The sequence below is a fragment of the Nesoenas mayeri genome, assembly GCF_963082525.1.
Source record: "Nesoenas mayeri genome assembly, chromosome: 1".
NCBI lineage: Eukaryota > Metazoa > Chordata > Aves > Columbiformes > Columbidae > Nesoenas > Nesoenas mayeri.
Genome location: NC_137541.1, coordinates 212,619,624 through 212,763,006, shown reverse-complemented (window position 1 = coordinate 212,763,006; position 143,383 = coordinate 212,619,624). Strand labels below are relative to the sequence as shown.

The following is a 143,383-nucleotide window of genomic DNA, read 5'->3' as shown; positions in this document are numbered from 1 at the left end:
TCTCCGCATACCCCAAATCTCCGCACACCCCACATCTCCATGCACACCCTACAACTCTGTGTGCCCCAAATCTCCATGCACACCCCACATTTTCCATGCACCACAAATCTCCATGCACCACAAATCTCTATACTCTCCACATTCTCCATGCACACCCCACATTCTCCATACACTCCACATCTCCATCCACTCCACATTCTCCGTGCACCCCAAATCTCCGTGCACCCCAAATCTCTATGCAGCCCCCACATTCTGCATGCACCCCACATCTCTATACACCCTACATTCTCCATGCACACCCCATGTCTCCACACACCCACATTCTCCATGCACCCCAAATCTCCATGCACACTCCACATCTCCATCCACTCCACATTCTCCATGCACCCCATGTCTCCCTGCACACCCCAGATCTTCACACACCCCCGCATCTCCGCATACCCCAAATCTCCATGCACCCCACATCTCCATGCAGACCCCACAACTCTGTATGCCCCAAATATCCATGCACCCCAAATCTCCATGCACACCCCACGTTCTCCACGTACCCCACATTCTCCATGCACCCCAAATCTCTATACACTCCACATTCTCCATGCACCCCACATTCTCCATGCACACCCCACGTCTCCACACACCCACATTCTCCATGCACCCCAAATCTCCATACACCCCACATTCTCCATGCACACTCCACATTCTCCATCCACTCCACATTCTCCATGCACCCCATGTCTCCCTGCACACCCCAGATCTTCATGCACCCCCCATCTCCGCATACCCCAAATCTCCACGCACCCCACATCTCCATGCAGACCCCAAATCTCGGTGCACCCCTAATCTCCATGCACACCCTACGTTCTCCATGTACCCTACATTCTCCATGCACACCCCACGTCTCCACACACCCACATTCTCCATGCACCCCAAATCTCTATACACCCCACATTCTCCATGCACACCCCAGATCTTCATGCACCCCACATCTCCATCCACTCCACATTCTCCATGCACCCCATGTCTCCCTGCACACCCCAGATCTTCACACACCCCCACATCCCCGCATACCCCAAATCTCCACGCACCCCACATCTCCACGCAGACCCCACAACTCTGTGTGCCCCAAATATCCATGCACCCCAAATCTCCATGCACACCCCACATTCTGCATGCACCCCAAATCTCTATACACCCCACATTCTCCATGCACACCCCACGTCTCCACACACCCACTTTCTCCATGCACCCCAAATCTCCATGCACCCCCCACATTCTCCATGCACCCCCCACATTCTCCATGCACCCCACATTCTCCATGCACACCCCACTTTCTGCATGCACCTCAAATCTCCATGCACCCCACATTCTCCTTGCATCCCACATTCTCCATGCACACCCCACATCTCCATCCACTCCACATTCTCCATGCACCCCATGTCTCCCTGCACACCCCAGATCTTCACGCACCCCCACATCCCCGCATACCCCAAATCTCCACGCACCCCACATCTCCACGCAGACCCCACAACTCTGTGCACCCCAAATATCCATGCACCCCAAATCTTCATGCACACCCCACATTCTCCGTGTACCCCACATTCTCCATGCACCCCAAATCTCCATGCACCCCAAATCTCTATACACTCCACATTATCCATGCACCCTACATTCTCCATGCACACCCCACATCTCCACACACCCACATTCTCCATGGACCCCAAATCTCTATACACCCTACATTCTCCATGCACCCTACATTCTTCATGCACACCCCATGTCTCCACACACCCACATTCTCCATGCACCCCACATCTCCATCCACTCCACATTCTCCATGCACCCCATGTCTCCCTGCACACCCCAGATCTTCACACACCCCCGCATCTCCGCATACCCCAAATCTCCATGCACCCCACATCTCCATGCAGACCCCACAACTCTGTGTGCCCCAAATCTCCATGCACCCCAAATCTCCATGCACACCCCACATTCTCCATGTACCCCACATTCTCCATGCACACCCCACATTCTCCATGCACACCCCACTTTCTCCATGCACCCCAAATCTCCATGCACCCCAAATCTCTATACACCCTACATTGTCCATGCACACCCCACATCTCCACACACCCACATTCTCCATGCACCCCAAATCTCCATACACCCCACATTCTCCATGCACACCCCACATTCTCCATACACCCCACATTCTCCATGCACACTCCACATTCTCCATGCACACCTCACATTTTCCTTGCATCCCACATCTCCATCCACTCCACGTTCTCCATGCACCCCATGTCTCTCTGCACACCCCAGATCTCCGTGCAGCCCAAATCTCCTTGCACCCCACATCTCCATGCACACCCCACATTCTCCATGCACCCCAAAATCTCCATACACTCCACATTCTCCATGCACCCTACATTCTCCATGCACACCCCATGTCTCCACACACCCACATTCTCCATGCACCCCAAATCTCCATGCACATTCCACATTCTCCACGCACCCCACATCTCCATGCACACCCCACATTCTCCTTGCATCCCACGTTCTCCATGCACCCCACATTCTCCATGCACCCCATGTCTCCCTGCACACCCCAGATCTTCATGCACCCCTGCATCTCTGCATACCCCAAATCTCCATGCACCCCCACGTCCTCACCCCCACACCCCACAGAGCTCGGTGCCGTTCCCACCACGCAGATCTTTGCCGCCGGCGTCCCGGGGGCGGCGCAGCGAGTGTGGGCGCCCTGCACCCCAAACCCCGGCGGGACCGGGCGCCGTCCCGCCCGCTCCAGCACGAACCCTTGAGATCCGAATCGCCGGCAGCAGCCAGAGGCTCCAAACCCGCGGTTTTGCTGAGCCGGCAGGATCTAAACCCGCTTTCCGAGCCTTCCCGAGCGCCTCGAGCACCATTTGCGTCTGGGGTTGGCGGTGCGATCTCGAAAACGAAACGGCTCCGTCGTCCCGGAGCGGGACCCGTTTTCGGTGGGAGGGCCCAGGACCCGCTTCTGCTTTTTGGCTTGTTTGTCCGTTTGTCCGTGCGTTTTGGTGCGAGGATGCGGAGACTTTGGTTCCAGCCGTGGCAGCGCCAGGCAGGTGGGTCCTGGGCTTGTCGCTGCCCCTGGGGACACTGGGTGGTCGTGGGTGTAGCGGAGGGTCCTGCCTTAATTTTGGCAGAAAGGGGCGAAAATTACCCGCAGCTGGGGGCTGGTTGTGGGGTGGCCGAGTGACCCATGTCCCCGCTGTCCCCACATTGAGTCCCTTGTGTCACCCTGGAGCTGAGGGCTCATTGTCACCCCAGGGGGACTGTGGGGGACACACCAGCCACTTGGCCCCTTGTCCTGGTGGGGACACAGCAGCCACCCCGCTGTCCCCAAGACACCCCAGCCTGCAGTCCCATGTCACCAAACTGTGTCACTTTCCGGGGACCCCCCTCCCTGTTTGTTCCTTCCTCTGTCACCCCACCACATCCCGCCATCACCGCAGCTCAGCCGGTTGTCACCGGGTCCCATCCGGTTGTCACCGGGGGTCCGGCTTCCTCGCTGTGCCGCGTTGGGCGCCGCGGTACCGGGGGGTTCGCCGGGCCCAGAGCCCCCGCACCGGTTATTGCGCCACGTCCCGCTCGCAACGCGGCTTTTCGGCAAGTTCCCGATTGCCAGGGCGGCGTTTTGGGGAAGTTCTTTGGGGGGGTTGGGGCACAAAGCGCTTCGCAGCTCCCCGCGCCGCGCCCCGCCAAGGTACCCGCTTTAATTAGCGCTTCTTGATTGATTAACCAGCCCAAAGGGCCTGGGGAAGAGGAAGGGCAGGGTTTGCCGGCCCGGGGCGCTGGTGCTGGGGCTGGGAATGGGGCTGGGAGGACTGGTGGTGCTGGTTTGTTCTGCTGGAGCTGTGGGGCAACTGCAGTTTGGGTTACGGCTCTGCCACCGACGCACCGAGCGGCCTTGGGCATGTCACTTGACTCCCCGGCACCGTGTTGGGGTGACGATGGTTTAACGGGGTGCGGGGCTGCGTGTGTCACCTCCGCAGTGACAATGGCTTTGCTGGGGCTGGTGGAGGCCTTCCCGTTGCATAGGTGGGTCATTAAGCTAATGAGCTCGGCCCTTGTTACTGCTGTGTGTACTCCTGCTGCCTGTGGCTGATGCTGGGGACACCGGTGTAGGATGCCCCCAATGCTGGGGACACCAGTATAGGTGTCCCCAGTGCTGGGGACACTGGTGTAGGATGTCCCCCAATGCTGGGGATGCTGGCACAGGGTGTCCCCAATGCTGGGGACACTGGTGTAGGATGTCCCCCAATGCTGGGGACACTGGCACAGGGTGTTCCCCAATGCTGGGGACACTGGCACAGGGTGTCCCCCATGCTGGGGACATTGGGTGCAGGGTGTCCCCCAATGCTGGGGACACCAGTATAGGTGTCCCCAATGCTGGGGACACTGGTGTAGGATGTCCCTCAATGCTGGGGATGCTGGCACAGGGTGTCCCCAATTCTGGGGACACTGGTGTATGGTGTCCCCCAATGCTGGGGACACCAGTATAGGTGTCCCCAACGCTGGGGACGCTGGTGTAGGATGTCCCCCAACACTGGGGATGCTGGTGTAGGATGTCCCCCAACGCTGGGGACGCTGGTGCAGGGTGTCCCCAATGCTGGGGACACTGGCGTAGGATGTCCCTTAATGCTGGGGACACTGGCACAGGGTGTCGCCAGTGCCGGGGACACTGGTATATGGTGTTCCCCGATGCTGGGGACACTGGTGTAGGATGTCCCCCAATGCTGGGGACGCTGGCACAGGGTGTCCCCAATGCTGGGGACACTGGTGTAGGATGTTCCCCATGCTGGGGACACTGGCGCAGAGTGTCCCCTAATGCTGGGGACATTGGGTGCAGGGTGTCCCCTAATGCTGGGGACACTGGGAACAGAGTGTCCCCTAATGCTGGGGACACTGGGTGCAGGATGTCCCCTAATGCTGGGGACACTGATGTGGGTTTTTTCCCCAATGCTGGGGACACTGGGTGCAGGGTGTCCCTTAATACTGGGGACACTGGGAACAGAGTGTCCCCTAATGCTGGGGACACTGATGTGGGTTTTTTCCCACTTACTGGGGACATGGGTGCAGAGTGTCCCCAATGCTGGGGACACTGGTGTAGGATGTTCCCCATGCTGGGGACACTGGGAACGGGGTGTCCCCTAATGCTAGGGACACTGGGTGCAGGATATCCCCTAATGCTGGGGACACTGGTGCAGGATGTCCCTTAATATTGGGGACACTGGATACAGGATGTCCCTTAATACTGGGAATAATGGGAACGGGGTGGCCCCTAATGCTGGGGACACTGGGTGTAGAATGTCCCGTAATGCTGGGGACACTGATGTGGGTTTTTTCCCCCTTACTGGGGACACTGGTGCAGGGTGTCCCTTGATATTGGGGACACTGAATACAGGATGTCTCTTAATAGTGGGGACACTGGGAACAGGGTGTTCCCTAATGCTGGGGACACTGGTGCAGGGTGTCCCCTAATGCTGGAGACACTGGATACAGGATGTCCCTTAATACTGGGGACACTGGGAACAGGGTGTGCCCTAATGCTGGGGACACTGGTGCAGGGTGTCCCCAATGCTGGGGACACTGGTGCGGGTATTTTCCCCCTTACTGGGGACACTGGTGCAGGGTGTCCCTTGATATTGGGGACACTGAATACAGGATGTCCCTTAATAGTGGGGACACTGGGAACAGGGTGTCCCCTAATGCTGGGGACACTGGATACAGGATGTCCCTTAATACTGGGGACACTGGTGCAGGGTGTTCCCCAATAAGTTGGGGACACCCAGGCAGGGTCAGTGAGGACATGGCAGCTGTGGGACCCCCCCAGAACATCAGCCCACCCCCCATTTGAGAGCAGAGGGGTGGCCAAGCGCCTCGGTCCACAGTCTGGGGACAATGGGGACCGTCCCCTGTCCCCCCCAGCTCCTCCATCCCCAGCGCAGGGTCGGGATGGGGTTTAGGGGGGTCCGTTCCCCCCGTTTCACCACATTTAAGTCTCTTATAACCTGGTTTCCTAATCTCGGGCAGGAATGCGGTGGCTCAGCATGGGGAGGATTTAGGAGCCGATATGGGGGGGTGACAGCACTGGGGTCACCCCCCGGGTCCCTGTATGGGTGACAACCCCTTTTTGCCTTAAGAATTCCAATTTCTGACATTTTCTCATCTCTTTTTGGCCAGAAGCGAAATGATTAATGATTTGACCCCGATTTACTCAATGGGGGATGGTGACAATGACAGTGACAATGAGCCCAGCGGGTCCCTCGCTGGAGCTTTGTCCCCATCCCCAATGGCCACCCCAGTGCCAGGATGGTGCCCAAGCGCCCAATGGGTGCGTTTCCCCCCCAATTTCAGGGATTTTGGGTTATTGGGACCAGTGATGAGGTCCTGGGCGCTACTGGTTTCTTTGGTGTCACCGGTGTCCCCATCTTCATGTGCACGAGATGGTTTGTGCAGCCTGAAGTGAAGCCAAACGGTGCTGGGGACAATACCGGGGTGCCCATGTTTGGGGGTGTCGTGGGACAAACGTCCTGTCACACGCTCAGGGCAGGAACAGCGGCCACTCAAATGTCCCCAAAGCCACAACCGGAGGGGCCAGAGCAGCCTGAGTCACAGAAAATGTGACTGTCACGGGCAGATTTCCTGATATTTCGGGTATTTTCGGCGGCAGGAAATCCTCCGGCTCGGATTTGGTGGCTCTAAAAAAAGCCTGCGGGGGACCCAAAATTAGACGTGTCACCGGAGGGCTGGGGACAGCGGGTGACGATAGAGTGTGTGCCCGTAGGGCTTGGGATAGGGTTCCTCTTCTAAAGCCGTGAGCTCACCCCAAAGCCAAGCTTAAGAGCTGTGAGCTCTACCTAAACTCAGGTTTAAGCTTGAGGAGCTGGCGGGTTGAGAGCCAGCGCCAGCTTGTGTTCGTGCGATGCCTTGGGGACGTTTGTGGGTTTGATGGGGCTGGGGACATCTTGGCAGAGGGGACAGGGACTCTTGTCACCCCATGGCCACAAAAAGGCTGTGTCCAGCCTCGGTGACATTCGGTGACATCCAACCCCCCCCAAACCCATCTGTCTGTCTGTGTCCTCCTGTCCAGGCTCACTCAATCAGGGGCTGGGGACAGAGACCTTCAGTAGGGGTGACATTTGGACACCCCAAGACATTTGGATGCTCCAAGAAGGTTGTTTGGACACCCCATGTGGGACATTTGGATGCCCCAAGACCCTTGGACACCCCAAGTGGGACATTAAGATTCCCCATGTGGGACATTAGGACATCCCAAGCGGGACATTAGGACGTCCCAAGCGGGACATTTGGACACCCCAAGACCCTTGGACATCCCAAGTGGGACATCTGGACACCCCAAGTAGGACATTTGGATGCCCCAAGACCCTTGGACACCCCAAGTGGGACATTTGGACATCCCAAGTAGGACATTTGGATGCCCCAAGACCCTTGGACATCCCATGTGGGACATTTGGACATCCCATGTGGGACATTTGGACACCCGAAGTAGGACATTTGAACGCCCCAAGACCCTTGGACGTCCCAAGCGGGACATTTGGACATCCCAAGCGAGACATTTGGACACCCCATGTGGGACATTTGGACACCCCAAGTGGGACATTTGGACACCCCAAGTAGGACATTTGGACACTCCAAGACATTCGGACGCCCTAAGCGGGACATTAGGACGTCCCATGTGGGACATTTGGACACCCCAAGTAGGACATTTGGACACTCCAAGACATTCGGACGCCCTAAGCGGGACATTAGGACATCCCATGTGGGACATGTGGACACCCCAAGTAGGACATTTGGACACCCCAAGACATTTAGACGTCCCAAGCGGGACATTTGAGCACCCCAAGCGGGACATTTGGACACCCCAAGCGGGACATTTGGATACCCCAGGACATTTGGATGCCCTAAGCGGGACATTAGGACGTCCCATGTGGGACATTTGGACACCCCAAGTAGGACATTTGGACACTCCAAGACATTCGGACGCCCTAAGCGGGACATTAGGACGTCCCATGTGGGACATGTGGACACCCCAAGTAGGACATTTGGACACCCCAAGACATTTAGACGTCCCAAGCGGGACATTTGAGCACCCCAAGCGGGACATTTGGACACCCCAAGCGGGACATTTGGATACCCCAAGACATTTGGATGCCCTAAGCGGGACATTAGGACGTCCCATGTGGAACATGTGGACACCCCAAGTAGGACATTTGGACACCCCAAGACATTTAGACGTCCCAAGCGGGACATTTGAGCACCCCAAGCGGGACATTTGGACACCCCAAGCGGGACATTTGGACACCCCAAGTAGGACATTTGGACACCCCAAGACATTTGGATGCCCTAAGCGGGACATTAGGACGTCCCATGTGGGACATTTGAACACCCCAAGACATTTGGACACCCCAAGTGGGACATTTGGACATCCCATACGGGACATTTGGACACCCCAAGTGGGACACTCCGGTGTTCCTGCATCTCTGCACCCGCACTTCAGGGGACATACCAGTGACCCAATGGGGACTTGGTGGGGAGACCAGGGGTGTGACACCCCCCTTAAACCCCCAGCGATGTTGCGTTTAGACCCCTTGCACCAGTTTAAACCTGATCCTAACCTAGCGCTTATCCCTGTCCCCTCCATCCCCAGGTTCTGCCGCCGCCTGAGATGCTCTGAGTGCCGTGGGGTCTCTGCGACCGCGTCCCCCCCCAAAGAAGAAACATGGAGGATGAAGAGGAGGGGGCGTCCGTGCCGGGGGGGTCCCTGCCGGTGGCCGCCTGGCTGGGGGCGCTTCACTTGGAGCAGTACGCGGAGCGTTTCGAGCGGCGGGGGCTGCGGCGGGTGGGCGAGTGCCGGGCGCTGACGGACGAGGCGCTGGGCGCCCTGGGGGTGCGGCTGCCCGGCCACCGCCGCCGCATCCTCCTGGGGCTCCAAAAAGCTTTCACCGACACCCCCGTCCCCGCCGGGACCCCCCCGAGGAAACCCGTCCCCCTCAAACGCCACATTTTCCGCACGGCGGTGGCACCGGAGCAGTTGGGGACACCCCCGGTGGCGCGGGAGGGGGTGAGCGTCACCCAGCTGCCCCCACCCATCCCACCCAGGGTGGGTTGTCACCCACCCGTCAAGTTTTCTGTATCGCTAAGGGGGGGCAGCCCGGAGTCCCCACACACACCCCAAAGCCGCCCCCCAGCCCCGGAGGTGCCACCGCACGCCGAAATGGGGGGGACACCCCCGCCGCTGCCACCGCTGCCGGCCAAGCGGCACCAGCTGGAAGCCAAGGGACAGTCCCCGGAGACCCCCCCGGTGGCCGCCACCCCCCCGCCGGTGCTGCCCCCCAGGGCTGCGCCCCAAAGGAGGTAAGGGGGGGTTTGGGAGGGCAGTGGGACATTGGGTGGGTGCGTGTGGGGATGGAGGGGGATGCTTGGGGGTGCCCACCCACCCCAAAGGGCACAGCACGTCTTTTGGGGGTGCCCACCTCCCCAAATTACCCCTGGGGGTACCCATGTTGTCTAAAGGGCACAGCACATCTTTTGGGGGTGCCCACCCTCCCCAAATTACCCCTGTGGGTACCCATGTTGTCTAAAGGGCACAGCACATCTTTTGGGGGTGCCCACCCTCCCAAATTACCCCTGGGGGTACCCATGTTGTCTAAAGGGCACAGCATATCTTTTAGGGGTGCCCACTGCCCCAAAATATACCCCTAGGGGTATCCACCCACCCCCCCCACATCCCTTGGGGGTACTTACCCCCCCAGCACATCCATCTCAGGGTACCCCCCCCCTTCCAACCCCAGCACGTCACCCGGGGGCACCCCCAGCCCCCTATAACATCCTTCTAGGGGTACCCACCCCCTCCAGCCCAAAGCATCTTCTGGGGGTACCCACAACCCCTCAAAACGTCCCCTTGGGGGTAACATCCCCCCCAAAGAGCACAGCACGTTTACTGGGGTACCCACCCCCCCAAAACATCTCCCTGGGGGTACCCACCTCTCTCCAGCCCAATACATCTTCTTGGGGTACCCACAGCCCCCCAAAACATCACCCTGGGGGTACCTCCCCCTACCCCCCGCAGGTTTTTGGGGAGACCCCCCTGCCCTTGGGGTTGAGGGGGGCAGTGGTGACCCCCCCCTTCCTGTGCTTTGTGTCCCCCCATGGAGTCACCCCAGGACTCACAGTGTCCCTGTCACTGCATTTCTGCACCAGGGGGGGTCCCCAAATCCACCCCCCGGGGCTGCTCTGCCTGAGGGGACACTGGTGACCAGTGACACTGGTGGCCCTGGTTTGGTGACAATTTGGTGACAGGTTAGTGCTGGTTTGGTACCAGTTTGGTGACAGTTCTGTGCCAGTTTGCTGACAGTTCGGTGACAATTTGATGCTGGTTCGGTGACAGTTTGGTACCAGTTTGATGACAATTTGGTGACAGTTTGGTATCGGTTTGATACCATTTTGGTGCTGGTTTTGGTGGCAGTTTGGTACCAGTTTGGTGCCTGTTTGGTGACAGTTCTTTCCAAGTTTGGTGGCAATTTGATACCGGTTCGGTGACAGTTTGGTACCAGTTTGATGACAACTTGGTATCAGTTTGGTACCGGTTTGGTGCCAGTTTGGTGCTGTTTGGATACCAGTTTGGTACCAATTTGGTAACAGTTTAGTCTTGGTTTGGTACCAGTTTGGTGCCGGTTTGATGCCAGTTTGGTGCCGGTTGGATACCAGTTTGGTACCAATTTGGTAACAGTTTAGTCCTGGTTTGGTACCAGTTTGGTGCTGGTTTGATGCCAGTTTGGTGCTGGTTGGATACCAGTTTGGTACCAATTTGGTAACAGTTTAGTCCTGGTTTGGTACTAGTTTGGTGCCAGTTCGGTACCAGTTTGGTGCCGGTTTGGTGCCAGTTTGGTACCAGTACAGTGACAATTTGGTGCTGATTTGCTACCAGTTCGATGACAGTTCTGTCCCAGTTTGGTGGCAATTTGGTGACAGTTCAGTCCCAGTTTGGTGCCGGTTCGGTACCGGTCTGGTGACACTTTGGTGCCGGTTCGGTGCCGATTCTGCTGGTTCGGTGGCACTTTGGTGACACTTTAGTGACACTTTGGTGACATTTCTGTTCCTGTTTGCTACCAGTTTTGTGCCACTTTGGTGCCGGTTCAGTCCCAGTTTGGTGACCCTTTGGTGCCGGTTCGGGCCCAGTTTGGTGACACTTTGGTGGCACTTCGCTGCCGGTTCGGTGGCACTTTGGTGGCACTTTGGTGGCACTTTGGTGGCAGTTCCGTCCCGGCCGCGCTGTCACTCGGGCCACCCCAGGAAGTTTTGGTGGCGGCCGCAGGAAGTGCCGTGGGTGACGAGCTCCGGTCCCCGTGTGTCCCCACCCGTCACCAGCCCCGGCCTCGCCGTGTCCCCGCCACCCGCCCAGGTAGGGATGTCACCGATGCCACCATGGGGGACACGGGGGGACATGGGGGGGTCAGGACCCGCTCAGCCCACTCGGTGGTGTTCAAAGTTTGGGTGGCTCCAGCAGCAGCTGGATGGCGTTGGGGACATTGTTTGTGTCACCCCCCCGGGTGTCTTGTCCCCTCCTGTGGCACTGGGGGGGGTTGATTAGAGCTGGGGGGGTGGGGATTTGTCCCCTAGGGGGTTCGGGGATGTCACAGCGGGGTTGGTGGCACCGAGCCAAGTGCTGACTCAGCTCGAGCTGGTGGTGACGTGTCCGGCGCTGGGGGGAGGACAGGGATGGGGACACAGGGGGACAGGGATGGGGACAGGGACACAAGGGGACAGGGATGGGGACAGGGAGACAGGCATGGGGACGGGGACACAGGGGGACAGGGATGGGGACAGGGAGACAGGCATGGGGATGGGGACACAGGGGGACAGGGATGGGGACAGGGAGACAGGCATGGGGATGGGGACACAGGGGGACAGGGATGGGGACAGGGAGACAGGCATGGGGATGGGGACACACGGGGACAGGGATGGGGACAGGGAGGCAGGCATAGGGATGGGGACACAGGAACGGGGACAAAAGGACAGGGACAAAGTGAGAGGGGGACAGGGATGGGGGCACAGGGATGGGGACACGGGGACGGGAACACAGGGATGGGGATGGGGACACAGGCACGGGGACCAGGGGACAGGGATGGGGACACAGGGACGGGGACAAAGTGACAGGGACACAGGGATGGGGACAGGGGGACAGGGACAGGGGGACAGGGATGGGTGGGGACAGGGATGGGGATAGGGGGACGGGGACAAAGGAATAGGGACACAGGGACGGAGACACAGGAGTGGGGACAAGGGGACAGGGGGACAGGGGTGGGGACAGGGATGGGAACATGGGGACGGGGACACGGGGATGGGGACAGGAGGATAGGGACAGGGGGACAGGGGTGGGGACAGGGATGGGGATATGGGAACGGGGACACGGGGATGGGGACAGGGGGATAGGGACAGGGGGACAGGGGTGGGTGGGGACAGGGGGACAGGGATGCAGACACAGGGGTGGGGACAGGGATGGGGACACAGGGACGGGGACAAAGTGACAGAGACACAGGGACGGGGACACAGGGATGGGGACAGGGACACAGGGATGGGGACAAGGGGACAGAGATGGGGACAGGGGAACAGGAACAGGGACATGTCCTGGGACACAGCACCCACACAGCGCCCCCATGCCACAGGGATGTGTTTTGGGGTGTTTTGTCCCCGCTGTGGCTCTGGGGGGGACACTGGGGACACTGTGGGGACCCCACAGCCTGTGCCAGCCCTTGGGCCAGCGTGATGTACACATCGCACCTATAGATGATGGAGAAATATTAATATATGCTGGAGGATATGGGCTGGCTCATGGCGTGCACAGCAGCATGTGCACCTTGCTGTGTCTGTATATATACATATATATATGTGTATATATACATGTATGGGTATATAAATATATATACATATATATATGTGTACACATTAGGCTATATATGTGCCAGGGCTTGATCCCTCTTGTGGGTATAGACAGAAACGTATGGATGAATTGGTTAGTCATGTGTGTATATGTGTGTGTGTATATATATATATATATATATGTATGTATATATGTATATATATGTGTGTGTGTATATATATGTGTATATATGTATATATGTGTGTGTGTGTGTATACACACATATATATATGATATGCTGTATGTGCTGGTGCCTGGTTGCTGTAGCAGGTACATACTGGGGACACAGGGACTGAGGACATAGGGAAGGGGACAGGGACACAGGGATAGGGACACGGGCACAGGGATGGGGACACAGGGACAGGGAGAAAGGGACAGGACACAAGGATGGGGACACAGGGACAGGGAGAAAGGGACGGGACACAGGGATGGGGATGGGGACACAGGGATAGGGACGGGAGACAGGGATGGGGACACAAGGATTGGGACACAGGGACAGGGAGAAAGGGACAGGACACAGAGATAGGGACAGGGGGACAGGGATGGGGACACAGGGACAGGACATAGAGATGGGGACAGGGGGACAGGGATGGGGACACCGGGATGGGGAGAAAGGGACAGGACACAGGGATGGGGACAGGGTGATACAGGGATGGGGACACAGGGACAGGGGACAGGGATGGGAACACAAGGATGAGGACACAGGAACAGGACACAGAGATGGGGATGGGGACACAAGGATGGGGACACAGGTGTAGGGATGGGGACAGGGAGAGGGTGACGAGTATGGGGACACTTGCCCATGTCAGGGTGCCATTAGCCCACCCCAGGCTGGGGAAGCGCTGGAGCAGCCCTGTGGGGGCAGCGCCCCTGGGGGGGTCATTACAGCGGCATTTTTGGGGTGATGCCCCCACCCCTCCCATCTCCCCCACTTCCAGCTGTGCCACCGTGGTCCCTGGTGCTTCTCCAGCTGCTGGTGGCCCAGGGGGGCCCGTCACCCCTCATAAGGGGAAACAACCCCGGGCAGGGGGGGGGGGGGAGCATTTTGCAAGAGGGGCTTGGGGACAGGCTAGGGGTGTCGCATTGTGTCCACCCCCAACCCTCTGGGGTTCTGCTGTCCCCTCCCAGGCCTCTGAGGTACCCACTGTCCCCCCCGAGCACTATGGGGTCCCTGTGAGCCCCCCCAACCCTTTGGGGTCCCACTGACCTCCTCTGACCACTTTGGAATCCCTGTGATCCCCCCCAGCTCTCTGGGGTCCCACTGTCCGCCCCCAAACACTTTGGGGTCCTTGTGACCCCCTCCCAACTCTCTGGGGTCCCACTGACCCCCTCCCAGCCCCTTGGGGTCCCACTGATCTCCCCTCATCCCTCTGAGGTTCCATTGTCCACTCCCAACCCTTTGGTGTCCCACTGTCCCCCCAAGACCACTTTGGGGTCTCTGTGACTCCCCCCCAGATCTCTGGGGTCCCACTGTCCCCCCCTTCGACCACTTTGGGGTCCCTGTGACCCCCCCCAGCTCTCTGGGGTCCCACTGACCCCCTCCCAGCCCCTTGGGGTCCCACTGATCTCCTCTCATCCCTCTGAGATTCCATTGTCCACTCCCAACCCTTTGGTGTCCCACTGTCCCCCCACGACCACTTTGGGGTCCCTGTGACTCCCCCCAGCTCTCTGGGGTCCCACTGTTCCCCCCCCCAAACACTTTAGGGTCCTTGTGACCCCTCCCAGCTCTCTGGGGTCCCACTGTTCCCCCCCCTCGACCACTTTGGGGTCCCTGTGACCCCCTCCAGCTCTCTGGGGTCCCACTGACCCCCTCTGAGCCCTTTGGGGTCCCACTGATCCCCCCTCATCCCTCTGAGGTTCCATTGTCCACTCCCAACCCTTTGGTGTCCCACTGTCCCCCTACAACCACTTTGGGGTCCCTGTGACCCCCCCCAGCTCTCTGGGGTCCCACTGTCCCCTCCAGCCCTGGGCCAAGGCACAGGAGGTGACAATGACATCTCAGCTGGGATGTCCCAGAGGTCGGTGGCCCAGCCCAAGGGGACAGCGGTGGCCCCAGCAGAGGTTTGGGTTGGGGTGACATTGCCCTCCCCATCACCCCCAGTTTGAACAGGGGGGGCCCAGCCGAGCCGTTAATGCTGGGGGCGGGACACAACAGATAAGACACTTATCACTTCCCTAATGTCACCCTTGTCACTGGCCACGTCCTGCCAGGGCTGGGGGGGGTCAGGGGGTGGCTGCCAACCCCAGGAGGGGCTGAGCCACAAAGGGTTTTGTCCCCAACCCCCTTGAGATGTCCCCAAGGAGGCGGTTGTCACTGTCATCACACCATGCCACCAAAATCCTTGTCATCGCACCATGACAACGAAACAGGGGACTGGGGGGAAACTGGGGGGGCTGCACCCCCTGCCCGCAGTCCCTAATGTATGGATGGTTGTGGCCGTTGCCATGGGAACGGCGGCTGGGAAATGAGGTCACCGCTCCCTGTCACCACCCCCCAGCTCTGGGGACACATTCGGGCACCAGACAAGGCGCTGGGAGTCACTGGGGACAGGGACGGGCTGGCTGTCCCCTGGGTGCTGGTGACATCCTTGAGTGTCCCCTGGGTCCCCAGGGTGCTGGTGACATCCTTGGCTATCCCCAGGGTGCTGGTGGCAACCTCAGCTGTCCCTGTGTGCTGGTGACATCCTTGGCTGTCCCATGCATGCACTGGGTGCTGGTAACACCCTTGACTGTCCTCAGAGTTCCCTGGGTGCTGGTGGCCACTTTGGTGGTCCCTAGTGTCCCCTGGGTTCTGGTGACATATTTGGCTGTCCCCTTGGTGCTGGTGGCAGCCTCAGCTGTCCCCTGTGTGCTGGTGAGATGCTTGGCTGTCCCCAGGGTGCACTGGGTCCTGGTGACATCCTTGGCCATCCCCAGGGTCCCCAGGGTGCTGGTGGCGACCTCAGCTGTCCCCTTTGTGCTGGTGACATGCTTGGTTGTCTCCTGGGTCCCCTGGGTGCTGGGGACATCCCTGGCTGTCCCCAGGGTGCTGGTGGCAGCCTCAGCTGTGCCCTGTGTGCTGGTGACATCCTTGGCTGTCCCCAGGGTCCCTAGGGGGCTGGTGACATCTTTGGCTGTCTGAAGGGTGCTGGTGGCAGCCTCAACTGTCCTCTGGGTCCTGAGTGACATGCTTGGCTGTCCCCTGGGTCTCTTGCATGCTGGTGACATCCCTGTCTGTCCCCTGGGTGCTGGTGGCAGCTTTGGTGGCCCCTAGGGTCCCCTGGGTGCTGGTGACATCCTTGGCCATCCCCAGGGTCCCTGGGGAGCTGGTGACATCCTTGGCTGTCCCCTGGATGCTGGTGACATCCTTGGCTGTCCCCTGGGTCCTCAGGGTGCTGGTGGCAGCCTCAGGTGTCCCCAGGGTGCTGGTGACATCCTTGAGTGTCCCCTAGTCCCCAGGGTGCTGGTGACATCCTTGGCTATCCCCAGGGTGCTGGTGGCAACCTCAGCTGTCCCCTGCGTGCTGGTGACATCCTTGGCTGTCCCCAGGGTCCCCTGTGTGCTGATGACATCCTTGGCTGTCCCCTGCATGCACTGGGTGCTGGTGACATCCTTGACTGTCCCCAGAGTTCCCTGGGTGCTGGTGGCCACTTTGGTGGTCCCCAGTGTCCCCTGGGTTCTCGTGACATATTTGGCTGTCCCCAGGGTGCTGGTGACAGCCTCAGCGGTCCCCTGTGAGCTGGTGACATCCTTGGCTGTCCCCTGGGTGCTGGTGACATTCCTCCCTGTCCCCAGGGTCCCGTGGGGGCTGGTGGCCGCTTTGGTGGTCCCCAGTGTCCCCTTGGGTGCTGGTGACATCCTTGGCTGTCCCCTGGGTGCTGGAGATATCCTTGGCTGTGCCCTGGGTGCTGGTGACATTCCTCCCTGTCCCGTGGGTACTGGGGACATCCTTGACTGTCCCCTGGGTGCTGGTGGCAGCTTTGGTGGTCCCCATTGTCCCTCTTGTCCCCTGGCCAAGCTTTTGGTGACACAGCACCCTTGGGACACCCCGTGGCCACCAAAAGCCCCATCGAGGAGCCACCCAGCCCGTGTTCAGACCGGTTTCAAGGCTCCGGTGGCTCTTGGTGGCCTTGGGTGGCAGATAAGGGACCCGAGCGGCAGTGGCAGCACCAGGAGGTGATGTTGATGCCAAAACCTGTAATTTTGGGCTAAAAGCACAGCGTTAGGACCCCCAAAAAGGTGGTTTGTTGCTGTTAGGAAGTGGGGTTTGGCTCCTGTCTCCGCAGTGTCCCCATCCCCGAGGGTGTCCCCTTGGTGCCACCGGCCATCGCGCCCCGTGCGAAGCCACCGCCCAAGGCCTTTGTGCCCGAGTTCGGTGAGTACGGGGGTCTGGGCCCCCCCAGGTTTTATTATCCTCTCATTTGTTATTATTCTATTATTATTAAATTATTCTATTATTAGCCTATTATTCCTCTACGGATATTTTTATTATTCTATTAGTATTCTATTACTTATTATTATTCTATTATTTTTCTATTAGTTTTTACCATTCTATTATTACTTTATTGCCACTTTTCATTATTCTATTAGTATTCTAGTATTTATTACTACTCTGTTATTATTTTATCATTATTTTCATTATTCTGTCAGTACTCTTATTAAATTTTTTATTATTTCATCATCATTTTTATTATTCAATTAGTATCATAGTATTTTTTATTCTATTATTTTATTCTATTCTATTATTTTTATTCTATTATTTTATAGTTCTTTTTCTTATTCTATTCTATTCTATTCTATTCTATTCTATTCTATTCTATTCTATTCTATTCTATTCTATTCCTATTTCTATTTCTATTCTATTTCTATTCTATTTCTTATTCTATTATTCTATTATCTATTACCATTCTATTATTGCTTTCTTATTATTTTAAATTATCCTATTAGTATTCTAGTATTTATCATTATTATATTATTATTTGTTACTCTTTTTATTATTCCATTAGTATTTTGTTACTTATTATTCTATTATTATTTTATCAGCATTTTTTATTAATCTACCAGTATTCTATTGCTTACTATAATTTTTGATTAGTTCATAATTATTTTTATTATTCTATTGCTATTCTATTGTTATTATTTTATCATTAATTTTTATTATTGTATTAGCATTCTAGTATTTATCATTATTTTATTATTACTTGTTATAATTTTTAGTATTCCATTACTTCTTATTCTTTATTATTTTATTATTTCTAGTTATTCTATTAGCATTCTAGTATTTATTATTATTCTATTATTACTTTATTTTTAGTATTCTATTATCTATCATCTATTATCTTCTATTATCTATTATCTATTAGCATCTACTATCTATTACCTATTATCTATTACCTATTATCTATTACCTATTATCTATTACCTATTATCTATTACATATTATTATTATTATTATTATTATTATTATTATTATTATTATCATCCTCCTATTATTTTTATTGTTCTAATTTTAATTATCATCCTCTCACTGTTTTTATGACGTTGATCATTTCCCTCATTACCCCATGATCCATCATCCATCCATTATTAATTGCCTTTATTCTATTATTAATGAACCAGCTTGAGAACTGCAGAACGAAGGGGGAGGGAGGGAAAAACACCCTAAAAACCCCCCCTTTGTGACCCCCACGTCACCAAGTCCCCTCCCATTGGTGGTAGGAGGGTGGTGACAGTGTCCCCATGGTGGTGGGGACAGGTGACAAGAACCCTGTGTCCCAATTCCCTTCTGTTCTTTCTCTTCCCAGATGACTCCGACTACGAAGACTCCGCCTGGGAGGAAGAATTAACCAGAGGCGCAGGGGACATGGGTGACAAGGTTGGGGACATGGGTGACAACGCTGGGAACACCGCAGGGTGGGGAGGAGCTATGGGGGACACACAGTGTCCCCAAGAGACAGTGTCCTCCAAGGGACTTGGAGTTGGGCAACATTGGGGGTGGCTGGAGAGGGGGCTTTGTCCCTACTGCGTCACCATTGTGTCCCCACGGGTCCCCAGTGGGGCACCCAATGGAATTTGGGGGTTGGTTGTCACCAAGACACCCCAACAAATCCATCTCAGCACCAAAGCAACTCTCAACTTTATTCTAGCAAGAGCATTTTAGCCATGAAACCAATGAGGGTCCCCACAGGTCCCCAGGACTCCCAAAGTGAATTTTGGGGGGTTGTGTCACTGAGACACCCCAAAAGATCCATTTTAGCACCAAACCAACTCCCGACTTTATTGTAACCAGAGCGTTTTAGCCACAAAACCAACCAAAAATGGGGTTTTATCCAAATTATTTAGTGCTCCGGCAACGCGAGGCGCAGGTTGGCGCACCGGTGGGGAAGTTGTTGTGGGAGAATAATGGGGTTAATCTATGTTGTACACGCGTTAACTCACCAAAAAACCCCAAAAATGGTAAAAAACCCCCAAATCAATATTTAAAACCCCAAACCAAGCAACCAACCAAAATAAAGCAAGAAAACCCCAAATAAAAGTCCCAAAAACCACAATGAAAGGTGCTGGGGAAGCAGCAAACCCAGGGCACGTGGGTGGAGATTTTGGCTTTATTTACCCTTTTTTGGTGTTTTTTGGTCCATTCGGGTGCGGGGAGGAGGTGGAGGGTGCTGGGGTGTCCCTGTCACTCCGTTTGTCCCCGCAGGAGGACGCGGAGCCGGCGCGGCCGCGGTCCGTGCGCGTCAACAGCCTGTTCAGCGAGGACGAGCTGGTCGAGGATTATTTCGATGCTCCCCCCGCCGGGTAGGTGTGCAAGGGGGGGGACATGAGTGTGCAAAGGTGGGGACACGTGTGGCCACAGCTGGGAGTGCTCGTGCAAGGATGTGTACAGTTGGGGAGGCTTGTGCAAGGGTATGTGTGCACGGCTGGGGATGTGTGTGCACGGCTGGGGATGTGTGTGCACAGCTGAGGATGTGTGTGCAAGGTTGTCTGTGCACGGCTGGGAATGTATGTGCAATTGTGTGTGTGCACAGCTAGAGACACTTGTGCAACAGAGTGTGTGCACATCTGAGGACGCTTGTGCAAGGGTGTGTGTGTGCACAGATGGGGACGCTTGTGCAAAGGTGCACACATCTGAGGATGTTCATGCAAAAGTGTGCACGCACAGCTGGGGACGATTGTGCAGGGCTGTGTGCACAGCTAGAGACACTTGTGCAACAGTGTGCGTGCAGAGCTGGGGATGCTTGTGCAAAGGTGAGCATGCATAGCTGGGGATATTTGTGCAAGGGTGTGCATGCACAGTTGCGGATGCTTGTGCAAAGGGGTGTGTAGATGGCTGGGGATACTTGTGCAAGGGTGTGTGTGCACAGCACAGGATGATTGTGCAAAGGGGTGTGTAGATGGCTGGGGATACTTGTGCAAGGGTGTGTGTGCACAGCACAGGATGCTTGTGCAAAGGGGTGTGTGGATGGCTGGGGATACTTGTGCAAGGGTGCGTGTGCACAGCTGCGGATGCTTGTGCAAAGGTGAGCGTGTACAGTTGGGGATACTTGTGCAAGGGTGTGTGTGCACAGCTGCGGATGCTTGTGCAAAGGGGTGTGTGGATAGCTGGGGATACTTGTGCAAGGGTGCGTGTGCACAGCTGGGGATGCTTGTGCAAAGGGGTGTGTGGATGGCTGGGGATACTTGTGCAAGGGTGCGTGTGCACAGCTGCGGATGCTTGTGCAAAGGGGTGTGTGGATAGCTGAGGATACTTGTGCAAGGGTGCGTGTGCACAGCTGGGGATGCTTGTGCAAAGGGGTGTGTGGATAGCTGGGGATACTTGTGCAAGGGTGCGTGTGCACAGCACGGGATGCTTGTGCAAAGGTGAGCGTGTACAGTTGGGGATATTTGTGCAAGGGTGTGTGTGCACAGCTGCAGATGCTTGTGCAAAGAGGTGTGTAGATGGCTGGAGATGCTTCTGCAGGGGTGTGCACGGCTGGGGATACCTGTGCAAGGGTGTGCACGGCTGGGGATGCTTGTGCAAGGGATGTGCGTGCAAACCCCTGGGGGGGGATGCTTGTGCGTACGTGTGTGCACGCACATCTGTGTTTGCATGTGTAGGCGAGGGCTGCGTGTGCAAGGGCTGCGTGTGCAAGGGATGCATGTGCAAGGGATGCTGGTGCATGTACGTGCAAGGATCTGGCTTCACATATGTGTGCATGTCTCTGCTGTGCGGCTGTGACCCCTGGGGGTGTCCCTGTCCCCCCTCCCCAGTCTCTCTGCTGTCCCCAGCCCCTGGGGACGCCCTGGGACCCCCACCCAGGGGACTGTCACCAAGGTCCCCGCTCACAAACACCCGGCGCCTGGGGGAAGGACAAGGGGAGGCTGAAACAAGCGGCACGGGGGACACGGCCACCCCCTGGGATCCGCCAGCTCTTAACCCCCCTCCCGGTCCCCAGCAGTGGCAGCAGCTGCGGTGACATTGGGGACAGCATGGACAGCACGGCCACCACCGCCCCGCTCTTGCCCACCGTCAAAGCCGGCTGGCTGGACAAGAACCCGCCGCAGGGGTGAGTGACGGCCCGGGGGGGACACGGACCCCCCGCCCTGGTGCTGAGATGCTCTCCCCCCCTTTTTGCACCCGTTGTTCCTGCTCATCAGGTGTCATGTTGCATTTTGCAGCCCTAATCCCCCCCATTTTGCACCCCCAAACCTGGCGTTTTGCACCCTGAACCCCGGTGTTTTGCAGCCCCAACCCTGGGGTTTTGTGTCCCAAACCCCGGCATTTTACAGTCCAAACCCCAGCATTTTGCACCCTGAACATCAGAGTTTTGCACCCCCAAACCCAGCATTTTGCAGCCCCAGCTCCATCATTTTGCACCCTGAACCCCAGTATTTTGCAGCCCCAACCCTGGTGTTTTGTGTCCCAAACCCCAGCATTTTGCACCCTGAACCCCAGTGTTTTGCACCCTGAACATCAGTGTTTTGCATCCCGAACCCCAGCATTTTACAGCCCAAACCCCAGCATTTTGCAGCCCTAACCCTGGCATTTTGCACCCTGAACATCAGTGTTTTGCAGCCTCATCTCCATCATTTGGCAGCCCCAGCTCCATCATTTTGCACCCCCAAACCCAGCATTTTGCACCCCGAACCCCAGTATTTTGCAGCCCCAACCCTGGCATTTCGTGTTCCAAACCCCAGCATTTTGCAGCCCAAACCCCAGCATTTTGCACCCTGAACATCTGTGTTTTGCAGCCCCAGCTCCATCATTTTGCACTCCCAAGCCCACCCTTTTGCAGCTCCAACATGGGACTTTTGCAGCCCCAGCCCTGGCATTTTGCACCCTGAACCCCGGTGTTTTACATCCCGAACCCCAGCATTTTACAGCCCAAACCCCAGCATTTTGCAGTCCTGACCCTGGCATTTTGCACCCTGAACATCCGTGTTTTGCAGCCCCAGCTCCATCATTTTGCAGCCCCAGCTCCATCATTTTGCACCCCCAAACCCAGCATTTTGCACTCCAAACCCCAGTGCTTTGCAGCCCCAACCCTGGTGTTTTGTGTCCCAAACCCCAGCATTTTGCACCCTGAACATCAGTGTTTTGCACCCCCAAACCCAGCATTTTGCAGCCCCAGCTCCATCATTTTGCAGCCCAAACCCCAGCATTTTACGCTCCCAACTCCAGCATTTTGTGGCCCCAACCCTGACATTTTGCTGCCCCAACTCCAGCATTTTGCAGCCCCAACCCCGGCATTTTGCAGCCTGAACTCCAGCGTTTCACAGCTCTGATCCCAGTGTTTTGCACCCCCAAACCCAGCACCTTATGGCTCCAACCCTGATGTTTTCCAGCCCCAACCGCACCGTTTTGCAGCCCAAATGTGGACCTTTTGCAGCTCCAACGTGGGACTCCTGTAGCCCCAGCCCCAGCATTTTGCACCCCGAACCGCAGCATTTTGCAGCCCTGACCCCAGCATTTTATGGCCCCAGCCCTGGCATTTTGCAGCCGCAACCCTGGTGTTTTGCACCCTGAACCCCAGCATTTTGCAGCCCCAAACCTGGCGTTTTACAGCCCCAACCCCAGTGTTTTGTGTCCCCAGCCCTGGCGTTTTGCAGCCCAAACCCTGAGATTTTGCAGCCCAAACTCCAGCATTTTGCAGCCCCAACCTGAGCCTTTCGCACTGCCAGTGATGGCATTTTGTAACCAAAACCCTGGCATTTTGTAACCAAAACCCTGGCATTTTGCACTCCCAAATCCAGTGGTTTATGGCTCCAACCCTGATGTTTCTCAGCCCCGACCCCAATGTTTTACAGCTCCAATCCCAACATTTTGCAGCCCCAACCCTGGCATTTTGCAGCCCCAACTCTGGCATTTCATGCCTTCAACTCAGGCATTTTGCACCCCGAATCCGGGCATTTTACAGGCCCAGCCCTGGCATTTTGCATCTCAAATCCTGGCATTTTGTGCCCCCAGCCCTGGCGTTTTGCACCCTGAACCCCGGTGTTTTGCAGCCCCAATCCTGGGGTTTTGTGTCCCAAACCCCGGCATTTTACAGCCCAAACCCCAGCATTTTGCACCCTGAACATCAGAGTTTTGCAGCCCCAGCCCCATCATTTTGCATCCCCAACCCCAGCATTTTGCGCTCCCAACCCCAGCGTTTTGTGGCCCCAACCCTGACATTTTGCATCCCCAACTCCAGCATTTTGCAGCCTGAACTCCGGTGTTTCACAGCTCCGACCCCGGTGTTTTGCGCTCCCAAACCCAGCACCCTATGGCTCCAACCCTGATGTTTTCCAGCCCCAACCGCACCGTTTTGCACTCCCAACCCCACCGTTTTGCAGCCCCAACCTGAGCCTTTCGCACCCCCAATTATGGCATTTTGTAGCCAAAACCCTGGTGTTTTGCACTCCCAAATCCAACATTTTATGGCTCCAACCCTGATGTTTCTCAGCCCCGACCCCAGTGTTTTACAGCTCCAACCCCAACATTTTGTGGCCCCAAACATGGCATTTTGTAGCCCCAACCCTGGTGTTTTGCATCCTCAATCTTGGCATTTTGTGTCCCCAACCCGGGCATTTTGCACCCCAAATCCGGGCATTTTACAGCCCCAACCCTGACGTTTTGCATCCCCAATCCTGACATTTCGTGCCTTCAACCCAGGCGTTTTGCATCCCCAATCCCGGCACTTTGTGCCCCCAACCCAGGCGTTTTGCACCTTGAACCCCAGCATTTTGCGCCCCCAACCCTGGCGTTTCGCAGCCCCAATCCTGGCATTTTGTAGCCCCCAACCCTGCAGATGTGAATGTGAGGGATATTTGGGAGCCCTTTAATCTCAGGTGCATGGCTGCAGCCCCCCGAGGAGGAGAAGGGGGAAGCTCCAGCTGCTGCGGAACTGGGAGCAACTGGGAGGTCACTGGGAAGCTGGAGAAGCCGCTCGGGCGTTGGAGCGTGGGGACGGCAATGGCAGGAAAGGCAGAAACCCCAAATTGGGGTTCAGAGCAAAGCTGGGGGGTCCCTGCGCACCCCCGGACTGGGACAAACTCCTTCTGGGGGACAGGACCGAGCGCTTTGCACCCCGATTGCTGCTGCCGACTACGTCAAGGCCAAACGTGGAGTCACGTGTGGCGATGGCAAAGTCCTTCCTGAGCAAACGAGCCCTTAAGTAAACGCCTCCAGGGCTGGTTCGGGGTCTCCCACAGCCCTGATGCCACCATGGATGGGCTGCAAGGGGATCGTGGTCCCTGGAGGGGCTCTGCTTGAGCTCTGGGGTCCCCCCTCTTCCCTGATAGAGCTGCAATTGCCACAAACCCCACTTTGCACAATTGAGCCCTCCCCAACTTGTAGGTCCTGAGGAGGAATTGCAAATAAGGATTTTGGGGGGGGTTGTTAGGGTCAGCCTCCCACCTTTTCCTGGCTGGAGGAAAGCATGGAGTCCCCATGGCTGTCCCCAGCGGTGACACGAGGGCTGGGGACACGGCACGGGATCGATGGCAAAGGTGGCCCCGGGCTTTTGGCAACTGGGGCGTGAAGGCACAAGCCGAATCACCGCCCAAGTTCAAGGGCACATGGTGCAGCCTGCGGCTGGACAGGGGGGCTGCTGCAGTCCGGGGGGGTCCAGCAGCCCCTGTCCCATGCGGAGGGTGCGGCTGTGTCACCCTGTCCCCTCCGCCGGGTCCCTCCCCAGGTCCTACATCTACCAGAAGCGCTGGGTAAAGCTGGACGCCGACTACCTCCGCTATTTCGACAGCGAAAAGGTGGGCGAGGAGGGAGGATTTGGGGGGGTCGAGGTGAGAAGGTGATGGGGGGGCCACCCCACTGAGGCCACATCCTTGCCAAGGGGCAGCATCCCCGGGATGGGTGCTGGGGTGGGATGCAGGATGCTCAGAGCCACCCAGGCAGGGATGCTCTCAGCATTTGGAGCAGCAGGGGGGGGTCCCCATCCCATCACCGCGAGGTGACACTTGTCTGTCTGTCCTCCCCTTTGTCCCCGCTCCAGGACGCCTATTCCAAGCGCTTCATCCCCGTCTCCTCCATCTCCCGCGTCGCCAGCGTTGGGGACCAGAAATTTGAAGTTGTCACCAACAACCGTAACTTCGTGTTTCGGGCCGAGAGTGACGGTGAGTGACAAGGGGGGGTCCCTGTTCTGGGGTGTCCCCTCCCCTGGCCCAAGAGGGAGCTGATCCCAACCCGTGTGTCCCCCTGTCCCTGCAGCCGATCGGAACGAGTGGATCCGGACCCTGCAGCAGATGGCGGAGGAGCGGAAGAGCAAAGCTCCGGAGAGGACGCCGATGTCACCGAGCGGCGACGGTGCCACCGAGCCCGTTGACAAGTGCGGCTTCCTGGAGCTGCGGGGCTTTAAGCACAAACTCTTTGTGGCCGTGGCTGGGGACAGAGTTTTTCTCTATAAGAACGCAGAGGTAGGTGGCTGGGGGGGACCCCGTGACACTTTGAGGGGGACCCTGATGCCACTTTGATGGTCACTTGTCCCGGTTTTGTTAAAAACAAGACAAGTTTGTCTTTTAGTGAATTTTCCTTTCAGCTAAAGTCTCCTTATTAACTACAGAGTAGCAGTGAGCGGGGACACCCCAGGGTTGTCACCCCCCAAACTGGGGTCCACCCCCCCGCCAAGATTTAGGGTCCCATGGGAGCATCGCACCCACGGCAGCTCCCCCAGAGCCCCTTGTGCTCCCCCAGGGCTGGGAGGGGACATGGGGACCAGTGCTTGCAGAGCATCATCTGTACCCCCCCCCACATCACCCCTTTGTCCCCCCCAGGACTATCGCTTGGGCATCGGCATCACCTACATCGAAATGAACGTGGGGAACGTCAAGGAGGTGGATCGCCGGGGTTTCGACCTCACCACGCCGTACCGGATCTTCAGGTGACCCCGCGGAGGGCTGGGGGTGCAAGTGGGGTCCCCCCCACCACCACAGCCATCCCTCACCCCCCCATCCCCGCCACCGCAGCTTCTCAGCCGATTCGGAGCAGGAGAAGGAGGAATGGGTGGAAGCCATGAGACAATCCATCGCCGAGGCGCTTTCCAACTCGGAGGTGGCCGAGAGGATCTGGGGGGTGGAATCCAACTGCTTCTGCGCCGACTGCGGCGCCCCCCACCCCGACTGGGCCTCCATCAACCTCTGCGTCGTCATCTGCAAACGATGCGCCGGTACCCGCAGCCTGGGGGGGGTGGAAGGGGCCGAGCACCCCCCTGCCATAGGATGGGGGGTGTTGAGCATCCCCTGCCATGGGATGGCAGCGGGAGGAATGTGGGGTGCAAGGGACCCCAAAATACGTCCCTAAGGGCTTGTCTCGCTGGCAGGGGAGCACCGGGGTTTGGGTCCTGGTGTCACCAAAGTGCGGAGCTTGAAGATGGACAGGAAGGTGTGGACAGAGGAACTGATCCAGGTAGCGGCACAGAACCCCAAAACCTCTTTTTTTTTGGAGGGGGGGACACCCCATTTATTCCCCAGAGCAAACCCAGAGCACGGGAGAGGCTTTTCCATCCCCATCCGAGCTGGGATGTGGGATGTGGGGACCCCCAGCAGCCCCCCCATGCGTTCTGTGTCCACCTGGCGCCCACCCAGCGAGGACAAGTGGCACTTGTGTCCCCCGCGCCGCAGACAGACGGCGTCTGTGTGTCCATGGCGGGAGGGGCACGTCTGGCGAGCCGCGGGGCCACCGGCGTGGAGGAATGCCGTAAACCCACCCCCCCCCCCGCCCTGGCCGCCATTTCCAACCCCTGGCTGGCCCCAGCTCTTCCCAGTTCCTCCCAGTTGGATCCTGCATTCCTGTCTGGCGTCCCACCCCCGCCTCCGGCATCGCCCGCTCCCCGAGCCCCCAAACGCTTCCAGCTGTTCCCCTGCACCCCCCCAAACCTCCTTCAGCCTCTCCCCGGCCCCTGCATCACCCCAAAAAGCTTTACGGCCTTACTGGGACAGTCTGGGAGACACCTAAACGCCCATTTTTTAATGCTGGGGGTGCCACAGAAAGCCTTTTAAATCCACCCCGTGGATGCTGAGCACCACCCCCCCTTGCCCGCAGCTGGATGCTGCTTTCCAGATGTGATTTTCCAGAGAGGGAAGGGGAGGGACAGCTGTGGAATGGGGGGGTGGTGCTATAGCACCCATGGCTTTCCCTGCACTTTTTCCTGCACCCCTGGGCATCAGTGACCCCCCCCCCATAAGCACAAAGAGCCCCCATACCCAACCCTGCTCCATCCCACCCATCGTCCCCTCCTTGTCCCCGCAGCTCTTCCAACAGGTGGGCAACGCGGTGGCCAACGAGTTCTGGGCCGCCAACGTCCCCCCCAGCGAGGCCATCGGCCCCAGCAGCCCCAGCGGGGACCGGCGGCGCTTCCTGATCGCCAAATACCGGGAGGGCAAGTACCGGCGCTACCACCCGCTTTTCGGCAACCAGGAGGAGCTGGACAGGGTCAGTAACCCCCCTATGATCCGGGGCTGGGTGTCGGTTTTGGGGGTCCCACCTGGGTGCTACGTGGGGGTCCCCAGGGTGTTTGGGGGGGCAAGGGTTGTACCTGAGCAAGATGCCCCCTGTACCTCTCCTGTCCCCTCTGTGCCCTCCTCAGTCAAAGCCTGGGGTCCCCAGGAGGGATAGGGCATGGGGACAAGGTGACACCTCTGGGGCACAACCAGCTTCATTGCCAGGATGAGGAGCCTCGGTCAAGGTGGGGTGTCCGTGTCCCCCCCCAGCCAGATGCCCCCCAGTAGCCAGACCCCTCGTCCCAGAACCAGACCCAGAACCTGCCCCCCAACAACCAGACCTGCCCCCCATAGCCAGACCCCCCCAGGGTTCATCTCCTTGGAAATGGGGCTGGGGTCCAGCACGGGGCTGAAGTGGGGTTCAATGGGGGGCACACAGGGGGAGGGTAGGGAGAGGTGCTTGTCCAGCACCCCCACCCCACCCACGCCACCCATTCCCAGTCTGTTACTGGGCTGGAATCCTGTGCACAAGCAACACTGGGACCCCCACCCCGATGCTTCGGTGTGTGTCCCCCCCCAAACCACCGCTCCGTGTTTGCACAAGAGCCGGGGGGGGGGAGGCCGGGAATTCGCATGTGGGCTGGTTTGTTTTTCTGCTCTGGCCAAGTCGTCCCGCCCCGCGGCGATGACTTCACCCGCTCCTCCAAAACTTCTCCATTTATTTTCTATTTCTTTTCTTTTCCTCCCACTTCCAAACTTTCTTTGTCCTGCTCGGGTCGCCGGCTGGGGGGATCTGGTTGTTCGTCCTGCTCGGGTCGCCGGCTGGGGGGATCTGGTTGTTCGTCCTGCTCGGGTCGCCGGTTGGGGGGATCTGGTTGTTCGTCCTGCTCGGGTCGCCGGTTGGGGGGATCCGGTTGTTCGTCCTGCTCGGGTCGCCGGTTTGGGGGGATCCGGTTGTTCGTCCTGCTCGGGTCGCCGATTGGGGGGATCTGGTTGTTTGTCCTGCTCGGATCACCGGTTGTGGGGAACCGGTTGTTCGGCCGTGGCTTCTTTCACCGTGGTGGTTTGGGGGGATTTTCCTCCTCTTCCTCGCCAGCCTTGGGCCTCACGCCGCTCCTGCCGCAGGCTCTTTGCGCCGCTGTCACCACCGGGGACCTGGCGGAGACGCTGGCGCTGCTGTTCTGCGGGGCGGCGGTGACGTGTGACACCGGGGACCCGCGGTGCCCCACGCCGCTGGCGCTGGCCCAGAGGAGCGGACAGAGGCTGCAGATGGAGTTCCTGCTCCACAACAGGACCTCAGGTACGGGGTGACCCCTCCTGAGCCCCCCGTCCTTCATGGGGTTAAAGCCACTGGAGCTGGAGTGTCCCCAGGGGGTGTTTGGAGCCCGACCTGGCTCTGTGCACCCCGGGAAGGGGGTTTTGGGGACCTTTGGATGGGGGGATGGGGAGGGGAGGTTCTATCCCAATTGGGGATGTGGTTTGGCACAATGGGGACAATGGGAATGGGAGGGGTGGGGACAGCCCTCCGGCACCATCCTGGTACGCTGTGGCTGTCCCAGGGGAATGTCTCCCCACCCAAGTGTCCCCAGGGAATGTCTCCCCACTGCAGTATCCCCAGGGAATGTCCCCCCACCCAAGTGTCCCTGGGGAATGTCCCCAGAAAGTGTCCCCTCACCCAAGTGTCCCTGGGGAATGTCCCCCCACTCCAGTATCCCCAGGGAATGTCCTCAGAAAGTGTCCCCCCACCCAAGTGTCCCTGGGGAATGTCCCCCCACTCCAGTATCCCCAGGGAATGTCCCCTGGGAATGTCCCCCCACCCAAGCATCCCTGGGGAATGTCCCCCCATCTGAATGTCTCCAGAAAGTGTCCCCTCACCCAAGTGTCCCAGGGAATGCCCCTACACCCCAGCACCCCCGCAGCCCCCAGGAATGTCCCCCCACCCAAGCGCCCCTATTAGGGCCAGGGTGGTCTAACCATTCTACACCCCCTCTCCCGTGCCCCCCAACCCCACTGTGGGTGGGCTGAGGGCCCCCCAGTCCCGACCCCCGCCCTGCCCCGGGGTGGCCCTGGGCTGGGAGGTGTGCGGGTGTGCCGGGGCTGGCGCGGTGTCACCTCCCTCAGCGCCGCGGGGGCCAAGTCCGGCCCACGGAAGCTGGAGCTCACCCAGGACTGGGGCTGCGGCCGCTCCAGTCAGCCCAGTACAAACAGGGGACTGGGAGAGCAGCGAGGCCGCCCCGGTGAGCCAGGAAAGCCAAACCCTGCGCTTGTCCTGCTGGCGCTGGCAGGTGTCACCAGAGTCCCGGCGTCACCGAGGTCCATGCCGTGGGTGGCGCGGTGCTGTGTCCCCATGGGGTTCTCTGTCTCTGGGCAGCCCCACTGGTGTCCTTGCCCCTTTAGAAGTGTCCCCACACCCCAGCTCTGCCTGGTCCCCAGACCAAACGGGGGATGCCTCTTGTTGGGGGCAAGGTGGGGAAAGTGAGGCACACGACCATGGTGACATGGGGAGGACGTGGCAGAGCCCTGGGCTCTTATTCCAGCTGCAGGACTGTTTAATATGATCCGTGACCTGGGTGAGGGCATTTACTGCACTCTCAGTAAGTCTGCAGATGACACCGAGTTGGGTGGAGTGTTGATCTGCTGGAGGGTGGGAACGATCTACAGAGGGATCTGGACAAAGGGCCACCAGCATCCTGGCTGGTACCAGCACTGGGGTGGCCAGCGGGACCAGGGCAGTGACCGTCCCTGTGCTGGGACCTGGGGGGAATAAACCGCCAATCCTGGGGGCAGTTTTGGGCTCCTCACACCAAGAAAGGCCTTGAGGTGCTGGAGCGAGTGGAGAGAAGGGAACGGAGCTGGTGAGGGGCTGGAGCACAATGTGATGGGAGCAGCTGAGGGATCTGGGGGGTTCAGCTGGAGAACAGGAGCTGAGGGGAGACCTTCTGATCTCTGAACTGCCTGAAAGGAGCTTGGAGCCAGGGGGGTCGGGCTCTGCTCCCCAGGAACAAGCGCCAGGAGCAGAGGAAACGGCCTCAAGTTGCACCAGGGGAGGTTGAGGTTGGATGTGGGAACAGTTTCTTCCCCAAAGGGCTGTGGGGCATTGGAACAGGCTGCCCAGGGCAGTGCTGGAGTCACCAGCCCTGGGGGGCTGGACAGAGGGACATGAGGTTCTTAGGACATGGGGCAGGACAGGGCTGGGTTATGGTTGGAATTGATTATCTTGAGGTGCTTTCCCAAGCAAAACGATTCTGTGATGCTATGCGGGGTGTGGGATGCAGGATGCCCTCCCAGCAGCCCCCCCATGACAGCTCGTCACCCCGTTTTTTCACAGAACCGCCACGTTTGGAGGTGGGGGGCAGCGAGGACAAGCCCTACTCAGTGTCCCTTCCCTCCGTCACCCACCATGGCTTCCTCTACAAAACCCCCTCCATGGCCAAACCCGTGGGCGAGCGGAAAGGCCAGGAAGGTACGGGGTGGGAGTTGGGGTCCGAGGGGGCTGGGAAATCAGGGTGCAGGGATTGGGGGGGGCTGTGGCAGCCCCAAAATGGGGGTTCCCAGCACCATCCTGTGCCGTGCAGAGTTCAGCCGGCGCTGGTGCACGCTGCAGGACGGCGTCCTCAGCTACTACGAGAACGACCGCAACGCCGTCCCCAACGGCGAGATCAAGGTGGGGGAGATCGTCTGCCTGGTCAACAACCCCCCCCACAGCCACGGGTGAGGCTGCACCCCCCCGAGCACCCCCACATCCCATAGCACCCTGTTATAACACCCCCCCATCCCATAGCACCCTGCTGTAACATCCCACATCCCATGGCACCCCATATCTGATAGCACCCTGCTGTAACACCCCACATCCCATAGCACCCTGATATAGCACCCCCACATCCTATAGCACCCCCCATCCAATAGCACCCTGCTATAGCACCCCCACATCCCATAGCACCCTGATATAGCGCCCCCATGTCCTATAGCACCCCCCCATCCAATAGCACCCTGCTATAACACCCCCACACCCCATAGCACCCTGATATAGCACCCCTGCATCCTATAGCACCTTCCGATCCAATAGCACCCTGCTATAACACCCCCACATCCCATAGCACCCTGATATAGCACCCCCCATCCAATAGCACCCTGCTATAACACCCCACATCCTATACCACGCTGATATAGCACCCCCACATCCTATAGCACCCCCCATCTGATAGCACCCTGCTATAACACCCCACATTCCATAGCACCCTGATATAGCACCCCCGCATCCTATAGCACCCCCATATCCAGTAGCACCCTGCTATAACACCCCCACATCCCATAGCACCCTGATATAGGGCCCCTGCGTCCTATAGCACCCCCCCATCCAATAGCACCCTGCTATAACACCCCCACATCCCATAGCACCCTGATATAGCACCCCTGCGTCCTATAGCACCTTCCCATCCAATAGCACCCTGCTATAACACCCCCACATCCCATAGCACCCTGCTATAGCACCCCCGCACCCTATAGCATCCCCATATCCAGTAGCACCCTGCTATAACACCCCCATATCCCATAGCATCCTGATATAGCACCCCTGCGTCCTATAGCACCCCCTCATCCAATAGCACCCTGCTATAACACCCCCACATCCCATAGCACCCTGATATAGCACCCCTGTGTCTTATAGCAACCCCCCATCCCATAGCACCCTGATATAGCACCCCCACTATCCTATAGCACCCCAATATAGCACTCTGATATCCCATAGCACCCCCACATACAATAACACCCCGATATAGCACCCTGATGTCCTATAGCACCCCAATATAGCATCCTGATCTCCTATAGCACCTCAACATTCTGTAGCACCTCGACATCCTATAGCACCACAATATAGCACCCTGATATCCTGTAGCACCCCAATATCCTATAGCACCCCAATGTAGCACCCTGATCTCCTCTAGCACCCCAATATCCTATAGCACCGCAATATAGCACCCTGATATCCTATAGCACCCCAAAATCCTATAGCACCCTGAGTTGGACTCGATGATCCTTGTGGGTACCTTCCAACTCAGGACATTCTATGATTCTATGTTATAGCATTCTAATATCCTATAGCACCCCAATATAGCACCCTGACATCCTATAGCACCCCAGTATAGCACCCGGATCTCCTATAGCACCCTAGTACAGCACCCTGATCTCCTATAACACCCCAATATCCTATAGCACCCCAATGTAGCACCCTGATAACCTGTAACACCCCAATATAGCACCTCTGTCCCCAACCCCTCTGCTGTCCCCTGGCTTGTGTCACCTGCCTGAGCCAGCTGGCTTTGCAAGGAGGCTGTGTAACCCCTTTGTAACCCCTTTGTAACCCCTTTGTAACCCCTTTGCAGCCCCTCTGTGCCTCTTTTGCAGCCCTTTTGTAAGCCCTTAGTAATCCGTTTGCAGACCCTTTGCAATCCTTTTGCAAGTCCCCTGCAGCCCCTCTGCAGCCCCTTTGTTAACCCCTTTGTAACTTGCTTGCCATCTCCTTTGCAGCCCCTTTGTAAACCCTTTGTAGCCCCGTTGTAACCCTTTTGTAATCCCTTTGCAACCTTTTTGCAACTCTGCTGCAGCCCCTTTGTAGCCCCTCTGCAAGCCCTTTGTTAACCCCTTTGGAACTTTCTTGCCAGCCCCTTCGTAAACCCTTTGTAGATCTGTTGTAACCCTTTTGTAATGTCTTTGCCACCCCTTTGCAATCCTTCTGTAACCCCTCCACAGACCCTTTGTAATCCCTCTGTAACCCCTCTGTAGCCCCTTTGTAGCACTTTTGCAATCACTTTGTAACCCCTTTGCATCTCCTTTCTAACTTCTTTGTAACCCACTTGTAACCTGTTCACAGCCCCTTTGCAACCCCTTTGTAAAATTTTTGCAGCCCCTTTGCAATCTTTTTGTAATGCCTCTGCAGCCCCGTTGTAACCTCTTAGTAATCCCTTTACAGCCCTTTTGTAACCCCTTTGCAGCCCATTTGTAACCCCTTCACAGCCCCCTTGTAACCCCTTTGCAGCACTTTTGCAATCCCTTTGTAGCCCCTTTCTAACCCCTCTGTAGCTCCTTTGCAGCACTTTTACAATCCGTTTGTAACCCCTTTGTAACCCCACTGCAGCTCCTTTGCAACCCCGTTGTAACCCCTATGCAGCACTTTTGCAATCTCCTTTTGTAACCCCTTTGTAACTCACTTGCAACCTGTTTGCAGCCCCTTTGCAACCCTTTTGCACCCCCCTTGCAACCCTTTTGCAGCTGCTTTGCAACCCCTTTGCAATCATTTTGCAGGCCCTTTGGAACCCTTTTGCAATCCCTTTGTAACCCCTTTGTAGCCCCTTTGTAACCCTTCTGCAGCTCCTTTTCAACCCCTTTGCAGCCTGTTTGCAGCCCCTTTGCAACTGTTTTGCAGCCCCTTTGGAACCCTTTTGCAATCCCTTTGTAACCCCTTTGTAGCCCCTTTCTAACCCCTTTGCAACACTTTTGCAACCCCTTTGTAGCCCCTTTGTAACCCTTCTGCAGCTCCTTTTCAACCCCTTTGCAACCTGTTTGCAGCCCCTTTGCAACCCCTTTGCAGCCCCTTTGTAACCCTTTTGCAACCTGTTTGCAGCCCATTTGCAACCCCTTTGCAATTGTTTTGCAGCCCCTTTGTAACCCTTTTGTAATACCTTTGTAGCCCATTTGTAGCCCCTTTGTAGCCCCTATACTCCACATCAGACCCTACACACAGCCTGGGGATGCACAAGGGGTCCCCAGCATCAGATGCTCCCACCCTTGGGACACCCCTGCCACCCAACCACCCCCGTGTCCCCCTTTATCGCAGGATCGAGAACACGTTCGAGCTCTACACCGAGTCGGAGCGGCTCTACCTCTTTGGGCTCGAGAGCCCCGATTCCGCACGGGAATGGCTCAAATCCATCGCCAAGGTGGGACGCGCCGGCCTGGGGTGGCTGTGGGGACCCACTCTGGTGACACTGACCTGTCCCTCGTGTCCCCACCTCAGTCCTTCGTCCCTCCCCGCGCTGAGGAGCTGCTGGCGCTGGATTTCGAGCGTGTGGGGCGGCTGAATTACAAGGGGGGGCTGGACCTGGAGCGAGCCCGGGAGGGCTGGTTCGCCCTGGCCGGCTCCGCACTCCACGTCTCCTCCGAGGACAACCAGCGCCAGGAGCCACTGCAGCTCCGCAAGCTCCAGGAGCTCTGTGCGTGTCCGGGGGGACCTTGGGGAGAGGGGGGTGTCCCCCAAATCCTGCCCACATGGGGGTCCTTGCACTGGGTGGGACGTGGGAGCTCTTCCTCCTTATCATCCTCTTCTTCAGGCCTGGAAAGTTGGGGATGGAGCTGGACCTGTTGACATGGCCAACCCATGGGGTTGGGGGGGTTAGCACTTCCCCTGGCTGACCCCCATTCCCTGGGGTGACCCCCATTCCCTGGGGTGATCCTCTGTTCCCTGGGTAACCCCTGTCTCCCCAAGTTACCTTCAGTTCCCCCTGGGTGACCTCTTGTCCACTCAATTCCCCTGGGTGACTCCCTGTGCCCTTGGGTGATCTCCTGTCCCCTTGGGTGACCCCCTGTTCCCCTCCAGTGACCCCATCCCCTTGGGTGACCTCCTGTTCCCTCAGGTGACCCCCTGTCCCCTGGGTGACCTCCTGTCCCCACAGTTGACCTCCATTCCTTTGGGTGACCCTCTGCCCCCCGGGTGACCTTCTGTCCCATGGGGTGACCCAAATTCCCCTGGGTGACCCCCTGTTCTCACGAGTGACCCCATGTACCCCCTGGTAGACCCCCTGTTCCCCCAATAGGCCCCTTGTCCCCAGGGGTGACTCCCATTCCCCTGGCTGATCCCCTCTCTCCTTGGGTGATCCCCTGTCCCCTGGGTGACCTCCTGTCCCCACAGTTGACCTCCATTCCCTTGGGTGACCTCCTGCCCCCCGGGTGACCCCCTGTCCCAGGGGGTGACCCAATTCCCCTGGGTGACCCCAATTCCCCTGGGTGACCCCCTGTTCCCACAGGTGACCCCATGTACCCCCTAAGAGACCCCCCCTTCCCCTGGGTGACCCCCTGTTCCCCCAATAGGCCCCTTGTCCCCAGGGGTGATCCCCATTCCTCTGGGTGATCCCCTCTCTCCTTGGGTGACCCCCTGTCCCCCGAGGTGACCCCAGTTCCCCTGGGTGACAGACTCTCTGCCATCCCTTCCAGCCATCCAGGGTGACAACGAGGTGCTGGTGCTGGTGGAGAGGCGAAGGTAAGAGCAGAAAGTAGGGGGGGGGAGATGGAGGTTAGACCCCCCCAGCAAATTATCACCCCCTGCCCAAGCCCATCTTCATGCTGGGGTGCCTTCACTCTCCCTATGGGACCCCCAGAAGGGAGTCAAGACCATCCCCAGGACCACCCCAGGGGGGGTCCTGGCCATGCAGTGGGGTTTGGGGGTGTCGTGGCCCCCCGCTAACCCAGGCTCGCCGGCAGGACGCTGTACATCCAGGGGGAGAGGAAACTGGATTTCCTGGGCTGGCTCCACGCCATCCAGAAAGCGGCGGGGACCTCGGGGGACACCCTGTCGGAGCAGCAGCTGACGGAGTCGGACGTCCCGTTGCTGGTGGATCGGTGCATCGACTACATCACCCAGTGCGGTACGTGCTGGTGTGCTACCTAATTAGTATTAGAAACTAATGAAGTTCAGCCAAAGCCAGTGCAGGGTCTTGTCCCTGGGGAGGAATGACCCCCAGCACCAGCACAGGTTGGGGTTGAGCTGCTGGGAAGCAGCTTTTGGAGAAGGACCTGGGAGTTGTGGTGACAACAGGGTGACCATGAGCCACCAATGTGCCCTGTGGCCAATGGTACCTGGGGTATGTGAGGAAGAGTGTGGGCAGCAGATCAGAGAGGTTGTTTCTCCCCCTCTGCTGACCTGGTGGGGCCACATCTGCAGAACTGGGGCCAGTTTAAGGACAAGGAATCACTGGAGAGAGTCCAGGGAGGGACACAAAGATGCTGAGGGGTCTGGAGCATCTTTGTGATGAGGAGACACTGAGAGAGCTGGGGCTGCTGAGCTGGAGAAGCTGAGAAGGATGTGATCAATGGATCAATATGTCAGGGTGGGTGTCAGAGGATGGACCAGACTCTGCTCAGTGGTGCCCAACGCCAGGGTGAGGGGCAACGGGCACAGACTGAAACACAGGAGGCTCCATGTGAACATGAGCAGAACCTTGTGTGCTGGGAGGTGCCAGAGCCTGGCCCAGGCTGCCCAGAGCGGGTGTGGAGTCTCCTTCTCTGAGACATTCAAACCCCCTGGGATCCTGTGTGATCTGCTCTGGTGATCCTGCTCTAGGTGGGTTGGACTGGATGATCTCCAGAGGTCCCTGCAACCCCAACCTGTCTGAATTTCTATGATTTGGGTCATTACATCAGTGTCACGCATTAGCTTGAGACCTGACACACTCATGACATGTTTCCATCCCTCCCTGAGCTCCAGCTCCATGGGAGCACTCCAGCTCACTGCTCCAGCCCGCAGCTCCTTGGACAGGTGGGGAGTCCTTGTCCTCCATAGAGGAGATGTCTCACCCCCACTGTCACCACCACAGGGCTGACGTCCGAGGGCATCTACCGCAAGAGCGGGCAGAACTCAAAAACCACGGGGCTGCTGGAGATGCTGCGCCGGGACGCCCGCAGTGTCCGCCTGAAGGAGGGCGAGCACCAGGTGGATGATGTCGCCAACACTCTCAAACGCTTCTTCCGCGACCTCGGGGATGGGCTCTTCACCGGGCGCTGGGGGCCCGAGTGGCTGCAAGCGACGGGTGAGCCCTGGGAGGGGGGTGTGAGGATTGGGGGGCACATCTGGGCTCCAGGTGTTGCAGGGGGCTCAGCTGGTGGGTGAGGAGCTTGGTGGGCTGGGGCTGAGCCAGGGCAAAGAGACAGAGCCCCCCTGCCCTTTGCTTCTGGATCTGGCCACTGAATACAGGGGATGGACGCATCCAGCGGCAGAACAGCCATGAGCCACCGAGCTGGGATGCTCTGACTCTACAGAGCTGGGATATTCTGGCCCCATGGAGCTGGGATGCTCTGGCCTCATGGAGCTGGGACATTTCTTTGCTGGGATGCTCCAGCCCCATGGAGCTGAATGATCCAGTCCCATGGAGCTGAGATGCTTCAGTACTGGGATGGTCCAGCCTCATGGAACTGGATACCCCAGCCCTGGGATGCTCTGGCCCCGTGGAACTGGGATGCTCTGGTCTCATGGAGCTGGGATACTCCAGCCCTGGGATGCTCTGACTCCATGGAACTGGGATGCCCCAGCCTCATGGAACTGAGATGTCCTAGCCTCATGGAACTGGGTGCTCCAATATTGGGATGTTCTGGCCCCATGGAGCTGGGATGCTCCAGTACTGGGACGCTCTGACTCCATGGAACTGGGATGTCCCAGCCTCATGGAACTGAGATGCTCCAGCCCTGGGATGCTCCAGCCCCATGGAGCTGGGATGCTCCAGTCCTGTGAAGCTGGGACACTCCAGTGCTGTGGTCCTCCAACCTCATGGGACTGGGATGCTTTGACCCTGGGATGCTCCAGCCCCGTGGAGCCGGGATGTTCTGCTTTGTGCAGCTGTGATGATCCAGTCCCATGCAGCTGGGATGCTCCAGCACTTCAGCCCTTGGATGCTCTGGCCCCATAGAACTGGGATGCTCTTGTCTCATGGAGTTGGGACACTCCAATGCCAGGATGCTCCGTCACTGCAGAGCTGGGATGCTCTGGCTCCATGGAGCTCTGATGCTCCAGCCCCATGCAACTGAGATGCTTTGTTCCCATGGAGCTGGAATGATCCAGCCTTGTGGAACCAGGATGCTCCAGGCCTAGGATGCTCCAGTCCATGGAGCTGGGATGCTCCAGTATTGGGATGCTCTGACCCTGTGGAGCTGGGGTGCCCCAGCCTTTTGGAACTGGGATGCTGCAGCCCTGGGATGCTCCAGCTCTGTGGAGTTGGGATGCTCCATCCCCATGGTGGGGTTTGGAGAGGGGACAATGGGGCTGTGACTCTCAATCTCACCTTCATCCCCCTGCCATTCTCTCCTTCCTGCCCCTCTGGCAGCGTTGGAGGACGAGGAGGAGAAGATCAGCGAGTACCGGCGGCTCCTGAGCGCCCTCCCCACGGTGAACCGGGCAACGCTGAAGGCACTCATCAACCACCTCTTCCGGTATGGTGTGGGCAGCGGGGACACTGTGTGGCCAAGCCTGGGGTCCCCAAGCCCCTGTGGGGCATCGTGCCCTCCGTGGCGGGGTCCTGGGGTGAAGGAGAACCTTCATCCCTTGGCTCATGTCCCAGGGAAGGGGGTTTGGGGTCAGGATCTGCCCAAAGCTGAGTGTCACATCCCGGCGTGGAGGACATTCCTCTTGGTGAGACCAAAGTGGGGCTCCCAGGGGCAGGAATTGTCATGGGGGTCCCCGCAGGGTCCAGCGCTTCTCTGGGGAGAACCAGATGAACACGCACAACTTGGCCATCGTCTTTGGACCCACGCTCTTCCAGACGGACGGGAAGGACTACAAGGCTGGGCGTGTGGTGGAGGACCTCATCAGCCACTACATGAAGATCTTCAACGTAGGTTCACCAGCCCCACCACACTGCTCTGGGGATGGGGGCCTGGATCAGTGTGGACATTCCCAGCGCATGGAGAAGTGGGAGGAGGATGGAGCTGGATCTATTCTATAGACATCCCCTTGCTTCAGAGGAACTCCTTGCTTGTGTTGGACTAGATGATCATCTCCAGATGTCCTTTCCAACCTCAACCATTCTGTGATGAGGGGAATGGGGTCCATGTCCCTGCAAACCCTGGAGACACCCAAGCTTGGAGCTTGGGGACCCACATCTGCTGCCCTCCACCCACCACCCAAGGGTGGTCTGCTCAGCCCTGATGGTTCCTCTTCCTTGGCAGGTCAATGACCAGGAGATGAAGAAGCAGCAGGATGAGATCATGGCCATCATGAAGATGCGAGAGGCAGCGTCCAGCGGGACGCAGGTGAGTCCTGGACATGGGGCCTTCCTGGAGCACCTTCTTCATGTGGGACCTGCTCCAGCTTCTCCTGGGGATGCCCCAGGGTGGTGTCCATGCTGTGTGTGGGGATTTAGCCCACATGTGGGAAGCTATGGGTTGAAGGTCTTTCCCGTTGCTCTCCAGCAAGCCGGGGACTTCATCTGCACTGTCTACCTGGAGGAGAAGAAGACGGAGGCAGAGCAGCACATCAAGGTGAGGGCACAGAGGGGACAGGACCCCTAAACCTCCGTGGTGGCACTGGGCACACGCTCTGAGATGGCACCTCTATGGCATGAGGGTGGAATGGCCTTGGGCACCGGCTGGTGGAGACCTGTCCCCTCCTTCCGTCTCATCCTCCCAGATCCCGGCCACAATGACAGCTGAGGAGCTGACCTTCGAGATCCTGGACCGGAGGAAAATCGTCATGAAGGAGAAGGACTATTGGAGCTGCTTTGAAGTGAACGAGAGGGAGGAGGCAGGTTGGTGTGGGGGTGTGAGGATGGTGGGGCTGGGGATGGTGATGGAGGTGGTGACATGATGATGGTGATGGTGACGGTGATGGTGACAGTGATAGTGAATGTGATGGTGATGGTGCCGATGATGGTGATGGTGCCGATGATGGAGATGGTGACAACGATGGAGACAGTGATCGTGACAGAGATGAGGATGGAGATGGTAACAGTGATGGAGCTGGTGATGGAGATGCAAATGGAAATCGAGATGGTGATGGAGATGGAGATGGTGACGATAGAGACAGTAATGGTGACACAGTGGGTGACAGAGATGAGGATGGAGATGGTAACAGTGATGGAGCTGGTGATGGAGATGGAAATGGAAATTGAGATGGTGATGGAGATGGCAATGGAGATACTGACAGAGATGGAGAAGGAAATGGAGATGGTGATGGTGACAGAGATGAGGGTGGAGACTGAGATGGGAATAGACATGGTGATGGAGATGGATATGGAAATGGAGATAACAAAGGTGACAGAGGTGGACATGGAGATAGCGATGGAGATGGTGACTGTGATGATGGTGGTAATGGTGATAGAGATGGCAATGGTGATGGTGACACTGATGGACATGGTGATGGGGACAAGAAGGCTCCCATGGGGACAGCACCACAGAGCAGTGCTGGGCTGGGCTCCATCTCTTGGGGGATGACACCTGTGGTGCCACATCTCAGTTGCACGTGGCCGAGCGCTGCAGAGGGGCGGATGGTTTAGGCCAGGACCTACAGGACATCTCTCTGCATCCTTGGGGGGTCCAAATACCCTTGAAGCTTGGGGTGGGTCGTGTCTGGGCTCCCCGGCCACCAACAGGAGCAGCCCTGAGGTCCCCATGGGCAGCAAGCAGACAAGAGCTTGGTGTGGGCAGGATGGGACCCTGGTCCTGTGACCCCTCGACTTGGTGGGTGCCACCCTGGGGATGCTGCCTGAGCCCTGCCTGTCCCCCTGCCCCACAGAACGGCCCTTGCACTACTCGGAAAAAGTCCTGCCCATCTTGCACGGCCTGGGGACGGACAGCTACCTGGTGGTGAAGAAGCAACTGGCCATGGAGAACATGCTCATCTACCTCGGTGAGGAACTGGGAGCCGGGGTCCTGGCTGGGAGACTGGTGGGATGGGATGGAGATGGGGATGTAGATGGGATGGAAATGAGGTTGGAGATGGAGATGGGGATGAGGTGGGGAATGGGCAAAGGATTGTGATGACAATGGGGATTAGGTGGAGATGGGTATGGAGATGGGATTGGGATGGAGATGCAGATGGGATGGGGATGGAGATGGGGAAAGGAATGGAGATGGGGCTGGGATGGGAATGGAGATGGAATTGGGATGGAGATGGAGATCGAGACAGAGATGGAGATGGCGATGGGGATTGGTAGGGAAATCAGCATGGGATTGAGATGGGGATTGGGTGGAGATGGGATTGTGTTGGGATGGAGTTGGGATTGGTATGGAGATGGAGACAGAGATGGGGATGAGATAGGATGGAGGTGGGGATTGGGATGGGGGTGGAGATGGGGATGTGGTTGGGATGGGGATGGGGATATAGATGGGGATGGGGATGGAGATGGGATGGGATAGGGATGGAGATGAGGTGGGGATGGGGATGGGTGTGGAATAGGGATGGAGATGGGGACGGGGTGGGACGGAGATGTGGATGGTGATGGGATGGGGACAGGGGTGGGCATGGGGACACCTCTGTGTCCTGCCAGCTGCGACCTGCAGAGGATCCCCACAGGTTCCACCACCCCAGGGCTGCATCTCCCTGGCCATGCTGTGGGGGCACCAGCCCATTAGCACGTGGTCAATAGCCCCCAGTAGCCTCCAGTATGGGGTCACGGCCAGAGGAGCAGCACTGTGGGGCAAGCAGCATCTGCTGGGGACGAGGAGGGGTTCCCCCTGTTATTGCCCCCCAGGATGGGCTCTCTGCACCCAATGCCGTTCTGGGGGGGAACGGGGAAACTGAGGCGTGTGCCCCCCAGCCAGCAGAGTGGGCGACTGCAAGCACGGGCTGATGAAGTTCCGGGAGGAGAGGAACCTGCTGGGGCTGGGGCTGAGCACCGGCTTCCACGACCGCTACTTCATCCTCACCCACACCTGCCTGCGCCTCTACAAGGAAGTGCGGGTGAGCCCTGCCTGCCTGCTGCCTGCTGCCTGGCAGCGCTCCCGCCTGCCCCTGCCTGCCCTGCCCAGCCCCTGCCTGCGCTTTCCTTCCCAGCTGTGCTGTGACAATGTGCTGGGTGTCCCTGAAGTTGTGGGATACATAGGGTGGCATCGCATGGGTAGTGCAGGCAGGGATGGGGCTGGCAGTGCAGGCAGGGATCACACAGGCAGGGATGGGGCTGGCAGTGCAGGCAGGGAGGGGGTGGCATTGCACGGGCAGTGCAGGCAAGGATGGGGCTGGCAGCACAGGCAGAGATGGAGCTGACAGTACAGGCAGGGATTGCAAAGGCAGAGCAGGCAGGGATGGGGCTGGCAGTGCACGGGCAGTGCAGGCAGGGATTGCAAAGGCAGAGCAGGCAGGGATGGGGCTGGCAGTGCACAGGCAGTGCAGGCAGGGATTGCAAAGGCAGAGCAGGCAGGGATGGGGCTAGCAGTACACGGGCAGTGCAGGCAGGGATTGCATAGACTGTGCAGGCAGGGATGGGGCTGGCATTGCATGGGCAGTGCAGGCAGGGATGGGGTTGGCAGTGCAGGCAGGTATGGGGCTGGCATTGCATGGGCAGTGCGGGCAGGAATCACACAGGCAGAGCAGGCAGGGATGGGGCTGGCAGTGCATGGGCAGTGCAGGCAGGCATCACACAGGCAGTGCAGGCAGGGAGGGATGGGGCTGGCAGCGCACGGGCAGTGCAGGCAGGGATTGCATAGACAGTGCAGGCAGGGATGGGGCCGGCATTGCATGGGCAGTGCGGGGAGGGATGGGATTGGCAGTGCAGGCAGGGATGGGGCTGGCAGTGCATGGGCAGTGCAGGCAGGGATGGGGCTGGCAGTGCAGGCAGGGATGGGGCTGGCAGTGCAGGCAGGGATCACACAGGCAGTGCAGGCAGGGTGGGATGGGGCTGGCAGTGCGTGGGCAGTGCAGGCAGGGATCACACAGGCAGTGCAGGCAGGCAGGGATGGGGCTGGTAGTGCATGGGCAGTACAGGCAGGGATCACACAGGCAGTGCAGGCAGGGATGGGGCTGGCAGTGCGTGGGGAGTGCAGGCAGGGATCACACAGGCAGAGCAGGCAGGGATGGGGCTGGCAGTGCGTGGGCAGTGCAGGCAGGAATCACACAGGCAGAGCAGGCAGGGATGGGGCTGGCAGTGCGTGGGGAGTGCAGGCAGGGATCACCCAGGCAGAGCAGGCAGGGATGGGGCTGGCAGTGCGTGGGCAGTGCAGGCAGGAATCACACAGGCAGAGCAGGCAGGGATGGGGCTGGCAGTGCGCGAGCAGTGCAGGCAGGGATGGGGCTGGCAGTGCAGGCAGGCAGGGATGGGGCTGGCAGTGCGTGGGCAGTGCAGGCAGGGATCACACAGGCAGTGCAGGCAGGGATGGGGCTGGCAGTGCGTGGGGAGTGCAGGCAGGGATCACACAGGCAGAGCAGGCAGGGATGGGGCTGGCAGTGCGTGGGCAGTGCAGGCAGGAATCACACAGGCAGAGCAGGCAGGGATGGGGCTGGCAGTGCGCGAGCAGTGCAGGCAGGGATGGGGCTGGCAGTGTGCGAGCAGTGCAGGCAGGGATCACACAGGCAGTGCAGGCAGGGAGGGATGGGGCTGGCAGTGCACGGGCAGTGCAGGCAGGGATGCAGCTGCCCCCCGGCTCTGTCACCGCACCCTGTCCCATCACTGTCCCCAGGGCCGTGTCCCCCCCTCCCCGTCCCCCACAGCCGCTGTAACCCCGTCCTCTGTTGCGCAGAGCCTGAAGCAGCGGAGCCCCCCCCCGGACAACGTGAGTAGGGGGGGGCGCAGCCACGGGGGGTCCTGCACCCTCTGCCCTTACAAGGCTGCCTGGGGTCACCCCCAAATCCAATCCCGCCGTGTGCCCCCACCGTCACCCCCCCCCCCCAGTGCACCCCTGTTATCTGGGGTCCCCCCATTTGGGGCCACTGCTGCCCTTGGCATCAGGGAGATGGGGAAGGGGCTGGTGCCCCCCCATCCCGCGGGCATTGGATTGGGCACTTGTAAGTCACATGAAGGCAGGGGGGTGACATTGGGGGGGGTGGAGAGGGTCCCCATTGTGTCACCCGGTGCATGTCCAGGCACTGGGGAGATCCCGGGTGAGGGGGGGCTTTGTCACTTCGAGATGTCCCCAGCAAAGGGTGACACTTGGGTGGTGTCGCTGGCTTTGTGGGGACATCTCACTGTCCCTTGTCGCTCTTCTTGGGATGTCACTTGGCACAGGGGCGGGTGTCACCTCCCCCAGGGATGCTCAGAGGCAGGGGACAGCCCAAGTGACACCAGGGGGTTGGGACACCCATCACCTGTCACAGGGAGGGACATTTGGGGACATGGTTGGGGCTGGGGTTACCACTGCCATGGCCATGATGCTGAAGAGGGATGTGACATGAGTGTCCCCATGGGGGACACCTAGTGCCAGGTTCTTGAGACCCCATCCCAGCAACAAGCACCATCTCTGGGGAACCCCGCTGTGGGGACAGAGCTCCTGTGTCCCCTCACCTCTGCCAGGGCTGACACGCACCCACTCTGCCCTGTCCCCTCGGCTCCATCCTTGTCACCCTCATCCTTGGTTGGGCTGAGCCCCGTCCCCATCATCCCTACAGCTTTTCCTCCCTCCCTGCCTTGGGGTCAAAACCCATCAGTGGGGTTGGGGACGAGTGACAAAGGGTCTGGTGGTGGCCCTGCAGTCCCTAACCTGCTGTCGTGTTCCTCTATCCCCAGAGCCACAAGCCGGAGAAGGAGTGGCCCGTCAGGAACCTGAGGGTTTATCTGGGCATTAAGAAGAAGCTTCGGCCGCCGACGTGGTGAGAGGTGACGGGGTGGCTGGTGGGGACAGGGATGAGGATGAGGATGGGGCTGGAGATGGATGGGGATGAGGATGGGGATGGGGACAAGGACAGAGTTGGGGACAGGGATGAGGACGGAGATGGAGATGGAGATGGAGATGGAGATGGAGATGGAGATGGAGCTGGGGCTGAGGCTGGAAATGGATGGAGATGAGGATGGGTATGGGGACAAGGACAGGGCTGGGAACAGGGCTGGGGATGGAGAACAGGCATGGGGCTGGAGATGGATGGGGATGGGGACAAGGATGAGGATGGGGACAGAGATAGAGATGGATGAGGATGGGGACAAGGATGGGGATGGGGATGTAGATGGATGGGGACAGGGACAGTGCTGGGGACAAGGACAGGGTTGGGGTGGGGCTGGAGATGGGGCTGGAGATGGATGGGGACAAGGATGGGGATGAGGATGGGGATGGAGATGGATGGGGATGGGGACAAGGCTAGAGACAGGGATGGGGGATAGTGATGGGGACAAGGCTGGGGACCAGGATGAGGATGGGGATAGAGATGGAGATGGATGGGGATGGGGACAGGGACAGAGCTGGGGACAGGGACAGGGTTGGGGACAGGGCTGGAGGCAGAGATGGGGCTGGAGATGGGGCTGGAGGTGGATGGGGACAGAGATGGGGATGGAGATGGAGATGGAGATGGATGGGGTTGGGTACAAGGACATAGCTGGGGACAAGGCTGGACATAGGGATGGAGATGGATGGGGATGGGGACACGACTGGGGACGGGGATGGAGGTGGATAGGGACAGGACTGGAGACCGGGATGGGGATGGAGATGGATGGGGACGGGGATGGGGATGGGGCAGGGCCATTTTGGCTGCAGGGATACATCTCCTGCTGGCCCTGCGTCTTGCCACTAGATGTCAGAGCAGCCTCGCAGGACGCTGCTGCAGCCTGGTGCCAGCACAGGGACCCGTCTGTCCCCAGCTCTGTCCCCAGCCGTGTCCCTTTCCCGTCCCCTGTCCCCAGGGAGGGGCTGCAGGGCTGGGGGGACCGGGGATGCTGGTGCCTGATGGGGATGCAGCACTGGGGGGGGAACCGTGGCCGTGTGAGGGGGTGTGTGTGCTTGTGGGTGTGCATGTGAGCATGTGCATGTGGGGAGGGTGTGTGCACGTGTGTGCATGCATGTCAGCCGGTGTGCATGCATGTGTGTGCACGTATGTGTGCACACGTCAGCAAGCTGTGTACAGGTGTGTGCATATGTAAATGTATATGTGCATGTGCAGGCACATCAGCAAGTTGTGTGCATGTGTGCGAGCACGTGCATATGTACGTGTGCATATGTGTGAGCGCGTGTACGTATGCCTTTGTGTGCTTATAAGTCCATGGGTGCCTGTGTGTGCGGGCATGTCAGCAGGTTGTGCACATGTGTGTGCACACGTGTCAGTGTGTGTGTGCGTGTCAGTGCACGGGCACGTGTGTGCACACATGTATGGGAACGTGAGCAGGCATGTCAGGCAGTTGTGTACGTGTGCGTATGTGCATGTCAAGCGCGTGTGTGCGGACATGAGTGCATGGGCGTGTGTGTGCAGGCATGTCAGCAAGTTCTGTACACGTGTGTGCACATGTGCACACGTATATGTGCAAGCGGGTGCGTGTGTGGCGTTGTGCCTCTCAGCCTGTGTGTGCATGTGTGCGTCAGCGCGCGGGCATATGCATGTGCACCTGTGGGTGGCACAACCAGTGGTAAGACAAGGGGTAAAGGGTTCAAACTGGAACACAAGAGGTTCCATTTAAATTGGAGGAGAAACTTGTTCCTGGTGAGGGTGTCAGAGCCTGGCCCAGGCTGCCCAGGGGGTTGTGGAGTCTCCTTCTCTGCAGACATTCCAACCCGCCTGGACACCTTCCTGTGTAACCTCATCTGGGTGTTCCTGCTCCATGGGGGGATTGCACTGGATGAGCTTTCCAGGGCCCTTCAACCCCTGACATTCTGGGATTCTGTGATATCAGCAAGTTGCATACATGTGTGTATATACGTGCATATGTTTATGTGCCTATCTGTGAGCATATGCATGCATGTCAGCGTGTGTGTGCACATGAGTGCGTGTGAACATGTGTGTGTGTGCATGTCAGCAAGTTCTGTGCATGTGGGTGTGTGCGTGTTCACAAGTTCATGGGCATGTGTGGGTGTGCGCAGGCATGTCGGTGAGCTGTGTACGCGTGCGCATGTGCATTTATGTGTGTGCATGTGGCTGTGTGCGTGCAACGCATGTACTTACATACAGGTGAGCGTGCATGTGTGTGCACATGAGCGTGTGTGATGGGCCGTGCAGGTTTGCTGGGAGGCAGGGACACTGGGGTTGCAGGGACACTGGGATTGCAGGGATGGGGTTTGCAGGGACACTGGGGTTGCAGGGATGGGGTTTGCAGGGACACTGGGGTTGCAGGGACACTGGGGTTGCAGGGACACTGGGATTGCAGGGATGGGGTTTGGAGGGACACTGGGGTTGCAGGGACACTGGGGTTGCAGGGATGGGGTTTGGAGGGACACTGGGGTTGCAGGGATGGGGGTTGCAGGGGCACTGGGGTTGCAGGGACAGGAGGTTGCAGGGACATTGGGGTTGCAGGAATGGGGGGCTGTGGGAATGGGAGGTTGCAGGGACATTGGGGTTGCATGGACAGGGGGTTGTGGGGATGTGGGGCTGCCAGAACAGGGGGTTGCAGGGATGGGGGGTTACGGGGACAAGGGCGTTACAGGGACACTTTGGCACCTGGATCACTGGATTCGAGGACAGGGCTGTTGGGGACATCCACCTTCACCTTGTCTCTTGTCTCCCTCCAGCTGGGGCTTCACGGTTTTCTATGAGAACGAGAAGCATGAGAAGCAGCAATGGTACGGGACTGGGGGGGACATGGGGACAATAAACACCCCCCAGGATAGAGGGATACACTGCGGGGGGGGGGCAGAGGGCGATTTCTGTGTACAGAGCCTGGCTGTCACTGTGTCTCCTTGTCCCACTGCTGCGGGCTACCAGACCTCATGCAAAGCACCGGCTGGTGTCCCAACTGTCCCCAAGAGTCCCTGGGTGTCCCCTGACGCCATGTCCCCGCAGGTACCTGTGCTGTGACACCCAGGCCGACCTGCGGGAGTGGTTCGCCACCTTCCTCCACGTGCAGGTAGGGAGCGAGCAGGGACAGAAGGATGCTCAGCCCTCTGTGGTCCCCGAGCATCCCTGCATCCCGCATCCTGGGGATGGGGCAAGAGGTCCCCGTGGTGGCCGAGGACCATAGCGCCCGTCCCCAGCCCCTGTCCCCTGTGTCCCCAGCACGGGGGGAGCCTGTGGCCCTCGGAGAGCTCCAAGGTGCGGGTGTCGCGGTGGCAGCAGGACGCCCGGCTGGGGAACGTGTCCCTCATCCCGCTGCGGGGGGACGAGAGCGAGATGAGGAAGAGCGTGGCGGCCTTCGCCACTGACCCGCTGACCGTGAGTGACACCTCGGGCTGAGGGGGGGGACACTGTGTTCCCCCTGCATCACACATCAGTGTCCCCTCGTCCTGGGGATGTGCCAGGGGTCCCCTTGCTCTGGGTTGTCCCCCTGTTTCCCAGTGCTGCTCGGGGACACCGAGGGGACACCAAGGACTAACATGTCTGTGCTTTGTCCCCAGCTCCTGCACAATGTCTGAGCTGGAGATGTGACACTCTGGTGAGTGGCTGTCCCAATGTCACCCCATCCTGGGGACATGGGCACACGGATGTCCCCCTGCAAGGTGGGAGGGGGACAGAGATGCCACTGACCCTTTGCTCTGCTTGTGCTGCAGGTTTATCCGCAAGCAGGGAGCCCTTGGGGACATGGGACAGCCCTTGGGGAACACAGGGCAGCCCTTGGGGACACAGGGCAGCCCTTGGGGACATGGGACAACCCTCAGGGACCCACGCCAGCCCCGCACCCTGACACCCACTGGGGGTCCTGCCGGCTCCGGACCCTCTCACCTCCCCCCAAGGTGACCCACAGGAGGTGACAGGACAGCTGGGCCACCCACCTGCTGTGACAGCGCAGGGCTGGGGGGGTCACAGCTGGGTACCCCATCCTGGGGTCCCCCCCACGCCAGGCAGGGCAGCAAGAGCCTCTGCACCCCCCCCAGACTGGGGACTAGAGGTGGGGGGACACAGGGTGGGGGGTGGCAAGAGCTGCCCCCATTTCCCATCACCCAAATTAAAGGTCTTGGGGACACAGCGTGGGAGTGTCTGGGTCTGTGTGTCAGGGGGACAGCGGGAGGTGGGGAACTCCATGGGTGGGGGACAACCTTGGGTGCACCCTCCAGGTGCCACTGAGCTGCTTTTGGGGACAGAGTGGTGTCACCCTTAGTCTCATTATGTGCCCTGGAGCGGGGGTGGTGCTGCCACTGGGGGGCACAGGGGGGACGTTAGGGGGCAGGAGGGCTGGGTGGGGGGTCAAGATTGTCACCGTGGGTCACTGGGGTGGGCACGGTCCTGGGGACAGTGGGGACACCCATGGGGCTGTGCTGGGTACACCCATGGCCCAATCCGTCCCCGAACCACAGCCAAATCCATGCTAAGCTCACAGCCAAGCCCAGCCTAAGGCCACAGCCACACCTACGGACAAGCCCAGCCTAAACCCATGGCTAAATCCACTCTAAATCCAGGACCAAGCCCACTCTGAACCCAGGGCCAAACCCTCCCTAAACCCATGGTCAAGCTCACACTAAACCCACAGCCAAATCCACACCAAACCCACCCTAAACCCACAGCCAAATCCCCTTTAAACCCATAGCGAAACCCACATTAAACTCAAAACTAAGCCCACTCTAAACCCATGGCCCAGCCGGTGCTAAACCCACAACCACTCCCACCCTAGACCCACAACGAAGCCCACCCCAAACCCACGACCAAGCCCACCCTAAACCTACAGCCAAATTCGTGCTAAATGCACCCTAAACCTACAGTCAAGCCCACTGTAAACCCACGGCCAAGACCCCTCTAAACCCATGGCTAAATCCACCCGAAATCCATGACCAAGCCCACCCTAAACCCATGTCCAAACCCACGGCCAAACACAGCATAAACCTACAGCCAAACTCATGCTAAACCCATGACCATGCCCACCCTAAACCCACGGCCAAGTCCACTCTAAACCTATAGCCAAGCTCGCACTAAACCCACGGCGAAGTCCACTCTAAACCCATAGCCAAGCTCGCACTAAATCCACGGCCAAATCCATGCTAAACCCACAACTAAGCCCACCCTAAACCCAAGGCCAAGTCCGCCTTACACCCATGGGCAAACACCCTAAATCCACAGCCAAGCTCACTCTAAACCCAAAACGAAACCCACACTAAACCCACAACGAAACCCATGGCTAAACCAACACTAAACCCACACTAAACCCGTGATGAAGCTCACCCTAAACCCATGGCTAAACCCACAGCCAAGCCCACACTAAACCCACGATCAAACTCTGCTCTAAACCTACGTTCAAGCCCATTCTAAACCCATGACCAAGCATAGCCTAAACCCACAACCAAACCCACAGCAACGCCCATCTGAAACCCAGGATCAAACCCACCCTAAACCCATGGCCAAGCCCACATTAAACTCACAACCAAATCCACTCTAAACCCACAGCCAAGCCCACAATAAACTCACAACCAAGTCCACTCTAAACCCACAGCCAAGCCCACATTAAACTCAGAACCAAGTCCACTCTAAACCCACAGCCAAGCCCACATTAAACTCACAACCAAGTCCACTCTAAACCCACAGCCAAGCCACCCTAAAGCCAGGGCCGAAACCACCCTAAATCCACAGCAAAACTCACATTGAACTCACAATCCCTCTATCCATCCTTCCTTTCATCCATCCCTCCCTCTGTCCATCCCTCTCTCTGTCCATCCCTCCCTCTGTCCATCCCTCCCTCTGTCCATCCCCCCATCCATCCGTCCATTGAATCATTTGGGTTGGAAAAGCCCCTCAAGACCATCGAGTCCAACCATTCCCACCCCTGTCCCTGCCCCATGTCCTGAGAACCTCCTGTCTGTCTGTCCAGCCCTCCAGGGCTGGTGACTCCAGCACTGCCCTGGGCAGCCTGTTCCAATGCCCCACAGCCCTTTGGGGAAGAAATTGTTCCCACATCCAACCTCAACCTCCCCTGGCGCAACTTGAGGCCGTTTCCTCTGCTCCTGGCGCTTGTTCCTGGGGAGCAGAGCCCGACCCCCCTGGCTCCAAGCTCCTTTCAGGCAGTTCAGAGATCAGAAGGTCTCCCCTCAGCTCCTGTTCTCCAGCTGAACCCCCCAGGTCCCTCAGCCGCTCCATCACACTTGTTCTCCATCCCTCCCCCATCCATCCTCCCACTCATCCATCCCCTGATCCATCTGCTCATCCACCCATCCCTCCCTCCCTCTGTCCCTCCATCATCCCACCTCCACTCAGCAGCCACCTGTTCCTCCAGCTACACCCTTGTCCATCTGTCCTTCTCCTCCCCATCCTTCCACCCCAGGACACCCCCGCTCACCCTGCCCTGTTCCAGGGGCCAAATAATCTCTGCTTGGCCTCCAAAGCAGCCGAGCTGCTGGGCAGGGCTGTTCCAGCCACAGCGTGACAGCGGTGACAGTGCCAGGCACCAACAGACACGTGGGGTGAGTGTGGAGCCTGCTCGGTGTCTGCAGTGCCTGTCGGTGCACAGCACCCGCTGCTCGCATCCGTCTTTGGTGTCCACGTGTGGACTTGAGGTCGGGAACATGGTCTTGGTGTGTGCAACGTGTGCTCAGTGTCTGCAACACACGCTCAGTGCATGTAACGTGTGCTCGGTGTCTGCAACACACGCTCGGTGCATGTAACGTGTGCTCGGTGTCTGCAACACACGCTCAGTGCATGCAACGTGTGCTCAGTGTCTGCGACACACGCTCGGTGCATGCAACGTGTGCTCAGTGTCTGCAACACACGCTCAGTGCATGCAACGTGTGCTCAGTGTCTGCAACACACGCTCGGTGCATGCAACGTGTGCTCGGTGTCTGCAACACACGCTCAGTGCATGCAACGTGTGCTCAGTGTCTGCGACACACGCTCGGTGCATGCAACGTGTGCTCAGTGTCTGCAACACACGCTCGGTGCATACAACAAGTTCTCAGTGCATGCAGCATGTGCTCAGCATCTGCAATGTGCTCAGTGCACTCTGCAGTGTGTGCTCAGTGCCTCCAATGCATGCTCAATGCCTGCAATGCATGTTTGGTGCTTGCAACATGTGCTCGCCATCCACAACATGCATTCAGTGTATGCAATGCATCCTCAGTGCCTGCAGTGTGTGCTCAGTGTCTTCAGTGCATGCTCAGTGCATGCAACCTGTGCTCAGTGCTTGCAATGTGTGCTTACCATCTGCAACACATGCTCAGTGCATGCAATGCATACGTGGTGGGTGCAACACATACTCAGCATCTGCAATGCGTGCTCAGTGCATGCAATGCATCCTCGGTGTCTGCAACGCATGCTCAGTGCTTGCAGTGCATGCATCGTGCATGCAACATGTGCTCCATGTCTGCAGCACACGCTGTGTCTCCAGCATGTGGTCAGTGCATGCAAGACATGTTCAGTGCATGCAATATGTGCTTAGTGTCTGCAACACATGCTCAGCATCTGCAACATGTGCTCAGTGTCTGCAACACATGCAACACATGCTCAGTGTGTGCAACCCATGCTTACTGTTTGCAGTGCATGCTCCGTGCATGCAACACCTGCACAGCGTGTGCAATGCATGCTCACTGTCTGCAACGTTCTCAGCGTCTGCAACACATGCCTGATGTCTGCAGCGCATGCTCAGTGCATGCAACGTGTGCTCAGCACCTGCAACGTGTGCTCAACGCATGCAACCTGTGCTCAGTGTCTGCGACCTGTGCTCTGCATCTGCATTGTTGCTCACGCCCCCACGTCTGCAGCGGCTGCTCTGTGTTGCACGTGCTCATCCTCACGCACCCATTTGCACACCCTCCTTGTTCCTTGGGGACATTTGGGGATATGGAACACTGAGCAGCACCCAGAGCAGGCAGCACCCAGTGGTTTATGCACCCTGCGTGCCTGAGCGCTGCTCCGTGCCTCAGTTTCCCCCTCCACAAAGGGCTGAGCTCCCGCATCCCCTTGATTACACAGCTAAGTTGAAGAAGTGTGGTCTGGACAATAGAGTAGTGAGGTGGGTTGCAAACTGGCCTAAGGAGAGAAGCCAGAGAGTCGTGGTCAATGGTGCGGAGTCCAGTTGGAGGCTAGTATCTAGTGCAGTGCCTCAGGGGGCAGTGCTGGGGCCAGTATTATTCAATATATTCATTAACGATTTAGACGAGGGAATAGAGTGACTGTCAGCAAGTTTGCTGGTGACACCAAGCTGGGAGCAGTGGTGACACTGGAAGCTGTGCTGCCATCAGAGACCTGGACAGGCTGGAGAGTTGGGTGGGGAATAACCTGATGAAATTTAACAAGGGAAAGTGTAGAGTCCTGAATCTGGGCAGGAACAGCCCCAGGTTCCAGTGTAGGTTGGGAAATTACATATTAGAGAGCAGTATAGGGGAAAGGGACCTGGGGGTCCTGGGGACAGCAGGGTGACCATGAGCCAGCACTGGGCCCTTGTGGCCAGGAAGCCAATGGGACCTGGGGTGGGTTAGAAGGGGGTGGTCAGTAGGTCAGAGAGGTTCTCCTGCCCCTCTGCTCTGCCCTGGGGAGACCACACCTGGAATCTTGTGTCCAGTTGTGGCCCCTCAGTTCCAGCAGGACAGGGAACTGCTGGAGAGAGTCCAGCGCAGCCACCAAGATGCTGAAGGGAGTGGAGCATCTCCCGTGTGAGGAAAGGCTGAGGGAGGTGGGGCTCTGGAGCTGGACAAGAAGAGACTGAGGGGTGACCTTATTAATGCTTATAAATATATAAAAGGTGAGTGTCAGGAGGATGGAGCCAGGCTCTTCTTGGTGACAACCAGTGATAGGACAAGGGGTAATGGGATCAAGCTGGAACACAAGAGGTTCCATTTAAATATGAGAAGAAACGTGTTCCCGGTGAGGGTGTCAGAGCCTGGCCCAGGCTGCCCAGGGGGGTTGTGGAGTCTCCTTCTGTGCAGACATTCCAACCCGCCTGGACACCTTCCTGTGTAACCTCATCTGGGTGTTCCTGCTCCATGGGGGGGTTGCACTGGATGAGCTTTCCAGGTCCCTTCCAATCCCAAACATACTGTGATACTGTGATACTGTGATTATTTGGCGAAAGGACCCGGAGCTGATGTCCCATCCGAGGGTGCAGCGGTGACACTGGGAACCCCCCCTGTCCTCGCATCCCCGAGCTCAGGGACCACACGAAGGGGCTCAGGGCACCCCGCAGCTCCACCGAGCTGCTCCGCTCTCAGCCCGGCTGAGCACCCGTGTCTGCAGAACGGGCTGGATGGGGCCGCCCCGCACCTCCCGCTATACATAGAGCTGCGGGGGCGAGCGCGCGTGACGCCGCGTGATTGATGGCGGAGTCACTCGCAAGCACCTCGATCCATTCCCCGCGGCGCTGGGGGATTTCGAGCCCCTCCGGCTCTTCAGGGATGCGGGAGCTCAGCCCTTTGCGGGGGGGAAACTGAGGCACAGAGCAGCGCTCGGGCATGCAGGGTGCATAAACCACTGGGTGCTGCCTGCTCTGGGTGCTGCTCAGTGTTTGATGTCCCCAGATGTCCCCAAGGAACAAGGAGGGTGTGCAAATGGGTGCATGAGGATGTGCGGACAGCGGGCGTGTTGCAAATGAGCGCTATAAACCACTGGGTGCTGCCCGCTCTGGGTGCAGCCGGGTTGGGCTCAGTGTCCCATGTCCCCAAATGTCCCCGAGGAACAAGGAAGGTGCTTTGTGCCCCCAGACTGGAGCTACTGCCTTTTTTTAGCGAGGGGGTGGGGGGGTCACCTCATATTATCCCCCCGCACCGCGGGTGCCCTACAGGGGACCTGGGTGATGCCCCATGCGATGTCACAGCTGTCCCCTGGGTTGTCCCCCATGTGCACCCCCCCACCCAATAATAAACTCAGCAAATGATCAGCTCCCACATTCCCCAGACTTTACCGGCTTTAAACCCTCATTATTTCATCAGCCGCCCCATTAAACTGTCACCGGCTGCTTTTCAGGCTTTTTTTCCCCCCTTTTCTCTCCCTCTTCTCTTTTCTCCATCCCTGATTTTGTATTTTTGGAGCTGGGGGGGCTGTGTCCCCCCACTCGGGTTGGAGGTTCAAACCCTCCCCCTGGCCTCAGTTTACCCATCCATAAAATGGGCTCAAACTGGGACCCGCATCTCGACTCCTTTCCAGCTCATCCAGAGGGCTGGGAAGGGAGTTTCAATGATGGGGACGGGGGACAAGACTTGGGGGGGGGGGGGGGGCGGGTTTAATGGTATCAATTGACGGGGCAGGGAGGGGGGGCTCATTATTTGAAGCCTTTTCTCTCCCCCCCGCGCTCCCCTCCTCCCGCCCCAGCAGCCGCCCACGGCTTAGCAGGGAAAATAAAGAGGATTTAAATAACCTCAATAAATGTTGGGGTGAGGGAAGGGGGTGCAGAGGCGGGTTGTGCCTGGGGGGGTCCCACGGGATGGGGGGGTCACCTCTCTTGGGGGACTCGGTGACAGTGATGGGTGTCGGGGGCTTTTTGGGGCCGGGAGGGTGAGGAGGAGCTGGGTTTGTCCTCCATTCGCTTTGATTCCCTAATAACCAAGGGTTCCGTCTCTCCGGTGGCATCGCCGCCCGCCCCGCGGTGTCACACTGTGTCACCGGGGTTGGGGACGGAGCGGAGGGAAGCAGGATGGGACCCCCAGGGACGTGGGGGACACGGGGGACAGGCAGAAATAGAACATTCATATATAGAAGATAGGGGATTGTGGAGTCCTGCAGACCAGCTTGGGCTCTGCAGCAGGTGTGGGTCACCTGCACTGCAGTGTCCCCGTGTGCCACCCCCTGGGACCGTCCCCAGAGGGACAGAGTGGGGGGACGTGGGGCTGTGCCCGGGTTAACACACTGACGTGTGCACGAGCACGCGGGGCTGCTCGAACCAACACGACGTGCATGGATGTGCACACAATGCTGCGCACACGTGTGTGCACAAGAACACGGGGCTGCTCGCGCCAACACGACGTGCATGGATGTGCACACGATCCCACGCACACGTGTGTGCATGAGCACACGGGGCTGCTCACACCAACACGACGTGCATGGATTTGCACACGATCCTGTGCACACAATCCTGTGCACACGTGTGTGCACGAGCACACAGGGCTGCTCTCACCAACATGACGTGCATGGGTGTGCACACGATCCTGTGCACACGATTCCACGCACACGTGTCTGCATGAGCACACGGGGCTGCTCGCACCAACACGACGTGCATGGATGTGCACACGATCCCACGCACACGTGTGTGCATGAGCACACGGAGCTGCTCGCACCAACACGGCGTGCATGGTTGTGCACACAATCCCGCGCACACGTGTGTGCATGAGCACACGGGGCTGCTCGCAACAACACGATGTGCATGGATGTGTACACAATCCCGCGCACACGTGTGTGCATGAGCACACGGGGCTGCTCGCACCAACATGACGTGCATGGATGTCCACACAATCCTGCACACACGTGTGTGCACGAGCACACGTTGCCACAGGGCTGCTTGCACCAACACAGTGCACATCGATCTGTGCACACACACACAATCGTGTGCACACGTGTGCGCCCCAGCACGTGCTGCCGCACTGATGCTTGCACCAGCACGGCGTGCATGGATATGCACACACATGTGTGCACAAGCACGTGCTGCTGCAGGGCTGTGCGCACTGATCTGCACACACACGTGCAATCCTATGCACGCGTGTGTGCACAAGTACACGCTGCTGCAGAGATGCTCACACTGACGTGGCGTGCACTGGTCTGCATGCATGCACACAATCCCATGCACGTGTGTGTGCACGAGTACACATTGCTGGCACGGACCTGCGCGCGCACACACGTGTGCACAAGCACATGCTGCTTCGGGGCTGCTTGCACCGACACAGCGTGCACTGATCTGTACACACACATACAATCGCATGCACACATGTGCACAATCACATGCTGCTGCAGGGCTGCTCGCACTGCCACAGCACGCGCAAATTTGCACACGCACACACACGGAGGACGCGCACATACACTGCTGCAGGGCGGCTTGCACCAGTGCAGAGCGCACTGATCTGCACACACACACACACACACAATCACATGCACGTGTGTGTGCACAAGCACAGGCTGCTGCAGGGAAGCTCACACTGAGGCAGCATGCACGGATCTGCACACACACGTATGGACTGCACGAGCACGTGCTGCTGCAGGGCTGCTTGCACTGACATGACGTGCACGAATCCGCACACACACATACACAATCCCATGCATACGTGTGCACAAGCACACGCTGCTGCGGGGATGCTCTCATCGCCATGGTCTGCACAATGCACACACACACGGGGAGTGCACAAGCACATGTTGCTTGCACTGACAGTGTGCACAGATCTGCACACACACAGAATCGCATGCACACGTGTGCACAAGCACATGCTGCTGTGCAGCTGCTTGCCCCAACACGGAGTGCACCGATCTGTGCGTACACACACAATCCCATGCACATGTGTGTGCACAAGCACACGCTGCTGTGGGGATGCTCACACCAACACGGCACGCACTGATGTGCACACGCGCACATGTGGAGTGCACAAGCATGGGCTGCTGAAGGAATGCTTGCACTGATGCAATGTGCAACGATCTGCACACACGCACGTGTGCACAAGCACAAACTGCTGCGGGGCTGCTTGCACCACGCAGTGTGCACAGATATGCACACACACAGAATCGCATGCACACGTGTGCACAAGCACATGCTGCTGTGCAGCTGCTTGCACTGACACAGAGTTCACCAATCTGCACACATGCACAAAATCTCATGCACATGTGTGCACAAGCACATGCTGCTGTGGGTATGCTCGCACCAACACAGCGTGAATGGATCTGCACACAATCCCATGCACACGTGTGTGCTGGAGCACACTTGACTGCTTGCACTGATATGGTGTGCACTGATCTGCACACACTCACGTGCACAAGCATATGCTGCTGCAGGGCTGCTCGCACCAACACAGTGTGCATCGATCTGCACACACACACACGTGTGCACGAGCACACGCTGCTGCAGGGCTGCTCGCACCAACACAGTGTGCATGGATCTGCACACACACACACACGTGTGCACGAGCACACGCTGCTGCAGGGCTGCTCGCACCAACACAATGTGCATGGATCTGCACACACACACACACACGTGTGCACGAGCACACGCTGCTGCAGGGCTGCTCGCACCAACACAGTGTGCATGGATCTGCACACACACATACACACACACACGTGTGCACGAGCACACGCTACTGCAAGTCTGCTTGCACCACACAATGTGCATGGATCTGCACACACACACACACGTGTGCACAAGCACACGCTGCTGCAGGGCTGCTCGCACCAGCACAATGTGCATGGATCTGCACACACACATGCAGACACGTGTGCAGGAGCACACGCTGCTGCAGGGCTGCTCGCACCAACACAGTGTGCATGGATCTGCACACACACACACACGTGTGCACGAGCACACGCTGCCGCAGGGCTGCTCGCACCAACACAACGTGCATGGATCTGCACACGCACACGTGTGCACGAGCACACGCTGCTGCAGGGCTGCTCACACCAACACAGTGTGCATGGATCTGCACACACACACACACACGTGTGTGCACAAGCACACGCTGCTGCAGGGCTGCTCACACCAACACAACGTGCATGGATCTGCACACACACACACACACGTGTGTGCACAAGCACACGCTGCTGCAGGGCTGCTCGCACCAACACAACGTGCATGGATCTGCACACACACATGCAGACACATGTGCATGAGCCGCACACGTGCCCGTGCACCCCGACACGTGCGCACACTCAGATACACACACGTTTATCCATTAGCGTGGCGAGCCAGCAGCGCCGGCAGCGCCTGGACCTTGACTGCGACAGAAAGGAAAAGATAATAGTTAAAGAATCAAAAATAATAGTATTAAAAAAAAGGGAGAAGCTGAGAATGCGGGGAGACTGGCTGGCACAGACGTATCGAAAAAAGAGAAAGCTTTTTGAGAAGAATCACTTCAAATTGGCTATTTATCGGCGCAGCATCCCGCCGGGAGGTTGCCATGGCTACCTGCGAGCCCTGGCTGCTGGCCCGGCAGCGGCCCAGCCCCGTGTGCCACCACGCCTGTCCCCATGGCCCACGGGTGACAAACCCACATCAGCTGTTGCCACCGAGCTCAGCGCCGGCGTGGGGTGACAACCAGACCCCCAGGGTGGCACCCGCTTGGGGAGATGCTGTCACCAGACGTGGGGACAGAGGCTGGTGTCCCCATGTCACCGTTTGCTGGGTGATGTGACCCCCGGCTCGGTGCACCTGGGTGCAGGGCTGGAGCTGGGGACACACGTCCAGCCCAAAGGACGTGTCACCTCCCGGTCTCTGCTCCCAGCCCTGTGGTCACCATGGCCATGTCACCTCCCTGTCCCCACTCCCAGCCCTGTGGTCACCATGGCCATGTCACCTCCCTGTCTCTGCTCCCAGCCCTGTGGTCACCACGGCTGTGTCACCTCCCTGTCCCCACTCCCAGCTCTGTGGTCACCATGACCATGTCACCTCCCTGTCCCTGTTCTCAGCCCTGTGGTCACCATGGCTGTGTCACCTCCCTGTCCCTGTTCTCAGCCCTGTGGTCACCACGGCCATGTCACCTCCAGGTTCCTGCTCCCAGCCCTGTGGTCACCATGGCCATGTCACCTCCCCATCCCCATTCCCAGCCCTGTGGTCACCATGGCCAGGAGCTCCAGGCCACCCCAATGGCTTCCCCGGGGATGTCACTGCTGTCACCCGCTGGGAAGGACCAGCCAAGTTAACCCCAGGAGGGATGCTCCACAGTCCCAGGTTGTCACCAAGTCCCCCCACCACCCCTGGGAACCTCAACCCAGCTTTTCCCCACCCCGAGACACCTCACAGCGGGGTTGTCACCCAGGGGACACATTGTCACCTCCTGGGGTTTGCTGAGCTCCCTCCTCCCCACTCGCAGGCAGGTGAATCATGAAGGGGACCCTTGGGAAGTGGCTTTGTGCCATCCCTTGGTGGCTCCGGTGGCTTCGCGGGGACGATGTGTGGGAGTCAAGAGTGTCCCCAAGCTCAGTCCTTCATGGCTGGGGACGCTGCTGATGGGACATGTGGAAGGGACATTTCCCAGACCACACAAACGTCCCCAACCCCAGGCTGTGGGTTTGATATCTCTTCCATGTCTCCTGTCCCAAGGGACCCGGTGCCAGCACCGGGTGTCCCCACTGCAGAGGGTGACCCAGCTGGGGACACCAGGTAAACCCATGTGCATTGATGCCACCGACCCCGCGCTCCCCTGGGGCTTGTTCCCCGACAAGATGATTATTCGCAGGTCTCGTGTGGCAACGTCACCTCGTTGTCACCCGGCACGAGCCCTGGCAGGGACTCTGTGCCATCCGTCCCTGCGATGTGTCCCTCGCGGGTCCCTTTTGTGGGGACCAACCCCGGCGTGAAGGAGGCGGCCGGTAATGCTGCTCATTTCCTGGCCAAGGGGTGGATTGCACTGATTTGGGGCTTTTCCCTGCCTGATTTTTCCCCGGCAACCGCCCAGTGTGATTTGTTAGCCCGTGGTTTTCATGGTACATGGATGGGGCCGTGGGGAGGGGATGCTCATGGGTGCATCCTGCACCCTGGGTGCACCTGGGGACACACCGAGGGGACGCTGAGGGTGCGGGGACACTGAGGGTGCAGGGACACTGAGAGTACAACCAGTGTGCACCCAAGGGACACGCCAAGGGGACACTGAGGGTGCGGGGACACTGAGGGTACAACCAGTGTGCACCCAAGGTACACGCCAAGGGGACACTGAGGGTGCGGGGACACTGAGGGTGCAACCAGTGTGCACCCAAGGTACACACCAAGGGGACACTGAGGGTGCGGGGACACTGAGGGTGCAGGGACACTGAGAGTACAACCAGTGTGCACCCAAGGGACATGCCAAGGGGACACTGAGGGTGCAGGGACACTGAGGGTGCAACCAGTGTGCACCCAAGGGACACGCCAAGGGGACACTGAGAGTGTGGGGACACTGAGGGTGCAGGGACACTGAGGGTACAACCAGTGTGCACCCAAGGGACACGCCAAGGGGACACTGAGAGTGTGGGGACACTGAGGGTGCAGGGACACTGAGGGCGCAACCAGTGTGCACCCAAGGGACATGCCAAGGGGACACTGAGAGTGTGGGGACACTGAGGGTGCAGGAACACTGAGGGTACAACCAGTGTGCACCCAAGGGACATGCCAAGGGGACACTGAGAGTGTGGGGACACTGAGGGTGCAGGAACACTGAGGGTACAACCAGTGTGCACCCAAGGGACATGCCAAGGGGACACTGAGAGTGTGGGGACACTGAGGGTGCAGGAACACTGAGGGTACAATCAGTGTGCACCCAAGGGACACACCAAGGGGACACTGAGAGTGTGGGGACACTGAGGGTGCAGGGACACTGAGGGTACAACCAGTGTGCACCCAATGGACATGCCAAGGAGACACTGAGGGTGCGGGGACACTGAGGGTGCAACCAGTGTGCACCCAAGGGACACGCCAAGGGGACACTGAGGGTGTGGGGACACTGAGGGTGCAACCAGGGTGCACCTGGGGACACACCAAGGGGACACTGTGGGTGCACCCAGGGACATGACAAGGGGACACTGAGGGTGTAGGGACACCAAAGGTGCACCCAGAGATGTGACAAGGGGACACTGAGGGTGCAGGGACACCAAGGGTGCACCCAATGGACATGCCAAGGGGACGCTGTGGGTGCAGGGACACTGATGGTGCAACCAGGGTGCACCTGGGGACACACTGAGGGGACACTGAGGGTGCAGGAACACTGTGGGTACACTGAGGGACATGCCAAAGGGACACTGAGGGTGTGGGGACACTGTGAGTGCACCCAGGGACATGTCAAGGGGACACTGTGGGTACAGGGACACTGTGGGTGCACTCAGGAACATGTCAAAGGGACACTGTGGGTACAGGGACACTGTGGGTGCACTCAGGAACATGTCAAAGGGACACTGTGGGTACAGGGACACTGGGGGTGCACCCAGGGACATGTCAAAGGGACACTGTGGGTACAGGGACACTGTGTGTGCATCCAGGGACATGTAGAGGGGACACTGAGGGTGCACCAAGCAACATGCGAAGGGGACACTGAGGGTGCACCCGAGGACATGCCAAGGGGACATTGAGGGTGCAGGGACACTGAGGATGCAACCAGGGTGCACGCAGGGACATGCCAAGGGGACACTGAAGGTGTGGGGACACCAAGGGTGCACCCAGGGACATGCCAAGGGGACACTGAGGGTGCGGGGACACCAAGGGTGCACCCAGGGACATGCCAAGGGGACACTGAGGGTGCGGGGACACCAAGGGTGCACCCAGGGACATGCCAAGGGGACATTGAGGGTGCAGGGACACTGAAGATGCAACCAGGGTGCACCCAGGGACATGCCGAGGGGACACTGAGGATGTGGGGACACTGTGGGTGCAGGGACATGCCAAGGGGACACTGAGGGTGTGGGGACACTGAAAGTGCAGGAACACCCCATCTCAGCTCCCCCAGCACTCTTGGGGTACATGTCACCAGGACAACCCCTCTCCAGGAGCACAGAGCCCCACGTGGCTCCTCCTGTGTCCCCAAGGCTGCCTCGTCCCTGCCCTGTCCCCTGTCGCCAGCCCTTCCCAACCTCACCTACAACCTACCCTGGAAGGAAAGGCCCCCCCACCCCGTCACCCCCAAACCAGGGGAGGGACCCCCACCCCTGGTTGATGGACAGTGGGGATTGGGGACCAGGGGATTGGGGACCTCACCATCTTGGTGACACATGGGACTGGGATGTGGGGAGTGTTTGCTGGGTGGTGACAACGGGAGTTGGAAAAGTGGGGACAGAGGGTCCCCCCGGCCCCAAGCATCTTGTCCCCCCGGGTCAGTGCTGGGCAAGAGCACCCGTGTGACATCCTCGGTCCCTGTCCCCTCCCGGCACCCCAGCTGACAGATGTCACCAGGCAGGGGACGCTGGCGGGGCAGGCTCGGTGACAAGTGCTGGATGTGGCACTGGGACCCGGCTGCTGTCACCAAGCGGGGTGGGGGGGTTGGGACCAGTCTGCAGCGGCAGTGGGGTGAAACCAGATGGGGGAGGTGGCTCAGACCTTTTTTTCCTTTTCCTTTTCCTTTTCCTTTTCCTTTTCCTTTTCCTTTTCCTTTTCCTTTTCCTTTTCCTTTTCATTTTCATTTTCATTTTCCTCTCCCTTTCCCTCTCCCTCTTTTCCCTTTCCCTTTCCCTTTTTTCCCTTTCCCTTTTTTCCCTTTCTTCTTCCTCTTCTCCTTCTCCTTCTTCCCCTTCCCCTTCTTTCCGTCTCCCTTTCCCTTTCCCCCCCCTTTCCTCTTCCCTTCCCTTTCATCTTCCCCTTCTTCCCCCTCTTCTTCCCCTTCTTTTCTTTTCCTCTTCTCCTTACCCTTCTTCTTCCTCATTACCTTCCCCTTCCCTTTCCCTATCCTCTCCCCCTTCCCCTTCTTTCCGTCTCCCTTTCCCTTTCCCCCCCCTTTCCTCTTCCCTTCCCCTTCATCTTCCCCTTCTTCCCCCTCTTCTTCCCCTTCTTTTCTTTTCCTCTTCTCCTTACCCTTCTTCTTCCTCATTACCTTCCCCTTCCCTTTCCCTTTCCTCTCCCCCTTCTCTTTTTTCTGTGTCTTCTTCTTCCCCTTCTTTCCCTTTCCCTTTCCCCTTCTTTCCCTTTCCCTTTCCCTTCCCTTCCCTTCCCTTCCCTTCCCTTCCCTTCCCTTCCCTTCCCTTCCCTTCCCTTCCCTTCCCTTCCCTTCCCTTCCCTTCCCTCCCCTCCCCTCCCCTCCCCTTCCCCTTCCCCTTCCCTTCCCCTTCCTCTTCCCCTTCCCCTTCCCCTTCCCCTTCCCCTTCCCCTTCCCCTTCCCTTTCCCTTTCCCTTTCCCTTTCCCTTTCCCTTTCCCTTTCCCCATCCTTCTCTTTCCTCTTCTCTCCCCTTCCCCTTCCCAGCCAGATCCTGGCACCACCATCACTGACAACAAAAAAATGGGGAAAAATCAAAACAACCCAAAAGATAATAAAATGAAATGAAATGAAATGAAATGAAATGAAATGAAATTAAATTAAATTAAATTAAATAAATAAAATAAAATAAAATAAAATAAAATAAAATAAAATAAAATAAAGGTGGGGTGTTTACCGGGGGTCGCTGGGGGGAACAGGGGCTCGGAGCCCCCAGTGCCGTGTCGTGCTGGGGCTGATCCATCCAGCCCATCGCTGTCCCCCCCATGATGCCGGGTTTTAATTTCCTGTCCCTAATCTTTGCTGAGCATCTTTCCATCCTCCATCCCATCACCCCCGTTCTGCTGGGATAGGGGATGCCGAGACCCCCCAGGCGTCCCCACCGTGTCCCTTTGCTCCCCATTGCTTTTTGGGGAGATAAACCACTTTGGGCACAAGATGGGGTGGGTGGGCATGAGCGAGAGCATCTTCCTGGGATGCTGCACCAAACAAAACCCCCAAACACCTCCCCAGGACCCCCATCCCTGCCCCAAAACACCTGGGGGGTTGGATTCTCCCTGCTCAGCCCACACTGTTGTACCTGCAGACGTGGGAAATCATTTTCCCCATCATCTTTCCATTTTGGTTCTTTCTTTTTTTGAGAACAGCTTGTACCGACCTTGCGATAAGAAACGAGGCTCCGGGTTCCTCGGGGTGTTGTTTTCTGTTCTGTTTCTGTTCTCGGGATAAATGTCAGCGAAAATGGAAAAAGCGCTTTCTCCGTCTCCCCATTTTCTCCCCTCCCTGAAGGATTCGTCGGCTTTGCGAGCGAGCTGGGGAAATGGTGGGAAAATCAGATAGGGAGGAAAAAACACACAGCAAAACAAAAGAAAACCTGCTGGAATGGGACTTTCTCCAAGATTTTACATGTGACGGGATCAGCCGCTTCTTTTGGTGGGAGTATTGGTGATATTGGCCACATTCCGTAGGGCCACATCCTCCATCCCAGGAGGGCAGTTGGGATGCATAGGGTTGGGGTACCCATTGTGTAAAACCATGGAATCTTTGCCAAATTCCTCCCGCTGCGTGGGCTGGGGGTTCAGGGCATGGAAAACCAGGGTGACCATGAGCCACCAATGTGCCCTGTGGCCAATGGTACCTGGGGTGTGTGAGGAAGAGTGTGGGGAGAAGATCAGGGAGGTTGTTCCTCCCGCTCTGCTGCCCTGGTGAGGCCACATCTGCAGAACTGGGGCCAGTTTAAGGACAAGGAATCACTGGAGAGAGTCCAGGGAGGGACACGAAGATGCTGAGGGGTCTGGAGCATCTTTGTGATGAGGAGACACTGGGAGAGCTGGGGCTGCTGAGCTGGAGAAGAGAAGCTGAGAGGGATGTGATCAATGGATCAATATGTCAGGGTGGGTGTCAGAGGATGGACCAGACTCTGTTCAGTGGTGCCCAGCGCCAGGGTGAGGGGCAACGGGCACAGACTGAAACACAGGAGGCTCCATGTGAACATGAGCAGAACCTTGTGTGCTGGGAGGTGCCAGAGCCTGGCCCAGGCTGCCCAGAGCGGGTGTGGAGTCTCCTTCTCTGAGACATTCAAACCCCCTGGGATCCTGTGTGATCTGCTCTGGTGATCCTGCTCTAGGTGGGTTGGACTGGATGATCTCCAGAGGTCCCTTCAACCCCAACCACCCTGTGGTTCTGTGACTAACAGACAGCCCCTGTAGCTGGAAATAGGAAAATAGAGTTTGGGCTGGGTCCCCAGGACCATCCCGGGATGCTGGGCTGAGCATCCTATGGAGGACGGAACGTGCCCAACAAGGGAGCGAATCCCTCTCGGGCGGCAGCGATGCCGAGCGCTTTTGTCAAGAAGGTATGTGCAGAGCAAATCGCTCCGTATCAGCAAACAAACGTCTCCATTAGCGGGGGAATTGGTATCCTGCACAATGAGCCCTCGAGGACAATGCCCGGCTATTCAGAGCTCAACAAAAATTCAATCCCGTCGCGAAGGAGAAGCCGAAAGCGCGGCTTGTTTCGTATTCACGCCGCAGATATCGGTGCGAGGGCATGTAACTTTAATGATGCCTTTGAAACGCGGGCGGCTCTTTGTCTTCTTGACAATAAATAAAGATATAGAGCCCGTGGCAGCGCCGGGAGCAGGGATTGCCGTGAACTCTATGGACAGGGCGTTTGCTGCATCTAACACAGAATCGAGCAGAGAAATAAGAGGGATTTGTAGGAAAATCCATGTTAGACCCTCCCAGGACCATCACCCTCCTCGGGGTAAGGTCATAAAGGATGGATGCACATGGAGAATGTTTCTCAGTGGGTTTTGCTGACCTTGCCCACCCCATGGAACCCCGGCAGCCAGGGGAGGAGGTGGAGGTGGCCTTGGAGCTTGGAGGGGGCTGTGGTCATAATGGTGGAGCCCTAATGTGGGGTGGGGGCTGTGGGCAACACATGGAGGAGCTCGTGTGGGTGTCCACAGCAAGCGCAGAGCGTCACACTGGGAATATGGGGAAACCTTCCCACCATCAAGCAGGTGGCCCAAAGAGGTTGGGTTGTGTCCATCCCTAGGGCTGGAGCAGACGAAGCCCTTGGAGCAGGAGAATCATAGAATCATAGAATGGTTTGGGGTGAAGGACCTTCCCAGCTCCCCCAGTGCCTCCCCTGCCATGAGCAGGGACATCTTCACCAGCTCAGGGTGCTCAGAGCCCCGTCCAGCCTGGCCTGGGATGTCTCCAGGGATGGTTCATCCACCACCTCTCTGGCCAACCTGGGCCAGGCTCTCACCACCCTCAGGGACAACAACTCTTCCTTTGGGTGAAGAAATCTCTGCCCACAATGCGCAGCACCCAGCAGAAGAGAAGCTTTGACGGATATGGAGAAGATGCCGGGCCCAGGTGGACATCTCCATCACAATGATGGAGACCTGCAGTAGAGTCAGAAATCTCTTTGCTTGAGGCTGGTGGAGAAACCTGCTGAGAAACCTCCTCAAGACGTGGCATGAAAGCCAAAGCTTGATGCTTTGGGCCTTTGGCATCTCCAAACCAGCATCCACATGAAGGTCAAAGAATCACTGAATTCTTTTGGTTGGAAGAGACCCTCAAGATCATCAAATCCAACTGTTCCTCCACCCCTGTCCCTGCCCCATGTCCCGAGAACCTCATGTCCGTCTGTCCAACCCTCCAGGGATGGTGACTCCAGCACTGCCCTGGGCAGCCTATTCACATCCCCCCGAAATCTCTGCGATGTTCCTCACCTCTGTAGCTCTTGGTTGCTTATGAAACCATCCAGAAATACCCTCAGCTCCTCAAGAACAGGTCCAGCCTCTTGGGTGCTTCCAAGCAAGAGCGAGCAGGGATTTCTCTAAAAAAAAACCAACCAAAAAAAAACCCCACAACCCAACACTGGGAATTTTTAATGAAATGCATCAAAGTATTTCAGAAGTAGCACAAGCATTCCACCAGGTTATTTGAATTTCTCAGAATTTGTGAGACTCCTGGGGCTGAAAGGAGGAACCGTGTCTCTCTTTCGAGGAGAAAATACTACGAGGAGAAAATAACTACTGTTATTAAACAGCGGGAATAACATTTGCATAGGAGAGAGCACCAGGCATCCCACCGGCTGGGAAGATGCAGATGTAGAGGCTCCGGCCTCACATCTGGAGCTGGATGGGTCTTTCCAATGTGTCCTTGCCCCCAGACCTTCTCGGAGCTTCGTGCTGGGGAATGATGCCAAAAAAAACCGCCTCTTGGGAATAAGGCTGGGCTTAACAACCATGGGAACGGTTTATCCATGGAATGAGGGACTCTCCATGGGCGTTCTCATGCCAAGATGACGTGGAGAGGCGGCTCCATCACTCCAAAGGACCAAGACACGGTTTGACTCAATGATCTTGGGGGTCTCTTCCAATCAAAGTGACTCTATGACATGCTCCAAAAACCCAGGTGAGCTCATTCAGAGGATGGAAAAGTCATTAAAACCATGACTCAGGATGGAAATAGGGATTAGATTGAAGTGATGGCCCTTAAAATAATCCCAAATTACTCCATCTTGGCATGAAATTTGGGTTTCCCCCTCTGGACGAGGCAGGCAGAGGATCTCATGTAATTGATACGATACGCTGCCTATTTATGTAGACTGTGGGGATATTAATCCTTGCGAATTTGGCAGGAACCGATGTGATTTGAATGCTAATCTCTTAATATCTGTCACTGCTCTTAATGTCCCAGCTGGCGGGTTCACGATGGGGCAAGGAACCGCATACCCGCATTGATTTTAGAGCACGTTCCTTCCCTCTCCCCACCAAAAGCGACGCTGGGGCAGGATGGGGATCCTCAAGGCAAGTGAAAAGTGAGCAAAATATCTCTTTTTGGTGCAAAATCTCACCACGTGAAGCCGGGGGCCTGGGGTGGGAGTTGGTACCTCTGGGCAGTGGATGGAGAGTGGGTAGGGATGCAGGAGGGATGGTGCTGCCAAGAGGTGCCAAGACCAAGGTTATGAGCAAGGGTGAATATAAATGACTCTTCCCCAAGGTGTCTCCTGGACTCCAACCATGGGATCACAGAATCACAGATGGTTTGGGGTGAAGGACCTTCCCAGCTCCCCCAGTGCCCCCCCTGCCATGAGCAGGGACATCTTCACCAGCTCAGGTTGCTCAGAGCCCCGTCCAGCCTGGCCTGAGATGTCTCCAGGGATGGTTCAGCCACCACCTCTCTGGCCAACCTGGGCCAGGCTCTCACCACCCTCAGGGTAACAATTTCTTCCCCATGTCTCGCCTGAACGTCCCCTCTGCCACCTCCCCACCCTGCTCATAGCTCACCCTGAGAGTCCCCAGAGCAGGGAGGCCCAGGGCAGGAGATCCTGCTGTGCTGTGAGGGACAAACACACTCCATGTCCTTCAAGCCTGAATGGACAGTGCAGTGACTCCTCCAGCCCAGCCAAGACAAGCTCTGGTGGTGCTGGGTGCTGCACTCATAGAATCACAGAATCATTTTGGTTGGAAAAAACCTTTAAGGTCATCAAGTCCCACTGTTCCCCACCCCTGTCCCTGCCCCATGTCCTGAGAACCTCATGTCCGTCTGTCCAACCCTCCAGGGCTGGTGACTCCAGCACTGCCCTGGGCAGCCTGTTCCAATGCCCCACAGCCCTTTGGGGAAGAAATTGTTCCCACATCCAACCTCAACCTCCCCTGGCGCAACTCGAGGCCGTTTCCTCTGGTCCACGCAAAGGGCTGAAGGTCACAGCATGGCACAGGCATGGGGTGGTGCAGCAGGAGCCTGGCAATGGGCTGGGGCCTGGGGCAGGTTCAAACTTGCGTTTCAACCCCGTGGGGTGGCCAAGGGCTCAGCATGTCCCCCCTGCTCCTGGCCCCAGCTGTGTGATGCGGTGGGCAGCGTCCTGCACCCAGCAGCTTCACACTGGTGGTGGCAGGGCTATACGTGGTCAGCTCTGGATTACCTGCGCTGGGACCCACTTGCAGGAGGGTACTGTCCTGGCAAGGACCTCAGTATTGTCTGATATTGCTTGATGCTGCCCAGCGCCCTCGGGAAAGGAACCTGCCTGCAGGTTGGGTGCTGCCTGCTGCTGCCCAGTATCCTTGGAGCAGGGACCTGCTTGCGAGACCAGTGCTGCCCCATATTGCTCAATGCTGCCTGGTGCCCCCGGGGAATGAACCTACTTCTGGGTCTTGTGCTGCTCGGTACCCCTGGGGCAGGGACTTGTGGGACCAGTGCTGCCCCGTAATGCTCTGTGCTACCCGATGCCTTCGGAAGAGAAGCAGGGCAGAACGGGCTTGTGGCTCCAGCAGGACTCGCTGCCCGGCGGATCGGTTGCCGCCACGGGGAGCGCGGTGAAGGGCAGGGCCCGCTGAGCCTCAATAGACAAAGGCGGCGGCCCCCCGGTGCGGCGCGGCGCAGCGGGTGAGGCCGGGCGCTGCCCGCGACAGGCGGCGGCGGGCGGCAGGTGCCGACCCCTTCGGCCGCTCCGCGGGGAGCGGCTCGGTCCCCGCCCAACCCCGCGGAGCCGCAGCGGAGCCGTCAATCAGCGCCGCCTCCCCCCCACACTCTGCCCTCCCCCTCTCGCTCTGCATCGGGCTCGGTGACAGCAGCGGGCTGGAGACACGGGAGGCTTCGCTCCCAGGCAGCACCGAGAAGCGGCAGCAGCGGCGGCTCCCGGCTGCTCTCGCTGAGCTGGTGGGGCTGCCGAAGCATGCGGAGCCATGGGCCAGGGCTGCGGACACTCCATCCTCTGCCGGAGCCAACCGTACCAGGCGGCCGCATCTGACCTGTGAGTCCCCTCCCGCCGGCACCGGGGATGCGGGGGGACCGCGCTGAGAGGGAGGGATGCTCCGGGGGTGATGCTGAGATGTCGGGGAGGCAGGAAAAAGTTCCTCCTGCCTGACAGCTGCCTCGGAGGGGGAAAGACAAGCAGCTGCGACCCCCCCCACACCTCATTTCCCCACTAGCCACCTGTGTTAGCCCAGGGCAGGTCACCGCCGGCAGCTGTGCCGGAGGGCTGGTGTGAAAAGCATCCCCCTGCTTTCTGAGTCACCCTTGACCCTTGGTGGGGGCAGGAGGCTCCTGGCCTGGTGGTGGGCTGTGGGGGGGAAAGCAGGTGACTTTGTGAAATACAGGTCAGGCCCCTGAATCGTGGTTTCGGCACCTCCGCACAAGTCAAATCCCCGCACACCCGCCCACCACGCAACAAGTCTGGGGGTCCCGGCGAGGTGGGGAAGGGGCTCTGGGTGTCCCGGGGGTACACAAGGGGCTTTGCGTGCGAGTGTGGGGTGGCCTTGGCAAGGGATGACGCGGTGCGAAGGGCGATGCCCACGAGAAGCACATGGCACCTGAATCCCCATCGCCCACGGGCTGGGCTGAGGATGGCGGAGACCCCCAGCTCTGCACGCGCGTGTGCGTGTGGCGCTCACGAGGCTTCACAGCTGCCGGGTAGCAGACTGTGCACAGGCGATTCGCAGTACGTGGGTGCTCTGCCTTCCCGGCTTTCGGGAGATCTTGGGTGCTCCAAATCCCTTCCTTCCCCCCTACCCCGGCGCTTGCCGGGCTCAGACCCCACGTTGCCAGAGGGGTGAGGAAGGGATGCGGGTGTGAGGGGGCAAGGGGGAAGGATGCTCAGTGCTTGGATTCCTTTGTCTGGCAGCGCCAGCTCCATGTGCTCAGGCACCGTCTGCACCGGGACCACCGTTCATTCCCAGGTGCCACCTCCCGGGAGCAGCCTCATGTCTCCTGGAGCTTTCGGTGACGACGGGACCATCGGGGCGCGTGGGGAGCTGCACCCGCTCCTGCCCCCCACGCGTTTCCCAGCGGCGTCACCGAGGTTTTCGCACCTTTGCAGGGTGACCTTCAGCTGAGAAGTTTGTTGGGAGGCAAAATCGCCTCCAATATCTCTCCTGCCCACACGTGGCGTGGGGCTTAGCGCCAATCCCCCTACGCCGCCGTGGGCACCAGCGGGCAGCATCCTTCTCCCCCGGCTCGCTGCGTGTGCTTTGTTCCCTGCAGAGATCCTTTCCCAGCGCCGCCAGCACATGCGCCCGTGTCCTTTTTCTCGAAGCAAAACACACAAAGGTCTTGAAATGCCACGCTAGCCCCATGTTTCCTCCACCTGCAACGCCTCTGCAGCCTCGCAGCTGCTGCCTGATGGTTTTTTAGGAGTGGTGGATGCTGTCGAAACTTCTTCGCGCAGCCAAATTGGCTGCGCCCCTCGAGCTGCCCGGGGTGGGAATGGTGGGCGAGCCAAGATGCTTCCCCAGGATGAAACCTCGTGTCCTCTCTAGGAGCTGTTTGTGGGTATCTAGAGGTGGAGAAGCTTCCCAAGAGTGTTGAGATGATGCCCTTGGCCACGCGGCCGCCTGCCCCTTTGGCTGGAGCGGGTGTCCGCGGCGAGGCCGGTGCCGCAGGGTGATGCTCCTCTCTGCCTCCGCTCCAGCCCCACGCCGTTTAATCCCGGCTTATTTTGCTCAGGCAGAGCTCAGCACCGCCGCTGCCCGCCCTGCTGAGCTGGGGATGCTGCGTGGGGCCGGGACCCACCGGTGTGGCCGGGTCTCCGGCATATGCTTGACGAGCTCTGATTTCTCACCGCTCAAGTGCCATTTTGCATTATCCAGGTCACGTTTTAACCCATTTCCTCCTCGTTTTTCCCACCGTGTTCCCAGGCGGGCGGCTCCTGACCCGGTTAGTGGGATGCCAGGGTGCCCAGAGCATCCACCAGTGAGCCGGGATGGGGGAGACGCAGCCGAGCGCCGCGCATTGAAACCGCGGAGGAGGAGACGCGGCTCTGAGCATCCCTGCGGGAAGGACCCGGCGCAGCGGCGGCTGGGAAGGGGTCAAGGTTCCCTTCAGGGAGCAGGCAGGGCTGCCTGCGCCTGGGCCGGCTCTTGTGCCGCCTGGCAGGAGATGTGGGGACATGGGGGTGTCACCGTGCTCAGTGAGGTCGGTACCAGGTGGGTGATGGAGGCGCGACAAGGGGCTCCATCCTGCCCGGGACATGGCACAGGGAAGGGCCCGGTGTCCCACGAGGGGACAAAGGTGGTTTGAATCTTTGCAGGAGTGTGTTAGTGTCTGTGCTAGTTATTCCAGCTCAATGCCAGGACCTGGGTGACGTGTCCCCAGCTCAATGCCAAGACCCGGACGCTGTGTCCCCAGGTCAATGCCAGCACCCAGACAGTGTGTCCCCACCAAGGCTCATGCAGGGACGACACGTCACACACTGTCCCCATTTTTCCTCCCACCTGGGAGCTGCTTCCTCCAGTTTCCCAGCCCAGGGGGTGCCCACAGGAGAGGCTGGTGGCACGAGGTGACATTCGTGATGCTGCCGATGTCCCCACCTGCCACAGGGACACATTGGGGGGAAGCACCGGTCCCTCCCCACCTTGTGCATCCTCACTGTTAGTCCCGGAGTCATGGCAGAGATGTGGGGTTGTGGCAGAGATGTGTGGTCAGACTCGACGTCCTTTCATGTCCCCTTCCACCCCAAAGCACTCTGTGACTCCCTGGCTCGCTCCGGTGACATTAACTCTGCAGGTACCCATGGAGCAAAGCGGGCTGGGACACGGAGGGCACAAACTGCCCAGCAAAGCGTTTTGTTTGGAGGCCTCCAAGCTTTTGCAGAGCCTCGGGCTGTTTGTGCTTCTGCCTTTTGCACCAGCACATCGGATGGGAGGTGTCTGGGGCACTTCAGTGTCACCCACATTGTCACACCCAGCGGTGCGAGGATGGAGGAGAAACGATCTCCTTGGCACCGTGCGCATCTCCTTCCCCAGGGACGTCCCTTAGATGGGGGACGCCCCAGCCAGGAGCTTCCCCTCCCAGCCCTGAGCATCCTGAGCATCCTGAGCATCCTCAGCTCTCAGAGCAGCGAGTGCTTTTCAAGTGCCGGGGAATTAACCTCCGGTGCTTGTCGGCTGCCGGCCAGATGCTTGCGCAGATGCAGGGAATCAGTCCTGTCCCCGTTCTGCCGGGCAGGATGGCACATGGGGACCAGGGTGACAGCGCCGAGCGTGACCCCGGCCAGCATCTCCATCCCAATCCCCCAGGAGCTGCGCTGCTCCGTCATCTCCAGGAGGATGAGCATCCATCAGGGCCGCAGCTGCACAGGGGGGTGCAGGATGCCCAGGATGCTGGCAGATGCAGCTGTGGATGCAGCGGGGGATGCAGGGAGGGATGCAGCGGTGGATGCAGCGGGGGATGCAGCAGTGGATGCAGGGAGAGATGCAGCTGTGGATGCAGCGGGGGATGGAGCGGGGGATGCAGCGGTGGATGCAGCAGGGGATGCAGTGAGGGATGCAGTGGTGGATGCAGTGAGGGATGCAGCAGTGGATGCAGTGGGGGATGCAATGAGGGATGCAGTGGGGGATGCAGCAGGGGATGCAATGAGGGATGCAGCTATGGATGCAGTGAGGGATGCAGCGGGGGATGCAACGAGGGATGCAGCGGTGGATACAGCATCCCTTTCTGGGAATCCCTCCCGCATCCCGCTCTCCTCCGACCCCCCGGTCCCCGCTTTCGCTTTTGTCTCCGTTCCCAGCTCCCACGTGGCTTCTCCGAAAGCCGCGCTGGGCCGCGGCCAGGCAGGCAGGGCCCCGAGCGCCCGCCACTTTCTGCCTCTCCAGCTTGCTTTTATTTTTGATTTCATATCGTTTTTCCTGCAAAGGGCTGAGCTGTCCTCGCTAATGGCCGGGGCTGTCTGGAGGGGGATGGAGAGCGCTGGGAGATGCTTTGTCTGCTGCTGCGGCTCCGTTTGCACAGCGGGGGGGTGTTTGGTGATGGGGAGGTGGGAGAGCGCAGGACACGGGCAGCCGTGCAGCTCGGACCCCCCTGGCAAGGCGTCTGCTTTGCAGAATGGGTGATGACCCCAAAACTTGCTGCTTTGTGGGGTTGGAGCTTGGGTCGGGGGTCTTTGGCTGGTCCTCCTGGTTCATGATGGCCCACGATGGCATCGTGGTGTCCCCAAACCTTGTCACCCCCTGTGGCACCCTCGAGGGGTGGATTAACCTGCGGGAATCACCACGTTTTGGCTCAGGAACATCCAGGGGGTGGCGATTTGGGCAGCACGAGCCCTCGGTCCCGCTCCCACCCCAAAACCCCGCACGGGCACAGGAGAAAGGACGCAGGGCAGCATTTTGGGGGTGAGTCCAAGCCTTCCGGGTCTTTTTTCAATGTGCATTTTCTACACTAAATCGAGCGGCGGAAAGAGGTGATTTCAGCTGGGTGCGTTTAATTAAAAGCTGCATTATTTTTGGCTGGGGGCAGAGGATTCGAAGGGCGATGCCAACGGCCGCGATTCGGCATCCCCAAAGCCCTCTCCTCGCCACACGCCGCGAAGGACCATTTCGCCCAAGCATGGAAAAAGAAACACAAAAAAAGCCCCCAAAAACCCCCACAAAACAACACAAAACGGCAGCTGCCAACGCGGCTCTGTCACAGAAATGATGACTTAGCCAGAAAAGCCTCCCCTGGCTCGTAATCGCTCCCCAGCCCCTTCCCGGCGTGTGATTAGCGTGCACGTTTCAGCTGGGTGACTCAGAAGACACCGAGGAGCTATTTATAATGAGCGTTTGAGAAGCGAAGACTGAGAAGGGCTTTATTCTTTATTATTATTGAGCCGTCGCCGGGCAAATGTGGCCACCTTGGTCATGGGCACAGGGATCCGGAAGGGTCCCTGTCCCCAGAGCTTGGGGGTCTGGGTGCTGTGGGGTGAAGATGCCAGTATTATTATCCTAAAATAAACTATTTTATTATGTGGTACTGCACCAAACTGAGCGACTCCAGATGTGGGACCCCAAATAAAGAAACCCCTGGGCAACTATCCCCGTTACGGTCTAAACTTCCCACCATTCGGACCTCGACAAGATTAGAGTCTGGGGTCTTTTTCTTTCCATCGGATGAGCCGTTTCTCATCTCCGCAGGTAATTATTTGTGTTTTTACCAAGCAGACCAGATGTTAATCCAAGTCCTGACCTCCAGGTGCTATTTTGCACTTGCTTCTTGGGTCTTTTAGGTGCGCCGTTCCGTTCCTTGACTTATCTCTAGACGTGCAGCTCCTTTTGATGATCAAAAGCTCCTTTATCTTCTTGCTCCAACAAATCCTGGGGTCCTTGTTTTTTATATTGCTTCAGATTGTTCAAAAAGTTCCCAGCAAACTCAGCGACTTAGGCTAAGGAGTCCTAGAGAGGCGATTTCTAAGCATGTTCTGCAAGGAGGAGGTTATGAAATAATTCAAGAGCTCAGGCGGTCGGTTCCCTGACGCGGGGAACACGGGGTGTGTTGTGGGACACGAGCCCGCGCGGGTCTGGGTGGCAGCCAGGCTGGCTCTGCTGGGACCGGCATCTGCCAAGTGTTGGATGGATCCGCTCGGGGCTGGGAGGTGATAGAACAAGAGAATCCTTTTGGTTGGAAAACCCCTTAAGACCGAGTCCAACTGTTCTCCCACCCCCGGTGCTGCCCCGTGTCCTGAGAACCTCATGTCCGTCTGTCCAACCCTCCAGGGCTGGTGACTCCAGCACTGCCCTGGGCAGCCTGTTCCAATGCCCCACAGCCCTTTGGGGAAGAAATTGTTCCCCACATCCAACCTCAACCTCCCCTGACGCAACTTGAGGCCGTTTCCTCTGCTCCTGGCGCTTGTTCCTGGGGAGCAGAGCCCGACCCCCCTGGCTCCAAGCTCCTTTCAGGCAGTTCAGAGATCAGAAGGTCTCCCCTCAGCTCCTGTTCTCCAGCTGAACCCCCCAGGTCCCTCAGCCGCTCCATCACATTGTGCTCCAGCCCCTCACCAGCTCCGTTCCCTTCTCTCCACTCGCTCCAGCGCCTCAAGGCCGTGAAGCCGGCGCTCTGAGCAACCTGAGCTGGTGAAGACGTCCCTGCTCATGGCAGAGGTGGCCCTGGGGGAGCTTTGAAGGTCCCTTCAACCCAAAACATCCTGTGATTGTCTGATAAGCCTTTAAATAAGGCTTTAAATAAGGCAGCTCCAGCGATGGGGAGAGATGTCGGCACCGCCGACGTCGTTAATCTCCCGGCGTGAGCCCGGCGGTGGCACATCCCTGATGGTTTGATTAATGTTATCAGCTATTCCGGGTGAGAAATCTCTGCCCTGTTGGTGCTGGAGGAGCTGTGGCCGCTCACACGGGTGATGGGAGCCCAGGCGTGATCATCCGGGGGGATGTGGGGACCCCTCCGGTCCTTCTGCAGCACCTTGGGGTGCTGGTCAGGAGGGAAATTGGGGTGCAGGGGCTGCAGGGGCACGGTGGGTGGACTTGGCTAAGGCTCAGTTTAGGGTTATGGTCAGGGCTAGGGTTAAGATAGAGTTAGAATTGGGATTAGGCCTGGGGCTAAGGCTAGGGATAAGGAAGATCAGGGTTAGGTATAGGGCTAAAGTTGGGCTTAGGATTAGGGTTATGGTCAGGGATTGTGCTAAGGATAGAGTTAGGATTAGGTTCAGGGTTAGGGCTGGGGCTAAGGTTAGGTCTAGGGAAGATCAGGGTTAGGTTTAGGGCTAAGGTTAGGGTTATGGTCAGGGCTAGGGCTAAGGATAGAGTTAGGGTCAGGGCTGGGACTAAAGTTAGGGCTAGGGTTAGGGAAGATCAGCGTTAGGTTTAGGGCTAAGGTTAGGGTTAGGATTAGAATTATGGTCAGGGCTAGGGATAAGGATAGAGTTAAGATTAGGACTAGGGCTAGGATTAGGGCCAGCATTAGGATTAGGACTAGGATAAGGGTTATGGTTAAGGTTAGGGTTTGGTTAGGGTTAGGGCTAAGGCTAAGTTTAGGATTCATAGCTAGGGTCAGGGTTAGGGTTATGGTTGAGGTTAAGGTTAAGAGTAAGGTTAAGTTTAGGGTCAGGGCTAGGCCTAAGGTTAGGGCTAAGGTTATAGTTAGGGCTAGAGCTAAGGTTAGGGCTATGGTTAGGATCAAGGCTTAGATTAGGTTTAGTATTAGGGCTAGGGCTCTGTCTGAGGTTACGATTATTGTTAGGGCCAGATCTAAGCTTAGGATTAGGTTTAGGGCTAGAACAATGGCTAAGATTAGAGTTAAGTTTACATTTAGGGTTAGAGCTAGGGTTAGGGTTAAGGCCAAGTTTAGGTCTGAGTTGTGGACAAAGCCCATCCCAAGCTGTAAGAAGCCGCAGCGATTCTAAGGCTCAGTTGTGGATCCCTCTGGATGTCAGACGCCAGGGTGATGGGCACCTGGGTTATGCTTAGGGCTAAGACTAAAATTAGACCTTATAGTTATGGCTATAATCACCTGCCGCCCTCCTGTACCCCTGGGAATGATACATTTGGGCTCGTTCTGGCTCTGCAGATGGAACTTTAATGGGGATTTCACAAGGTTCCTACCCCAAAGGAAGCCCAGCCCAGCTGTAGGGGTCAGGCACCCCCCAAAATAAGCACCAGCACCCTATGGTGCCCTTTAGGTGCTGGTTTCCCTTGGCTAAACCCAGGATTTGCAGCCACAGATGCGAACAAGCACTCGTTTTGGGGGATGCTACGGGGACCGGGATGCAGGTGGTGGGAACTGGGGCTGAACTGGGAGCGCTGGGACCATGGGGGTGGTGCTGAGGGAGACACCGGGGGGGGCGCTGCTGGTGTCCCCAGGCAAATGTCACCCCCTGGGAAGGCTCCGATCCTGCCTGTGCCAGATGGACGGGGTGACCCTGGGGGGCTGCCCAGCTGCCTGCGCTCCCCCTAGGGGATGCGGGGATGGGAAAGGGGGGTACTGGGGGACGTGGGGATGGGAAAGGGGGATCCCGGGGGATGTGGGGTGGAAAAGAGGGGTCCTGAGGGACATGGGGTGGAAAACGGGGGTCCTGGGGGATGCAGGGTGGAACATGGGGGTCCTGATGGACATGGGGTGGAAAAGGGGGGCCCTGAGGGATGCAGGGTGGAAAAGGGGGGTCCTGGGGATGCAGGATGGAAAAGGGGGATCCTGGGGGACATCAGGTGGAAAAAGAGGGTCCTGGGGGACATAGAGGTGGAAAAGGGGGGTCCTTGGGGATGCGGAGTGGAAAAGGGGGGTCCTGAGGGACATTAGATAGAAAAGGGAGGTCTCAGGGGATGCAGGGTGGAAAAGGGAGGTCCTGGGGGACATGGGTTGGAAAAGTGGGGTCCTGGAGATGCAGGGTGGAACATGGGGGTCCTGATGGACATGGGGGTGGAAAAAGGGGGTCCTGGGGGATACGGTTTGGAAAAGGAGTGTCCTGATGGACATGAGAGTGGAAAAGGGGGTTCCTGGGGAATGTGGGGTGGAAAAGGGGGGTCCTGGGGAACATGGGGTGGAAAAGGGCAGTCCCGAGGGATGCAGGGTGGAAAAGGGGTGTCCTGATGGACGTGAGAGTGGAAAAGAGGGGTCATGGGGACATGGGTTGGAAAAGAGGGGTCCTGGGGAATGTGGGGTGGAAAAGGGGGTCCTGAGGGACATCAGGTGGAAAAGGGGGGTTCTGGTGGATGCAGGGTGGAACATGGAGGTCCTGATGGACATGGGGGTGGAAAAGGGGGGTCCTGGGGGATATGGTTTAGAAAAGGGGAGTACTAATGGACATGAGAATGGAAAAGAGGGGTCCTGGGGACATGGGGTGGAAAAGGGGGATCTTGGGGGACATCAGATGGAAAAGGGAGGTTCCAGGGGATGCAGGGTGGAAAAGGGGGATCCTGGGGGACATGGGGTGGAAAAGGGGGTCCCAGGGGATGTGGGGTGAAAAAGGGGGGGTCTCTCCCCCACCCGGGGATAGCGTGGGGGCTGTGCCTGTGGGGGCTGTTTGGGTGAGGATGAGGGGGGCTCTGTGGAGGTGGGGGCTTGGCAGGAACCCCCCTCGTCCCTATGGTGGGGGCAGGATGGGACAGCTGGTCCGTGGGCTGGCGAGACACGCGGAGTCGGGTGCGCTCGTGCAACACTCGTGCAACGCTTGTGCAACGCTCGTGCGTGGGAACCAGGAGCGAACCCCCGTATTTGAGCAGGGGACACCCCCAGCCGTGTCCCCCCCGCAACTTCCATCCCTCCTGCACCCCAAAAACCTGCGGGTGCAGCGGGGGGTATGATGCTCCCAAGGGGGCGGCAAGGATGTTGTCCCCAAGGTGCTACCCTGGGGACCCCATTTTGTCCATCTACAGCAATGGGGACAGCACCAAAGGGAAGGGGACAGGGATGGGGACACTTGGCAGGGCACAGAGAGCCAGGGCCAGCAGTTCACCCCGCAGAATATTCATTAATTCCTAAAAAGTGAAATTGGGTGTTAATAGCCCGACCCGCTCCAACAGCAGGATCCGGCCACCTCGCTGCAAGTTCATTGTCACCAGGCTGGTCCCCAGAGTGCCGCTGTCTTTGGCAGCACCAGGGATGTCACCGAAGGACACGACATCTCCATGCCCATCGCAGGGATGGGCTGCTCGCCCTCCCGCCCGCACCAGCATCACCGATGTCCGTCGATGGGGGGACTCTGCACCCCAAATGTTCGGGATGAACAGCGGGGCCGGTTTGGAACTGAGATGGGGAAGGGGAAAAAAACCCATTGGAAAGGGGAAAAAAAGCCCAGGAAAGATGAAAACCAGCGCTGGGAAGATAACGAACACATGCTCAAAATCACCTCCGGCTGCCTTTCTCTCTTTCCCCTGGTTATCAGCTAAACCAACTAATTGAAGGATGAGTTGGCAGAGTCTGGAACGCTCCATTTATCCGAGGACAATTCCCTGGAGATCCGGGGTAACCGTGTGTTTCCTCCTCCTCCCCCTGGCCGCACCCGGCGCTGCTGCTGCCTGGGTTGGTGACGGTGGCATCGCCGGGAGGTCCCCGAGGGGGTGACACTCCTGCACAGAGCTCGTGTCACCCGGTGTCAACCCTTGGGGACAACGAAATGGGGGGCTTGAGGACGCCCTCCTGCTGCCATCCAGCTGGGTCTTGGCATCGTGGGGTGCAGCGCAATGGGGACGGGGGTTTGCAGGCTGGCGAGGGTGGCGTGCAATGGGGATTTGCAGGGGTGTTGTGCAATGGGATGGGGATTTGCCCACTTGCAAGACTGCCACGCAACAAGGGATGGGGAGCTGCACATTTGCAGGGCTGCCACGCAACTAGGGATGGGAAATTGCATGCTTGCATGGCTGCCATGCAACAAGGGATGGGGATCTGCACGTTTGCAGGGCTGCCGTGCAACAAGGGATGGGGATCTGCACGCTTGCAGGGCTGTTACGGTGCAATGGGACGAGGATTTGCAGGGCTTCCATGCAACAAGGGATGGGGATCTGCACGCTTGCAGCGCTGTTACGGTGCAATGGGATGGGGATTTGCAGGGCTTCCATGCAGTACAGATTTGCAGGCTTTGCAATGGGGATATGCAGGTTTGCAGGGGTGTCGTGCAATGGGATGGAGATTTGCACACTTGCAGAGCTGCCACGTAACAAGGGATGGGGATTTGCACACTTGCAGAGCTGCCATGCAACAAGGGATGGGGATTTGCAGCTTTACATGGCTGCTGTGTAATGGGATGGGGATTTGCGGACCTGCAAGAGATGCCATGCAAAGGGGATTTGCAGAGCTGCGTGCAGTGGGGATGCCGTGCAATGGAATTGGGATTTGAAGGGCTGCTGTGCAATGGGGATTTGCAGGGATGCCATGCAATGGGATGGGGATTTGCAGGTTTACAGGGCTGCCATGCAATGGGGATTTGCAGGCTCGCAGGGCTGCTGTGCAAGGAGGATGGGGATCTGCAGACGTGCAGAGATGCTGTGCAACGGGGATTTGCAGCGTTGCCATGCAACAGGGATTTGTAGGGCTGCCGTGCAGCAGCCATGGGGACTTGCACACTTGCAGAAATGCTGTGCAATGGGATGGGGACTTGCAGGGCTGCCATGCAATGGGGGTTTGCAGAGATGCCATGCAATGGGGATTTGCAGAGATGTTATGCAATGTCACGGGGACTTGCAGAGCTGCCATGCAATGGGATGAGGATTTGCAGGGCTGCCGTGCAACGAAGATGGGCATTTGCAGGGCTGCCATGCGATGGGGATTTGCAGACTTGCAGAGGCATCGTGCAACGGAGATGGGGATTTGCACACTTGCATTGCTGCCGTGCAATGGATATTGGCAGGTTGTGGGGCTCCTGGCTCTCAAGGCTGCATTCCTGTGGCTCCTCGAAGCGCCGAGGAGCTGCTTGTACATCCTGGCAGCGCCGGCAGCACCGGACCCGCCGCTCCAGGGCCAGGCGGCACCCGGCAAAGCGCGTTTGCCGAGCAAACAGAGCTCGGCCCTTCTCGGAGGCACTTAGGGCTCGATACGTTTACTGAGCAAATAAACCACAGCCGGCAAAGCATCGGTGACTCCGCTTTCCTTCCTTCCCCGTGCTTCTGCCAGCTGGTGTGTGGCACCACCCGGCATCCTGCAGCACCTGCCCATTAATATGCAGGTCTGTAATTACCCGGAGCTGATGAGGGCTCCAAATTAAACCCTGCGGGAGCTCAGCAGCCATCCCTGCCCGTGGGTGCCGTGGTGATGCTGAACCACAGGGCACCGAGTGCCGGCACCTCGGTGAAATCCTTCGGCGATCGCAGTAAGCAGGCAATTTTCTGTCGCTGCTTGAGGTTGGGGAAGATAAAATCAGAGGCGGCGGGTGCCAGCGTGGGAGGTTGGTCACCTCCGGGTGCTCTTTGCAGCTGCAGGATGGAGCAGACGTCACCCCGGCTGTGGGGGCATCGCTGCCTCCTGCTCCGCCAGCCCCAAACACGCCGGCTTTGCTGCTCCCCCTGCCCCAGGCTCTCCCGTGTCCCCTCTGCCCCATCGCGTCCCCTTGCCGTGGTCCTCACCCCCCCATCACACACAGGCAGGTGTCTGTGCCAGGATGCGGTGATGGGTGTCAGGATGTGACAATGGGTGCCAGGGCAGTTGTCGGTGCCGGGATGCAGCGGTGGGTACCGGGATGTGGTGATAGGTGCTGGGATGCAGCGGTGGGCACTGGGATGCAGAGGTGGGTGCTGGGATGCAGCGGTGGGCACTGGGATGCAGAGGTGGGTGCTGGGATGCATCAGAGGGTACTGGGATACAGCAGTGGTTGCCAGGATGCAGTGGGTTCTGGGATGCAGTGATGGGCACTGGGATGCAGAGGTGGGTGCTGGGATGCATCAGTGGGTACCAGGATACAGCAGTGGTTGCCAGGATGCAGTGGGTTCTGGAATGCAGTGATGGGCACTGGGATGCAGAGGTGGGTGCTGGGATGCATCAGTGGGTACCAAGGTACAGCAGTGGTTGCCAGGATGCAGTGGGTGCTGGGATGCAGTGATGGGTGCTGGGATGCAGAGGTGGGTGCCGGGATGCATCAGTGGGTACCGGGATACAGCAGTGGTTACCAGGATGCAGTGGGTGCCACGATGTGGTGGTGGTGCTGGGATGCAGTGGCTGTTACCGGGATGCAGTGGTGGGTGTCAGGATGTGACACTGGTTACTGGGATGTAACGCAGGTTCCTGGGATGTAGCACTGGATGCCAGGATGTGACACTGGTTACTGGGATGCAACACTGGGTGCCAGGATGTGACACAGGTTACTGGGATGTAGCACTGGTTACCAGGATGCAGCACTGGGTGCTGGGATGTGACACTGGTTACCAGTGTGCAGCACTGGTTACTGGGACGCAGTGATGGGTACTGGGACACAGTGATGGGTGCTGGGATGCAGTGATGGGTACTGGGGTGCAGTGATGGGTACAGGGATGCAGTGATGGGTGCTGGGGTGCAGTGATGGGTACCGGGATGCAGTGATGGGTACCGGGATGCAGCAGTGGGTACCGGGATGCAGTGATGGGTACCAGGATGCAGTCATGGGTACCGGGATGCAGCAGTGGGTACTGGGATGCAGTGATGGGTACCGGGATGCAGTGATGGGTACTGGGATGCAGTGATGGGTGCTGGGGTGCAGTGATGGGTACTGGGATGCAGTGATGGGTTCTGGGATGCAGCGATGGGTGCTGGGATGCAGCGATGGGTGCTGGGATGCAGTGATGGGTACCGGGATGCAGCAGTGGGTGCTGGGATGCAGTGATGGGTGCTGGGATGCAGTGATGGGTACCGGGATACAGCAGTGGGTACTGATCTGTCCTGCTGTCCCCAAGCAGCCTTGGTGACAAGTCCCAGCTCACTCCTACGTGCTGCCTGAAGCCGCTGCCCATTTTCCCTGGCAGGGCGCAGGCAGCGACCGGCTGTGCCAGCGCCAAGGTCACCGCTGTCACCTCCCAAGGGGACAGCAGCTCTCTCCCTGCCCAGCACCCCGCTGGCTCCGGGGCTGAGCCACCCGCCAGGTTTGCAGCTCCTCCAAAGTCACTTGTGCACTTAGGGGCCACTAAGTGCTGTAATTACAGATATGCTTTAATTAGCATAATTGCATTCCTACACAAATAAAACATTTGGCGGAGTTAATTCCTCGGCTGCAGCTCCAAACTTGAGTGTCCCACCCCCTGTCCCCACCGCAGTGGCAGCTGGTGGGGGGAATCATGGGGGATCCTACGCCCCACCAGTAGATCCCAGTCTCATAGGGTCTGGGCTGGAGCCCCCCACTCCTCACCCAGCACTGAGGGTGGCCAGGGCCCCCTCCCCTTTGGCTTGTTAGGACATGACACTGGGCTTACTGGGACACCGCACTGGGTTTACTGAGACACAGCACTGGGTTTACTGGGATACAGCACTGGGTTTACTGGGACATGGCACTGGGTTTACTGGGACATGGCACTGGGTTTACTGGGACACGGCACTGGGTTTACTGGGATACAGCACTGGGTTTACTGGGATACAGCACTGGGTTTACTGGGACATGGCACTGGGCGTACTGGGACATGGCACTGCGTTTTCTGGAGCACTATACTGGGCTTACTGGGACATGGCACTGGGCTTGCTGGGACATGGCAGTGGGTTTACTAGGACATGACACTGAGTTTTCTGGGGCACCATACTGGGCTTGCTGGGACATGATACTGGGCTTCCTGAAAACTGGTATTGGGTTTACCGGGACATGGCACTGGGTTTACTGGGACACAGCACTGGGCTTACTGGGACATGGCACTTGATTTGCTGGGACACAGCATTGGGCTTACTGGGACATGACACTGGGCTTACTGGGACATGACACTGGGTTTACTAGGACATGGCACTGAGTTTACTGGGACGTGGCACTGGGTTTACTGGGACATGGCACTGGGTTTGCTGGGGCACTGTGTTGGGCTTGGTAGGATGCAACTGGGAATTCTATGACACAGCACTGGGTTTACTGGGGCACCATACTGGGCTTGCTGGAACACAGCACTGGGTTTTCTGGGACACTATACTGGACTTACTGGGATGCAGTGATGGGATTGCTGAGATATGGCACTAGACTTGTTAGGACACAGCACTGGGTTTACTGGGACACAGCACTGGGTTTACTGGGACATGGCACTGGGCTTACTGGGACACAGCACTGGGTTAACTGAGTTGTGGCACTGGGTTAACTGGGATGTGCCACTGGCTTTGCTGGAACGTGACACTGGGCTTGCTGGGACACAGCACTTAGTTTACTGGGACACCATACTGGGCTTGCTGGGGAGCGGTATTGAGCTTACTGGGACATAGCACTGGGCTTGCTGGGATGCAGACCTGCAATTACTGGGATATGGCACTGGACTTTTTAGGACACAGCACTGGGCTTACGGGGGCACTGTACTGGGTTTACTGGGACATGGCACTGGGTTTCCTAGGGCACTGTACTGGGCTTGGTAGGACGCGACACTGGGAATTCTATGACACAGCACTGGGTTTACTGGGGCATCATACTGAGCTTGCTGGGACATAACACTGGGCTTACTGGGATGTAACACTGGGCTTACTGGGATGTAGCACTGGGATCGCTGGTATATGACACTAGATTTGTTAGGACATGGCACTGGGTTAACTGGGACACAGCACTGGGTTTGCTGGGACACTATACTGGCTTTACTGGGATGTAGCACTGGGATCACTGGTATATGGCACTAGACTTGTTAGGACACGGCACTGGGTTAACTGGGACACAGCACTGGGTTTGCTGGGACACTATTCTGGCCTTACTGGAATGTAGCACTGGGATTGCTGGTATATGGCACTAGACTTGTTAGGACATGGCACTGGGTTAACTGGGACACAGCACTGGGTTTGCTGGGACACTATACTGGCCATACTGGGATGTAGCACTGGGATTGCTGGTATATGGCACTAGATTTGTTAGGACATGGCACTGGGTTAACTGGGACACAGCACTGGGTTTGCTGGGACACTATACTGGCCTTACTGGGATGAAGCACTGGGATCGCTGGTATATGGCACTAGACTTGTTAGGACATGGCACTGGGTTAACTGGGACACTATACTGGCCTTACTGGGATGCAGTGATGGGATTGCTGAAATCTGGCACTAGACTTAAGACACGGCACTGGATTTACTGGGGCATGGCACCGGGTTTACTGGGCCACACTGGGAGCACTGGTGGGTGTTTGACCCAGCCTGAGGGGGACACGGCTGTGCTGGGTACCCCGGATCGGGCCCCTCAGCCCATTTGGTCCCCACCACGCTGAAAAAAACACAGGAAAGAGCTGGGAAATTGGCTGGAGCTTGAGCTAAGAGCCCTTTTCATTAAATAAAACAGAAAAAAGGAGGAAAAAAAAACATACAAAAAGAGAAATTTCCATTTTTCCCCAGCTGAAAATGAAAGTGATTATGTAACGAGCACTAAATTACTTAAAGCGAATGACTCATTAGAGCAAATCCAGAAAAAAAAGTCACTGTGTATTTTTAGCCCCGCACTGTACCCACCGTTGACCCCCCCACCCCGGTGACACCCCCAGAGGTGCCACATTGTGTCCCCTGCGCTGCGTTCCCGAGGGAGGTGACAAACCACCTGTCACCACCCCGTGTGTCCAACCCAGTGTCACCATCCCGTGTGTCCAACCCAGTGTCACCACCCCGTGTGTCCAACCCGGTGTCACCACCCCGTGTGTCCAACCAGTGTCACCACCCCGTGTGTCCAACCCGGTGTCACCACCCCGTGTGTCCAACCAGTGTCACCATCCCGTGTGTTCAACCCGGTGTCACCACCCCGTGTGTACAACCTGGTGCCACCAAACCGTGTCCAACCCGGTGTCACCACCCCGTGTGTCCAACCTGGTGCCACCAACCCGTGTGTCCAACCTTGTGTCACCAGCCCATGTGTACAACCCTGTGTCACAACCCGTGTGTCCAACCCCGTGTCACCACCCTGTGTGTCCAACCCGGTGTCACCAACCCATGTGTCCAACCTGGTGCCACCAAACCGTGTGTCCAACCCCGTGTCACTACCCCGTGTGTACAACCTGGTGCCACCAAACCGTGTGTCCAACCTGGTGCCACCAAACCGTGTGTCCAACCCCGTGTCACTACCCCGTGTGTACAACCCAGTGTCACAACCTGTGTGTCCAACCTGGTGTCACCACCCCGTGTGTTCAACCTGGTGTCACGACCCCATGTGTCTAACCCGGTGTTACAACCCATGTGTCCAACCCCGTGTCACCACTCTGTGCATCCAACCCTGTGTCACCACCGCGTGTGTACAAACAGGTGTCACCATCCTGTGTGTCCAACCCAGTGTCACCACCCCGTATGTCCAATCCGGTGTCACCACCCCGTGTGTCCAACCCGGTGTCACCACCTCGTGTGTCCAACCAGTGTCACCACCTCGTGTGTCCAACCCGGTGTCACCACCCCGTGTGTCCAACCCAGTGTCACCAGCCCGTGTGTCCAACCAGTGTCACCAGCCCGTGTGTCCAACCCGGTGTCACCACCCCGTGTGTCCAACCAGTGTCACCATCCTGTGTGTCCAACCCCGTGTCACCACCCCGTGTGTCCAACCCAGTGTCACCAGCCCGTGTGTCCAACCAGTGTCACCACCTCGTGTGTCCAACCCGGTGTCACCACCCCGTGTGTCCAACCAGTGTCACCATCCCGTGTGTCCAACCTCGTGTCACCACCTCGTGTGTCCAACCCGGTGTCACCACCCCATGTGTCCAACCAGTGTCACCATCCCGTGTGTCCAACCTCGTGTCACCACCCCGTGTGTCCAACCCTGTGTCACCAACCCATGTGTCCAACCTGGTGCCACCAACCCGTGTGTCCAACCCTGTGTCACCAGCCCATGTGTACAACCCTGTGTCACAACCCGTGTGTCCAACCCCGTGTCACCACCCCGTATGTCCAACCTGGTGTCACCAAACCGTGTGTCCAACTCGGTGTCACCAGCCTGTGTGTCCAACCCAGTGTCACCACCCCGTATGTCCAACCTGGTGTCACCAAACCGTGTGTCCAACTCGGTGTCACCAGTCTGTGTGTCCAACCCAGTGTCACCACCCCATGTGTCCAACCTGGTGCCACCAACCCATGTGTCCAACCCCGTGTCACCAGCCCGTGTGTCCAACCCAGTGTCACCACCCCGTATGTCCAACCTGGTGTCACCAAACCATGTGTCCAACTCGGTGTCACCACCCCGTGTGTACAACCAGGTGTCACCACTCCGTGTGTACAACCCCGTGTCACCACCCCATGTGTCCAACCCGGTGCCACCACCCCGTGTGTCCAACCCGGTGTCACCACCCCGTGCGCACAACCCCGCGTCCCCAACCCCATGGGATGCTCAGAGGGGACATGGGGACGCTGCTCCCCCCTCCCCAGCTCCGTGTCCCCACCCCGCGATCAGCCCCAATTAAACCCAGCGGGTTAATTAATCCCGTTTCCTTCCCAGACCCCGGGCGCCGCTGTTTGTTCTTGGCGCCTGACGAATTAATTTGGGAACAGAAGCGACGAACAAATTAATTGGAAGAGAATAAGCGAGCGAGGCCGTTTTAATCCAGGTTGAATTAGCAAGTGAACACGTCGTTAACGAAGGAGACATAACGAGGGGGAATTAGAGCAGGCAGGTGCCAGCGTGGGACGCTCAATGGAGAGTTGTCCTGCGTTGGCGACAGTCCTGGGGACACCAGGACCTGTCAGAGGGGACAGCTGGTGTGACCGCCACAGCGGGGGACTTGGGGACAGTCCTGCCCATGTCCTTGGGGACATCCGAGTGGCCTCAGAGGAGGAGAAGCCCACAAGGGAAGGGTCTGGAAGGGGAAACTGAGGCACGAGGTGTCCCACAGCATCCCTGGGGACAGGGCGCAGAATGTCCCTTCCTTAAGTGACAGCATCACTCTGGTCTGATGGGACGAGGGCGCAGGTGTTGGGGACGAGGACACCGGTTCCCTGTGCGCCAAATTCCTCCGGAACCTCCAATTCGATGGAAACCACCGTCCCCAAATACAAGCGGTGGCACCTCAAGCCATTGTCACTTGCAAGCAAAGCCACTTCTAAACAAGAGGAGGGGACAAACAGGAGTGGGTGACACAAGTCCCCGCGTCCTGGAGCGCGGCCAGCGCCCGTCGCTAATGCATCTCAATTATCTTTCTGCTATTTAATCCGGCAATAAATTCCCGTTGTCCGTCTGTCCCACCCGGGCCGGGGGCTTCCTCGTTGTGCCAGGACCAGCTGGAACCGGCCGGACGCGGCGCGATCATTAACGTGGCGCGATCGTTAGCGCGGCGCGGTCATTAACGCGCTAACGATTTGCGTAAGCGCTCGGGGAAGAACATCTCGTCGTTGCGCCTCAAACGGATGGGAAGAGAGATTTATAGAGATGAAATGGGGAAAAAAGCCAAGGAAAAAGGCAAATGAAGCTGGGGGGGTCGCTGTGCTGATCCCAGGAAGCTGGGGGGGGGTTTGGAGGGGTCAGGGGTGTTTTGGGGAAACTGAGGCATAGAGGGGTTGGAGGCAGGTCGGGGTCTAAGCGTCAGTCTCTTGAGTCGGTGTTTTTGGGGGTTTGGGGACTGGATGTGACCCTGGGGTGCTGGTTGTCCCCTGCTGCACATTGTCCCCTCAATACATGCTGTCCCCTCACTGCACGCTGTCCCCCAGGCACGTGCTGTCCCCAAAACGCGCTGCTGTGCCACCAGACGCATGGCTGTCCCCTGGGGCAGCTGCTGTCCCTCCCGCCACGTGCCGTCCCTTGAGACACGCTGTCCCTTGAGACACGCTGTCCCTTGAGACACACGCTGTCCCTCCGGGCACGTGCTGTCCTTTCAGGCACCTGCTGTCCCCAAACAGCACGTGCGGCTGTCCCTGAAGACACCCACACGCTGTCCCCAAAGACACACGCTGTCCCTCAGGTGTGTGGTGGTTTTCCAGACACACGCTGTCCCCGAGATGCATGTTCCTCCAGACGCACGATGTCACTTTGGGCACACGCTGTCACTTTGGGGACACGCTGCCACTTTGGACATACACTGTCCCTTTGGGCACATGCTATCTGTTTGGGGACACACTGTCCCTTTGGGCACACAATGTCCCTTTGGGCACACACTATCCCCCCGGGCACATGCTGTCCCCATGGATGTCACCTGTCCCCTCTGGCTGTGTGCTTTGCCCCCCCACCATGCAGGGTGCTCTCAGGGGACAAGGGACAGTCTGTACCAGGGGGACAGGGATGGCAATCAGCCATTTAACCCCCCCTAGCCGGCCCAGCTGCCACCTTGGGAAGGGACATTGGGTACCAGGGACCAGAGGGGACTCTGCCATCATTCGTCACCCTAATTAGCCCGGGCTCCCCCTCGGCCCCCGAGCTGTCTCCATAGAGACCCCGCCAGGGCTCCATCACTAATTCATGGCTGGCTCAGTGGGTCCCTTTGTCAACCGGCTCCAAATCCGGTGACAATAACGAAAACACCAACAAAACCCTCCCGGTGCCACCAGGTCCCCACAGCTGGGACCTCCTGGGGAATGTCCCCACCGAGGGGACGGGTGACAGGACACGGGTGTCCCTGCTTGGTCCCGGGTTTGTGGGGGGATGGGATCCTGTGGGCGCGTCCCTTTGGGTGACCGTGGGGCTCACAGGGTGACAGGAGTGACAGCTCTGGGGGTGACAGTGATGCATCCAATGGACACAAATACCCCAACACGCGTGCACCCCCTGTGTGTCCGCCCCCTGCTCACCGGTGTGCACGTGCCCCCCCAAACACACCCACATGAACACCCCCGTGTGCGCGCGTGTCCCGCGCTTGCACAAACACACCCGTGTGCCTGTGCGTGTGCACTCCCTGCAGACATGAACCCCCCCTCCTTGCACCCCCTTGTGCATGAACCCCCTCCTTGCACGCCCATGTGCACACACAAGCACACCCCTCTGCACCCCCGTGTGCACTCGCCCCCCCATGCGTACACAGCCCCATCTGGGAATGCCCCTTGCACACATACACACACACCCTCTGTGCAGCAAGTGCACACCCCTTGCACACACACCTCCATGCACACCCCTTGCACACCCCCATTACACACACAAACACCCTTACACACACAAACACCCTTGCAGCTCCCTTGCACTCACGCCCTTTCCACACACACACGCCCTTGCACAATTCTCCCTTGCACAACCCCCCATGCACGCACACCCCTTGCACACACCCTCCACCTTGCACGCACACACCTTGCATGCACATCCCTTGTATGCACATCCCTTGCACGCACCCCCTTGCACGCTCACCCCCATGCATGCACATCCCCTTGCACTCACACCCCATGCATGCACATCCCTTGCACGCACATCCCATGCACACACTCACATCCCCTTGCATGCTCAGCCTCTTGCACACACACCACTCACACACACCCCCCCTTGCACACACACAACTTGCATGCACCCCCCTTGCACGAACATCCCCTTGCATGCATATCCCTTGCACACACATTACTAGCACGCACACCCTATGCACACACACACCTCCATGCATACCCCCTTGCACGCACACCCCTTGCATGCCCCCCTTGCATGCACATCCCTTGTATGAACATCTCTTGCATGCATACCCTATGCACACACCCCCTTGCACGCTCACCCCCCTTGCACGCACAGCCGTTGCACGCACACTCCTTACACACACACCCCTTGCACGCACACCCCTTGCAGGCACACCGCTTGCACGCACACCTTGTGCACACACACCCTCTTGTACACCCCCCCTTGTACATCCCCTTGCATACACACCCCTTGCACGCACACCCCTTGCACGCACACCCCTTGCACGCACACCCCTTGCACGCACACCCTGTGCATGCACACCCCTTGCATACACACCCCTTGCACGCACACCTTGTGCACACACACCCCCTTGTACACCCCCCCTTGTACATCCCCTTGCATACACACCCCTTGCACGCACACCCTATGCATGCACACCCCTTGCACACCCCCCCTTGCATACACACCCCTCGCACATACACCCTGTGCATGCACACTCCTTGCACACACACCCCCTTGCACACTCCCCCTTGTACATCCCCTTGCATACACACCCCTTGCACACACACCCTGTGCATGCACACCCCTTACACACACACCCCCTTGCACACCCCCCCTTGTACATCCCCTTGCACACACACCCCTTGCACGCACACCCTGTGCATGCACACCCCTTGCATACCCCCCTTGCACACACAGCCCTTCCACGCACACCCTGTGCATGCACACCCCTTGCACACACAGCCCCTTGCACAACCCGCCTTGTACATCCCCTTGCATACACACCCCTTGCACGCACACCCTGTGCATGCACACCCCTTGCACACCCCCACATAACACACAACCTGGCTCACACACACACTTGTGCACACCCCCCCATCATCCTGGCGGGGGCGGGATGTGGCATCACTCAAGAAAATCAAAGACAACCCATTATCCTGCGAGCAATCAATGAGAAATCGATGGGGACCGATTGACAGCCGGGTGACACCCCCGCAGTGTTGGGGACACCGGCCCGGGGGAGGTTAGAACAGATGTATTTATTTCCGCCTTAATTTCGAACTGGCAGAGCCCCCCAAATTAAACATCTCCGGGGAAATAACCCCTCGGTTTAGCAGGAGATAAATGAGCTCGATTAGCGGCCCCAAACCAGCTCAGCCTCAGTTTCCCCAGCGGCTGGTCCCCCAGTGCTCCCAGTATACCCAGTATATACTCAACCATGCTGCTATGGGGGGGGATTCTCTGTATTTCCCCCCCCCGCCTTAGACTCGACCTGCGAAAGGGTCTGGGGGTGCGAGGAAAAGCGCTGCTGGTTTTTCAGGACTACATAAGCTCAGCTTTGCATCTTAAACCCGGCCTAAATCCCTCGGGTTTGAGCATCCCCAGGGGAAAAGATGAGACTGGGGGGGGGTTAAACACTAAAAGTTGGGGGTGATTTTTGTCTCGTTATCTTTAGTGGGAAATAAGGATTAATAGTTACCAGAAATGTGGGAAATAGGGGAAAATACAGAGGGGATATGTGGGAAATGAGGCCGGGAAACACATGTGTGTCCCCATCCCATGGTGACATCCCAGTGCCCATCCCATGGTGACATTCCCAGGGGAGGGACACGGTTCCCGGGGTGCATGATGCGATGAGCTGGAGCGGCTACTAATTAAGGGGGGTGGTTAATGAGCTGCGGTGCATGAGTGTGGGCTGAGGGGCAGCACCGTGTCCCTGCACACCTGTGTCCCCATGCCCTGTCCCCAAATACCCCTGTGTCCCCATCCCCTGTCCCCAGGCATCACTGTGTCCCTGTGTCCCCATCCCCTATGTCCCCATCCCCTGTCCCCAAATACCCCTGTGTCCCCATCCACTGTCCCCAGGCATCACTGTGTCCCTGTGTCCCCATCCCCTATGTCTCCATCCCCTGTCACCAGACCTCAATGTGTCCCCACACCCATGTCCCATCCCCTGTCCCCAGGCCCCCAGTGTCCCTGCACCTCCGTGTCCCCATCCCCTGTCACCAGACCTCACTGTGTCCCCACACCCCGGTGTCCCCATCTCCTGTCCCCAGGCACTCCTGTGTCCCCACTCCCCTGTGTCCCCATCCCCTGTCCCCAGACACCCCAGTGTCCCTGCACCTCCATGTCCCCATTCCCTGTCACCAGACCTCACTGTGTCCACACACCCCTGTGTCCCCATCCCCTGTCCCCAGACCTCACTGTGTCCCCACACCCCTGTGTCCCCATCCCCTGTCCCCAGGCCCCCAGTGTCCCTGCACCTCCATGTCCCCATCCCCTGTCCCCAGGACCCCTATGTCCCTTCACCTCTGTGTCCCTGCATCCTGGTGTCCCACTCCCCTGTCCCCAGGCATCCCTATGTCCCTTCACCCCTGTGTCCCCATCCCCTATCCCTAGGTCCCACGTGTCCCCACACCTCCATGTCCCCATCCTGTGTCCCCAGACCTCACTGTGTCCCCACACCCCCTGTCCCCCACTCCAGGCACCCCTGTGTCCCCACACCTCAGTGTCCCCAGGACCCCTGTGTCCCCACACCCCTGTGTGCCCACACTCCTGTGTCCCCACCCCGTGTCCCCAGACCCCACTGTGTCCTCGCACCCCCTGTCCCCCACCTCAGGCACCCCAGTGTCCCCGCACCCCTGTGTCCCCATCCCCTGCCCCCAGGAGCCCTATGTCCCCACACTGCTGTGTCCCATCCCCTGTCCCCAGCCCCCTCATGTCCCTACACCTCCATGTCCCCATCCCCTTTTCCCAGGACGCTTGTGTCCCCCCCAGGCACCCCCGTGTCCCCACCCCTGTCCCCAGGCTCCCTGGGCGAGCGCTTGGGGACACGGCAGCCGGGGACGTCCCCACAGTGTCCCCTTGTGCCGGTCAGCAATGGCTCTGTGTGCTGGGCCAGCTGTGCCCGGGTGGCTCTGGTGACAATGACACCACAGGCGCGGCACAGACCCTGCCAGGCCCATGGGCAACCTGCTAGCCCCATAGGGAATTTGCTAGCCCCACATTGACATCTGCTAGCCACATAAGGAATTTGCTAGCCCCACACTGACATCTGCTAGCCCCACAGGGAATTTGCCGGCCCCATGGGCAATCTGCTAGCCCTGCGGGGAATTAGCTAGCCCCACATTGAAGTCTGCTAGCCCCACATTGACATCTGCTAGCCCCATAGGGAACTTGCTGGCCCCATGGGGAACCTGCTAGCCCTGTGGGGAATCAGCTAGCCCCACATTGACAGCTACTAGCCCCACATTGAAATCTGCTAGCCCCACAGGGAATCTGTTAGCCCCACAGGGGAATCTGCTAGCCCCACATTGACATCTGCTAGCCCCATAGGGAACTTGCTGGCCCCATGGGGAATCTGCTAGCCCCACATTGACAGCTGCTAGTCCCACATTGAAATTTGCTAGCCCCATAGGGAACCTGCTAGACTCATAGGGGAATCTGCTAGCCCCACATTGACATCTGCTAGCCCCATAGGCAACCTGCTAGCCCTGTGGAGAATCAGCTAGCCCCACATTGACAGCTGCTAGCCCCACATTGAAATCTGCTAGCCCCATAGGGAATCTGCTAGCCCCACATTGACATCTGCTAGCCCCATAGGGGAATCTGCTAGCCCCACATTGACATCTGCTAGCCCCATGGGGAAATTGCTAGCCCCATAGGGAATTCTGCCGGCCCCACAGGACCCGTACCCACACCGGCAGGATCCGTCCAGGCCAGGCAGAGCCGACTGGTGACGCTCAGGTCCCTGCACTGGGGTGTCCCCAGGAGCTTGGAGACCCCAGGGTTTGAGCTTGGGGACCCGGTGGGTCCCGTGGTGTCCCGGGCAGGGGGCAGGTAACACCATGGGGCTCTGGTGGCCCCAGGACTGAGAAAAGCTCCTCTGGCAGGGGACAGTCACCCAGGGTGGCCATGACCGGGGTGAGGTGCCCATCGCTATGTGCCACCACGTGGGGTGACATGCCCATCGCCATGTGCCATCACCCAGGGTGACGTGCCCACTGTCAGGTGCCATCATTGGGAACAAGGTGCCCATCGCCCAGGGTGACATGCCTGTCACCGTGTGCCACCACTCGGGACAAGGTGCCCATCGCTCTGTGCCAAGGGTGACACAAGGGTGACACGGCCAAGGGACACATTGTCCGGGGGGTGGCACAAGAGGGTGGGTATATCGCCTACCCACTCCCTTGTGTCACCCCCCGGACAATGTGTCCCTTGGCCGTGTCACCCTTGTGTCCCTTGCGGGGACTGGCCGGTGTCACCGTTGTGTCCCTTGCGGGAACTGGCCGGTGTCACCCCCCGGGTGGCCGCGGTGGCTTTGGCCACTAGATGGCCCTGCGGCTCCACCGGCCGCCAGACCCCCCCAAAACCGGGACCCCCGGGCTGCGGGTGCGGGGTGCGGAGATGTGGGGTGCAGGGAGCTCAGAGTGGGGTGCAGGGGGAGGAATGTGGGGTGCAAGTTAGAGGGATGTGGGGTGCAGCATGCAGAATGTGGGGTGCAGGGAGTGGGGTGCAGTGGGGGGAATGTGGGGTGCAGGTTAGAGGGTGCCTCATGCAGCATGTGGGGTGCGAGGTGCCGGATGCAGGATGTGGGGTGCAGGGTGTGTGGCTTAGGCCAGTTTAACTCTGATTTAGCTGATCTGTTGGCTTAGGCCAGTTTAACCCTGATTTAGCCCATCTGGTGGCTCAGGCCAGTTCAACTCTGATTTAGCTGATCTGTTGGTTTAGGCCAGTTTAACTTTGATTTAACGGGATCTGGTGACTTAGACCAGTTTAACTCTGATTTAGCCCATCTGTTGGCTTAGGCCAGTTTAACCCTGATTTAGCCCATCTGTTGGCTTAGGCCAGTTTAACTCTGATTTAAGGGGATCTGGTGACTTAGGCCAGTTTAACTCTGATTTAGCCCATCTGGTGGTTTAGGGCAGTTTAACCCTCATTTAGCTGATCTGTTGGCTTAGGCCAGTTTAACCCTGATCTAGCCCATCTGATGGCCCAGGCCAGTTCAACTCTGATTTAGCTGATCTGTTGGTTTAGGCCAGTTTAACTCTGATTTAACGGGATCTGGTGACTTAGGTCAGTTTAACCCTGATTTAGCTGATCTGTTGGCTTAGGCCAGTTTAACCCTGATTTAGCCCATCTGTTGGCTTAGTCCAGTTTAACCCTGATTTAGCGGATCTGGTGGCTTAGACCAGTTTAACCCTGATTTAGCTGATCTGGTGTTTTAGGCCAGTTTAACTCCAGTTTAATAGCCCTTGGGGGCAAAGCTGGAGATTGGGGGGGGGACAATTGGGGGGTGACCACTACACCTCCCACCCCAAACCCCACAAGGGGAGGGTTTAACGTGGGAAGGGTGTTGTATGCCCCCCCAGATTCCAGACCTGCCCCATAGGAGAGCCCTGCCCGCCCCCTGCCCCATAGTGGCGGCACCCCCACCCCACAGCAGGGACTGATACACCCACCTCCACCCCACATAGGGGCCCCCCGACCCACAGTGGGGAGTGATACCCAGTAACCGCCCCCCACACTGGAGACCCTCATCCGACCTCCACCCCACATCGGGGACCTTTGCCCTGACCCCCACCCCACACTGGGGAGCAGTGCCCCAAACCCTCGCCCCACACTGGGGACTCCCACCCTGACCCCCACCCCACACTGACGACCCCTGCCCCGACCCCCACCCCACACCAGGACCCCAAACCCCATCCCCCACCCCACACTGGGGACCCCCACCCCAACCCCCACCTTACACTAGGGAGCAATGCCCTGATCCCCTCTTGACACTGGGACCCCCACCCCGACCCCCAACCCACACCAGGACCCCCACCCTGACCCCCTCCTCTCACTGGTGACCCCCACCCTGACTCCCTCCTCACACTGGGGACCCCCACCCTACACTGGGGAGCGATGGCCCGACCACCCCCCACACCGAGACCCGTTCTCTGACCCCCTCCCCATCCCAGGACCCCCACCCCACATCGACACCCCCTCCCCACGCTGGGGATCAGTGCCCCGAACCGTGCCCCAAACCGGAGACCCCCACCCCGCACCGGGACCCCTTCCCCGACCCCTGCCCCACACCGGGACCCACATCCCGACCCCCTCCTCACACTGGGGAGCGCTGCTCCGATCTCCTCTTGACACTGGGACCCCTTCCCCGACCCCCACCCCTCACTGGGGACCCTCACCTCGACCCCCTCCCTACACTGGGGAGTGACACCCCGACCCCTGCCCCACACCGGGACCCCTTCCCTGCCCCCTGCCCCACACCGGGACCCACACCCCGATCTCCTCCCTACCCTGGGGAGTGATACCCCGACCCCTGCCCCACACTGGGGATCAGTGCCCCGAACCGGGGACCCTCACCCCGCACCGGGACCCCTTCCCTGCCCCACACCCGGACCCTCACCCCGATCTCCCCCCTACCCTGGGGAGCGCTGCCCCGATCCCTTCTCGACACCAGGACCCCTTTCCCGACCCCTTCCCACAGCGGGACCCTCACCCCGACCTCCCACCCCGCACCGGGACCTCCCCTGCCCCACACCCGCACCCCGATCTCCTCCCTACTCTGGGGAGCGCTGCCCTGATCCCTTCTCGACATCAGGACCCCTCCCCACAGCGAGACCCCCACCCCGACCCTCACCCCACACTGGGGACCCCCACCCCTATCCCCGCCCCCCCCGGCCCCCCAGCCCGTGTCCCCCCCGGAGCCGCGGGGCAGCAGGTGCGGAGCGGAGCGGGGCGGGGCGGCGGCGGGGCCGGGCCGGGCCGGGGGGGCCGGGGAGCCGAGCGGAGCCGGAGCCGCCATGGGGCTGGCGCGGGGGCTGCGGCAGCTGCTCACCGCCCTCCTGCCCTTTTTCAGACGGGGACAGCAGGTTTTCCTCAAGGTGGAGGACGCGGTGCCCGGCAACGAGGCGCTCCAGGTACGGACCCCCGAGCCCCACGCGTGTCCCCCGCACTTCGCTCCCACCCGGGACCCCCCAGCTGGTGTCCTCTCGTGTCCCCCCAAACTCCTTTCTCACCCGAGACCCCCCCACGGGTGTCCCTTTGGGTCCTCCCACACTCATCTCGGACCCAGGACCCCCCTCCACGGGTGTCCCCCGACACTCATCTCCCACCCGAGACCCCCCCCACTGGTGGCCCCTCGTGTCGCCCTACACTCCTTTCCCACCACGGACCCCGCCACGGGTGTCCCTTTGTGTCCCCCCACACTCATCTCTCACCCAGGACCCCCCAGCTGGTGTCCTCTCGGGTCCCCCCAAACTCCTTTCCCACCCGAGACCCCCCCACGGGTGTCCCTTTGGGTCCCCCCACACTCATCTCGGACCCAGGACCCCCCTCCACGGGTGTCCCCCGACACTCATCTCCCACCCGAGACCCCCCCCACTGGTGGCCCCTCGTGTCGCCCTACACTCCTTTCCCACCACGGACCCCGCCACGGGTGTCCCTTTGTGTCCCCCCACACTCATCTCTCACCCAGGACCCCCCAGCTGGTGTCCCCTCGTGTCCCCCCAAACTCCTTTCCCACCTGAGACCCCCCCACGGGTGTCCCTTTGGGTCCCCCCACACTCATCTCGGACCCAGGATCCCCCCACTGGTGTCCCCCAACACTCATCTCCCACCCGGGACCCCCCAGCTGGTGTCCTCTCGTGTCGCCCCACACTCCTTTCCTACCCCCAACCCCACCACGGGTGTCCCTTTGGGTCGCCCCACACTCATCTCGGACCCAGGATCCCCCCACTGGTGTCCCCCGACACTCATCTCCCACCCGAGACCCCCCCACTGGTGTCCCCTCGTGTCGCCCCCAAACTCCTTTCCCACCCGAGACCCCCCCACGGGTGTCCCTTTGGGTCCCCTCACACTCATCTCTGCCCCAAGACCCCCACACGGGTGTCCCCTCGTGTCGCCCCCACACTCCTTTCCCACCCGAGACCATGGGTGTCCTTTTGGGTCCCCCCACACTCATCTCAGACCCAGGACCCCCCCCCCAGGTGTCCCCCGACACTCCTCTCTCACCTTAGACCCCCCACTGGTGTCCCCTCGTGTCCCCCCACACTCGGCTCCCACCCAGGCCCCCCCCACCACGGGCTTCCCTTTGGGTCCCCCCACACTCCTTTTCCACCCAGAACCGCCCCCCCAGGTGCCCCCCCACACTCCCCTCCCACCCGGGACCTCCCCACGGGTGTCCCCTCGTGTCCCCCCCCCCTCCTGTCCCGATCCCCGGGATTATTCTTGGGGGGCCACCGGGAGCGCTGGAGGAATCCATGCCGGGGGGGGGGATTTGGGGGGGGCGGTTTCCGACCTTCCCACCCCCCAAAAAACGCTGCGACCCCCCCGGAGCACCGGGAACGCGCTTCTGTGCGCTGGGGAAACTGAGGCACGGAGCGGCTGGGGGGGGCTGAACCGGGACAGCGGCGAACGGGGGTCATGTGTGTGTCCCCCCCCCGTCTGGGGACACGCTGAGCTGCATGTCCCCCCCGCAGGAAGGTGGCGGGGGGGTGGGGGGGGGACACGACACAGGGGGTGCGGATACCGGAGGAAATGGGCTGGAGCGGGCGGGCCCGATCCTGCCCCCGCTGCGGGGGGGTCCCCAGCGCCGCTCGGACATGGGGACCCTGCAGGACACTGTGAGCGACACCCCCGCGGTGGGGGGGGGTGGTGGCTTTGGGGACAAGGGTCCCGTGCGGCTGGGGGGGTTGTGTTGGTTTGGGGGTGCTGAGGGGTTTAGGGGGGGTTGCATTTGGAGTGTGGGGCTGGAGGGGTCAATACCGTGTCCCCAAGACTCGCTGTGTTGCACCGGGGGGAGTGTTGGGAATTGGGGACCCCCATATCCCCCCAATGTGCTCATGTCCTTTGTGTATTTGGGGGGTGTGTTGGGAATTGGGGAGCCCCCCAATGAGCTCATGTCCTTTGTGTATTTGGGGGGTGTGTTGGGAATTGGGGAGCCCCATAGCCCCCCCATGTCCTCCCATCCTTTGTATATTTGGGGGGGGGAGGTGTTGGGAATTGGGGAGCCCCATAGCCCCCCCATGTCCTCCTGTTCTTTGCATATTGGGGGGGGGGTGTTGGGAATTGGGGAGCCCCATAGCCCCCCCATGTCCTCCTGTTCTTTGCATATTGGGGAGGGATGTGTTAGGAATTGGGGAGCCCCATAGCCCCCCCCATGTCCTCCTGTTCTTTGCATATTGGGGGGGAGGTGTTGGGAATTGGGGAGCCCCACAGCCCCCCCATGTCCTCCTGTTCTTTGCATATTGTGGGGGGAGGTGTTGGGAATTGGGGAGCCCCATAGCCCCCCCATGCCCTCCCATTCTTTGCATATTGGGGGGTGTGTTGGGAATTGGGGAGCCCCATAGCCCCCCCATGTCCTCCCATCCTTTGCACATTTGGCGGGGGGGGGGTTGCGAATTGCATATTTTGGGGTGCACCCCCTATGCAAATGGGAGAATGTCTTCAAATTAATCCAAATTTGGGGAAAGGGACGATTTTGAGGGGGGGGTCACCCCAACCTACAGCGCTCACCCCCCCATTGCTGTCTGTCTGTCCTGCTGTGTCCATGACCCCGGTGCCAATGGGTTTGGGTGTAAAAACTGTGGTTTCCCCCCGATTCGGAGCCATGTGGGGGTTCACCCCCCCGTTTTTTTGGGGGGGCAGGTTGGGGTGGGGGTGTCAGGTTGGGATGGGGGGTCCCGGGGGTGTGTGTGGGTTCAAAGGCCTTTGGGAAGGGAAGGAAACGCTGAGCGGGAAATGGCCCAAAACTGCTGATGGAGGGAAAGGAACAGGCCGGGCTGGTCCCTTGGGGGGGGGCCCAGGGTAGTGACCCCCCCCATGTGGGGCAGAGTGGAGCTTGGAGACACTCAGCCCTGTCACCCTGTGCGGGGACAGGACGTGGGGACCCTCTGGGTGCTTGTAGTTGGGGGGTCACCGAGCGCCCCCCATCCCAAGGGGACCCTTTTTGGAGCCACAACCCACCGTTCTGGGGGAGGAAAATACACTGGGGGGGCTGTTTATTAAACCGGGGGGGGACACATGTAGCAAAGGGACATCAGGAGGGACCTGGTAGGTTGTGTGACCCCCCCCACACACACCCCAAAGTGCCCCAGGACCCCCATATCCTGGGTGCTGACCCCCACCCCTGAGCCTTGCTGGGGGGGATATCGGGGGTGTAAAGAGCTTGGGGGGTTTATTGTGTGTCCCCCCCCGCAATGGGGTGAGGCTGAAGATATCTGTGCCTCCTCTTCCTCCCAATGCAATTACCCGCTGACCGGCTAATGAATCAAACACTAATTGATACCGTGTCTGCAGCAGGAAGGAGCTGGGGGGGGAACACACGATGTCCCCAGGGGGTGGGGGGGACACGATGTCCCCAGGAGGTGGGGGGGACACTGAGATGCCGCTTCCCCCCAGTCCCCATCCTATTCTTTGCAACACACCAGGGGCTTGTTGTGCCTCAGTTTCCCCAAGTGCGGGCTCAGGGGGGTGGGACGGGGGGGGACACACACGGGGCGGTGTTGGGGACACAAGGGCGGTGTTGGGGACACAAGGGCGGTGTTGGGGACATGCGTGTCCCGGCGCTGCTGCCGTTTCCTCCGGCGGACGCAAACACGTCGCCCGGGGCAATAAAGGGGAGGAAAAGGGCCGCGCCGCACAAAGACGCGTCTTTCCGGGATAGGGGGTGCGGGGGGGCCCCGGGACCTCCCACACCCTGCGGGGATAGGGGGGTGCGTGGGTGCATCCCAGGGATCCCTGCGGATGGAGGAGTTGGGGTGTGGGTGCTCCCTGTGCACCCAGTATGGAGGATTTGGGGTGCGGGGTGTAGGTGCTGCTGGTGCACCCAGAACGGAGGATTTGGGTTGTGGGTGCTCCCTGTGCACCCAGAATGAAGGAGTTGGGGTGTCAGTGCTCCTGGTGCAGGATTTGGGGTGTGGGTGCTGCTGGTGCGCCCAGAGTGGAGGATTTGGGGTGTGGGTGCTGCTGGTGCACTCAGGATGGAGGATTTGGGGAGTGGGTGCTGCTGGTGCTGAATTTGGGGTGTGGGTGCTGCTGGTGTATCCCAAAGATGGAGGATTTGGGGTGTGGGTGCTGCTGGTGCGCCCAGAGTGGAGGATTTGGGGTGTGGGTGCTCCTGGTGCATCCCAAAGATGGAGGATTTGGGGTGTGGGTGCTGCTGGTGCGCCCCAAGGATGGAGGATTTGTGGTGGTGTTGCTGCTGGTGCACCCAGAATGAAGGAGTTGGGGTGTGGGTGCTCCTGATGCACCCAGAATAGAGGATTTGGGGTGTGGATGCTCCCTGTGCACCCAGAATGGAGGATTTGGGGTGTGGGTGCTGCTGGTGAAGGATCTGGGGTGTGGATGCTCCTGGTGCACCCAGAATGTTAGAGTTGGAGTGCGGGTGCTGCTGGTGCACCCAGAATGGAGGATTTGGGGTGTGGGTGCTGCTGGTGAAGGATCTGGGGTGTGGATGCTCCTGGTGCACCCAGAATGTTAGAGTTGGAGTGTGGGTGCTGCTGGTGCACCCAGAATGGAGGATTTGGGGTGTGGGTGCTCCCTCTGCACCCAGAATGAAGGAGTTGGGGTGTCAGTGCTCCTGGTGCAGGATTTGGGGTGTGGGTGTTCCTGGTGCACCCCAAGGATGGAGGATTTGGGTTGTGGATGCTCCTGGTGCACCCAGAATGGAGGATTTGGGTTGTGGGTGCTGCTGGTGCTCCCAGGATGGAGGATTTGGGGTGTGGGTGCTGCTGGTGAAGGATCTGGGGCGTGGATGCTCCTGGTGCACCCAGAATGTTAGAGTTGGGGTGTGGGTGCTGCTGGTGCACCCAGGATGGAGGATTTGGGGTGTGGGTGCTGCTGGCTGTCTGGATCAGTGATTTAGGGGTGCCGGGTCCCCCTGGCGGCTGCTGCTCCATTAAACAGCTCCCTGGGGGGAGCCCCGTTTCACGGGTGGCTCCGACCGTGCCTCAGTTTCCCACCTGAGCAATGAGACCCCCCCAGGGTGGGCGATCGCTGGATCCCTTCACCAAAAAGGGACAGAAAAGAGCAGAAACCCCCGCGGGAGGCGGCTCAGGGTCCTGCTCCCCAAATTAAATTCCCCCCCCAGCCACAGATGGCCGGGAATTCAATTTTCCCAGCTCCCATCAGAGGCTAATTAACGAGCTCCCTAATGAGCGCGCAGCTCCGGTTAGTGCCAGGAAGGGATGCGGGAATGCTGCGTGTCCCCTGCCCACCCCCCGGCGCGATGTCACCCCCTCTATGGGACATGGGGCCTGGTTGTCCCCGTCCCTCCGAGCCACTTGAGGCTTTGCCACCACGTCGAGGAATGGCTTTCAAAGCCAGCTGGTGGCCCTTGGGGACAGGAAGGGGACAGTGTGCCAGGGAAAAGCCTTCCAGGAACGTGGTGTCCCCGGGATGCACGCGGTGACATGGTGACATGGTGCCAGCTCCCCGCGGGTGCTGCCAGGACGCTGTGACGGTGACACTTGGCTGGTGACAGTGCCAAAGTGTCGGTGGCAGCGTGGGCACAGTGGTGGCTACAAGTGTCCCTGTCCCTTGGGATGGAGGTGACAGGAGGCAGGGATGCTCCTAATGCGTCTTGTGGCTTGTCCCCACATGTCCCCACCTGCCACCGTCCTCCAACGTGGTATTTATTGTCACCGCAGGTGGGGACGCCAGGGTGTCACTGCAGTGATGCTGTGTCCCCAAATGGGCTGGAGTAGGAGATGGTGGGTGGAGAGGGGTCCTCGTCCCTGTCCCTGCTGTGGGACGTGGGTTAGGGACAGGTGACATGGGACTGCGTGAGGTTTTTGTCCCCTCCCCGCTAGGGGACATGACATGGGACTGAGAGGTGTCGATATCCCTGTCCCTGCTATGGGACATGGGCTAGGGACAGGTGACATGGGGCTGAGAGGGGTCTTTGTCCTCGTCCCCATCATAGGACATGGGTTAGGGACAGGGGACAGGGAGCTGAGAGGGGTTTTTGTCCCCCTTCCCGCTATGGGACGTGGGTTAGGGACAAGTGACATGGGGATAAAAGGAGTCCTTGTCCTCGTCCCCATCACAGGACATGGGTTAGGGACAAGTGACATGGAGCTGAATGGGGTCCTTGTCCTCGTCCCCATCACAGGACACGGGTTAGGGACAGGTGACAAAGGGCTGAGTGGGGTCCTTGTCCCCCTCCTTGCCAGGGTACATGACTTAGGGACAAGTGACATGGGACCAAGAGGGATCTTTGTCCTCCTTCCCACTATGGGACATGGGTTAGGGACAGGTGACATGGGACTGCATGAGGTTTTTGTCCCCATCCCCGCTATGGGACATGGGTTAGGGACAGGTGACAAAGGGCTGAGTGGGGTCCTTGTCCCCCTCCTTGCCAGGGTACATGACTTAGGGACAAGTGACGTGGGACCAAGAGGGATCTTTGTACCCCTTCCCACTATGGGACGACATGGGTTAGGGACAGGTGACATGGGACTGCGTGCAGTTTTTGTCCCCATCCCCGCTATGGGACATGGGTTAGGGACAGGTGACAAAGGGCTGAATGGGGTCCTTGTCCCCCTCCTTGCCAGGGTACATGACGTAGGGACAAGTGACATGGGACCAAGAGGGATCTTTGTCCCCCTTCCCACTATGGGACATGGGTTAGGGACAGGTGACATGGGACTGCGTGCAGTTTTTGTCCCCATCCCCGCTATGGGATGTGGGTTAGGGACAAGTGACATGGGGAGGAGAGGGGTCCTTGTCCCCTCCCCACTAGGGGACATGGGTTAGGGACAGGTGACATTGAGGTGAGAGGGGTCCATGTCCTTGTCACCACCATGGGACATGGGTTAGGGACAAGTGACATGGTGCTGAGCGGGGTCCATGTCCCTGTCACAGGACATGGGTTAGGGACAAGTGACATGGTGCTGAGCGGGGTCCATGTCCCCATCCCTGGACATGGGTTAGGGACAGGTGTCATGGTGCTGAGCGGGGTCCATGTCCCCATCCCTGGACATGGGTTAGGGACAGGTGACATGATGCTGAGCAGGGTCCATGTCCCCATCCCTGGACATGGGTTAGGGACAGGTGACATGGTGCTGAGCAGGGTCCATGTCCCTGTCACAGGACATGGCTTAGGGACAGGTGACATGGTGCTGAGCGGGGTCCATGTCCCTGTCACAGGACATGGGTTAGGGACAGGTGACATGGTGCTGAGCAGGGTCCATGTCCCTGTCATAGGACATGGCTTAGGGACAAGTGACATGGTGCTGAGCGGGGTCCATGTCCCTGTCACAAGACACGGCTTAGGGACAAGTGACATGGGGACCCCCCCCATGGCCCCTTCCAGCTCCGCTCATTAGCGACGACTAATTAACGACAAATCGCTTGGCCAGGGGACGTGGCTGTTCCAACACGGGCCACGATGTTCTTGGGGACGGGAAATCCTTGAGGAGGGACGGTCACGGCCGCGGCCGTTTGTCCTGCGCCCGACAAAGGGACATCAACAGGAAGGGACCTTGACCTTGGCCTCCCCGGCACGGCAGGGGAGGGGACAGCGGGACGGGGGGGGGGACACACGACCTGGGCAGCGTCCCCCAAGGTCTGGGGTGGTGACATGAGGTTGGGAAAATGGGGTTGTGACATTACAATTAAGAAGAAGTGCTCAGGGGTGGCCGTGTCCCCGAGGAGGGCTGGTGTCCCCAGGGAGGGCTGGTGTCCCCAAGGAGGGCTGGTGTCCCCTGGGCCCGGTCGGTTCAAACGGTCTGTGCAGATGGCTTAGTGCAAACAGTCTGTGCAAACCACCCCGTGCAAGTGCCTTGTGCAAATTGCCTTGTGCAAATGGTCTGTGTACAGCACCTTGTGCAAATTGCCTTGTGCAAACCACCCTGTGCAAGTGCCCTGTGCAAACTGCCTTGTGCAAATGATCTGTGCAAACCACCCCGTGCAAATGGTCTGTGTACAGCACCTTGTGCAAGTGCCCTGTGCAAACTGCATTGTGCAAATGATCTGTGCAAACCACCCCGTGCAAATGGTCTGTGCAAAGCACCCTGTGCAAATGGTCTGTGTACAGCACCTTGTGCAAACTGCCTTGTGCAAACCACCCCGTGCAAATGGTCTGTGTACAGCACCCCGTGCAAGTGCCCTGTGCAAATTGCCTTGTGCAAATGATCTGTGCAAACCACCCTGTGCAAATGGTCTGTGCAAATTGCCTTGTGCAAATTGCCCCGTGCAAATGGTCTGTGTACAGCACCCCTGCAAAGTGCCTTGTGCAAATTGCCTTGTGCAAATTGTCTGTGTAGAGCACCTTGTGCAGTTTGCCTTGTGCAAATTGCCTTGTGCAAACCACCCTGTGCAAATGGTCTGTGTACAGCACCCCGTGCAAATTGCCTTGTGCAAATGGTCTGTGTACAGCACCTTGTGCAAGTGCCCTGTGCAAATTGCCTTGTGCAAATGATCTGTGCAAATTGCCTTGTGCAAATGATCTGTGTACAGCACCCCGTGCAAGTGCCCTGTGCAAATTGCCTTGTGCAAATGGTCTGTGCAAACCACCCTGTGCAAATGGTCTGTGTACAGCACCTTGTGCAAATTGCCTTGTGCAAATTGCCCTGTGCAAATGGTCTGTGTACAGCACCTTGTGCAAGTGCCTTGTGCAAACTGCCTTGTGCAAACCACCCCGTGCAAATGGTCTGTGTATAGCACCCCGTGCAAGTGCCCTGTGCAAATTGGCTTGTGCAAATTGCCCTGTGTACAGCACCCTGTGCAAATGCCCTGTGCAAACCGCCTTGTGCAAACGGTTTGTGCAAACCACCCTGTGCAAACGGCCTGTGTGAACTGCCCTGTGCAAATGCCCTGCTCAGATTGCCTTGTGTAAATGACCTGTGCAAACCACCCTGTGCAAATGCCCGATGCAAACTGCCTGTGCAAATTGGCTTGTGCAAATTGCCCCGTGAACACCACCCTGTGCAAATACCCCATGCAAACTGCTCTGTGCAAATGCCACGTGCAAACCATCTTGTGCAAATGGCCTGTGCAAACCAAACCATGGGGTGCAAATGGTCTGTGCAAACCGCCTTGTGCAAATAGCCCGTGCAAATCACCCTGTGCAAACGGTCTGTGCAAACCACCCTGTGCAAATGGTCTGTGCAAACTATCCCTGTGCAAATTGCCCCAGGCAAACCACCCTGTGCAAACAGTCTGTGCGAAAATGATTTGTGCAAACCGCCTTGTGCAAATCGCCTTGTGCAAACCACCTTGTGCAAACGGCCTGTGCAAACCACCTTGTGCAAACCGCCTTGTGCAAACGGCCTGTGCAAACCGCCTTGTGCAACCACCTTGTGCAAACGGCCTTGTGCAAACGGCCTGTGCAAACGGCCTGTGCAAACCGCCTTGTGCAAAACGCCTTGTGCAAACGGCCTGTGCAAACGGCCTTGTGCAAACGGCCTTGTGCAAACCGCCTTGTGCAAACCGCCTTGTGCAAACGGCCTGTGCAAACTGCCTTGTGCAAACGGCCTGTGCAAACGGCCTTGTGCAAGTGGCCTGTGCAAACGGCCTTGTGCAAACTGCCTTGTGCAAACCACCTTGTGCAAACCACCTTGTGCAAATACTCCACGCAAGCTGCCCCATGCCAGCCTCCTTGTGCAAATTCCCCGTGCAAACCGCCCTGTGCCAATGGCCCTGTGCAAACTGCCCAGTGCAAATCCCCTGTGCAAACCGCCTTGTGCAAATACTCCATGCAAACTGCCCCATGCCAATCTCCCTGTGCAAATTCCCCGTGCAAACCGCCCTGTGCAAACGGCGATGCCGCACAAGCCACTGCTCCCCGCAACTGCGATGGTGCTGCAGCCCGCCCAGCTGGGACCCGCTAACACACCAAAAGCACCCGAAATCGGTTTAAAACGCCGTTTAAGGAGCAGCCAGCAGCTCATCCTGGTGCGATTAAGCAGCTCCTTGTGCCTCTCACGTTCTGCTTAAGGCCGAGATTAAGTCGGTGCGGGGATGCGCCGGACCCAGCTCAGCCCTTCCCACCCAAGCCCAGTCCCAGCGCCTTCCCGTTAGCGCTCATTAGCCCCCCGATAACAGATGAGCTAATTAAGCAGCTACCTCGGGTTACAGGTTCTCTGCTGCCTGATTTAATTAAAGCAATGTAATTTGGGAGGGCAGGCAGGGCTGGGAGCGGTGGATGGATGGATGGCTTCCCGGCGGGGCTGCTGGCTCTTGTCTGTCTGTCTGTCCTGGACCGTGGCCAGCGCTGGGTGTGCTGCTTCCATATCCCCCCCTGGCTGCCATAGATTCCCGGGGGAACATATAGAATGGGACCTGCTGCCTTTGGGAGTCACCGCTCCGTGCCTCAGTTTCCCCACGTAGCACTGCACTGTTTTCCTACTGATTTAAGGGGTCCCTGCTCCGTGCCTCAGTTTCCCCGCTCGTCACCGCATCGTTTTCCTGCTGCTTTCAGGAATCATTTCCCTGCCTCAGTTTCCCCACTGAGCATCACAGAGTTTTCCTGCTGCTCTCAAGAGCCGATGCTCCGTGCCTCAGTTTCCCCAGTTACCACTGCACTGTTTTCCTGCTGTGTTAAGGTGTCACCACTTCGTGCCTCAGTTTCCCCCCTTGGCACCGCAGCATTTCCTGCTGTGTTAAGGAGTCCCCGCTCCGTGCCTCAGTTTCCCCACTCAAGACCACAGTGTTTTCCGGCCACTTTCAGGAGTGGCTGCTTCGTGCCTCAGTTTCCCCACTTGGCATTGCAGCTTTATCCAGCTGCTTTTGGGAGTCGCTTTCCTGCTCCGTGCCTCAGTTTCCCCACTTAGCACTGCACTGTATTCCCAATGCACTAAGGTGTTGCCACTTCATGCCTCAGTTTCCCCACTTGCCACTGCAGCGTTTTGCTGCCACTTTCAGGAGTCACCGCTCTGTGCCTCAGTTTCCCCACTTAGCGCTGCCCTGTCTTCCTGACGCGTTAAGGTGTCGCAGCTTTGTGCCTCAGTTTCCCCACTTGCCATGCAGTGTTTTCCTGCTGCTTTAGGGAGTCATTGTTCTGTGCCTCAGTTTCCCCACTTGTCACCACATCGTTTTCCCACTGCTTTCAGGAATCACTTTCCTGCCTCAGTTTCCCCACTCACCACCGCAGTGTTTCTCCACTACTTTTAGGAGTGGCTGCTCCGTGCCTCAGTTTCCCCACTTAGCACTGCACTGTTTTCCTGATGTGTTAAAGTGTCGCCACTTCGTGCCTCAGTTTCCCCACTTGGCACCGCAGCATTTTCCTGCTGCTTTCAGGATTCCCCTCTTCGTGCCTCAGTTTCCCCCCTTGGCACCGCATCATTTTCCTGCTGCTTTTGGGAGTCGCTTCCCCACTCTGCGCCTCAGTTTCCCCACTGAGCACCACAGGGTTTTCCTGCTGCTCTCAAGAGTCGCTGCTCCGTGCCTCAGTTTCCCCACTTAGCACTGCACTGTATTCCCAACGCATTAAGGTGTCACCACTTCGTGCCTCAGTTTCCCCACTTGCCACTGCAGCGTTTTGCTGCCACTTTCAGGAGTCACCGCTATGTGCCTCAGTTTCCCCACTGGGCGCTATAGTGTTTTCCTGCTGATTTAAGGGGTCCCTGCTCCGTGCCTCAGTTTCCCCACTCAACACCACAGTGTTTTCCGGCCACTTTCAGGAGTTGCTGCTTCGTGCCTCAGTTTCCCCACTTGGCATTGCAGCTTTATCCAGCTGCTTTTGGGAGTCGCTTTCCTGCTCCGTGCCTCAGTTTCCCCACTTAGCACTGCACTGCTTTCCTGACACATTAAGGTGTCGCAGCTTTGTGCCTCAGTTTCCCCACTTGCCATGCAGTGTTTTCCTGCTGCTTTAGGGAGTCATTGTTCTGTGCCTCAGTTTCCCCACTTGTCACCACATCGTTTTCCCGCTGCTTTCAGGAATCACTTTCCTGCCTCAGTTTCCCCACTGAGCACCACAGGGTTTTCCTGCTGCTCTCAAGAGCCGCTGCTCCGTGCCTCAGTTTCCCCACTTAGCACTGCACTGTATTCCCAACGCATTAAGGTGTCACCACTTCGTGCCTCAGTTTCCCCACTTGCCACTGCAGCGTTTTGCTGCCACTTTCAGGAGTCACCGCTCCGTGCCTCAGTTTCCCCACTGGGCACTATAGTGTTTTCCTGCTGCCTTTAGGAGTGGCTGCTCCGTGCCTCAGTTTCCCCACTTAGCACTGCACTATATTCCCGACGCATTAAGGTGTCGCCACTTCGTGCCTCAGTTTCCCCACTTGTCACCACACCATTTTCCTGCCGCTTTCAGGAATCACTCCCCCGCCTCAACTTCCCTCTTCGGCACCACATCGTTTTCCTGCCGCTTTCAGGAGTGTTTGCTCCGTGCCTCAGTTTCCCCACTTGCCACTTCAGCGTGTTCCCGCTGCTTTTGGGAGCTGCTTCCCCGCACCGTGCCTCAGTTTCCCCACTTAGCACCGCAGCTTTTTCCTGCCGCATTAAGGAGCCCCCGCTCCGTGCCTCAGTTTCCCCACTCGTGTCTTTCCCCCTTCCCGTTGTCAGCCCCGCGTTGCTCCATCCATCACCCCCCGGGGCCGCGCTATATTTAACCGGCGGCCAGGGGGGGGTGTCGGGGAGGGCCCCCCCGGGGAGGGGAGCGGGGCAGGGGGGGTCGGCGCAGCCGGAGGCGGATGAATCACAGCTCGGGGATATTTTTAACAGCGCCAGATTGTTCGGCAAATGCTCGGGCGGGGAGATGCTATGGGGGGGGGTGTTTGTAGCTCCTGGGGGGGCTCCTGGGTCCTTGACACCTGCAAAGCCCCCCTCAAAATAAAGGACATGGGGCTGAGGGGGGTCCCGGCTGCACCCGCCTTAGGGCAAAGTGATTATTGTAGTAATGGGGGGAGGGGGGTCCCAAACCCCCTTTGCGCTCTCAAGCATCCTCATCCCTTTGCAACCCGAGTCGCATGGTGGGGGGGTTGATGATGGGTATGAAAATGTGCAGACTCAGCATCTGGAATGCTCTAATTAATTTAATTTGGGGTCGAGGAACCCGAATTTAATTTAATTGGGATCCTTAAGCTTGGCTTTTTTTTTCGGGGGGGGGGGGGGGCGGGGTGAAGTCGGCCAGACGATGCGATGTCCGGATGGAGGGGGGGGTAGCTCATTAATTAGTTAAACAGAATTAATTGGGATCATTTCCCCCGCGTTCCCAGGCAGATCAGCCCCCCCCGGGGAGACGGACGCCCCCGCGCTCCAATAATTTATGAAGTCTTGCAGGTTTTTTACAGCAAAACTGGGCTGGGATTAATAATTTAATGATGTCTCGGGTGCCTCAGCCCCCCCCACCCCGGGTCGTGCCTCAGTTTCCCCTTTGTTAAAGCAAAGCCCAGTGCTGGGTTTAAGCTCTTGCTGGTGCAAATTCCACTTGCCCAGGTGGCCCCCCCTATAAAAAACACCCCACTTGCATGGGGCCGGGATGCTCCAAAATGAATGAATGTAAAAGGTGAAATTTTTCGGGGGGGGGGGGAGGGTGTTTTCTCCTAATGTGTGTGTGGAGTGTAGCACAACCAGTGTCCCCAACCTTGGTGACAACCTCAGTGACACCCAGATGGATCCAGAGAGCCCCCCCAGCTGCAGCCCCCAAATTGGGGGGGGGGTCCCTGTCCTCTTGCTGCCACCTCCAGCGTCCCAGGGGATGGTGAAACAAGCTCCACCCGCCTTTGAGAGGTTAATTGGCCCCTTAATTAGTCCCTTAATGAGCTCCTTAATGAGCTCCTTGGCAAGGATGCAGCCTGGATCCCAGCCTGCTGGCACCAAGATGCTGGTGAAGGGGGGGACACCCCCATCCATGTCCCCCCTCCTTGGCAATGACGGGGACATCATGGCATCCGGGATCCCCATCAGCAGGAGGAATTTGGGGGGGATACGGGGACAGCTGTGTCCCCCCTGCACTGTGTAGACAAGTGGGACGAGCAGTGTAGGAGAAAGGGAGCTGGGGGACAGCAGGGTGACCATGAGCCAGCACTGGTTGATTAATGGTTAATTAATGGTTATCGTTCATGGTGATCAATATGGAAAGGGTGAGTGTCAGGAGGATGGAGCCAGGCTCTTCTGGGTGACAAGTGACAGTAGGACAAGGACACCTTCCTGTGTAACCTCATCTGGGTGTTCCTGCTCCATGGGGGGATTGCACTGGATGAGCTTTCCAGGGCCCTTCCAACCCCTCACACTCTGGGATTCTGTGAGCAGGATGAGTGGGACAAGGTGGGATGAGTGGGATGAGCAGGACAAGCGGGGTGAGTGGGACAAGCAGGGTGAGTGGGATGAACGGGATAAATGGGATGAATGGGATGAGTAAGACAAGCAGGACAAGCTGGGTGAGCAGTGTAAGTGGGATGAGTGGGACAGGCAGGGTGAGCAGTGGGACACATGGGATGAGTGGGACCAGCGGGATAAGTGAGATGAGTGGGACAAAGAGGAGAAGCAGAGTGAGCAGGACAAGTGGGAGAATGTGGGATGAGCAGGATAACTGGGATGAATGGGATAAATGGGATGAGTGAGACAAGCAGGACAAGCTGGGTGAGCAGTGTAAGTGGGATGAGTGGGACAAGCAGGGTGAGCAGTGGGATAAGTGGGATGAGTGGGATGAACAGGATGAGTGGGACAAGTGGGATATACAGGACAAGTGGGATGAGTGACACAAGTGGGATGAATGGGACAAACAGGATGAGTGGGATGAGCGACACAAGTGGGATGAGGGGGATGAACAAGATAAATGGGGTGAGCAGGACAAGCAGGATGAGTGGGACAAGTAGGATTAATGGGTGAGCAGCATAAGTGGGATGAGCAGGACAAGTGGGATGAGGGGGATGAGTAGGACAAGTAGGATGAACAGGATGAGTGGGATGAGGGGGATAAATGGCGTGAGTGGGACAAGTAGGATGAATGGGATGAGCAGGATAAGTAGGATGAGAAGGATGAACAAGATGAGTGGATGAGCAGGTTAAAGGGATGAGTGGGATGAGCAGGACAAGCAGGATGAGTGGGATAAGTGGGACTAGTGGGATGAGCAGGACAAGTGGGATAAGGGGGATGAGTGGGACAAGTGGAATATACAGGAGGAGCAGGATGTATGGGACGAGCAGGACAAGTAGGATGAGCGGGATGAGGGGAATAAATGGCATGAGTGGAATGAATGGGACAAGTAGGATGAATGGGATGAGCAGGATAAGTGGGATGAGCAGGACAAGCAGGATGAGGGAGATGTGTGGGACAAGTAGGATGAGTGGGATAAGTGGGACTAGTGGGATGAGCAGGACAAGTGAGATAAGCGGGATGAGTGGGACAAGTGGAATATATAGGAGGAGCAGGATGTATGAGACGAGTAGGACAAGTAGGATGAACAGGATGAGCGGGATGAACAGGACAAGTGGGATGAGGGGGATGAGCAGGATAAGTGGGACAAGTTGAATGAGTGGAACGAGCAGGATGAATGGGACATGAATGGGATGAGTGGGACAAGTGGCATGAGCAGGACAAATGGGATATACAGGATGAGCAGGATGTGTGGGACAAGTAGGATGAACAGGATGACTGGGACAAGTGGGATGAGTGGGACAAGTGGGATGATTGGGACAAGTGGGATCCGTTGGATGAGCAGGATGAGTGGGACGAGTAGGACAAGCAAGATGAGTAGGGTGAGTGGGACAAGTGGGATGAGTGGGACATGAGTGGGAAGAGCAGGATGAGTGAGATGACGGGGACAAGTGGGATCCGTTGGATGAGTGGGATGAGTAGGACAAGCAGGATGAGTAGGGTGAGTGGGACAAGTGGGATGAGTGGGACATGAGTGGGAAGAGCAGGTTGAGTGGGATGACGGGGACAAGTGGGATCCGTTGGATGAGTGGGATGAGTAGGACAAGCAGGGTGAGTGGGACAAGTGGGATGAGTGGGACATGAGTGGGAAGAGCAGGTTGAGTGGGATGACAGGGACAAGTGGGATCCGTTGGATGGGCAGGACAAGTGGGATACACAGGTTGAGCAGGATGAGTGGGATGAGTGGGATGACTGGGATGAGTGGGATGTGTGGGATGAGCAGGACAAGTGGGATACACAGGATGAGCGGGATGAATGGGACAAGTGGGATGAGCAGGACAAATGGCATACACAGGACAAGTGGATTGAGGAGGTTGAGCAGGATGACCAGGACAAGCGGGATGAGATGGACCCAGGCCAGCCGCGCTCCCCTCACCTCTCCATGCAGCGAATACCCCCCACCTGCCTCCACCCCCCTCCTCAACTCCGGGGGTGGTTTATTTTAGCTTTTTCCACCCCCTCCAGGGTCAGCCCCGCATTCCCGACCCTATTAAAGCCACCGCCCGTGTCCAGCTGCCATCTGTCCGTCCCCATGCCCAGCGTGCCACTGGCATTTGATGCTCTGAACAACCCCAGGGGTCCCGCTCGGGCTCTCCCCCCCGCACACAATGGGGACTTGGAGCCACCGTGGAGGGACAGAGGGACAAAGGGACAGCAGGACGGACACGCCAGGCCCGGCTGTATTCTACAGTGCATGTGTCTCCAGTGTGAGTAAGTGACTGGAGATGCAGCCCTGTTGGAATAACAACTGGGACCACATCGTCAGCTGCGATTGTCCCCACAGGGGGTTGGGGACGGTCCCCAGCGGGTGACACCGGGGTGGTTGTGGGTGTTGATGGAGCTCAGCAACGCGATGGGAGCAAATCCTGGCTCCGACACGGAGCCGCCGCCTGTTCCCGTCATACACGGAATAATTATTCCCATAAAACATCGTGGTTATCCAAGGGCCGGAGGCAGGAATGGAGCCGGGGGGGCAGGGTCATGGGGTCCCCCCCACTTTTTCCATCCTCGTCCCTCCGCGGGGTCGTTAATCCTGCAACGAGCTCTTGGCGCCTGCGAGATGCTTCATCCAGCTCCTCCGCCCGGCCGCTGATTTATGGTTATGGGCAACGGCAGGAATTTTCCTGCCCGGGGGGCCCCCTCGAGGGGGGTTTGGGGACAGTGTGGGGGTCTGGGGGTCCCCCCATCTGTGCACCCCGTGGGGTGGGGAGCGGGGATGGAACCGGGCTGGTCCCCTGGTAATTAGTGCAATGGAACTGGCACCGGCTCAAATATTTAAGGGCAGGGCCACCAGATTTGCTGCTCGCTCTGTAGTGTGGGGGGTGGTGTGGCTAGTGCAGGCACTGACATGGCTAGTGCAGGGATGGATGTGGCTAGTGCAGGCATGGACGTGGCTAGTGCCAGTGCTGGTGTGGCTAGTGCAGCCAAGGACATGGCTAGTGTGGGCACTGACATGGCTAGTGCAAGCATGGACATGGCTAGTGCCAGTGTTGACATGGCTAGTGCAGGCACTGACATGGCTAGTGCAGGCATGGACGTGGCTAGTGCCAGTGTTGGCATGGCTAGTGCAGGCATGGACATGGCTAGTGCCAGTGTTGGTGTGGCTAGTGCAGGCAAGGACGTGGCTAGTGTGGGCACTGACATGGCTAGTGCAGGTGTGGACATGGCTAGTGCTGGTGTTGCCGTGGCTAGTGCAGACAAGGACATGGCTAGTGCTGGTGTTGGCGTGGCTAGTGCAGACAAGGACATGGCTAGTGCCAGTGTTGGTGTGGTTAGTGCAGGCATGGACATGGCTAGTGCTGGTGTTGGCATGGCTAGTGCAGGCATGGATGTGGCTAGTGCTGGTGTTGGCGTGGCTAGTGCAGGCATTGACATGGCTAGTGCCAACAAGGACATGGCTAGTACAGGTATGGAGATGGCTAGTGCCAGTGTTGGTGTGGCTAGTGCAGGCAAGGACGTGGCTAGTGCCAGTATTGGCGTGGCTAGTGCAGGCATGGACATGGCTAGCATTGTTGGTGCCGTGGCTCGTGCAAGTATTTACATGACTAGTGCAAGCCTGGTGTGGCTAGTGCAGATGCGGGTGTGGCTAGTGCAGGCACTGGCCTCGCTAGCACTGGGGGCGGTGTGGCTAGCGCAGGTGTTGATGTGGCTCGTGCAGATGCCAGTGTGGCTCGTGCAGATGTCCGTGTGGCTCCTGCAGACATTGTGGCTTGTGCAGGTGTTAATGTGGCTTGTGCAGGCATCAGTGTGGCTTGGGCAGATGTCGATGTGACTCATGCAGATGTTGTGGCTCGTGCAGATATTGATGTGGCCCGTGCAGATGTTGTGGCTCCTACAGGCAGCAATGTGGCTTGCGCAGATGTCAATGTGGCTTGTGCAGATGTTGATGTGGCTCACGCAGCTGTGGCTTGTGCAGATGTTGATGTGGCTTGTGCAGGTGTTGCAGCTCATGCAGGTGCTGATGCGGCTCATGCAGACATCAGTGTGGCTTGTGCAGCCATTGTGGCTTGTGCAGGTGTCGATGTGGCTTATGCAGATGTTATGGCTCATGCAGACATTGATGTGGCTTGTACAGGCATCATTGTGGCTCGTTCAGCTGTCATGGCCCATACAGACGTCGATGTGGCTCGTGCAGACATGGCTTGTGCAGGTGTTAATGTGGCTCAGACAGACATGAGTGTGGCTCCTGCAGATGTTGTGGCTTGTGCAGATGTCAATGTGGCTTGTGCAGATGTCGATGTGGCTCATGCAGTTGTGGTTTGTGCACACGTTAGTGTGGCTTATATGGATGTCGTGGCTCATGCCCATGTCGATGTGGCTCATGCAGATGTCAGCGTGGCTCATGTGGATGTCAATGTGGCTTGTACAGACATCGTGGCTAGTCCAGGTGTCTATATGAGTTGTGCAGATGTTTACGTGGCTCATGCAGACATTGTGGCTCATGCAGATGTTGTGACCCATGCAGATGTTGATGTGGCTTGTGCACGTGTCGACGCGACTCGTGTAGATGCGGTTTGTGCAGATGTCAGCGTGGCTCATGTGGATGTCAATGTGGCTCGTACAGACACCGTGGCTTGTGCAGGTGTCTATATGGCTTGTGCAGATGTTGTGGCTTGTGCAGGTGTCTATATGGCTTGTGCAGATGTCTATATGGCTTATGCAGATGTTGTGGCTTGTGCAGGTATCTATATGGCTTGTGCAGGTGTCTATATGGCTTGTGCAGATGTTGTGGCTTGTGCAGGTGTCTATATGGCTTGTGCAGGTGTCTATATGGCTTATGCAGATGTTGTAGCTTGTGCAGGTATCTATATGGCTTGTGCAGGTGTCTATATGGCTTGTGCAGATGTTGTGGCTTGTGCAGGTGTCTATATGGCTTGTGCAGATGTTGTGGCTTGTGCAGATGTTGTGGCTTGTGCAGGTGTCTATGTGGCTTGTGCAGGTGTCTATGTGGCTTGTACAGATGTTGTGGCTTGTGCAGGTGTCTATATGGCTTGTGCAGGTGTCTATATGGCTTATGCAGATGTTGTGGCTTATGCAGATATCTATATGGCTTGTGCAGGTGTCTATATGGCTTGTGCAGATGTTGTGGCTTGTGCAGGTGTCTATATGGCTTGTGCAGGTGTCTATATGGCTTATGCAGATGTTGTGGCTTGTGCAGGTGTCTATATGGCTTGTGCAGTTGTCGTGGCTTGTGCAGACGCCAATGTGGCTCATGCAGACATCGACGTGACTTGTGCCGATGCCGATGTGGCTTGTGCGGGCGCACACATACCCAAATGTGACGGTAGTGCCACCATCCTGCAGAACCCGGGGACACCCTCCCAGTACCACCCCCCCCGGGCCGGCTCTCCCGCCCAGTGCTCCCAGTACACCCAGTGCCCCCCATTGACCCCGCTCTGCTTTCTCCCCAGGACGCCCTGCTGAGCCTGGGGGCCGTCATCGAGGTCACCTCCCTGCGGGACACCCTCCGCCATGCCCTCGTCACCCTGCTGCCCGCCGTGGTACGTGGGGGTGTGTGGGGGGATGTGGGGCACAATCTGGCCCCCCCTGGGGGTTTGGAGGGGACCCTGTGGGGTGGATTCTCTGCTGATTGAGCTGACCCCCCCCACCCCAGCCCATCTCAGTGTCCTCCCCCTATAGGGGCCACGTGTCACCTGTCCCCTGGTTGCTGTTTGAAGATTTTGGCTTGACTTTGGTGACTTTCGGTCGCTGGGACTCAGGGGTCACCCAGGAGCTGCATGGCCCATGGTGACCTTGTGGCCTTGGGGCCAGGGGTGGCCCTGGGGTGCTGGTGGTGGCCCTGGGGTGGTAGTGGTGACCCTGACGCTCATGATGGCCCTGGGATGCTGGTGGCCCTGGTGCTCATGGTGACACTGCTGATCTGGTGGCCCTTGTGCTGCTGGTCACCCTCATGCCAGTGGTGGCCCTGGGATGCTGGTGGCCCTGGGATGCTGGTGGCCCTGGTGCTCATGGTGACCCTGGTATTCTGGTGGCCCTTGTGCTGCTGGTCACCCTGGTGCCATTGGTGACCCTGGGATGCTGGTGGCCCTGGTGCTTGTACTGGCCCCAGGTGCAGGGGTGTGCGTACATGTGTGCACAGCTGTGTGCAGATGTGCACACGTGTGTGCAGGTGTTTGCACCTGTGTGCAGGTGTGTGCAGATGTGCAGGTGTGCGCACCCGTGTGCACGTGTGTGTGAGCAGGTGCACGTTGGGTGCACTTGGGTGCTCATGTGTGTGTACAAGCGTGTGCACTGTCCATATGCACACATGTGCAGGTGTGTGTGCGCACAGGTGTGCAAAATATATGGGTGTGCATGCACATGTGTGCATGGCTGTATGTGCGTGTGCATGCGTGTGTGTGTTCGTGTGCACGCATGTTTGCATACATGTGTGCATACGTACCCATGTTTATGCACATGTGTAAGTGTGTATGTGTTTATGTAGCTGTATGTGTACGTACATATATTTATGCACCTGTGTGAGCGTGCACATTTGCTTATGTACGTGTGTGGGTGCACACGTGTGTGGGTATGTACGTGTTTACATATGTGTGTGGATGTGCACATGTATTTACGTGTGTGTAGATGTGTTTATATACGTGTGTTCATGTACCTGTATTTACGTACATGTGTAGGTGTGCACCTGTGTTTATGCACAGGTGTGGGTGTGCACAGGTTTCTATGTACATGTGTTTACATACATGTGTGGTTATGCACGTGGTTGTGTACATGTGTTTACATACATGTGTGGCTGAGCCTGGGGTGGGTGGGGGTCGGGGTGGGGGTCGGGGTGGGGGTCCCCGTCCCACAGCACAGCCCATTATACCCAGGAGCATGTCTGCATCTACCTGCGGGATGGGGACACCCGGCTGGTCTGCGACGACCCTCCCCATGAGCTGCCACCCGAGGGGACACTCAGGTGAGCACAGCCCTGACCCCTCACTGTCCCCGTCCCCATCCTCATCCCTGTCCCCATCCCCATCCTCATCCCTGTCCCCATCCTCATCCCTGTCCCCATCCTCATCCCTGTCCCCATCCCCATCCTCATCCCTGTCCCCATCCTCATCCCTGTCCCCATCCTCATCCCTGTCCCCATCCCCATCCTCATCCCTGTCCCCATCCTCATCCCTGTCCCCATCCCCATCCCTGTCCCCATCCTCGTCCCCTCATTGTCCCCATCCCTGTCCTCACTCTTTCCCCATCTCTGTCTCCATCCCCATCTATGTCCCTATCTCTGTCCCCTCACTGTCCCCGTCCCTGTCCTAATTCCTGTCCCCATCCCCTCATTTTCCTCATCCCTGTCCTCACTCTTTCCCCATCTCTGTCTCCATCCTCATCCCTGTCCCCATCTGTGTCCCCATTCCTGTCCCCGTCCCATCCGTGACCATCTCCCATCCCATCCTCATCCCTGTCCCCCATCCCATCCTCATCCCTGTCCCCCATCCCATCCCCTCCCATCCCATCCCATCCCATCCCATCCCTGTCCCCCATCCCATCCTCATCCCTGTCCCCCATCCCATCCCATCCCATCCCATCCCATCCCATCCCATCCCATCCCATCCCTGTCCCCTTCTCTGTCCTTGTCCGCATCCCCATTATCATTCTGTGTCCATCCCATCTCCATCCTCATCCTCATCCCATCCCTGTCCCCTCCGTGTCCCCACAGCCACCCGCAGGGAGCTCCCCAGGAGATGTCACCAGTGTGGCACAGGGTGTGCAGGACACACTCTGCATGTGCAGGGACACGTGTGCACAGCAACGCACGCATGCACAAGGTGACACACGCATGCACACGCACTGTGTGTGCAGGAACACGCGTGTGCAGAGACGCTGGGGACACACAGGGACACACACACGTGTGCACAGGGTGACACACGTGCACAGGCGCTGTGCATGTGCGAGGGGCACACAGGCATGCACAAGGACACACACACATGCACCGGTGCTGCATGTGTGCAAGGGACACGTGCAGAGTTACCATGTATGTGCAAGGACACACGCGTGCACAGGGACACACGTGTGCACAGGCACTGTGCATGTGCAGGGATACGTGCACAGGGACACACACACGTGCACAGGGACAACACATGTGCACGGGGAAACACATGCAGAGGGTGACACACATGCAGAGGGTGACACACATGCACAGGCACTGTGTGCGTGCAGGGACACGTGCAGAGGTGCTGTACGTGTGCAAGAACACACGCATGCACATGGACACACATGTGCGCACGGTGCTGTGCATGTGCAAGATACACGTGTGCACAGGGACACGTGCCCAGGGACACAGAGACGTGCACAGGGATCCACGCGTGTGCATGGTGCTGTGCGTGTGCAAGGGACACACGTGTGCACAGGGGCACAAGTGCACAGGGACATAGACATACACCGGGACACGTGTGCACAGTGCTGTGCATGTGCAAGACACACGTGTGCACAGGGACACACCTGTATGCACAGGGACACGTGCACAGGGACACACAGACATACACAGGGACACACATGCATGGTGCTGTGCATGTGTAGGGGACACACACACACGTGCACAGAGATACACACACATGCACAGGGTCACATACGTGTGCATGGTGCTGTGCATGTGCAAGACACACAGGTGTGCACAGGGACGCATGCACAGGGACACTCAGACATGCCCAGGGACACACACGTGTGCACAGTGCTGTGCATGTGCAAGTGACACACGTGTGCACAGGGACATGTGCACAGGGACACTCAGACATGCCCAGGGACACACACGTGTGCACAGTGCTGTGTATGTGCAAGGGACACACGTGTGCACAGGGACACTCAGACATGCACAGGGACACACACATGTGCACAGTGCTGTGCATGTGCAAGACACACACGTGTGCACAGGGACACGTGCACAGGGACACAGAGACATGCACGGGGACACACACGTGTGCATTGTACTGTGCATGTGCAAGATACACACGTGTGCACACAGACACGTGTGCAAAGCACACACGTGTGCACAGGGACACACGTGTGCACGGTGCTGTGCATGTGCACAGGGACACGTGCACAGGGACACACATGAGCACGGTGCTGTGCCTGTGCAGGGGTCACACACATGCACAGGGACACACGTGTGCATAGGGTGACACACGTGCACAGGCACTGTGTGTGTGCAAGGGACACACACGCTCACATGTGCTGTGCAGTCCTGGTGGCCTGTCCCCTCCCCAAACATACAGGTCCCCTGTCCGGGGGGTGTCCCTGCTGGGGAGTGTCCCTGCTGGGGGGGCAGTGGTGTCCCCGCGGGCGGTGGCTCAGGGTGTCCATCCCGACAGGGACGCGGTGCGCAGGCAGCAGCGGGTGCAGTGTGGGGGGCTGCCCCCCGCCGAGCCCCCCGCCCAGCAGCTGGGGACACTGGCAGCACCCCTGGCACCCGGCACGCAAGGTGGGGCTGGGGGGGACAGGGTGGGGGTGGGTGGGAGGGTTGAGAGATGATGGGGTGGGTTGATGGATGGGTGGGTAGATGAGTGTGAGTGTTGGTGGGTGGGTCGGTCAGTGGGTGGATGGATGGAGGGATGGAAGGATGGAGGGAGAGACAGAGGGAAGGATGGAGGGATGGATATGGGGATGGAAGGATGGAGGGATGGATTAAGAGATGGATGGAGGGAGGGATGGAGGGTTGGATAGAGGGATGGAAGGATGGAAAGATGGATGGAGGGATGGATAGAGGTATGGAAGGATAGATGGATGGAAGAATGGATAGAAGGATAGATGGAGGGATGGATGGATGGATGGATAGAGGCATGGAAGGATGGATAGAAGGATAGATGGAGAGATGGCTGGGTGGATAGAAGGTTGGATGGAGGGATGAATGGATGGATGGAGGGATGGATAGGAGGTTTGGTAGATGGGTGGGTGGGTTGATGGATGGGCGGGTAGATGAGTGTGAGTGTTGGTGGGTGGGTTGGTCAGTGGGTGGATGGAGGGAGGGATGGAAGGATGGAGGGAGGGGTGGAGGGATGGATGGAGAGACAGAGGGAAGGATGGAGGGATGGATATGGGGATGGAGGGATGGAGGGATGGATGGATGGATGAAGAGATGGATGGAGGGAGGGATGGAGGGTTGGATAGAGGGATGAAAGGATGGAAAGATGGATGGAGGGATGGATGGATGGATAGAAGCATGGAAGGATGGATGGATGGAAGAATGGATAGAAGGATAGATGGAGGGATGGATGGATAGATAGAGGCATGGAAGGATGGATAGAAGGATAGATGGAGGGATGGCTGGATGGATAGAAGGATGGATGAATGGATGGATGGAGGGATGGATAGGAGGTTTGGTAGATGGGTGGGTGGGTAGATGGATGGGCGGGTAGATGAGTGTGAGTGTTGGTGGGTGGGTCGGTCAGTGGGTGGATGGATGGAGGGATGGAAGGATGGAGGGAGGGGTGGAGGGATGGATGGAGAGACAGAGGGAAGGATGGAGGGATGGATGAATGGATGAAGAGATGGATGGAGGGAGGGAGGGTTGGATGGAGGGTTGGGTAGAGGGATGGAAGGATGGAAAGATGGATGGAGAGATGGATGGATGGATGGATAGAGGCATGGAAGGATGGATGGATGGAAGAATGGATAGAAGGATAGATGGAGGGATGGATGGATGGATAGAGGCATGGAAGGATGGATAGAAGGATAGATGGAGGGATGGCTGGGTGGATAGAAGGATGGATGAATGGATGGATGGAGGGATGGATAGGAGGTTTGGTAGATGGGTGGGTAGATGTGTGAGTGTTGGTGGGTGAGTCGGTCAGTGGGTGGATGGATGGAGGGATGGAAGGATGGATGAAGAGATGGATGGAGGGTTGGATAGAGGGATGGGAGGATGGATGGATGGAAGAATGGATAGAAGGATGGATGGATGGATGGAGGCATGGAAGGATGGATGGAAGGATGGATAGGATAGATGAAGGGATGGCTGGGTGGATAGAAGGATGGATGGAGGCATGAATGGATGGATGGAGGGATGGATAGGAGAGTTGGTAGATGGGTGGGTGGGTAGATGGATGGGTGGGTAGAGTAGTGTGAGTGTTGGTGGGTGGGTAGGTCAGTGGGTGAGTGGTTGGGTGAATGGAGGGGAGGATGGAAGAGTTGGTAGTTGGGTGGATAGATGGATGGGTGGGTGGCTGGGTGGATGGATGGATGGAGGGAGGGAGGGAAGGAGGGATGGATGGATGGATGGATGGGAGAGTTGGTAGATGGGTGGGTGAATGGATGAGTGAGTGGATGGATGGGTGGTTGGGTTGGTAGGTGGGTGGATGGATGGGTGGGTAGATGGGAGAGCCGGTAGAGGGATGGGTATATGGATGGATGGGATGGGTGGGTGGGTAGATAGATGGGTGGGTGTGTGGATGGGCATATATATGTGAGAGTCAATAGGTGGATGGGTGGATGGATGGATGGGTGGGTGGGCAGATGTGTGGGTAGGTAGATGGGTGGGTTGAGGAGTGTGAGAGTTGGTGGGTGGGTAGGTTGGTGGATGGATGGGAGAGTTGGTCGATGGGTGGGTAGATGGGTGGGTAGATAGGTGTGAGAGTCAATGGGTGGGTGGGGGAGCTGGTAGGTGTGTGGGTGGGCTGATGGGTGGATGGGTGGGGAAGTGGGCAGGTGAAGATCGCGTGCAGGTGGGTGGGTGGGAGATGGGTGCACGTACAGGTGGGTGGAAGCAGGACGGATGGGTGAGGGAACGGATGGGTGCCTGGGGGACAAGGAGGCAGGGAGGTGGATGGATGGAGGGATGGATGGATGGAGGGATGGATGGATGGAGGGATGGATGAATGGAGGGATGGATGGGTGGATGGATGGATGAAAGCCCAGGCTGGCCAGGGAGGTGGTGGATGAACCATCCCTGGAGACATCCCAGGCCAGGCTGGACGGGGCTCTGAGCAACCTGAGCTGGTGAAGATGTCCCTGCTCATGGCAGGGGTGGCACTGGGGTAGCTGGGAAGGTCCTTCAACCCAAAACCTCCTGTGAATCTGTGGATGGATGGATGGATGGATGGATGGATGGATGGATGGATGGATGGAAAGAAGGAGGGATGGATGGATAGGAGGACATCTAGGTGGGTGACACATGGGGACAGGGTGGGGACACAAACCCCAGGCTGCCCCTGGTGCCCAGTGGGGACCATCCCTCTCCCCTCTCAGTGCTCATCATCCCACTGGTGGACAAGGACAGCGGGACCGTGATCTGCGTCATCCTGGTGAGCGCGGGGACACGGGCCGGGCTTTGGGAGGACGGTGACACTCCCCGGACACCAGGGTCCTCACCCCACACCCTCCATCCCCACCAGGTTCACTGCGGCCAGCTGAGCGACCCGGACGAGCAGAACCTGCGCGCGCTGGAGAGACACGTGAGTCACCCGCAGCCCAGGGACCTGTTGCCCCCCGTCCCCAACCCCGTTGTCCCTTGTCCCTCACGTGCCACCGCCGCAGACCCTGGTGGCGTTCCGGCGCCTGCAAGCCCTGCAGAAGCTGCAGCCCTGGCCCCAGGTCAGCCTCTCCACCAGCTCCTCCCAAAACTCCTTGGCCAAGCCCGAGAAGGTGCCCGACAGTGGCTACACCCCCCTGGACTGCAAGATCCTGCAGCTCTGCGGTGAGGCCGGGGGGTGGGACACGGGGGGACACACGCGGGGAGGGGAGAATTGGGGTGCTGAGCCCCTCCCGGCGCTCTCGCCCCTCGCGCAGGTGAATTGTATGACCTGGACGCCGCTTCGCTCCAGCTTAAGGTCATCAACTATGTGAGTAGTGACACCACCCCCCAGTCCCCCCCCATGTCCAGGGACCCTTGTTTTATTTCCAAAAAAAGGTAAAATCCCCCCAAGGCAGAGAAGAGTATCGAGCATTAGTTACGTGGTCATCAGTAGGGACCAGAGTGAACAGCTTTGTCATGACCATCAGTAGGGACCAGAGTGAACAGCTTTGTCATGACCATCAATAGTCTCCAGAGTGAACTGTATCAAGCCACAGGGAAGAAGTTCTGGGGGGGACACCTGGCTCTGTGTGGGTGCCCTGGGCACGGGGAGACAGAGGAGAGGCCGGATCTTGCCTTGGGGGGAGGACTGGGGACATTTAGGGGACACTAACCATCCCCCTGGCTCCCCCTCACCTCCAGGGACCCGCGTTTTGTTTCCAAAAAAAGGGGAGATCCCCCAAGACAAAGAAACGTCTCAAGCATCGACTGCGCAGCCATCAGTAGGGGCCAGAGTAAACAGCTTTGTCACAACCATCAGTAGTCTCCAGAGTTAACGGTGTCACCCTAACCACAGAAACGCCAAGAGAACCTACGAGTTCCTCTCTAGTATCCTGTACACAGTCCTCAGTAGGGTCCAGAGTGAACAGCCCTACCCTCACCATCAGTAGGGACCAGAGTGAACATGATCAGCCCCAGGGAAGAGGTTTTAGGGGACATTTGGCTCTATGTGGCTTGTGTGGGTGCCCTGGGCATGAGGAGGGGCCACACCCCACAGGGAGTTGGGGACAGTTTGGGGACACTAAACACCCAGCCCCCGCTCGCCCCAAGAGACCCTCATTTTGGCTCCAAAGCAAGAAAATCCCCCCAAGGCAAAGAAATGTCTCAGGCATCAGCTGCACAGCCATCAGTAGGGACCAGAGTAAACAGCTTTGTCACAACCATCAATAGTCTCCAGAGTTAACAGTGCCACCCTAAGCACAGGAACTCCAAGAGAGAACCTAAGGGTTCCCTCTAGTGCCCTGTACACAGCCCTCAGTAGGGTCCAGAGTGAACAGCCTTGCCCTCACCATCAGTAGGGACCAGAGTGAACGTGATCAGCCCCAGGGAAGAGGCTTTTTAGGGGGGACACCTGGCTCTGTGTGGGTGCCCTGGCCACAGGGAGGGGTCGGATCCTGCCCTGAGAGCGCGTTGGGGACAATTTGGGGACACTGACCACCTCTATGTCCCCTCCCCAGCTGAAGCAGGAGACCCAGTCGCTCAGCTGCTGCCTCCTGCTGGTCTCTGAGGACAACCACCAGCTCTTCTGCCAGGTGGGTGTCACCAGGATTGTCCCCCGTGGGGACAGCGAGTCCCTGTGTGCCCCCCCAGGGCTTGGCCACCACCCCATGTCACCTCTTTGTCCCTTGTCCCCCTGTATATCCTCTAGGTGGTGGGGGACCGTGTCCTGGAGGAGGAGATCAGCTTCTCGGTGAGCGGGGAGGGGGTGGCACAGCGAGGGAGAGGGGACACAAGCAGGGAGGGGACAGCAGTGTCACCTGTCCCCTCTACCCACAGCTCACCTTCGGGCGCCTGGGCCAGGTGGTGGAGGACAAGAAATCCATCACCTTGAAGGACATCAGCGAGGTGGGACACCTTGGGGACATGGTTGTCACCCCCAAAAGTGTCCCTTGGCGTGGGGAGAGGTGGGACGTCACATCATGTGTGTGTCCCCATCTCAAAACAGGAGGAGCACAAGCAGCTGAGTAGCATGTTGGGCTGCGAGGTCACCTCCATGCTCTGCGTCCCCGTCATCAGCCGGGCCACCTCCCAGGTGGTGGCGTTGGCCTGCGCCTTCAACAAGCTGAGCGGGGACAGGTAAGTAGCACCTGGTTGTATTTTTGGGGTGGGGAGGGACAGAATCGGGCCCTCACCTTGTCACCAAACCCCCTGGGATGGGGACGGTTTTGGGGGTGGTGGAGCATCCTCATCATGGTGGAGCATCATCATCATGGTAGAGCATCATCATCATTGTGGAGCATCATCATCATTGTGGAGCATCATCATAGCCATGGAGCATCATCTTGGTGGAAAGGGGGGAACAGATGTGGCATGGGGACCAGTGGGGACAGGGGACTGAAGGGGGTGTGTGTGTGTCCCCACGGCCATGGGGACTGTCCCCCCTTCCTCGCTGGCAGCTACACAGAGGCGGACGAGCGCAAGATCCAGCACTGCTTCTGCTACACGTCCACGGTGCTCACCAGCACCTTGGCCTTCCAGAAGGAGCAGAAGCTCAAGTGCGAGTGTCAGGTGGGTGTCACACGAGTGTCACACGCGTGTGTGTGAGTGTCCCCGCGTCACGCCGCTCGCTGACGGGGTGTCCCCTTTTGTCCCCGACCAGGCCCTGCTGCAGGTGGCCAAGAACCTCTTCACACACTTGGGTAGGTGCAAGGGGTGGAACCCCCAGGGGGTGGTGGCACCAGGGTCCCCTGTCCCCTGGCGGGGTGGGGGGGGTGTCCCCTATGCTGCCAGTCCTGGGGGGTGATGGCAGGAGTGGGGACATGAGCAGGGACAGAGCACATGGTTGGAAATGGGTGTGTGCAGGTGTCATGCCGCACATGCGCAAACTGCTGCACGCACATGCGCGTGCATGTTGCACAAGCACAGAGCGCTGCATGCATAGATATGTGCATGCACACACGTGCTGCTGCACGCATGCACTGCTGCGTATGCACTGCTGCGTGCACACTGCTGCATGCACACATTGCTGCATGCACGCTTGCACTGCTTCATGCATGCGTGTGCACAAGTTGCATGAGCACAGAGGGCTGTGTGTGCTTGGAAATGCGCATGCATGCATGTAGTGCTGTGTGCATGCACTGCTGCATGGACATGCACTGCTGCACACGCACGCAGAGATCTGCATGCACGCCTACTGCTGTAGGCACATGCATTGGTGCGCACACAGCTGCATGCAGACCTGTACTGCTGCATGCATGCGTGTGTGCGTGCACGTTGCAGGAGCATAGAGCACTGTGTGCATTTGTAAATATGTGTGCATGCACACACTGCTGCATGGACTCACTGCTGCATGCATGCACGGGTGTGTGCATGTTGCACAAGCACAGGGCGCAGTGTGCACTTAGAAGTGTGTATGCACATACGTGCTGCTGCACGCATGCACTGCTGCATGCACACATGCTGCTGCACACACGCCGCTGCATGCACACACAGCTGTACATGCATGCACTGCTGTATGCATGTTTGCACTGCTTCATGCATGCGTGTGCGCACACTGCATGAGCACAGAGTGCTGCATGCACTTGTAAGTGTGTGTGCACACATGTAGCGCTGCATGCATGCGCCGCGACACGGACATGCACTGCTGCACACACACAGAGAGCTACATGCACACACAGCTGCAGGGTCACGCATTGATGCGCACACAGAGCTGCATGCATACATTCACGGCTGCATGTATGTGTGCGTGCACATCGCATGAGCACAGAGCACTGTGTGCACTTATAAATGTGTTTGCATGCACGCGCTGCTGCATGCACGCACTGCTGCATGGACACGTGCTGCTGCATGCGCACACATGCATGCTCACACATTGCATGAGTACAGAGCACTGCATGCACTTACAAATGTGCGTGTGTACACTGCTGCATACACACTGCTGCATGCACACACTGCTGCATGCACACAGAGCTGCACGCTTGGACGCACTGCTGCATGCACGCACTGCTGCATGGACACGTGCTGCTGCATGCATGCACACACATGCATGCTCACACATTGCATGAGCACAGAGCGCTGCATGCACTTACAAATGTGCATGTGTACACTGCTGCATGCACACACTGCTGCATGCACACAGAGCTGCACGCTTGCACGCACTGCTGCATGCACGCACTGCTGCATGCACACGTGTTGCTGCATGCCTGCACATGCATGCTCACACATTGCATGAGCACAGAGCACTGCATGCACTTACAAATGTGCGTGTGTACACTGCTGCATACACACTGCTGCATGCACACGCACAGCTGCACACCCACACTCTGCTGTGCATGCACACGCCGACGCATGCACATGTGCACGGAGCTGCACACACACGTGCTTCTGCAGGAGCACATGCATGGCTGCAAGCACACACACATGCACCCCCGCATGGCTGCAGTTCGTGCTACACACCAGCATCCTGCTGCATTGCATACGCTGCTGCTCGCATGCACAGGCTGCGTCACGCTTCACTATGCACACACACGCACAGGTTTGCACACATGCATGCACACACGTGCCCCATGCTCAGTGCAGCCTCTGTCCCCCGTGTCTCTGCCGTGTCCCCCCCTCTCATCGCACCTCCCGGGGGGCTCCCTGACCATGTCCCCCCCCACAGACGACGTCTCCGTCCTGCTCCAGGAGATCATCACAGAGGCGCGAAACCTCAGCAACGCCGAGATGTGAGTGACCGCCACCCGATGGGGGGCGACGCGGTGACACGGGTGGGACCCCCGTGGGTACCAGCGGCCGCCGCGTCTCTTGCAGATGCTCCGTGTTCCTGCTGGACCGACTGAGCCACGAGCTGGTGGCCAAAGTGTTTGACGGCGGCGTGGTGGACGACGAGGTGAGCGCGGGGACAAGGGGACGGTGTCGCGGGGGGTGACCGCGGTGGTGACAGGTGACAATGACCGCAGAGCTACGAGATCCGCATCCCGGCGGACCAGGGCATCGCCGGGCACGTGGCCACCACTGGGAAGATCCTCAACATCAAGGACGCCTACTCGCACCCGCTCTTCTACCGCGGCGTGGACGACAGCACAGGCTTCCGCACCCGCAACATCCTCTGCTTCCCCATCAAGAACGAGAGCCAGGGTGCGGGGACACGGGGACACGGGGGACACGGGGGACATGGAAACATCACCCTGCATGGGGAGGGTTTGGTGTCCTGGCGTGGTTGCGCAGCACATTGTCACCAGATGGTGGGTGTGGTGATGTCCCTGGCACAGGGGCACAATCCTATCCCTAGGATGTGGACACAGCGCTGTTCCCGGAATGTGGGCACTATCCTGTCCCCAGTGCATGGGTGCAGAGCTGTCCCCATCACCAATGCACAGGCACTATCCTGTCCCCAACACATGAGCACAATTGTGTCCCCTATCACACCGCCACAGTGCTGTCCCCAGAATGTGGGCACGATCCTGTCCCCAAAACACAGGCGTGATCCTGTCCCCCGCACAGGGGCACAGTCCTGTCCCCTGCACATGAGCACAGCGCTGTCCCCAGAATATGGGCACAATCTTGTCCCCAGAATATGGGCACAACCTTGTCCCCTGTCCACAGGCACAGCACTGTCCTCATCCCTGGTACTTGGGTACCATCCTGTCCCCAACATGTGGGCATGATCCTGTCCTCAGCACATGAGCATGATCCTGTCCCCAACACATGGGCACAATCCTGTCCCCAATACATGGATGCATCGCAGTCCCCATCCCTGGTGCTTGGGCATCATCCTGTCCCCAACACACAGGCACAATCCTGTCCCCAATACATGGATGCATCACTGTCCCCATCCCTGGTGCTTGGGCATCATCCTGTCCCCAACACACAGGCACAATCCTGTCCCCATAACGTGGGTACAACCCTGTGCCCAGCACATGGACACAGCGCTGTCCCTGAGTGTGGTCCTGTCCCCCGCAGATACACACAGCACTGTCCCCAAGGTGTGTGCACAATCCTGTCCCCACCACATGGGCACGATCTTGTCCCCACAGAGACAGACACCACACTGTCCCCAGTGCAGGGACATGATCCTGTCCCCAGTGCATGGGCACAATCCTGTCCCCAGCACATGGATGCATCACTGTCCCCATCCCTGGTGCTTGGGCATCATCCTGTCCCCAACACACAGGCACAATCCTGTCCCCAACACACAGGCACAGCACTGTCCCCATCCCTAGTACATGGGCGCGATCCTGTCCCCAGCTTGTGGGCACAGCGTTGTCCCTGGGCACGATCCTGTCCCCCCACAGACACTGTCCCCAGTGTAGTGGCACGATCCTGCCCCCAGCACGAGGGCCTGATTGTGTGTCCCCCTCTCTGTCCCCAGAGGTCATCGGGGTGGCCGAGCTGGTCAACAAGATCAACGGTCCCTGGTTCAGCAAGTTCGACGAGGACTTGGCCACCGCCTTCTCCATCTACTGCGGCATCAGCATTGCCCACGTATGGCCCAGGAGGGACCCCAAAATTGGGGGGGAATGAGGGAGGTCCCCTTGCTCTGTCCTAGAGCTGGGACATGTGTGTGGCTCCAGTTCCTTGGGGACACGTGGTGGTGGCAATGGGATGGGGTCGGACGGGATGAGATGGGATGGGGTGGGATGAGGACCAGGGACCTCCTGGGGTGTTGGGGGGATTATGGGGGGTCTATCCCCCCCCAACACCCCTGTCCCCCCCTCTCCCACCTGCAGTCATTGCTGTACAAGAAGGTGAATGAGGCGCAGTACCGCAGCCACCTGGCCAACGAGATGATGATGTACCACATGAAGGTGAGGTGACACGGGGACACGAGCTGGGACACCCACTGCCAGCGCAGTGCCACCACACTCCACCCCGTGGTGGTGGCATTTGGGGGTGGCAGTGAGAACCCTGGGGGTCTCTGCGCTTGCTGGGGCTGTTGTGGCCCAGGGGATGGCTTGGGGACAGCTTAGGGACAGCTCGGGGACACCGGCTCCCGCAGGTGTCGGACGATGAGTACACCAAGCTGCTGAGCGAGGGCATCCAGCCCGTGGCCACCATCGACCCCAACTTCGCCAACTTCACCTACACCCCCCGCTCGCTGCCCGAGGACGACACCTCCATGGTAAGGGACACGGGGACTGTCCCCAGCTGCCACCATCCCCTCCTTGCTGTCATTGTCACCCCCTGCCCCCTATTTGTCCCCTCCGCAGGCCATCCTCAGCATGCTGCAGGACATGAACTTCATCAACACCTACAAGATGGACCGGCAGACGCTCACCCGGTGGGTCCCTTGTCCCCATGGCCACCTGGGGGATACTGAGAGGGCGGTGACACCCTTGTCACCTGCTGTCCTCGCCTGTCTCCTGCCAGGTTCTGCCTGATGGTGAAGAAGGGCTACCGCGACCCCCCGTACCACAACTGGATGCACGCCTTCTCCGTCTCCCACTTCTGCTACCTGCTCTACAAGAACCTGGAGCTCGTCAACTACCTGGAGTGAGTCCCTGTCCCTTGTCCCCAACTGGGGGCTCTCCCCGCCCTCCCACCTGCCTCAGTTTCCCTCCTTCTTGCTTTTGCAGAGACATTGAGATCTTCGCCCTCTTCATCTCCTGCATGTGCCATGACCTGGACCACAGGGGCACCAATAACTCCTTCCAGGTGGCCTCGGTGAGTTGGGACGCGCGTGGTGACAGCGGTGGAGACAGGGGTGGCTTTGGAGGGGTCATCACCCCTGTAACTCCATGATTCTGAACGTTCTGCCTTGTAGAAATCAGTCCTGGCCGCATTGTACAGCTCAGAAGGTTCCGTCATGGAGGTAAGATCTCCCCCCACCCCAAAAAAAAGCCACCCCATGGTGTGACGGAGCCTGGCCCAGGCTGCCCAGGGAGGTTGTGGAGTCTCCTTCTCTGCAGACATTCCAACCCGCCTGGACACCTTCCTGTGTAACCTCATCTGGGTGTTCCTGCTCTGGTGGGGGGGTTGGACTGGATGAGCTTTCCAACCCCTTTCCAATCCCTTCCAACCCCTGACATTCTTCTGCAGAGACATCACTTCGCCCAGGCCATCGCCATCCTCAACAGCCAAGGTTGCAACATCTTCGACCACTTCTCCCGCAAGGTGGGTCCCCAGCTTTGGTACCACCCCCTCGTGTCACCCCCACGGGATGGCAGGGGCGTGGAGGTGGTGACACCAGCCACCTCGCCTGGTCCTGCAGGACTATCAGCGCATGTTGGACCTGATGAGGGACATCATCTTGGCCACCGACCTGGCCCACCATCTCCGCATCTTCAAGGACCTCCAGAAGATGGCAGAAGGTGAAGCTCCTGAGCTGGTGTGGTGGGAACTCATCCCACCAATGCTTGGGAGGTGGCACAGAAGGTCCCCCAAGTCCCCATGTAGGGGATGATGGGGGTTGTGGAGACTCCTTGACGAGTCCCCCCCATGACCCCAACACCCATCACCCACATGACAGTTGGGTATGACCCCAAGAACAAACAGCACCACAGCCTCCTGCTCTGCCTGCTCATGACCTCCTGCGACCTCTCCGACCAGACCAAGGGCTGGAAGACCACCAGGAAGATCGCGGTGAGTGTCACACCATGGACGTGACCCCTTGAAGGTCAAGGATGTCCCCACCCCATTGCTGATAGCCTGTCCCTTGCAGGAGCTGATCTACAAGGAGTTCTTCTCCCAAGGTGACCTGGTAGGTGGCACCCAGTTGGGTTTGGCCAACGCTCTTGGCAAGAACCAAGAGGGGCTGGGATGAGGTGGGTGTGGGTGGACATCATGGCTGGGAATGGGGAGAGGATGGCCACCGGTATTGACGTCTTCATTGTCACCTCTGCAGGAGAAAGCCATGGGCAACCGGCCACTGGAGATGATGGACCGGGAGAAAGCCTACATCCCTGAGCTGCAGATCAGCTTCATGGAGCACATCGCCATGCCCATCTACAAGTGAGGCCACCCAGGGCTGGCACCAGGGTGGGGGGGAACCTTTCCCATCACCCCCCACCCTCTTTTGGCCATGAGGGTGATGGGATGGAGGTCTTGTAGATGTTTGGGGTGGTTTCCAAGCAACGGGGATGGGGGCAGTGGAGTTGGAGAGATCTCAGGCGTTTAGAGACATCTTAGGGGGCTGGAGGCATCTCAGGGGGGTTAGAGGCATCTCCAGGAGTTGAAGGCTTCTCAGAGAGTTGAAGGCATCTCAGGGGGGTTGAAGGCATCTCAGGGGGGTTGAAGGCACCTCAGGGAGGTTGAAGGCATCTCAGGGGGTTGGAGGCATCTCATGGGGGTTGGAGACATCTGAGGAGGTTGGAGGCATCTCAGGGGGGTTCAGCCCCATGCTGACGGGTTGTGTCCCCCCCAGGTTGCTGCAGGACCTGTTCCCCAAGGCAGCGGAACTCTATGAGCGGGTGGCCAGTAACCGGGAGCAGTGGACCAAGGTGTCCCACAAGTTCACCATCCGGGGCTTGCCCAGTAACAACTCCCTGGACTTTCTGGATGAAGAATATGACCCCCAAGTTCCCGACCCCCAACTCAACGGTTGCCTGGAGCCCGAGGGGGGGCAGCCCGAGGCGGGGGCTGAGTGACAAGGGGTGTGACTCAGGGGGAGCTGAGGGACAGGAGTGTCCCCAACCCTCATCCTCCAGCCCATGAGGAGGAGGTTTGGGGGGACATTGGTGACTCTGGGCCGCCATGGTGAGGTCCTTCCCCACCAGTGGGTGACTGGCCCCTCTACCCTGGTGGTCCCTGGAGTCCCCTCAGTGGCCGGGGGACACTGTGGGGGACACCGTGGGGATGGGGGGCTGGGGGGTGGCTTTAAATTGCCTTAAGGCTGCAGGTCCCGTCCCCACGAGGTGACAATGGGGACAATGTCCTCAGTGGTTAAAGCACCTCCTGAAATGGGGTGGTGGGACAGCGTAGGGTGGTGGTGGGTGGGCTTCAGGTCACGGGGGCGTCCCCATGGACCTCAAAGCGGGACATGACACTGTGGGAGGGGGGTAGGGACATCTGAGGACAGAGCCATGTCCCCTCCAAGGGCTACACATGTGCCAGGGCTGGGGGGCTCCTGGTCTTCACGCATGGGGGGGCTGCGCATCCGTAGGGACGTCACAGAGGGTCTGGTCCCCACCCTGTCCCCAGCGTGTCCCCAGTACATGGGTGTTCACTGGTGACCAACACGTCCATGAGCACCCCAGCTTGTGGTGGCTTCAAAACTCCTGCCGTGGTGACCACCGCGCATGGACCCTGCTGGTGTCCCATGGTTCCTCTGGTCCTACCAACTGCCATGCATGGAACCTGCTGGTGTCCCGTGGTTCTTCTGGTCTTACCAGCCACCATGCATGGACCCTGCTGGTGTCTCATCATCCTTTTGGTCTTACCAACCACCAGGCATGGACCCTGCTGGTGTCCCATGGTTCCCCTGGTCCTACAACCATCGTGCATGGACCCTGATGGTCTCCCATGGTTCCTCTGGTCCTATCAACCACCATGTCCCATGGTTCCTCTGGTCATACCAACCAGCGTGCATGGACGCTGATGGTCTCGCATGGTTCCTCTGGTCCTGTCAACCACTGTGCATGGAACCTGATGGTCTCCTGTGATCCTTCTGGTCCTGCAGACCACCGTGGACCCTGCTGGTGTCCCATGGTTCTTCTGGTCCTGTTGACTGCCACACATGGACCCTGCCATCCTCCTGTGGTCCCTCGTGTCCTGCAGACCACCATGCGTGGATGGTGATGGCCTCCTGTGCTTCCTCTGGGCATGCAGACCACTGTGCATGAACCCTGACATCCTCCTGTGGTCCCTCTGGTCCTGCGAACCATCATGCATGGACCCTACTGCTATCCCATTGTCCCTCTGGTCCTACAGACCACCATGTATGAACCCTGATGACCTCCTGTGGTCCTTCTGGTCCTACCAACCACCATGCATGGATGGCGATGGCCTCCTGTGGTTCCTCGTGTCCTGCAGATCACCTGGTGATCTCCTGTGGTCTTCTGGCCCCGTTGACTGCCATGCATGGATCCTGCCATCCTCCCATGGTTCCTCTGGTCCTACAGCCCACCATGCATGGACAGTGATGGCCTCCTGTGGTCCTTCCAGTTCTACTTAACACCATGCATGGACCCTGCTGTCTCACATCATCCCTCCTGCCCTGCTCATTGCCGCATATGGACCTTGCCATCTTCCCTTGGTTCCTCTGGTCCTGCAGACCATCATGTGTGGATGCTGATTGCCTCCTGTGGTCCTGCTGGTCCTACAGACCACCATGCATGGATGATGATGGCCTCCTCTCCTACTGAACACCATGCATGGATCCTGATGGTCTCCTATGGTCCCTCTGGCCCTACACACCACCACGCATGGTTGATGACCACCATGCATGGATGGTGATGGCCTCCTGTGGTCCTGCTGGTCCTACACACCACCAGACATGGACAGTGATGACCTCCTGTGATCCCTTTGGTCCTACACACCACCAGACGTGGACAGTGATGATCTCCTGTGGTCCCTCTGGTCCCAGCAACCACCATGCATGGATGGTGATGGCCTCCTGTGGCCCCCTCCTGTCCTACCAACCACCGTGCATGGGCATTGATGGTCTCCCCTTTGTCCTTCCAGTCCCTCAACCCAACATTTTTTGACCCCCTCAGCCCCGGGGGGTTCTGCTCAACCAACCCCCCCAGGGTAGCTCCAGCTGTGACCCAGCTCCTTGTCACCCCAACCAAAGGAACTAGGGTGTCCTGAGCCCCGCCCCCCAGCAACATCATCATGGTGGGGTCATCATCATGGCAGGGGACAGTGATGGAAGTGCCATGGTGACATCCTGGAGCTGCTTGGGTCAGTTCCACCAGGATCAGTCCCACCAGGGTCGGTCCCACTGGGGTTGGTCCCACCAAGGCTGATCCTACCAGGGTTGGTTCCACCAGGGTCAGTCCCACCAGGGTCCATCCCACTGGGGTTGGTCCAACTGGGGTTGGTCCCACCAACGTTGGTCCTACCAGGGTTGCTCCCACCAGGGTCAGTCCCACCAAAGTTGGTTCCACCAGGATCAGTCCCACCAGGATTGGGCCCAGCAAGGTCAAGGTCACTTAGGTCCAGCCGTGGGGCCGTTGGCCGCCCCACCCCACGGTCCCATTGCCGGATTTGGGCTGCAGGGCGGCCGCTCCTCTCGTCCTCTGCTCTGTCAGCGCCTCCTCGCCTGTTGTCTCGGGGTCCCCCCGTGTCTGCGGGAGCGATGGGGACACCCCCAAACTGAGCTGGGGGTCGGGGGGACGATGCGAACTCAATTCCTTTTGCCTTACCTACTCGGAGATGCCTTGAGCCAGATGTTTTGCCCAACCCCCTCCGGTAGGACCTGTCCGGTGACCACATCTGGCTGCTGGCCCATGGCTTCGCCTACAAGACCCCCCCCAAAACCCTCCACTCCCTGTGCGATGACACTTGGGGGGCAGGGACAGTCCCAGAAGGCAGCAAAACCCCCCAAAACTACAAGAGGAGGAAGACGAATCCATCGTCGACATCCCAGATGGGATCCCCAGCCTGGTGACAATCCAGGGGTGCCTGGTGACAATCGGGGGGTGTGCTCGGTGACATGGGGGGGGCCTTAATGTTGCAAACAGATCCAGGGTGGGTCCCGCATCCCAGGGGGATGTTTCCCAGCTGTACCCCCACTTTTCCAGCGCCCCCTGCTGGCGTGTGTAGGTGGTTGATGCTTTTCCCAGCTCCCACCCCCTCTCTACATAACCCCCTATGGATTTTGGGGGGCGCAGCCAGACCCCCCAACCCCACGGGTGTGCGCAGGTGTGCAAATCCTCCCCTCGCTTCTCTGTCCCCCCCTTGCGTGGCACTGGATGTTCTGGGCTCTGATGGAGCCCAAGGAAGAGACGATCTTTCTTCTTCATCTCCTCTTCCTCCTCTTCTTCTTCCTCCTCTTCTTCCTCCTCTTCTTCCTCCTCCTTCTTCTCTTCTTCCTCTTCTTCTTTATTATTATTATTATTGATTTTTTTTTTGGTGGGTTTTGGTTTTCCTAAATAAATTTCATACGTCGATCTCCCCGCGGCGGGTCGGTGGCGCCTCGTATCGGGGGACGGGGATGTCCCCAAGGATGGGGTCGGTGGGCGCCTCGTGTTGGGGGGGACGGGGATGTCCCCAAGGATGGGGTTGGTGGCGCCTCGTATTGGGGGACGGGGATGTCCCCAAGGATGGGGTCGGGCACCTCGTGTCGGGGGACGGGGATGTCCCCAAGGATGGGGTCGGTGGGCGCCTCGTGTTGGGGGGTGGGGATGTCCCCGAGGATGTGGCGGTGACACCAGGGGGGGACAATTTCTGAATCTGAACATGAGTGAGCTGTGCAAGGAGGAGACGGCAAGGTTTGGGGTGCAGGCTGGGGCTTGGGGGTGCAGACTGGGATTTTGGGTATGGGTGGGGGCTTGGGGGTGCAGGGAAGTGCTTGAGGTGCAGAAAGGGGTTTGGGGTGCAGGAAGGGTTTTTTGGGTGCAGGCTGGTGTTTGGGGGTGCAGAGAGGGGTTTGGGGAGTAGGGAGGGGTTTGGGGGTGCAGGGAGGGGTTTGTGGGTGCAGAGAGGTGTTCAGTGGTGAAGGTGAGGTTTTGGGGGTGCAGGTGAGGATTTGGGGGTGTAGACTGGGATTTTGGGGTGCAGGCAGGGGTTTGGGGGTGCAGGGAGGGTTTGGGGTGCAGGGAGGGGTTTGGGGGTACAGAGAGGGGTTTGGGCTGCAGGCTGGAGTTTCAGGGTGCAGGGAGGGGTTTGGGGTGCAGAGAAGGGTTTGGGGTACAGGTGGGGATTTTGGGGTGCAGGTGGGGGCTTGGGGGTGTAGGGAAGTGCTTGAGGTGCAGAAAGGGGCTTGTGGGTGCAGAGAGGGGTTCAGTGGTGAAGGTGAGGTTTTGGGGGTGCAGACTGGGATTTTGGGGTGCAGGCAGGGGTTTGGGGGTGCAGACTGGGATTTTGGGGTGCAGAAAGGGGTTTGGCAGTGCAGGTGAGGGTTTGGGGGTGCAGAGAGGGATTTGGGCTGCAGGCTGGAGTTTCAGGGTGCAGGGAGGGGTTTAGGGGTGCAGAGAAGGGTTTGGGGTGCAGGTGGGGGTTTTGGGGTGCAGGTGGGGGTTCTGGGGTGCGGGTGGGGGCTTGAGGGTGCAGGGAAGTGCTTGAGGTGCAGAAAGGGGCTTGTGGGTGCAGAGAGGGGTTCAGTGGTGAAGGTGAGGTTTTGGGGGTGCAGACTGGGATTTTGGCGTTCAGGCAGGGGTTTGGGGGTGCAGGGAGGGTTTGGGGTGCAGAAAGGGTTTTGGGGGTGCAGGTGAGGGTTTGGGGGTGCAGAGAGGGATTTGGGCTGCAGGCTGGAGTTTCAGGGTGCAGGGAGGGGTTTGGGGTGCAGGTGGGGGTTTTGGGTGCAGGTGGGGGTTTTGGGGTGCAGGTGGGGGCTTGGGGGTGCAGGGAAGTGCTTGAGGTGCAGAAAGGGGCTTGTGGGTGCAGAGAGGGGTTCAGTGGTGAAGGTGAGGTTTTGGGGGTGCAGACTGGGATTTTGGGGTGCAGGCAGGGGTTTGGGGGTGCAGGGAGGGTTTGGGGTGCAGAAAGGGGTTTGGCAGTGCAGGTGAGGGTTTGGGGGTGCAGAGAGGGGTTTGGGCTGCAGGCTGGAGTTTCAGGGTGCAGGGAGGGGTTTAGGGGTGCAGAGAGGAGTTTGGAGTGCAGGTGGGGGTTTTGGGGTGCGGGTGGGGGCTTGGGGGTGTAGGGAAGTGCTTGAAGTGCAGAAAGGGGCTTGGGGGTGCAGAGAGTGGTTTGGGGTGCTGGCTGGAGTTTCAGGGTGCAGGGAGGGGTGTGGGGTGCAGAGAAGGGTTTGGGGTACAGGTGGGGATTTTGGGGTGCGGGTGGGGGCTTGGGGGTGCAGGGAAGTGCTTGAGGTGCAGAAAGGGGCTTGTGGGTGCAGAGAGGGGTTCAGTGGTGAAGGTGAGGTTTTGGGGGTGCAGACTGGGATTTTGGGGTGCAGGCAGGGGTTTGGGGGTGCAGGAAGGGTTTGGGGATGCAGGGAGGGTTTGGGGTGCAGGGAGAAGTTTGGGGGTGCAGAGAAGGGTTTGGGCTGCAAGCTGGAGTTTCAGGGTGCAGGGAGGGGTTTAGGGGTGCAGAGAGGGGTTTGGGGTGCAGGTGGGGGTTTTGGGGTGCGGGTGGGAGCTTGGGGGTGCAGAAAGGGGCTTGTGGGTGCAGAGAGGGGTTCAGTGGTGAAGGTGAGGTTTTGGGGGTGCAGACTGGGATTTTGGGGTTCAGGAAGGGGTTTGGGGTGCAGGGAGGGTTTGGGGTGCAGGGAGGGGTTTGGGGGTGCAGATGAGGGTTTGAGGGTGCAGAGAGTGGTTTGGGCTGCAGGCTGGAGTTTCAGGGTGCAGGGAGGGGTTTAGGGGTGCAGAGAGGAGTTTGGGGTGCAGGTGGGGGTTTTGGGGTGCGGGTGGGGGCTTGGGGGTGTAGGGAAGTGCTTGAAGTGCAGAAAGGGGCTTGGGGGTGCAGAGAGTGGTTTGGGGTGCTGGCTGGAGTTTCAGGGTGCAGGGAGGGGTTTGGGGGTGCAGAAAGGGGTTTGGGGTGCAGGTGAGGGTTTGGGGGTACAGGTGAGGGTTTGGGGGTGCAGAGAGGGGTTTGGGCTGCAGGCTGGAGTTTCAGGGAGCAGGGAGGGGTTTGGGGGTGCAGTCTGGTGTTTGGGGGTGCAGGCTGGGGTTTGGGGGTGCAGGCAGGCGTTTGGGGGCTGCTGCTCAGCACCCCCCTGTGTCCTCCCCACCCCTGTCCCCTTCAGTGTCCCCAACCTCGGGGTGGGGGTCCCTGCCTGTAGCTGTGCACCCATGGGTGCCATCCTAGAGCTTGCAAGAAGGTGCTGGGCACCCATGGGTGCTATCCTGCACCCAAGTGCTTTGCACCCATCGAGGCAGCCTTGCAGCATGGTGCTGTGCACCCATGGGTGACATTCTAGAGCTTTCAGGGAGGTGCTGTGCACCCATGAGTGCTATCCTGCAGAAGGGTGCTGCGCTCCCATGGATGAAATCCTGCAGCTTGCAGGAAGTTGCTATGCACCCATGGGCACAATCCTGCCAGCAGGGTGCTGGGCACCCATGGATGCCATCCTGCACCCAAGTGCTTTGCACCCATCAAGGCAGCCTTGCAGCACGGTGCTGTGCACCCATGGGTGCCATCCTGCACCCAAGTGCTTTGCACCCATCGAGGCAGCCTTGCAGCACGGTGCTGTGCACTCATGGGTGCCATCCTAAAGCTTGCAGTGAGGTGCTGCGTACCCATGGGTGCCATCCTGCAACAGGGTGCTTTGCACCAACCGAGGCAGCCTTGCAGCAGAGTGCTGTGCACCCATGGGTGCCATCCTGAACCCAAATGCTTTGCACCCACCAGCACAACCTTGCAGCATGGTGCTGTGCACTCATGGGTGCCATCCCACAGTGGGGTGCTGTGCACCCATGGGTGCCACCCTGCTCATGCACATGGCCACGGGCTTCATGCGGGACTTGTACATGCGTCGTGCATGGGAGGTGACACGTGGATGTGTCCCTTGTGCACACAAACGCATTGCAATGCATTGCGCAGCACTGCGTTGCACTGCACGGCACTGCATGGCACTGCATGGCACTGCACAGCACTACGCAGCACCGTGTTGTACTGCATGGCACTGCCCAGCACTGCATGGCACTGCTCAGCACTACGCAGCACCGCGTTGCGCTGCATGGCACTGCATGGTGCTGCATGGCACTGCACAGCACTGCATGGCACTGCACAGCACTGCGCAGCACCGCGTTACTCTGCACGGCACTGCACAACACTCCATGGCACTGCACAGCACTGCGCAGCACTGTGTTGCACTGCACGGCACTGCCCAGCACTGCATGGCACTGCCCAGCACTGCATGGCACTGCATGGCCCTGCACAGCACTGCGCAGCACGGCGTTGCACTGCATGACACTGCCCAGCACTGCATGGCACTGCCCAGCACTGCCCAGCACCACGTTGCACTGCATGGCACTGCACAGCACTGTGCAGCACAGCGTTGCACTGTACAGCACTGCCCAGCACTGCATGGCACTGCACAGCAAGGCGCTGCTCTGCTGCCCCCGTTCACTGCGGTGCAATGATAAACTGGCAGTGATACGGGGAATTAAAGAACTAATGCGGAGTTACCCCCGCGCGTCCAGCGCTGCGAACAAACGGCCCTTCTTTGCCGTCTCACGGGCTGTAAGGGAATTTCCGCGCCTCAGCAGATTTATTGTTGCCCAACGTGGGGCACGAAGCCGTGAGATCAAGACTGTTGCGCTCTCGCGGAACATGCATCACTGCATGGCACTGCATGGCAAGGCAATGCACTGCACAGCTCTGCTCTGCTCTGCACTGCACGGAGCCCTGCAGCGCTGCACAGTGCTGCACAGCACCACACAGGACCACACTGCACGGTGCTGTCCCACATCACACTGCACAGCCACACATTGCACTGCGCTGCACTGCAATACGTCGCACTGCACAGGAACACATTGCACTGCGCTGTACTGCACTGCACTGCAACACATCGCACTGCACAGCAACATGTCACACTGCACAGGAACACATCGCACTGCACAGGAACACATTGCACTGCACTGTACTGCAACATGTCGCACTGCACAGGAACACATTGCACTGCACTGTACTGCACTGCACAGGAACACGT

At 58.5% G+C, this 143,383-nt stretch overlaps 2 protein-coding genes across 2 annotated transcripts; both read left to right on the top strand.

Annotated features, from left to right (window-relative positions):
* Positions 1–8,788: 8,788 nt before the first annotated feature.
* ARAP1 (ArfGAP with RhoGAP domain, ankyrin repeat and PH domain 1) lies at positions 8,789–49,220 on the top strand (the record flags this gene model as incomplete). Its single annotated transcript, XM_080338763.1, has 34 exons — positions 8,789–9,423; positions 17,254–17,342; positions 18,772–18,842; positions 19,668–19,765; positions 21,403–21,513; positions 25,126–25,195; positions 25,438–25,558; positions 25,653–25,858; positions 26,216–26,322; positions 26,408–26,607; positions 26,761–26,846; positions 27,690–27,872; positions 29,006–29,180; positions 31,209–31,343; positions 31,456–31,591; positions 34,713–34,815; positions 34,893–35,088; positions 36,086–36,131; positions 36,353–36,516; positions 37,465–37,677; positions 38,965–39,070; positions 39,324–39,471; positions 39,806–39,889; positions 40,049–40,117; positions 40,266–40,383; positions 41,370–41,483; positions 42,394–42,536; positions 44,309–44,341; positions 45,292–45,374; positions 48,209–48,259; positions 48,480–48,543; positions 48,693–48,848; positions 49,031–49,068; positions 49,184–49,220. 33 exons carry the CDS (start codon positions 8,789–8,791, stop codon positions 49,046–49,048), a joined length of 4,332 nt encoding a protein of 1,443 aa, XP_080194889.1. The 3' UTR covers positions 49,049–49,068; positions 49,184–49,220.
* Positions 49,221–70,800: 21,580 nt separating this feature from the next.
* On the top strand, positions 70,801–135,275 carry PDE2A (phosphodiesterase 2A; the record flags this gene model as incomplete). Its single annotated transcript, XM_080363736.1, has 31 exons — positions 70,801–70,868; positions 98,776–98,836; positions 118,652–118,741; positions 120,071–120,159; positions 122,555–122,664; positions 125,427–125,482; positions 125,573–125,632; positions 125,715–125,874; positions 125,967–126,019; positions 127,209–127,283; positions 127,400–127,441; positions 127,528–127,596; positions 127,697–127,827; positions 128,148–128,259; positions 128,351–128,390; positions 130,352–130,415; positions 130,501–130,579; positions 130,650–130,827; positions 132,062–132,174; positions 132,420–132,497; positions 132,689–132,811; positions 132,900–132,970; positions 133,060–133,182; positions 133,266–133,353; positions 133,454–133,501; positions 133,729–133,803; positions 133,901–134,000; positions 134,159–134,271; positions 134,351–134,389; positions 134,534–134,640; positions 135,053–135,275. The coding sequence occupies 31 exons, from the start codon at positions 70,801–70,803 to the stop codon at positions 135,273–135,275; spliced, it is 2,838 nt and encodes a 945-aa protein (XP_080219862.1).
* Positions 135,276–143,383: the final 8,108 nt, after the last annotated feature.